The sequence below is a fragment of the Macaca mulatta genome, chromosome 19, assembly GCF_049350105.2.
Source record: "Macaca mulatta isolate MMU2019108-1 chromosome 19, T2T-MMU8v2.0, whole genome shotgun sequence".
In the NCBI taxonomy this organism is placed as follows: Eukaryota; Metazoa; Chordata; class Mammalia; order Primates; family Cercopithecidae; genus Macaca; species Macaca mulatta.
In genome coordinates this window covers 16,639,278-16,779,734 of record NC_133424.1, presented here as the reverse complement: position 1 = coordinate 16,779,734, position 140,457 = coordinate 16,639,278, and the positions used below count along the sequence as shown (strand labels likewise).

The following is a 140,457-nucleotide window of genomic DNA, read 5'->3' as shown; positions in this document are numbered from 1 at the left end:
GGAGTTTGAGACCAGCCTGCCCAACATGGAGAAACCCCGTCTCTACTAAAAATACAAAATTAGCTGGGCATGGCGGTGCATGCCTGAAGTCCCAGCTACTCGGGAGGCTGAGGCAGGAGAATCACTTGAACCTGGGAGGTGGAGGTTACAGTGAGCCGAGATCGCGCGTGCCATCACATTCTGCTCTGGGCAACGAGAGCGAAACTGTCTCAAAAAAAAAAAAAAAATTTAAGTATACCTAACATAAAATTTGCCATTAGACTCAGGAGCGAAATTGATAGTTGAAAAAAAAATTACCAGTCCTCTTTCAGAGCACTCTCCTGATTAGGTCAGGTCCACTCAGGGTAAGCTCTTGTTTGATGAACTCAAAATCAAATTATTTTGGACCTTAACTATATTCGTAAGGTTTTTTTCACCTTTGCCTTAAAATGTCACCTTATCAAGGAAGTGACACCCTCATTGACTCACTAGTCCCACCCAGACTTACGGGATTATAACAGGTGTGTATGCAGACTGCCTGGAATCTTGGGAGCCTCTTAGAGTTCTGCCTACACTGAACCCAGCCTCATTCCCTGCCCCTGGTTGGTTTTGGGCCAAGATGAGAGGATTGCTCAGGTGACTGGTGGGTGGAATTGGGTGGAGGTGAGGAGGCTGTGGTCCCGTCTCTCCCCTTCTCCTCGTCAGGGGCAACACGCTGCTCTTTCCTTCCAAATAGAGACAACGGGCCAGGCGTGGTGGCTCACGCCTGTAATCCCAGCACTTTGGGAGGCTGGAGTGGGTGGATCACAAGGTCAGGAGTTCGAGACCAGCCTGGCCAACGTAGTGAAGCCAACATAGTGAAACCCCATCTCTACTGAAAATACAAAAATTAGTCGGCCGTGGTGGAGGGCGCCTATAGTCCCAGCTCCTTGGGAGTCTGAGGCAGGAGAATCGCCTGAACTGGGGAGGCGGCGATTGCAGTGAGCTGAGATTGTGCCACTGCACTCCAGCCTGGGTGACAGAGACAGACCAAGACTTCATCTCAAACACACACACACACACACACACACACACACACACACACCCCATTCATGGTGAAGGTGAAAGCAATTTGTCTTTCAGGCTGGGAACCTTGATGCTGCGGATGAGTGAAGCTCACTGGGACAGAATGAAGGAACCGCATTCATGTTGAAAGTCTTCTGTCCCCATGCACAAGGAAGGGGATGTCTGTGCGCTTTTGAGGACTTTCAGAGATGATTGGCCATCGGCTTTTGTCCTCATCAGGTTCAAAGAGGACCATTTGCAAAGGTTTTCCAAAACGCTGGCTGGCCAGCTGCCCGGGCCGTTTACCAGGCTCATTGATTTGTCACCACGAAGGGCTTTGCCCCAGACAATCCAACGGCTTTGTCTTGTGACTCACTGTGTCCCAGGCACCGAAAGGCCGTGTACAAAAGGTGGGGTGGCCATCCAGAGAGGCAGCTCCCAGACACACCTTGGCCTGGTGGGTACTGAGTCACCAGCGAAGCCAGCAGGCAGCAGGGACCATCACCACCTTCAAGGGGCCAGTCCCTGTGGGCTCCCATGAGGTTTTACAGTCCCCTTTGGGGACAAACCTGGCTGATGAGATATATGCCATTTTGTCCCGTCTTGGGGACCTCGGGCAAGTCATGGAGGCTGCATTTTATTTTTCTTTCTTTTCTCCTTCCTTCCTTCCTTCCTTCCTTCCTTCCTTCCTTCCTTCCTTCCTTCCTTCCTTCCTTCCTTCCTTCCTTCCTCTCTTCCTCTCTTCCTCTCTTCCTCTCTTTTGATGAAGTTTCGCCCTTATTGCTTAGGCTGGAGTGCAGTGGCGCCATCTCAGCTCACCGCAACCTCCACCTCCCGAGTTCAAGTGATCCTCCTGCTTCAGCCTCCCAAGTAGCTGGGATGACAGGCATGCGCCACCATGCCCGGCTATTTTTGTAATTTTAGTAGAGATGGGGTTTCTCCATGTTGGTCAGGCTGGTCTTGAACTCCTGACCTCAGGTGATCCACCTTCCTCAGCCTCCCAAAGTGCTGGGATTACAGGCGTGAGCCACTATGCCTTGCTGGAGGCTGCATTTTCACACCTGCTCATCCTGCACTGAGGGGTAATCCTGTGAACACTGGTCCAATCGAATCACACACCGGGACCTCTTTCCACCACCATCCACTCCTCCTTGATCTTTGAGACCAGGACAGAGCCTTATCCCTGGTCTGTGGAATCCCTCTGCTCACCCTGCTGCACAGCCAGATCAGAACCCGTTGGTTTTCTTCCCAGACACAGCAGGGGTTCTCTGGGCCACGGGGCTTCTGGAATTCCAACCACCTGCATGGATCGACCGTGGCTGGAAGGTTCCGCAGCAGCATCTTGCTTGGTTTGCGTCTCCTCCACCTGACCTCCTGGTCCAGAGGGGCAGGGGTCTCTGTCCTCGTTGCCTTTTTAGGGTCTGGCATGCAACAGGTGCTCAATAAATGCCCGTTTGATTTTTTTTTTTTAAAGACAGAGTGTCACTCTGTCGCCCCCGCTGGAGTGCAGTGTCGCAATCTCAGCTCACTGCAACCTCCACCTCCCAGGCTCAAGAAATTCTCGGCCAGGCGCAGTGGCTCAGGGCTGTAATCCCAGCACTTTGGGGGGCTGAGGCAGGCAGATCACAAGGTCAGGAGATGAAGACCATCCTGGCCAACAAGGTGAAACGCTGTCTCTACTAAAAATACAAAAAATTAGCCAGGCATGGTGGCAGGCACCTGTAATCCCAGCTACACGGGAGACTGAGGCAGGAGAATGGCTTCAACCCGGGAGGTGGAAGTTGCAGTGAGCCGAGATGGTGCCGTTGACTCCAGCCTGGGCAACAGAGTTAGACTGTGTCTCAAAAAAAAAAAAAAAAGAAATCTCCCACCCCACCCCCTCAAGTAGCTTGGACTGCAGGCGTGCATCACCACACCTGGCTAATCTTTTTGTATTTTTGGTAGACATGGGGTTTCACTGTGTTGTCCAGGCTGGTCTCTAACTCCTGGGTTCAAGTGATCCACCGGCCTCGGCCCCCCAAAGTGGTGGGACTACAGGCGTGAGCCACCACACCCAGCCTTGATCTTTTCCAATGAAGATAGAATAATCTAGAGTGTACACACTGGATTTCGCTGGCATGATCAATCTCCCGGATCCAGACACAGGAATGTCTAGCGCCTGCAAAGTCTCCCTCTCCGAGCGACTCCAAGCTCTGTCACTGCAGAGTTTTGCTTAATTTCCCTAAAGTGGAATTACAGTGATGTTCCTCCTCCCTCTCCCCCTCCCCCTCCCGCTTCCCCTCCTCTCCTCCTCCTCCTCCTTTTTTTTTCTTTTTTTTTTTTTGAGACAGAGTCTCACTCTGTCGCCCAGGCTGGAGTGCAGTGGCCGGATCTCAGCTCACTGCAAGCTCCGCCTCCCGGGTTTACACCATTCTCCTGCCTCAGCCTCCCTAGTAGCTGGGACTACAGGCGCCCGCCACCTCATCCAGCTAGTTTTTTGTATTTTTTAGTAGAGACGGGATTTCACCGTGTTAGCCAGGATGGTCTCGATCTCCTGACCTCGTGATCCGCCCGTCTCGGCCTCCCAAAGTGCTGGGATTACAGGCTTGAGCCACCGTGCCCAGCCTTCTTTTTTTTTTTTTTTTGAGTTGGGATCTCACTCCTCTTGCCCAGGCAGGAGTGCAGTTGGTGCAATCACAGCTCGTTGCAGCCTTGACCTCCCGGGCTCAAGTGATCCTCCTGCCCTACTTTTAAATTTTTTGTAGAGACGAGGTCTCACAGTGTTGCCCAGGCTTGTCTTGAACTCCTGAGCCCAGGAGATCCTCCTGCCTCAGCCTTCCAAAGTGCTGGGATTACAGGTGTGAGCTACTACAACTGGCCTATTTTCATTGTTCAGCATCATGTCCACTTGGTCCCTTCATGTTTTGCATGTAGTCGGCGCTTGTTCTTATCTTTTTTTCTTTTCCTTTTTTCTTTTCTTTTCTTTCTTTCTTTTTTTTTTTTTTTTGAGACAGAGTTTTCCTCTTTGCAGGCTGGAGTGCAGTGGCGTGATCTTGGCTCATTGCAATGTCTGCCTCCTGGGTTCAGGCGATTCTCCGGCCTCAGCCTCCTGAGTAGCTGGGACTTGCTACCATGCCCGGCTCATTTTTGTATTTTTAGTAGAGACAGGATTTCGCCATGTTGGCCAGGCTGGTCTAGAACTTTTGACCTCAAGTGATCCACATGCCTGGGCCTCCCAGAGTGCTGGGATTACAGGCATGAGCCACCGCGCCCGGCCAAGGGACAGGGATCTTTACGGGAAATCCCACGGCAGCGGACAGATTTCACTTTAGGCTTTCTCTGAGTGGTTCATCCCTGAATCACATTCCACCTCCTCTCTCTGCACTTTGGGTTTCGTTTTCTGCAAAATGGGAGAAGACATTGGGGACCAAATGGAACCCCCAAGGGCCCTAGGAGGGTGGAAGAGATGCTTCTAGAAAGTGTCTGCACACTCCTGTTGAGGCTTGGTGTGGTGGCTCATACCTGTCATCTCAGCACTTTGGAAGGCCGAGGTGGGAGGATCACTTAAGGCCAGGCGTTCTAGGCCAGCCTGGGCAACATAGCAAAACCCCTCTCCCCATCTCTACAAAAACTTAAAAAATAAACAAAACTTAGCTGAGCCGGGTGGCATGTGCCTACTTAGGAGGCTGAGGGTGGGAGGACCCCTTGAGCCTGGGAGGTCGAGGCTGCAGTGAGTTAAGATTGCATCACCGCACTCTGGCCTGGGTGACGGAGCAAGACTTTGTCTCTAAAAAAAATAAACACACAAGCAAGCAAATAAATACATAAAATCCTGGCGCACCACCAGTGAGCCATGGGTGTGCCAGGGTCTCAGGCTGGAGGAATCTATTCCACAGGACCTCAGTGATGCTTTACGAGAACCTGGCCTTGCCAACATATTTCAAATATGCAGTTGGCCTCCCAGCTGCGGTCCACACTGCCCTTATCACTTTCATGGGGGAGTCGAGGATTCTTGGCAAAGCTTGACTTTCCCTGCTCACAACTTTATTGCTACTCAGAGCCTCTGCAGCTGGGGAGGCTCATCGAGTTGTTTCCAGGGGCTGATTGCATAAACTCTGTGTAACGTAAACCCTGTGTCGATTTTTGGAAAACTCCCTTTTTTTCCTCCCCGCCTTTAGAAGATTTTTTTCCAGCGTCACCCAAACACCCGGCCACGGGAGCGGGTGGAGAGGTTGTTGTTTACAGTTCTTGGTCAGAACAGTGTGTCTGAATTTCAGGGCGAGATGTGTGTGAGCGCCTTCGATTGTGGAAAAACAAATGTGATTTGAGGGGAAAAAAAAAAAAAGAAGAGGGAAAATGAAACGGAAAACAACTTGCTGAGTGGGAACTTTGAGGCGCAGCCCGGATGGTATGATTTCTGACGATTCGAGAAGGAATGTTCTGGAATATTTTGGGAGTTTTTTTGTGCTTCTGGCAGGCTGACAGTTCGTGCCCGCCCCCCACACTCCCACCTCCAACCCCGCACTCCACGTCACTCCAGTCATTCTGGACAAGCTCCCAAGACAAATGGCTTCTCTTCTTTCCATGGGCTGCAGACATGTGTCCCCAAGCACTTAAAAATAGCCGCCCGTTTACTGCAGACCTGACTTTAAACAATCAGGTTTTTCTTAAGACGTAAAAAACTTTTCCACTGAAAGGGCAGTTTTTGAAACTACGTGTAGTGAGAGGGAGTTTTCCTTTTTTTTTTTTCCTTTCCTCAGGAATAAATGTGAAGGCCTTGAGTCTAAAATGGCCAACTTGGCAGGGCACGGTGGCTCACGCCTATCATCCCAGCGCTTTGGGAGGCTGAAGCAGGAGGATCGCTTGAGCCCAGGAGTTCGAGACCAGCTTGACCAACATGGTGAAACCCCATCTCTACTAAAAATACAAAAATTAGCTGGATATGATGATGGGTGCCTGTAGTCCCAGCTACTCGGGAGGCTGAGGCAGGAGAATGGCTTGAACCCGGGAGGCGGAGGTTACAGTGAGCCAAGATCGTGCCACTGCACTCCAGCCTGGGTGACAGAGCAACACTCTGTCTCAAAAAATAAATAAATAAAAATAAATAATAAAAAAATAAAAATAACAAATACATAAAATGGCCAGCTTGGCCAGGTGCGGTGGCTCACACCCATAAACCCAGCACTTTGGGAGGCCGAGGCAGGAGGATCGTTTGAGCCCAGGGGTTCAAGACCAGCCTGGGCAACATAGTGAGAATTGGTCTCTACTAAAATAATAATAACAAAAGTCAATCAATCAATGAAATGGCCAGCTGTGTTTTTGCGGGCTCATGCTCACATGTTTGTGTGTGTGTGTGTGTGTGTGTGTGTGTGTGTGTGTGTGCGTTTGAGAGTTTGTGGGAGCATCAGGCTGAGAAAGGGGAGAAGAAAACTGTTTATTGAAAACCCACTATATGCCAGGCGCTGCATGGATCCTCCTTAGTTTTTAGGACTCACAGAGCCAGTAGTATTTCCACCACTCTATAGTGATGTGCTGGAGGAGGGAAACTGAGGCATGGTTGATCCTCAGCTGAGCCACGATTTAAACTGATTTCACAGGCTTTGATCTGGACCCAGGATTGTTCCCCTGTGTGAGCTTCAGAGGGGTTCATGGACCCCCTGAAACTAAATGTAAGTTGCAGGTACTTTGTCTACAAAGAAAAGTATCTATAGCTTACACCCCACAGAGCCCAGAGCATCAGAAAGATACAAAATTGGCCAGGCGCGGTGGCTTACGCCTGTAATCCCAGCACTTTGGGAGGCCGAGGCGGACGGATCACGAGATCAGGAGATGGAGACCATCCTGGCTAACCCAGTGAAACCCCGTCTCTACCAAAAACACAAAAAATTAGCCGGGTAGGCCGGGCGCGGTGGCTCAAGCCTGTAATCCTAGCACTTTGGGAGGCTGAGACGGGTGGATCACGAGGTCAGGAGATCGAGACCATCCTGGCTAACACAGTGAAACCCCGTCTCTACTAAAAAATACAAAAAAACTAGCCGGGCGAGGTGGCGGGCACCTGTAGTCCCAGCTACTCGGGAGGCTGAGGCAGGAGAATGGCATAAACCTGGGAGGCGGAGCTTGCAGTGAGCTGAGATCCGGCCACTGCACTCCAGCCTGGGCGACAGAGCGAGACTCCATCTCCAAAAAAAAAAAAAAAAAAAAATTAGCCGGGTGTTGTGGCAGGTGCCTGTAGTCCCAGCTACTGGGCAGGAGAATGGAGTGAACCCGGGAGGTGGAGGTTGCAGTGAGTCGAGATCGCACCACTGCACTCCAGCCTGGGTGACAGATAGAGGCTCCGTCTCAAAAAAAAAAAAAGATACAAAATCAAGCTGGGCACGGGGGGCTCATGCCTGCACTCCCAGTGCTTTGGGAGGCTGAGCTAAGAGGATTACTTGAGACCAGGAGTTCAAGGTCAGCCTGGGCAACATAGCAGGACCCTGTCTCTACAAAAATGAAAACAACCACAACAACAAAAAAAAACTAAGTGTGGTGGCATGCACCTGTAATCCCAGCTACTCAGGAGGCTGAAGGCGGAGGATCACATGAACCCAGAAGTTCAAGGCTGCAGAGAGCTACAATTGCATCACTGTACTCCAGCCTGGGCAACAGAACGAGACCCTGTCTCTTGAAAAAAAAAAAAAAAAAATCACTGCCCCTGCAAAAGTTTTTTTAGAGAACAACAGCCTAGAGCTCGGTCAAGTTGTTGCTCTTTTCTTAGCCTCAGTTTTGTCATCTGAGAAATGGGTTGTATCTCCCGGTACATGCTGGATATAGGATCCTCTGTCCCTCCTAAAATTCAAAAACATAGAGTGTGGCCGGATGTGGTGGCTTATGCCTGTAATCCCAGCACTTTGGGAGGCCGACGTGGGCAGATCACCTGAGCTCAGAAGTTCGAGACCAGCCTGGCCAACGTGGTGAAACCCCACCTCTACTAAAAGTATAAAAATTAGCTGGGCGTGTTGGCACGTGCCTGTAGTCCCAGCTACTTGGGAGGCTGAGGTAAGAGAATCGCTTGAACCCGGGAGGTGGAGGTTGCAGTGAGCCAAGATCGCACCACTACGCTCCAGCCTGGGCGACAGAGAGAGACTCCATCTCAAAAAAAAAAAAAAAAAAGTTAGGCTATTTTTGTGTGGGCTCTTAAACATCCCAGGGCTCTGGGCCTTGTACGTATGATGGATTGGTTGGCCCTGGACAAAGTGTCCCTAGGGGAACAGAACAGTGATGCAAGGCAGGAGTTTCCTCACTTAGCATCCTCTGACATCCCCCAGGCCTCCTGTGTTAGGCCCGGAGCCGGGTTCTGGGAAAACTCGAGGGGAGAAATGTTACCTGCTCTGGCTGACTTACCCCTGGCAGCGGGTGCTTCCAGCTGCACGGACTCTGTTTGAATACGAGGAAGCGTGAATCAGACCTCGGTGGCCCAGGAGGCAGAGCTGAGGGAAGCGTGTTTTCATAGAGCGCTGATTCTGTACTGATCCCATGCTCACTGGCCCTTCCGGCGGCCTGGGGTTGGGGACCAATTTAGATCATGTGTCATCTGACGAAAGTGGACCTTCAAAGACTTCTCAGGCTCAGGCCAGGTGCGGTGGCTCACGCCTGTAATCTCAGCTCTCAGGGAGGCAGAGGCAGGAGGATAGCTTGAGCCCAGGAGATCGAGACCTGCCTGGGCGATATAGCGAGACCCCGTTCTCCACAAAAGGAAGAAAAAAAAAAAGAAAAGACTTCCCAGGTTCTGAACCAATTATTTGTCACCAGACTTGTCTTGGGAAATGGTGGAGAATTGGAGGCATCTACTTGGTAGATTGAGTCCCAGCAGGTGGGCAACATAGCAAGATCTCATCTCTACAAAAAAATACAAAAATTAGCCAGGCATAAGAGCACGCACCTGTGGTTCCAGTTGCTTGGGAGGCTGAGGTGGGAGGATTGCTTGAACCCAGGAGGTCGAGGCTGCAGTGAGTCCAGATTCACCACCATTGCACTCCAGCCTGGGTGACAGGCTGAATGGGTGGATGGGTGACGTGGATGGGAGCCGGGCTCGGTGGCTCACACCTGTAATCCCAGCACTTTGGGAGGCCGAGGTGGGCGGATCACAAGGTCAGGAGATCAAGACCTTCTTGGCTAACACAGTGGAACCCCGTCTCTACTAAAAATACAAAGAATTAGCCGGGCGTGGTGGCACGTGCCTGGAATTCCAGCTACTCAGGAGGCTGAGGCAGGAGAATCGCTTGAACCCAGGAGGTGGAGGTTGCAGTGAGCCAAGATCACACCACTACACTCCAGCCTGGGCGACAGAGCAAGACTCTGTCTCAAAACAAACAAACAAACAAAAAACCTAGCATCCCCTTCAATTTCTGCCTGGCTGTGAGAACCAACTGTTACAAAGGCTGCTTACCAAGTTTGCAAGTAAAACGCAGGGCAATCCATTAAATTGGAATTTCAGATAAACAAGTTTTTTTTTAGTATAAGTATATCTCGAATAGTGCATGGAATGGGATATACTTATACTAAAAAAAGAATTCATTGTTTATCTGATGGTCGCATTTGAGTAGGGGGTCCTGTGTTTAATCTGTCAGCCCTACGTGGGTTGGGGGTGGGGTCAGGGAACAAGGATTTTCACTTGAGCTGCCAGGCCACAGCTGGGGCCTCTTCTGACGTCATCTCCTTACATTGTCAGCACGGCTGATGTACAGATGAGGAAGGTGAGGGCTGAGAGAGCTGCCGCAGTTTGAGGATTGTTCCTGGGGCCGCCGTCAGGGAGTTAGGGGAGCTGTGGACAGAAGGTGTGTCCGAGGGAGTGTGGATAATTCAGCCTTAATTCTGCCAGGGCCAAAATCAGGAGGGTTCCTCAAAAAGTGAAACATAGAATACAAAAATTAGCCAGGAGTGGTGGCATGCACCTGTAGTCCCAGCTACTCGGGAGGCTGAGGCGGGAAGATGGCTTGAGCCCAGGAGATTGAGGCTGCATGAGCCATGATTGCACCACTGCGTGCCAGCCTGGGTGACAGAGCAAGACCCTGTCTCAAAAGAAAAAAAGAAAAACGTGCAACATAGATTTATCATATAACATATCACAGCCGGATGCAGTGACTCACGCCTGTAATCTTAGCAATTTGGGAGGCTGAGGTGGTTGAATAGCTTGAGGTTAAGAGTTCAAGACCAGCCTGGCCAACACAGTGAAATTCCATCTCTCCTAAAAATAAAAATAAAATAAAATAAAATTTGCTGGGTTTGATAGTGTGCACCTGTAGTCCCAGCTACTCGGGAGGCTGAGGCAGGAGAATTGCTTGAACCCAGGAGGCAGAGGATGCAGTGAGCCAAGATTGCACTACTGCACTCCAGCCTGGGCAACAGAGTAAGACTCCATCTCAAAAAAAGAAAGAAAAAGAAAAAATTACCATATACCATAGCAGCTGCACTCTCAAGTGGTATATACTTAAATACTTGAAGGATTTTGGTATTCTTTGGTATATTCTTTGGGAATATCCTCAAAAGAATTGAAGGCGGGTGTTCACACAAAGATGTGTGAATGGATGTTCACAGCAGCGCTGTTCACAGCAGCCAAAAGGTGGAAGCAGCTTAGGGGTCTGTCAACGGATGAACGGATAAACAAAATGAGGTCCATCCATGCAGTGGAATATTACGCAGCTGTGAAAAGTGGATGAACTCCAAAAACATGCTGAGTGAGAGAAGCCCGACACAAAAGGTCACAAGGTGTATGATTCCATTGATATGCAATGCCCAGAACAGGCAAATCCATAGGGACAGGAAGCAGATTAATGGCTGCCCGGGAAGGGGGAAGGGAAATGGGGAGTGATTGCTGACGGGGACAGGGTTTTTCTTTTTTTTTCCTTTTTTTTTGTTCTCGCTCTGTCGCCCAGGCTGGAGTGCAGTGGCACGATCTCAGCTCACTGCAACCTCTGCCTCCTGAGTTCAAGGGATTCTCCTGCCTCAGCTTCCTAATTAGCTGGGATTACAGGCACCCACCACCACGCCTGGCTAATTATTTTGTGTTTTTGTATTTTTTGTATTTTAGTAGAGACGGGGTTTCACCATGTTGTCAGGCTGGTCTCAAACTCCTGACCTTGTGATCTGCCCGTCTTGGCCTCCCAAAGTGCTGGGATTACAGGCGTGCGCCACCGTGCCCCACTGGGACGGGGTTTCTTTTTGGACTGATGGAATGTTCTGAAGTAGATACTAATGGTGGTTGCACAACCTTGTGAACGTGCTAAATGCCACCAAATTGCACACCTTACGATGGTCAAAATAGTAAATTTTATGTTACATGTATTTTACCACAATTTTAAAAAGGCCGGGCTTGGTGGTTCACACCTGTTATCCCAGCACTTTGGGAAGCCAAGGCAGGTGGATCATTTGAAGTCAGGAATTCAAGACCAGCCTGGCCAATATGGTGAAATCTCATCTCTACTGAAAATATAAAAATTAGCTGGGTGTGGTGGCATGTGCCTGTAGTCCCAGCTCCTTGGGAGACTGAGGCAGGAGAATGGCTTGAACCCAGGAGAGAGAGGTTGCAGTGAGCCGAGATTGCACCACTGGACTCCAGCCTGGGCGACAGAGTGAGGCTCCGTCTCCAAAAAAAAAAAGGCCAGGTTCGGGCAGCCTCCCCTGTTGGCCTGGTTGCGAGACTGCCTCTCGCTAAGCCTGCGTTCTTCTGTAAGGTGGGGTAGGGGCAGTGCCTGCCCTCAGCACCGGGACATCCCCAGAGCATCAGCAGACCCGCTCTTGGCCGTGGGCTGCTGCTTATTGAGACCAACCCCCCGGGAGTTCATGGTCACCCAGGATGGCTTGTCAGGAGCTCCAAGCCCCTTCCCAGAGAGGTCTGGACATCTGCTTATTTAATTAAGAAAATCTCATTGCAAAGAGCGCACAGGCTTCTTCTGAAAGCTTTGAATGAGACCAGAAGTTGGGGTCTCCCTGCTGGGACGTGGAGACCGGGGGGCGGCTCTTAACACACGGAGTGCCTTGGAGCTGGAGTGTCGACTGGGGGACAGGCAGCCACTCAGTCTAGTCTTTTCCCCATGAAAGGAACGGAGGCCGCAGGGTCACCCGTCTTGTTCTTGGGGTATAGGCACTTGCCCTGCCCAGGCACAGCTGCCAAAACACAGCGTATACCCTGAGAGAGTCACGGGGGCTCAGAGAGCGAGAAAGAGTCAGAGACAGAGGAGCCAGAGACAGACCGTGAGAGACAGACAGAGACAGGGAGAGACAGAGGGAGAGACACAGAAACAGAGACACAGACACAAAGAGCAAGAGACAGAGAGAGAAAGAGACAGAGAGAGAAAGAGGGGGAGAGAGAAAGAGGGGGAGAGAGAAAGAGGGGGAGAGAGAAAGAGGGGGAGAGAGAAAGAGGGGGAGAGAGAAAGAGGGGGAGAGACAGACAAGGGAAGAGAGTCAGACACAGAAAGAGACAAGGGGGAGAGACTCACGCGAGAGAGACAGATACAGAGACACACAGAGAGACAGAGACAAAGTCAGAGACAGACAGAGAAACACACAGCGTGAGAGAGAAACAGACAGACAGAAAAGAGTCACAGACCCAGAGAGAGAGAGAGAGAGAGAGACTCAGAGAGAGAGAGAGAGGGAGAGAGACTCAGAGAGAGAGAGAGACCCAGAGAGAGAGAGAGAGAGAGAGAGACTCAGAGAGAGAGAGAGAGAGAGAGGGAGAGACCCAGAGAGAGAGAGAGGGAGAAAGAGAGTCAGAGAGAGAGACCCAGAGAGAGGGAGACTCAGAGAGAGAGAGAGAGAGAGAGAGAGAGACTCAGAGAGAGAGAGAGAGAGAGAGGGAGACTCAGAGAGAGAGAGAGACCCAGGGAGAGAGAGAGAGGGAGAGAGAGACTCAGAGAGAGAGACCCAGAGAGAGAGAGAGAGAGAGAGACTCAGAGAGAGAGACCCAGAGAGAGAGAGACTCAGAGAGAGAGAGAGAGAGAGAGAGAGACTCAGAGAGAGAGAGAGAGAGAGAGAGGGAGACTCAGAGAGAGAGAGAGACCCAGGGAGAGAGAGAGAGGGAGAGAGAGACTCAGAGAGAGAGACCCAGAGAGAGAGAGACTCAGAGAGAGAGAGAGAGAGAGAGAGAGAGACTCAGAGAGAGAGAGAGAGAGAGAGGGAGACTCAGAGAGAGAGAGAGACCCAGGGAGAGAGAGAGAGGGAGAGAGAGACTCAGAGAGAGAGACCCAGAGAGAGAGAGAGAGAGAGAGAGACTCAGAGAGAGAGACCCAGAGAGAGAGAGAGAGAGAGAGAGACTCAGAGAGAGAGAGAGAGAGAGAGGGAGAGACCCAGAGAGAGAGAGAGAGAGAGAGAGACTCAGAGAGAGAGACCCAGAGAGAGAGAGAGAGAGAGAGAGACTCAGAGAGAGAGAGAGAGAGAGGGAGAGACCCAGAGAGAGAGAGAGAGAGAGAGAGAGACTCAGAGAGAGAGAGAGAGAGAGACTCAGAGAGAGACTCAGAGAGAGAGACTCAGAGAGAGAGAGAGACCCCCCCACAGAGAGAGACCCAGAGAGAGAGAGAGAGACCCCCCCACAGAGAGAGACACAGAGAGAGATGGAGGGATAGAGAACAAGATGGAGAGAGGCCGGCAGAGCAGGACCTGGGAGACTGGTTGATGGAATTCCACATCCTGCTGCTATGGAACAAAAACCCCCTGTGACGTGAAAGTCGCCATTGGACAGATAAGGAAACCGAGGCCCGAGGTCCCTGCCTCCACTCCCCGTAGCTGAGGGGTTCAGACACTGCTCCCCGCAGAGACCCCAGCCACCGGCCACAGCCCTTGTCCTCTCCGACAACCCGCCATCGTCTCTCCCCTCAGGTCCCCCCCTGCCGCTGGCCCATAACAACTCTCCTTTGGCCACTTAAAAATAGCCCACTCAGAGCCCATGGAGGACGCTGGTGACTCCTGAAAGGGGCTTCAGAGCCAAGGCGGCCTCGATCTGCAGGCCGCAGCCAGGGACGGCGCTAATTGTGGCAACAAGCAGGGTACAAAGGCGCCCTTCAGGGGAGCTGGCACTGCGGGCTCAGATTTCTGGAAAGCAAACATATCTTTCATTTCCCTGAGCCCCACCGGGGCTCTGCCCTAACAGCAGAAGAACACGCCTCCCCGGAAGGGAACAGGATCTCGTTTTGGGGGGCGGGGAGCCCGAGCACCCCTGTGAAGAGCAGCGAGCCAGCCTTCGGCACCTAGGACAGTCCCCAGCACGCTCGGAGCAGCCACCGGTATAGAGCCATTCGGGAAGCTTTCTTTCCTGTTCAGTTTGGTGAAAGTCCTGGTGTAAGGTTGCTGCAAACGTAATTGCTTAAAAGTCATGGCAAAAACCACAACTACGTTTGCATCAACCTATCAAAGTGATGCTCTCTCTTCCATAGATGTTTGGGGGAAATTTACCAGGGACCCCGTCCGGACCTGGAGTTTTCTTTGTAGAAAGGCTTTTGTTTGTTTAGAGACAGAGTTGGACTCTGTTGCCCAGGCTGGAGTGCATGGCACAATCATAGCTCACTGCAGCCTTGACCTCCTGGGCTCAAGTAATCCTCCCACCTCAGCCTCTCAAGTAGCTGGGACCACCCTACCATGCCTGGCTAATTTTAAAATTTTTTTGTAGAGATGGGATCTCACTGTGTTGCCCAGGCTGGTCTCAAACTCCCGAGCTCAAGTGTATCTCCCACCTCAGTCTCCCAAAGTGCTGAGATTATAGGCACAAGCCACCAAGCTCAGCTAATTTTTCTATTTTTTTGTAGAGACAGGATCTTGCTATGTTGTCCAGGCTAGTCTTGGCCTCATGTGATCCTCCTGCCTTGGCCTCTCAAAGTACTGGGATTACAGGCACCCACCACCATGCCTGGCCTGTAGGAAGTTCTTTTTACAATGATGTTGATTTATTCCATAGATACAGGAATATTCGGGTGATCTATTTCTTCTTCTTTCTTCTTTGTTCTTCTTCTTTCTTCTCCTTCTCCTTCTCCTTCTTCTCCTTCTTCTTCTTCTTTCTTTTTCTTTTTCTTTTTTTTTTTTTTTTTGAGAGAGTCTCACTGTCATCCAGGCTAGAGTGCAATGGCACGATCTCAGCTCACTGCAACCTCCACCTCTGGGGTTCAAACAATTCTCCTGCCTCAGCCTCCTGAGTAGCTGGGACTACAGGAGCCGCCACCATGCCTGGCTAATTTTTGGTTTTTAGTAGAGACGGGGTTTCACCTTGTTGGCCAGCCTGGTCTTGAACTCCTGACCTCAGGTGATCTGCCTACCTCGGCCTCCCAAAATGTTGGGATGACAGGCATGAGCCACTGCCCCGGCCGATCTATTTCTTCTTAAGTAAGCTTTGGTAATTTGTGTCTTTCAAGGAATGTGTCCATTTCATTCCTGTCACTGGGTATTTTGGCATCGAGATGTTTATAACATGTCCTTGTGATCCTTTTTGTATGTGTTGAATCTTCTGTGGGGTCACCCAGACTTGGAAGCCTCAAACCCTGGCATTGACCCCAGACACAGGCTTTTGCTCTTCTTCCTGTTTGGGCAGCTGTTCCGATGGCAATGACAACTTTAAAAATCTGCTTGTGGCCAGGCGCAGTGGCTCATGCCTGTAATCCCAGGACTTTGGGAGGCCGAGATTGGTGGGGAGGGGATCTCTTGAGCCCAGGAGTTCAAAACCAGCCAGGGCAATATAATGATACCTTGTCTTAACTGAAATTCAAAAGAAAACTAGCCAGGCATGGCGGCGTGCATCTGTGGTCCCAGATACTTGGGAGGCTGAGGAGGGAGGATCGCTTGAGCCTGGGAGGTTGAGGCTGCAGCGAGCCGTGATCTTGCCACTGCACTCCAGCCTGGGTGACACTGTCTCAGTGAGACGCTGTCTCAAAACACGACAAAACAAAAATCTGCTTATGAAAGGGCAGACATCCATCTCCCAGGCCACACCCTCCTAACTCCTAAAGCTTAACTTCTGTGTTTAGTGCTTACAGCAGCGTAGGAGCTATTGTTAGTTCCATTCTACAGATGGGGAAACTGAGTCGCAGCGTTAGGTGGCAGAGCCGGGATTTGAACCCTGGCTGCCAGCACCCCCCAGCCTGGGTGCGCTACAGCGTCACTGCCAGGCACAGCCAAAATCAGGGCCCAGCCTATCTGGGTGGGAGCAGGGGACAGGGATTCCTCTACCCTGACAACGGCTTGAGGTTACATGCTTTGCTGGAGAAAAGCGTTTTGAAACAGAAACGCCCACGGTGTCCCTGACGCCGAGTTCTGGAAGTGAGGCAGACCTGGGGCTCTGAACTTGGCTGGTGTCTTCCCCAGCCAGGGGCCCAGAGGCAGGGGTTTGGCCTTCCCGAGGCCCCAAACCACCTGCTCGGCCCTGCGTCCAGCCGGCCGGCGCCCGAGTGAGCAAGCAAGGGGACCCTCCGCTGTCTTTATATACCAGAGTTATTTTTAACCATCGCCTCCCAGAACATTACGGAGCTTCCTCTCTCCAACACGCAGGAAACCCTACTTGGCTGTGCTTCCTGCTAACACGAGGCCCTGCGATTGCTGAGAACAACAGGCCCGAGACTGCACGGCTCCGGGGGGAAAAAAAACCTGGCCCCCTTTCAAGCCTTGACAGAAAACCTTTCAGAGCCCTGAACTCCCACCAGCCCGAGGACGGCTCCGATGGCGCTGACAAATGAGCCGGGACTGTGCCCAGGGCTCCGAGGCTGGGAGGGGACCCCAGCTCCCTTGTTCCTTCCTAAGGTCGGAAAAAAAAAGCGCGTGTCTCTTCCCCCACCACGGAGGAACAGAGAAATGTTTGCATTGGTGGATTTTTAAATACTTCTGTTTATTTTTATTAAAGTGCAATTCACATGAAATTAACCATTTTAAAAGTAGTGGCATTTTATACATTCAGTGTCGTGCAACGGCCACCTCTACCTAGTTCCAGAATATTTTCAGCACCCTAAAGGGAGGCCCAGTCCCCGTTAGCAGTCACTTCCCATTTCCCCACCCCCAGTCCCTGGCCAACACCAATCTGTTTTCTGGCTCTATGGATTTGCCTCTATGGGCGTCTCACATAGATAGGATCGTACAGTATGTGGCCTTTTCTGTCTGGTTTCTTTTACTCTAGGTAATATTTTCTCTTTTTTTTTCTTTTTTCTTTTTTTTTGAGACAGAGTTTTACTCTTCTTGCCCAGGCTGCAGTGCAATGGCACAATCTCAGCTCACTGCAGCCTTGACCTCTGGGATTCAAGAGATCCTCCTGCCTCAGCCCCCCAAGTAGATGGGACTACAGGCATGCACCACCACACCCAGCTAGTTTTTGTATTTTTAGTAGAGACGGGGTTTCACCGTGTTAGCCAGGATGGTCTCGATCTTCTGACCTCGTGATCCACCCATCTCGGCCTCCCAAAGTGCTGGGATTACAGGCTTGAGCCACCGCGCCCGGCCAATGACGTTTAGTTCTAAGCAGACACGGGAGGAAGAGGGGAGGGTGGTCCAGGTGGAGGGAACAGCAGAGGCCAAGACCTGGAGGTGGCAATGGAACAAATTTGGGAAGTGAGAAGAGCTCTCAGTGTATCAGAGGGGATATGTAGGAGGTGAGGCTGGATTATAAAAGATATTAAGGCAAATTGGAGGTGATGCTATGGGTAGAGCTGGGGAATCAGATCCTCTATCCCTGCTGGTCCTCGAAACCCCACGGAGAACCATCCGGGCCAGTTCCCAGCCCTCACTTGGCAGAGAGGAGACTCATCTCCAAAGAAATGAAGGGGCGCCGGGCACAGTGGCTCACGCCTGTAATCCTGACACTTTGGGAGGCCGAGGCGGGTGGATCACCTGAGGACCTGAGGTCAGGAGTTTGAGACCAGCCTGACCAACATGGTGAAACCCTGTTTCTACTAAAAATACAAAAAATTAGGCCGGGTGTGGTGGCTCACGCCTGTAATCCCAGGACTTTGGGAGGCCGAGGCAGGCGGATCATGAGGTCAGGAGATTGAGACCATCCTGGCTAACACGGTGAAACCCCGTCTCTACTAAAAAATACAAAAAATTAGCCGGGCGTGGTGGCGGGCACCTGTAGTCTCAGCTACTCAGGAGGCTGAGGCAGGAGAATGGCGTGAACCCGGGAGGCAGAGTTCTCAGTGAGCCGAGATTGAGCCACTGCACTCCAGCCTGGGCTACAGAGCAACACTCCGTCTCAAAAAAAAAAAAAAAAGAAAAGAAATGAGGGGCAAGCTTAAAAGTTGCATCTAAATTTAAATCCTAAGCAGCTTCTAAGCCTACAGCGATTTCTTGTCGACCTATTTTGGGTCTGCTACTTGGAACATCTAACCATTTGTAGTCACCCTGCAAGCCCAGGTGGGTCCTATGCTTCCCCGGCACCGAGCCTGGCTTTCCAGCCTTCTCCTGTCCAATCCAGAGCTTCCCCATGCCAAGCTGTGGCACAGGGGCCCTCTGTCTAGGGAGGAAGAGCTGGACTCAGACACCCCAGACTGTGGGGTCAAGGCTGGGCCAGAGGGAGGGATGGGGGCCTGGGGAGGGACAGAAGCAAGCTCTAAAATGGAATCTGACTGGGTGCTGTGGCTCATGCCTGTGATCCCAGCACTTTGGGAGGCCGAGGCAGGAGGATCGCTTGAGCCCAGGAGTTAGAGACCAGCCTGAGCAACAGAGTGAGACCCCTTCTCTGCAAAATGTTATAGAATTAGCCGGGTGTGGTGGTGCGTGCCTATAGTTCCAGTTACTTGGGAGGCTGAGGTGGGACGATCACTTGAGCCTGGGAGGCTGAGGCTGCAGTAAGCTGTGATTGCATCACTGTACCCTGGGCAACACAGCAAGATCCTGTCTCAAAAAAATAATGAAAATAATAGATAAGTAAGTAAATAAAAAGGAATCTGAGAAGCAGAGTTGGGACTGGGGGAAGGGAAGGTCCGTTCCTGCAGGGAACAGCATGTGTGGACACCCTGAGCACGGAGGCAGCCTGGCACCAGCCAGATGGAGAGACAGCGGAGGCCAGGGGGCTGTGACTGGGAACTGGGAGGCTGGATGTACCCCGAAGGCCAAACAGGGGTCCTTGAAGGGGCTTACGCTGGGGAGCAGCTGGGTCATGCCCTGTTTCAGGAAGGTCTGTGGGTAGGAGGAAGAGGCAGGGAGCAGGGGGGTCTTGCTATTTTGGCCAGGTCAGTCCCTGGGACTCAGAGGAAGCTTGGGCAGCTTCCAGGTTTTTTTCTTTTTTTTTTCTTTTTTCTTTTTTTTTTCTTTGAGACAGAGTTTCGCTCTTGTCTCCCAGGCTGGAGTGCAATGGCACAATCTCAGCTCACTGCAACCTCCGCCTCCCTGGTTCAAACGATTCTCCTGCCTCAGCCTCCCGAGTAGCTGGGACTACAGGCATGTGCCACCGCACCCGACTAATTTTTCTATTTTTAGTACAGACAGGGTTTCACCACGTTGGCCAGGCTGGTCTCGAATTCCTGACCTCAGGTGATCCGCCTGCCTCGGCCTCCCAAAGTGCTGGGATTACAGGTATGAGTCACCGCACCTGGCCCAACTTCCAGTTTCTTCTTCTTTCTGCCCACTCCCTCTCCACGGGGCTCATTAAAGCGGGGAGTTTGTTTCATGGTGGTTACAGCACAACCCCTCCCTGTCCACCTGTGCCCCCCACTCACTCGTTCCTTTAATCATTTATTCAATCAATCCTTCCCCGTCCCTGGGGCGCCCCGCACTTGACCTGCTTCTGCCACCTAGACCCCAGGCTCATTGTCGCTAGAGCAACCCCGCCTCCCTTCCCAGAGCACCTGCGTCTTCACCCAGATTTGCCTTATGAGCAAATCTCCTGTGAGTCTGGGTTCTACCCGGCCCTCGGTCTGGGTCTCACATACTTTTCGTCCCAGGGCCAACCTGTTTGGGTTTTTCTGTGATTAGCAAATAATGACCCAAGATCCCATCTAGCCCACCACCTGTGTTTGGGCTTTCACACTCAGAATGTTTTATTTGTCTTTTAAAATTGTGATAAAATATATATAACAGGCCAGGCACAGTGGCTCACACCTGTAATTCCAGCACTTTGGGAGGTCGAGACAAGCAGATCACTTGAGGCCAGGAGTTCGAGACCAGCCTGGACAACGTGGTGAAACTCTGTTTCTACTAAACATACGAAAATTGGCCAGGTGTGGTGGCTCACGCCTGTAATCCCAGCACTCTGGGAGGCCGAGGCGGGCGGCTCACGAGGTCAGGAGATCGAGACCATCCTGGCTAACACGGTGAAACCCTGTCTCTACTAAAAATGCAAAAAAATTAGCCGGGCACCGTGGCTGGAGCTTGTAGTCCCAGCTTCTAGGGAGGCTGAGGCAGGAGAATGGCGTGAACCAAGGAGGCGGTGGAGCTTGCAGTGAGCGGAGATCGTGCCACTGCACTCCAGCCTGGGAGACAGAGTGAGACTCTGTCTCAAAAAAAAAAAAAAAAGTGTATGTGTATATATATATATACACACACACACACACACACACGCGCACACACATACATATATACGCAGACATACGCGTATGTGTATACACACACACATATATACATAACAGAAAATTGACTATTTTAACCATTTAAAAAAATAGATGGGGTCTCGCTTGTCACCTAGGCTGGAGTGCAGTGGCACAGTCAAAGTTCACTACAGCCTCAACCTCCTGGGCCCAAGCCATCCTCCTGCCTCAGCCTCCCAAGTAGCTGGGACCACAGGTGTGCACCACCATGACTGCCTAATTCTTTTTCTATTCATAGAGACAGGGTCTCCCTACGTTGCCTGGGCTGGCCTTTTTACATTTTGTAAATGTTGGGAGACTATTAAAGGAAAAATATTTTGTGACATGTGAAAGCTCTAGGAAATTCAAATTTTGGCATCCATAAATAAAGTTATGGGCACGTGGCTGTGCCCATTTGTTACATCTCGTCTTAAAGCTGCTTTGGGGACACGAAGGCAGAGTTCAGTGGTTGCAACACAGATCTTACGGCTTGCAAAGCCCACTTTTTGCAGGAACACTTTGCCCAGCCTGCAATTTCTCCTCGTTTCACCAGCCCCCTCCAACTCTGCCGAGCCACCTTCATCTTGCCCGGGGAAGCCAGACCCAGCCACCTACTTCCTCCCTTGGCCCAACAGCTCATTCTTCACCCGTCAGCCTGAGGGATCTTCTGAAACATCATGGGATCAAGGGAGAGGCCTCAGGATCTGGCCTCTGGGACATCACCTTCTGTCACTCCTCTCCGTCAGCCATAGCCCAGGGGCCTGTTGTTACTGTCCCTCAAACCCACTGGGTCTTTCTGGACTTATATGTATGCATCCACTGAACCCCCACCCTAGGCCTGCAAACTTTGCTCAGGGTGGCATATTCAGATCCCAGCTCAGACGTCACGACCGCAGAGAGGCCACTCTTGGAAGATGCTTCTCTTAGTTCAAGATTTCTGGCCGGGCGTTGTGGCTCACGTCTGTAATCCCAGCACTTTGTGAGGCCGAGGCGGTCAGATCACGAGGCCAGGAGATCGAGACCATCCTGGCGAACATGGTGAAACCCCGGCTCTACTAACAATATAAAAAAAATTAGCTGGATATGGTGGCGTATGCCTGTAATCCTAGCTACTCAGGAGGCTGAGGCGGGAGAATCACTTGAACCAGGGAGTCAGAGGTTGCAGTGAGCGGGGATCGCGCCACTGCACTCCAGCCAGAGGCTCCAGCTGGGATAGCGCCTGCACTCCAGGCAACAGAGAGAGACTCCATCTCAAAAAAAAAAAAAGATTTCTGAGCCACATATCAGTAGGGATCCCTGCCTCCCTCCCCCACTGACCCCATCCATGACAACCAAAAATATCCCCAGACATTGTGAGAACCAGGGCAGTACTCACTTTGTTTTTATAAAAGCAGCTTAATATTTGACAAATCAATTAATTTAATTAATATTAATAATTTTATTTTTTGAGACGGAGTTTTGCTCTTGTCGCCCAGGCTGGAGTGCAATAGCACGATCTTGGCTTACTGCAACCTCCATCTCCCTAGTTCAAGCAATTCTCCTGCCTCAGTCTCAGGAGTAGCTGGGATTACAGGTGCCCATAACCAGGTCCAGCTAATTTTGTATTTTTAATAGAGACGGGGTTTCACCACATTGGCCAGGGTGGTCTCCAACTCCTGACCTCAAGCGATCCACCCGCCTCAGCCTCCCAAAGTGCTGGGATTACAGGCGTGACCCACCTTGCCTGGCCGAGGATTAAGTTTCTACTTGACTTTTCTTTCTTTCTTTCTTTCTTTTTTTTCTTTTTTGAGACGGAGTCTCGCTCTGTCCCCCAGGCTGGAGTGCAGTGGCGCAATCTCGGCTCACTGCAAGCTCTGCCTCCTGGGTTCAAATGATTCTCCTGCCTTAGCCTCCTGAGTAGCTGGGTTTACAGGTGCCTGCCACCACATCCAGCTAATTTTTGTAGTTTTAGTAGAGAGGGGGTTTCACCATGTTGGCCAAGCTGGTCTCCATCTCTTGACCTCGTGATCTGCCCACCTTGGCCTTCCAAAGTGCTGGGATTACAGGTGTGAGCCACTGAGCCTGGCCTTTTTTTTCTTTTCCTTTTTTTTCTTTCCTTTCCTTTCTTTCTTTCTTTCTTTTTTTTTTTTTTTTTTTTTTTTTTGATGCAGAGTCTCTGTTCCTCAGGCTGGAGTGCAGTGGCGTGATCCTGGCTCACTGCAATTTCTGTCTCCCAGGTTCAATTGATTCTCCTGCCTCAGCCTCCTGAGTAGCTGGGATTATAGGCACAGGCTACCATGCCCGGCTAATTTTTTGTGTGTTTTAGTAGACATGGGGGTCTCACCATGTTGCCCAGGCTGCTCTCAAACTCCTGAGTTCAGGTGATTTGCCTGCCTCGGCCTCCCAAAGTGCTGGGATTACAGGCGTGAGTCACTGTGCCGGGCCCTACTTGACTTTTGGAGTGGACATTCAAACAGTAGCAGCGTGTAACATTGACTCATATACAAATCACATCAAATCAAATTACAAAGTCACCAACCATGAGTCATCTGGATACATGGGAAATACAGTATCGGGTACTGTAGCTTCCCATCCTCAGCACCACTGACATTCCAGGCTGGATTATTCTCTGTGTGGGGCCATCCTGTGCTCGGCAGGGTGCAGAGTAGCCTCCTTGGCTTCCACCCACCAGATGCCAGTAACATCCCCTCCCCAGATTTTCTGCAACAACCAAGAATGTCTCCAGACATTGCCTGGTGTCAGCAATCCCACCTGCCTATTTTTGATGGGAGCTAGAGGAGGGAGCAGAGGCCAAGCGCAGTGGTTTGTGCCTGTAATCCCAGCACTTTGGGAGCCCAAGGGGGGTGGATCACCTGAGGTTAGGCGTTCGAGACCAACCTAGCCATCATGGTGAAACCCTGTCTCTACTAAAAATACAAAAATTACCCAGATGTGGTGGCACACGCCTGTAATCCCAGCACTTTGGGAGGCCGAGGCAGGCAGATTATGAGGTTAAGAGATAGAGACCATCCTGGCCAACATGGTGAAACCCCATCTCTACTAAAAATACAAAAAAAAAAAAAAAAAAAAAATTAGCTGGGCGTGGTGGCATGCACCTGTAGTCCCAGCTACTTGTGAGGCTGAGGCAGGAGAATGGCATGAACCTGGGAGGCAGAGCTTGCAGTGAGCCGAGATCGCGCCACTGCCCTCCAGCCTGGGCGACAGAGAGAGACTCCATCAAAAAAAAAAAAAAAAAAAAGAAGACGCAGAGACCTCCCCCTCCACACAAGAATAGACAAAATCCTGAGTGTAGCCTGTGCAGTAGCTCACTCCTGCCATCTCACCACTTTGGGAGGATTGCTTTAACCAAGGAGTTGGAGACCAGCCTGGGCAACATAGTGAGACCCTAGCTCTACAAAAATATTAAAAATAAATTAGCCAGGTGTGCGATAGCATGAGCCTGTGTTCCCAGCTACTTGGGACGCTGAGGTGGGAGGATCACTTGAGCCGGGGAGGTGGAGGCTGCAGTGAGCCGTGACTCAGTGCCACTGCACTCCAGCCTGGGCGACAGAGTGAGACCGTGTTTCAAAACAGAGAAACAAAGAAACTCTGATGGAGGCTGTCTCCAGGTTGTGCATTTCATACCCAGCATTGAGCAGATTCCTCACCGCTCTCTCATGAGGTGTGAATTACTCACCCCCGTTAGCAGATGGGTAAACTGAGGCTTGGTGAGAGAAGCCAGCAGTCTGTCCCTCCGTTCTCTGCCCCCCATATTCCTGCCAAGGCTTTCCCCGAGCAGCAAAAATTACAGACCTGAGATCCCAAAATAGCTCCCAGGCAGGGACTGAACACAGTGGCCTGTGGTTCAGCCTCCAGAGACGCAGGGATAAAATCAGAGATTCAAATCCAGTCGCCTGTAGATCGTAAACTTCAAAGAAGGCGGAGTGGTCTGTTCCCTGGTGATGGCGGCAGGAGTGTGGTTCCCCCACCGCGTGGGAAAACTGCCACCAACGTCTGATGGGGAGAGTCCAGATGAGCCCCTGACGGGACAGCAGCGAACCCCTGGGCTGTCCTACTGAGTGAGGCCAGAAAAAAGGCCCCTGGAGACTTCTCCAGGAGCCCCAGAACCCTTGAAATGGCCCTAGGTGCAGCTCATTTCTCAGATGTGGCTCAGAGGCCGTCTCCTCCAGGAAGTCTCCAGGAATGCGTCCCATCTGCCCTCACACGGTGCCCTTTTCTGGCTCAGGACAGGGTCTAAGCCATCCCTGGCCCTGTTGGCTCCGTGTGAGAAGAGATTTAAGGCAGTCATTTCCAGCTTCTCCTGCACATTGGGGTCCCTGCTCTGGGAAGATTTTATTACATATAATCCCATCACCTGAACCATAAGAACATATTTGGCCAGGTGTGGTGGCTCACACCCGTAATCCCAGCACTTTGGGGCCCGAGGCAGGAGGATTGCTTGAGGCTAGGAGTTCGAGACCAAACTGGGCAACATAGTGAGACCCCTTTCTTTACAAAAAATATATATATATTTTAAATTAGCAGGGTATTGTGGTGCACACCTGCAGTTCAGCTACTTGAGAGGCTGAGGCAGAAGGATCACTTGAGCCCAGGACCTAGAGACTAAGGTGAGCTATGTTTGTGTCACTGCACTCCATCCTGGGTGACACAGCAAGACCCTGTCTCTAAAAAAAAAAAAAAAAAAAGAGAGAGAGGCTGGGCATGGTGGCTCATGCCTGTAATCCCAGCACTTTGGGAGGCTGAGGCAGGCGGATCACTTGAGGTCACGAGTTTAAGACCAGCCTGGCCAACATGGTGAAACCCTGTCTGTACTAAAAATATAAAAATTAGCTGGGCATGGTGGCAGGCACCTGTAATCCCAGCTACTCGGGAGACTGGGACAGGAGAATCGCTTGAACCTGGGAGGTGGAATTTGCAGTGAGCCCAGATCACGCCACTGCACTCTAGCCTGGGTGACAGAATGAGACTCCATCTCAAAAAAAAAAAAAAAAAAAAAAAAAAGAGAGAGAGAAAGAAAGAGAGAGAGAGAGAGAGACAGAAAGAAAGAAAAGAAAGAAAGAAAAGAAGGAAAGAAAGAAAAGAAGGAAAGAAAGAGAAAGAAAGAAAGAAAGAAAGAAAGAAAGAAAGAAAGAAAGAAAGAAAGAAAGAAAGAAAGAAAGAAAGAAAGAAAGAAAGAAAAGAAAGAAAGAAAGAAAGAAAAAATAAGACTACAGTTAACATCCCCAGTAACTGGACAAGCTGATGTCAGGTACCTCCCGATACGATGCACCGGGGAAGATCCACTATTGCTTCCATGGATCCTGCCCCGAATTCACACCCTCTACCTGGTCACAGGGAACCATCAGGCCAGTCTGCTGGGAGATGTTCCACAAAACAACTGACTTCAACTCCACCAAAATGTCCACGTCACGGAAGGCTGGGAAAGACTGCAGCATAGTTCCTGATGAAAGGTGGTAAACGAAACAGGAGCCCCAGGGGAAATGCGTGACTAAGTGAAAAAAGAAAAAGTGGCCATAAAGGATGTTATTGGGGAAGCTGGGGAAATTTGACTATAGTGAGCTCAGTGGCAGATAGCGGTGGTCTTCCTGAGGCCCAGCCTCAGCATCCCCATTCTGCATGCAGATGTGAGATTCAGGTCTGAGAATGCTAAGTTGTTACTTTAAGCCCACCAGCTGGTCACTGGCAGGCCAGGGAAGATTTAGACCCAGAGCCTCTGTTCTCACCACTCCCCAGGTCACATGCCTTTTTTTTTTTTTTTTGAGATGGAGTATCGCTCTGTTGCCTAGTCTGGAGTGCAGTGGTGCGATCTCAGCTCACTACAACCTCTGCCTCCCAGGTTCAAGTGATTCTTCTGCCTGAGCCTCCTGAGCAGCTGGGACTACAGGAGCGTGCTACCGTGCCTGGCTAATTTTTGTACTTTTAGTAGAGATGAGGCTTCACCATGTCGGCCAGGCTGGTCTTGAACTCCTGACCTTGTGATCCACCCACCTCGGCCTACCAAAGTGCTAGGGTGACAGGCATGAGCCACCGTGCCTGGCCTTTTTTTTTTTTTTTTTTTAAGAAATTCATACAATGTAAAATTACCCATTTTAAAGTGAGCAGGCGGTTCACAGCGGCTCATGCCTGTAAGCCCAGCACTTTAGAATCTGCCCCAAGGCAGGCAGATCACCTGAGTCAGGAGTTCGAGACCAGCCTGGCCAACATGGTGAAACGCTGTCTCTACTAAAAAATACAAAAAATTAGCCAGGTGTGGTGGCACCTGTAATCTCAGCTACTTGGGAGGCTGAGGCAGGAGAATCACTTGAACCTGGGAGGCAGAGGTTGCAGTGAGCCGAGATTGCATCATTGCACTCCAGCCTGGGCAGCAAGAGCAAGACTGTCCCAAAAAATAAAATAAAAATAAAAAGTGAGCAATTCAGTGGTATTTAGTACACTCATAATATTGTGTAACCACCACCTCTATCTAATTCCAAAATATTTTCATCCCTGCCAAAAGCAGACCTTGTCCCCATCAGCAATCACTCCGCACTGCCCCGCAGCCGGTGGCAATCATGCTTCCTCTTCTTCCTCTTTCTGTCTCTATGGATTTGCCTGTTCTGGGCATTTCATATCAATGGAATCTCACACTATGTGGCCTTGGTGCCTGGCTTCTCTCACTCAGCATTATGTTTTCGAGCTCATCCTCCTTGTAGAATGGATCAGTGCTTCTTTCCTTCCTATATCTGATTAAGTATGTTACTTTTTTTTTTTTTTTTTTTTTGAGACGGAGTCTCGCTTTGTCGCCCAGGCTGGCGTGCAGTGGCTGGATCTCAGCTCACTGCAAGCTCCGCCTCCTGGGTTTACGCCATTCTCCTGCCTCAGCCTCCTGAGTAGCTGGGACTACAGGCGCCCACCACCTCGCCCGGCTAGTTTTTTGTATTTTTAGTAGAGACGGGGTTTCACCATATTAGCCAGGATGGTCTCGATCTCCTGACCTCGTGATCCGCCCATCTCGGCCTCCCAAAGTGCTGGGATTACAGGCTTGAGCCACCGCGCCCGGCCTTTTTTTTTTTTTTGAGACAGAGTCTCACTCTGTCTCCAGGCTGGAGTGCAGTGGCGCAATCTTGGCTCACTGCAACCTCTGCCTCCCAGGTTCAAGCTATTCTTCTGCCCTCAGCCTCCTAAGTAGCTGGGACTACAGGCACCTGCCACCATGCCTGACTAATTATTGTATTTTCAGTAGAGGTGGGGTTTCACTCTGTTGGCCAGGATGGTCTCGACCTCTTGACCTCATGATCTGCCCACCTCAGCCTCACAAAGTGCTGGGATTACAGGCATGAGCCACCGCACCTGGCCAAGTACATTACTTTTTAAAAATCAGGGCTTTAGGCTGGGTGCAGTGGCTCATTCCTGTAATCCTAGCACTTTGGGAGGCTGAGGCAGGAGGATGCCTTGAGGTCAGGAGTTGGAGACCAGCCTGGGCAAACACAGCAAGACCCCCATCTTGACAAAAAATAAAAAATAAAATTAGCCGAATGTGGTGGTGCATGCCTGTAGACCCAGCTACTTAGGAGGCTGAGGTAGGAGGATCGCTTGAGCCCAGGAGTTGGAGGCTGCGGTGAGCCATGATCTTGCCACTGTACTCCAGCTTGAGCAGAGCTCTGTTTCTTTAAAAAAATTAGGCCGGGCGTGGTGGCCCACACCGCCTGTAATCTCATCACTTTGGGATGCTGAGATGGCTGGATCACCTGAGGTCAGGAGTTCAAGACCAGCTTGACCAACATGGTGAAACCCCGTCTCTACTAAAAATACAAAAAAATTATCCAGGAGTGGTGGTGGGCCCCTGTAATCCCAGCTACTTGGGAGGCTGGTGCAGGAAAATCGCTTGAACCTGGGAGGCGGAGGTTGCAGTGAGCCGAGATCGCACCATTGCACTCCAGCCAGGGAGACAATAGAGAGACGCCGTCTCAAAAAAAAAAAAAAAAAAAAAAAAAATCAGGGCTTTGCTTATAGAAATGCAAAATGCTATATTTGGCAAACATCGAGTGATGTTTGGTTTGGTTTGTTGTTTTTTTTTTAAATCCACTCCACAAATAGCTCAAAATTGGCTCATGCTACCAAACATCACGAGTCCCAGCGCTTTGCCACAAGCCCAGGGGCCTCCTGTGAAGGAGTCCTGGGCTCGGACAGGGCCCTGTGGGAATAATGTTTTAATTAAAAAGTCATACAATGACAGGCTCCCAAGCAGCAGAGGCCCGAGCCTGGCGGGGCGAGAGCCATGCTTGACATTCCAGGCTGGCCTCCTTGGAGCCCCGGCAGCCGCAGAAGTCCCCAAGCCGAGCCAGGAATAGTTCTGCCTTTTATTTGGAAAAAGAATTACAGGGCGAGTGGCCCGGCCCCAGGTTTGCTGCTTCGAAGCCGTATTTTTGAACGCGACCCTAACCACACACTTGCATTGGATAGTTCGTTCCAGGCTAAATGCTGTCAGCTGCCTAAACACTCAGCTCGCAGCTCTAAACACAGGTTCTTTTTTATTCTTGTTTGAAGGTCTATCCGTCTATTTTTGTGCAAAAACATATTTAAAATCTTGCTGGCTCAGGAGGCTCTAGCAGCTGCCAAGACCGCCTTCTCTCTCCTCCCTCTATGTGAATCTCAATTAGACCTGCCTTGTCCTTGTGAATTTTCCTAGGTAGGGGAACCACCTCTTGGTTCCCCAAATTTGCCCCCAGCCCATTGAGTGTGAACCTGTAGGATCGATAGGCCCACTGGCCATCATGAGATAGGTGGGTTCCTGAGGGCAGAATTGGGTGTTGCTACCAATAAAAGCAAGATGCATGATGGGAAAGAAAAGGATCCGGTGGTCACAGTGGTTGAGCCAAGATTTGAACTTGGGTCCTAGTTAGTTGAAAGCCATAAGGGTTCAAAACTACTGAGCCATTGCTGGTGGGAATGTCAAATGATGCTGTCGCTGAAGGCTGGTGGGTCCTCAAAAAGTTAAACACAGGCTGGGTGCCGTGGCTCTCACCTGTAATCCCAGCATTTCGGGAAGTTGAGGCAGGAGGATTGCTTGAGCTTAGGAGTTCAAGACCAGCATGGGCAACATAGTGAAACCCCGTCTCTATGAAAAGCATGAAAAAATTAGCCAGGCATGGTGATGTGCCTGTACTCCCAGCTACTTGGGAGGCTGAGGCAGGAGGATCACCTGAACCCAGGAGGTTGAGCCATGGTGAGCTGTGATAGAACCACTGCACTTCAGCCTGGGCAATAGAGTGAGACCCTGTCTCAGAAAACAAAACAAAACAAAAAGTTAAACACAGAATTACCATAAATATGGCCCAGCAATTCCACTCCTAGGTATAGCCCCAGAAGAATGGAAACAGGTGTTCACATAAATTCTTGGACATGAATATTCATAGCAGCATTATTCACAATAGCCAAAAAGTTGGAGCAATGCAGATGTCTATCAAAGGATGAATGCACCAGCAAAACGTGGGCCATCTGTTCAAGGGAATATTACTCAGCCTTAAAAACAATGGAAGGGCCAGGCGCGGTGGTTCACGCCTGTCATCCCAGCACTTTGGGAGACCGAGGTGGGCAGATCACCCGAGGTCAGGAGTTCAAGACCAGCCTGGCCAACATGACCAAACCCTGTCTCTACTAAAAATACAAAAATCAGCCGGACATGGTGGCAGGCACCTGTAATCCCAGGTACTCAGGACGCTGAGGCAGGAGAATCGCTTGAACCCGGGAGGTATAAGTTGCAGTGAGCTGAGATCGTGCCACTGCACTCCAGCCTGGGTGACAGAGCGAGATTCTGTCTCAAAAAAAAAAAAAAAAAAGCCAGGCGCAGTGGCTCACGCCTGTAATCCCAGCACTTTGGGAGGCCAAGGCGGGCAGATCACGAGGTCAGGAGTTTGAGACAAGCCTGGCCAACATAGCAAAACCCTGTCTCTACTGAAAATACAAAAATTAGCTGGGCGTGGTGGTATGTGCCTGTAGTCCCAGCTACTGAGGAGGCTGAGACAGGAGAATCGCTTGAACCCAGGAAGTGGAGGTTGCGGTGAGCTGAGATTGTGCTACTACACTCCAGTACTCCAGCCTGGGCCACAGAGTGAGTCTCCATCTCAAAAAAAAAAGAAAAAAAAAAAAAAAGGAAACTGGGAGGTGTCTAGATCTCTCTCCAAGCAGAGAATTTCTTTGAGGTTTCAGAGTGTATTTTGAAAACTCACAAGAAACTTTCCTTCTCTTCCTGAATGTTTTTTGTCAGCTTTGCTATAAGACCACATGCAATCTTTCCTTTTTTGTTTTTGTTTTGTTTTGAGACAGGATTTCTTTACTGCCCAGGTTGGAGGCAGTGGCCCAATCACGGCTCACTGGAGCCTCAGCTTCCTAGGCTCAAACGATCCTCCCACCTCAGCCTCCCAAGTAGCTGGGACTACAGGCACTCACCACCACACCTGGCTAATTTCTTTTTATGTTTTGTAGAGACAAGGTCTCTCTATGTTGCCCAGGCTGGGTTCAAGCTCCTGGCCTTCCAAAATGGTGAGATTACAGATGTGACCCTGTGCCACTGCACCAGGCCTTCTTTTTTTTTTTTTTTTTTTTTTAAGAGACGGGGTCTCACTATGCTGCCCAGGGCGGATTCAAACGCTTAGGCTCAAGTGATCCTCCTGCCTCAGTCTACTGAGCAGGCCGAGACATCTCTTAAAAAACAGAGGCCTAGGCCGGGTGCAGTGGTGCATGCCTGCAATCCCAGCACTTTGGGAGGCCCAGGCAGGAGGATCACTTGAGTTCCAGAGTCCAACACCAGCCCAGGCAACATGGCAAAACCCCGTCTCTACAAAAAATACAAAAATTAGCTGGATGTGGTGGTGTGTGCCTGTAATCCCAGCTACTCAGGAGGCTGAGGCAGGAGAATCGCTTGAACCCTGGAGGCGGAGGTTGCGGTGAGCCAAGTCACGCCATTGTACTCCAGCCTGGGCAACAAGAGTGAAACTCTGTCTCAAAACAAAACAAAACGAAACAAATAGTTCCTGAGCCACTCCTGTGCCCCTGAGACAGGCACAGTCCCTGTCCTCATGTAGCTCTCAGGTGAGATGCAAGCAGTAGCCTGACAAACAGTCATAAATAGAGCTCTGGGACTGCTTATTGGCTGGGCATGGTGGCTCATGCCTGTAATCCCAGGGCTTTGGGAGGCTGAGGCATGTGGATCACCCGAGGTCACAAGTTCGAGACCAGCCTGGCCAACATGGTAAAACCCCGTCTCTACTAAAAATACAAAAATTAGGCCGGGCGCGGTGGCTCAAGCCTGTAATCCCAGCACTTTGGGAGGCCGAGGCGGGTGGATCACGAGGTCAGGAGATTGAGACTATCCTGGCTAACATGGTGAAACCCCGTCTCTACTAAAAATACAAAAAACTAGCCGGGCGTGGTGGCGGGCGCCTGTAGTCTCAGCTACTTGGGAGGCTGAGGCAGGAGAATGGCGTGAACCCGGGAGGCGGAGCTTGCAGTGAGCAGAGATCACGCCACTGCACTCCAGCCTGGGAGACACGGCGAGACTCCGTCTCAAAAAAAAAAAAAAAAATACAAAAATACAAAAATTAGCCGGGCGTGATGGTGGACGCCTGGAATCCCAGTCACTTGGGAGGCTCAGGCAGGAGAATCACTTGAACCCGGGAGGCAGAGATTGCAGTGAGCCGAGATCATGCCACTGCACTTCAGCCTGGGCGACAGAGTAAGACTCTGTCTCAAAAAATAATAATAAAAATAAATAAATAAATAAAGCTCTAGGTACTGAGGTTCCAGAGAAAAAAATGAATTGAGGTGAGGGGAAAAGAGGGCCCATTGGTGCATTTAGCTGGGGGAGTCAGTGAGGGCTTTTCCCAGGAGGAGAGAGAGGCCAGTGGCAACCTCCAGGAAGATTCTTGAAGGTGCCCCCAGCAGAGAGGGATGGACAGCGCCAAGGCCCTGAGCCTTGCAGCCATCTCGCGAGTTTGACATTTTTAGTCCCATTGCTCAGGTGGATAAACTGAGGCTCACTGTCTTGCAGGAGCTCCAGAGAGTCAGTGGCTAAGCTGGGCTCTGATCCTGGCTTTTGGAGGAGGGTCCTTTCCCAGTCCTGCCTACACGGGCAGCTCACGAGGAAGCCAAGTGGGTAGAGGGATGGAGGCAAGGGCGGACGAGGGAGCCGGGGAAGCCGGGCGCCAGGCAGACGGGCTGGTGGGTGGGTGGAGGAAGTGGCTTAGCAGGTAGACAGGTAGCAAAGGTGCAGAAACCTCAGTGTGGGCGGGTGGGGGGCCCAACTCCTGTTGCCACATCTGAGGGGCAGCCCCTGGCACCTTCCTGCTGGGAGAAGCAGAGGAGCAGCTGGGTGGTTGGGACTCCCAGCAGGAGCTCACCTGGTCGTAGCTTGGGTGACGAGGAGCTCAGTACCTACATCCTTCAGCCGCTGCCCAAAATGCCTTCTATCCGGAGGTTCAGAGCTGCCTCCTGGGCTTCCCAGTGCTTAAAGTCAAAAAGCCCTTCTTGGTCTTCTTTTGTCTGTTTTGTTTTTTAATGGTTTTGTTGAGATATAATGCACCTACCACACAATTAACTCATTTTAAGTGTCCAGTTAGGCCGGGCGCTGTGGCTCATGCCTGTAATCCCAGCACTTTGGGAGGTTGAGGCGGGAGGATCCCTTGAGGCCAGGAGTTCAAGACCAGCCTGGGCAATGCAGTGAGACCCCACCTCTACAAAAAAAAAAAAAAAAGAGAGAGAGAGAAAGAAAGAAAATTAGCCAGACATGGTGGTGCACCCCTGTAGTCCTAGCTACTTGGGAGGCTGAGGTGGGAGGATTGCTTGAGCCTGGAAGGTTGAGGCTGCAGTGAACCGAGATTGCACCACTGCGTTATAGCCTGAATGACAGAGTGAGACCCTGTCTCAAAATAATAATAATAACAATAATAATAAAGAGTCCAATTCAATGGACTTTAGTGTATTCACAGAGTTCCGCAACCATCACCACATTCTACCTGGGAACATATTATTTTTGTTATTTATTTATTTATTTATTTATTTATTTATTTTTGGCATGGTATCTCTCTGTCATCCAGGCTGGAGTGCAGTGGTGCAATCTCGGCTCACTGCAGCCTCTGCCTCCCAGGTTCAAGCGATCCTCCTGCCTCAGCCTCCCAAGTAGCTGGGATTATAGGCATGTGCCACCATGCCCAGCTAATTTTTGTAATTTTAGTAGAGACGTGGTTTTGCCATGTTGGCCAGGCTGGTCTGGAACTCCTGACCTCAAGTGATCCACCTGCCTCGGCCTCCCAAAGTGCTGGGATTACAGGTGTGAGCCACCATGCCCGGCCTGTTTGAGAAGATTTTAATCACCTCAAAAGGAAACCCCTTCCCCTTTAGCTATCAACTTCCATCCTGTTCCCATCCCAACCCCCAGCCCTGAGCAACCACTAATCAGCTTTCTGGCCCTACACATTCCCTGGCACTGCCAGGCCCTCCTCCTCCCATCCAACCTGCTGTGGCTTCTCCCCAGCGTCCTCTCCTGAGTGGCATCACTTCATCCTCACACCATCACCATTTCACAGATGAGAAAACTGAAGCTGGGAGTAGAACCAGGATTTGAACTTCACCCTGGCTCTTAACCTCCCCACTCCCCAGTTTAAACCCTGCCAAATCCCTGTTGCTCTTCAGATAAACCCCAGCTCTTTCATTAACCTGACCTTGCCAGAAACTCTTTTTTTTTTTTTTCTTTTTTTCTTTTTTTGAGACAGGGTCTCGCTCTGTCACCCAGGCTGGAGTGCAGTGGTGCAGTCTCGACTCACTGTAACCTCCATCTCTGGAGGTCAAGTGCAAGCGATTCTCCCACCTCAGCCTCCCAAGTAGCTGAGACTATAGGCGTGCACCCTGCCTGGCTAATTTTTTTTTTTTTTTTTTTTTTTGTAGAGACGGGATTTAGCCATGTTGGCCAGGCTGGTCTTGAACTTGTGAGCTCAAGCGATCCTCCCACCTCTGCCTCCCAAAGTGCTGGGATTATAGGCGTGAGCCCCTGCCCCCAGCCTGCCACAAGGTTCTTATCTCTAAACCTCTGCCCATGCAGGTTCTTCCACCTGCAATGCCTTCCCCATCTTCCTTTTTTTTTTTTTTTTTGAGACGGAGTTTCGCTCTGTCGCCCGGGCTGGAGTGCAGTGGCCGGATCTCAGCTCACTGCAAGCTCCGCCTCCCGGGTTCACGCCATTCTCCTGCCTCAGCCTCCTGAGTAGCTGGGACTACAGGCGCCCGCCACCACGCCTGGCTAGTTTTTTGCATTTTTTTTTTAGTAGAGACGGGGTTTCACCGTGTTAGCCAGGATGGTCTCGATCTCCTGACCTCGTGATCCACCCGTCTCGGCCTCCCAAAATGCTGGGATTACAGGCTTGAGCCACCGCGCCCGGCCGCCTTCCCCCTCTTCTGCAACTAACCCTCCATCACTCCCTTCCAGCATCCCTTCCTCCAGGAAGTCTTCCCAGAAGCCCCTCGACCCAGCCCTGCTTCCCCCTCCCTGATGCCCTGACCCCTGGGCTGCAAGACCAGGAGACATCAAACAGAGAATCTCTGAAAATAAGGCCCGTAAACAAGTTGTTGGGCGCCTTGAAGGCCCTAATCAGCAGGGATCGCGATGAGGGGGCCTGATAAACAAGCTGTTTTGTGCCGAGCACCCTGTGATGACATGGCCGGCTCTTCTGAGAAGTGCACGGAGGTGCCCCGAAACCACCGCGTCCCGCCGCTGATAGCAGATAACAGCACCCTGAGTTGTGGTTTTTTAAGACACCAACTAGTGGCACCAGGTCGGGAGAGCAGGGTGAGAACAAAATATTATCGGGACTCGGCTGCAGTCAGGGACAGAGGACAGTGCGTGTGTGCTTGGGGGAAGGACACTGGGGACCCCAAAGCTGCTCAGGGGGATGTGGGGACCCCAGGGCTGAACGATAGACCTGGTGGGTTGTTGTGATGCACCACGGGGCTTTTGCTGTCCATTTCAGATAGGGAAACTGAGGCCTCGTTGGTCCCTGTGCCCCTCCCTGGGTCTGTCCTGGGCAGTGGGTGTCCGTTGCCAGATGGATCCCAAACACCTTTTATTTCATAGACGGGGGCTGGGGGTATTGAAGTGAGCCCCTGTCAGGCCTGGAGTTACTGGGGAGCTTGCAGAAAGCTCAGGTTTCCCTGTCCAGGTTGGTGGCCTTGTTGTATCACAGTTAAGTCACCATGAAGGAGCAGCACGTGGTGGGTGGCACAGTCTTTGCGGCTGGCAGGAGGTGGCCAGGGACTCAGTCCCTGAGGTGGCCTGTGGGAGACAGAGCCTCCGTGCAGTTCCTAAATGCATCCATGCTGTTCCATGCAGTTTCACACTGTTCCAGCTTCCTCAGGAAGGTCTGCAAAGACCAGAATTCCTTGCACCCTGGAGTCTCCATGTGAAGGCCTGAAGCACCAAAGGTAGGGCTGAGTCTGTGGTATGCTCATCCTCTTTCAGCAAATATTTTTAGAACAGTGGTGGAGAACGGAGCCCTGTACCAGGTTTGCAATAAAACCCAAACCTGGCTGGGCACGGTGGCTCACACCTGTAATCCCAGCACTTTGGGAGGCCAAGGTGGGCGGATGGCTTGAGGTTGGGAGTTTGAGACCAGCCTGGCCAACATGGTGAAGCCCTATCTTTACTAAAAATACAAAAGTTAGCCAGGCATAGTGGCTTACGCATGTAATCCCAGCTATTCAGGAGGCTGAGGCAGGAGAATTGCTTAAACTTGGGAGGTGGAGGTTGCAGTGAGCTGAGATCACACCACTGCACTCCAGCCTGGGTAACAGAGTGAGACTCCATCTCAGAGACAATCAACAAAAGAAACAAAACACAGACCTCTCACCGAGGCCCTCAAGGCCCTGTGGTCTGGCCCCAGCCACCCTGTGACCCCATCTCCTCTTGCACACCAGCCTCCCCAACACACCAGCCTCCCCACTGTTCCCTGATCACACCAGGCATGGTCCTGTCTCAGGGTCTTTGCACCGTCTGTTCCCTCTGCTGCAAATGCTGTTCCCTTCGGTCACTCCTTTATCTCCTGCTGGTCTCAGCTCAAATGTCACGTCCTCAGAGAGAACTCTTTGACATTCTTGGCTAAAATGACCCTCCTGGTCCCACCTACCATGTCATGACCTATTTTTCTCCATCACAAAGATTTCACTCAGAGTTATTTTCCCCACCTCATGGCTGTCCAAAATAGGCGAATCCAAAGACAGAAAGCAGATTTGTGGTTGTCAGGATCCTAGGGAGAGGGATGAGAAGTGACTGCTGATAGAGACAGGGTTTCCCTTCGGGGGGATAAAAATGTTCTGGAATTGCCGGGCGCGGTGGCTCACGCCTGTAATCCCAGCACTTTGGGAGGCCGAGGCGGGCGGATCACAAGGTCAGGAGATCGAGACCACGGTGAAACCCCGTCTCTACTAAAAAAATACAAAAAATTAGCCGGGCGCGGTTGTGGGCGCCTGTAGTCCCAGCTACTCGGGAGGCTGAGGCAGGAGAATGGCGTGAACCCGGGAGGCGGAGCTTGCAGTGAGCCGAGATCGCGCCACTGCACTCCAGCCTGGGCGACAGAGCGAGACTCCGTCTCAAAAAAAAAAAAAAAAAAAAAATGTTCTGGAATTAGGTATAGGTGATGGTTATACAGCCTCGCGAGTGTGCCAAAAACCCACTGAATCATATACTTTAAAGCAAATGGTGAATTTTGTGTTGTGTGAGTTTTATCTTAATTTTTAAAAAGTTGACCGGGCGTGGTGGTTCACGCCTGTAATCCCAGCACTTTGGGAGGCCGAGGCTGCTGGATCGCCTGAGGTCAGGAGTTTGAGACCAGCCTGGCCAACATGGTGAAACCCCATCTCTACTAAAAGTAAGAAAATTAGCTGGGCGTGGTGGCAGGTGCCTGTAATCCCAGCTACTCAGGAGGCTGAGACAGGAGAATCGCCTGAACCCAGGAGGCAGAGGCTGCAGTGAGCTGAGATTGCACCACTGCACTCCAGCCTGGGTGAGGGGAGTGAAATTCCGTCTCAAAATTAATTAATTAATTAATTATTTAATTAATTAAATAAAAATTTAAAAAGGTCAAGCCAGGTGCAGTGGCTTACACCTGTAATCCCAGCACTTTGGGAGGCTGAGGCGGGTGGATCAGGAGGTCAGGAGATCGAGACCATCCTGGCTAACACGATGAAACACCGTCTCTAATAAAAATGCAAAACAAAATTAGCTGGGCGAGGTGGTGGGCGCCTGTAGTCCCAGCTACTTGGGAGGCTGAGGCAGGAGAATGGCATGAACTCAGAAGGCGGAGCTTGCAGTGAGCCGAGATCACACCACTGCACTCCAGCCTGGGCGACAGAGCAAAACTCCGTCTCAACAACAACAACAAAAAATTTAGCTGGGTGTGGTGGTGCATGCCTGTAGTCGCAGCTACTCGGGAGGCTGAGGTGGGAGGATCACTGGAGCACAGGAGGTCAAGGCTGTACTGAGCCATGATGACCCTGCTGCACTCCAGCCTGGGTGACAGAGTGAAATCCTGTCTCAAAAAAATCAACATAAAATGGTGAATTTATGTTGTGTGAATTTTATCTCAATTTTTTATAAAGTCATAGCTAGTGGCCAGGCATGGCGGCTCACACCTGTAATCCCAGCACTTTGGGAGGCTGAGGCAGGCAGATCACTTGAGGCCAGGAGTTCAAGACCAGCCTGGCCAACATGGTGAAACCCCATCCTTACTAAAAATATAAAAATTAGCCAGGCAAAGTGGGGGGCGCCTGTAATGCCAGCTACTTGGGAGGCTGAGGCAGGAGAATCTCTTGAACCGGGAGGCGGAGGTTGCAGTGAGCCGAGATCATGCCACTGCACTCCAGTCTGGCAACAGAGCAAGACTCCGTCTCAAAAAAAAAAAAAAAAAAAAAAGGAAAAACAAAAAGTCAGATCTAACTACTGGGATCATTCCTGCTTCAGGGCAGGGGGTTTGGGGGTCTACATGAGCTGTCCCTGCTCCCTGTTCCTCTAGCCCAGCAACCAGGATTTGGAGCCTCCAGTGTGCAGAGCAAGCCCTAAGCACTGTGGGTGCTGGAAGCCGGCTCGGGGAACGGGAGCGGGGGGTGGGCAGGCGGGCCTATGTCCAGCAGCCGTGCCCAGGTGGCAGCAACTCAGGCCAGAGTGGGTTAAAGGGGAAGCGGATCTTTTCATGGTCCCCAGGTTTCTGGATTTGCATCGACCACTTTTACATAAAAATCTTTCCAGGCTGTGCCCAGCGGGCCCTGAAGCCGGCCATGGGGTTGGGGGCCTGAGTGGGCAGCTTCTGTGGGAGGCTTCTGCAACACGGGGTGCTACCCACTGGTTCCTGTTTTGGGGGAATGTTATCACCATTGGCTTCTTAGAAAGAGCTGGAGGTGGGGGAGAGAACCCAGCACCTTCAGAGCCTCACTGGTCACTTTTATCCTCTTTGCCTGGTAGGGGAGGAAGACAGAGCCCCATCCAGGAATCAGCAAGGGGACATCCCTGGGGGAAATGACAGTGGCTGGGTGTCTCCGGTGTGCCTGGCTTCTTTTTTTCTTTTTCTTTTTGTTTTGGGACAGAGTCCTGCTCTGTCGCCCAGGCTGGAGTGCAATGACGCAACCTCAGCTCACTGCAACCTCTGCCTCCTGGGTTCAAGCGATTCTCCTGCCTCAGCCTCCTGAGTAGCTGGGATTACAGGCATGTGCCACCATGCCTGGCTAATTTTTGCATTTTTAGTAGAGATGGGGTTTTGCCATGTTGGTCAGGCTGGTCTCAAACTCCTGAGCTCAAGTGATCCTCCTGCCTCGACCTCCCAAAGTGCTGGGATGACAGGCATGAGCCACTGCGCCATGCCAGGTGTGCCTGGCTTTCTGTGTGCTATGGGTTATCTTTGGGGACCCCTGGTAAGAAATGTCACTCCCTGGGCCTGTTGTTTAGCTGAGAAGAACTGGAGCTTGTAGGAGTGATGGCCCAAAGCCGAGCTGGAGTTTGGTCCTGAGCCAAGCTGGTAACACTCCCTGCTGAAGATAAGATGGGTCTGACCCCGCGTGTTCAGGCAGCAAATATTTACTGAGCGCCTTTCGGTGCCAGGCTCCAGGCTGGGGAGTCAGAAGTAGGATGGATGGAGAGGCAGGGAGAAAGTCATCTGAGTCCTGCCTTCCCACGGGTGGCCGTGGGGACAGATGAGCAAAAGGCAGAAAACCAAGGTGACGCTGGAGAGACCACGGTTGAAGACAAGACCACAGTGGGGGTGATACTGAGGGCCCTGAAGTGTCTGGAACAGACACATCTGTAGAGACAGAAGGTGGCTTAGTGATTACCAGGAGCTGGGGGACACAGTATAACCGGGGGAGACTGGTGAACGGGTACAGGGTCGCCTTTAGGGGTCGGAAAAGAGAAAGATTCCCTATGGGGAGGTTTAGGGGAAGCGGAGCCCAGGTCAAGGTGCAGCCCGGATAAAGGCTGGAGGTAGGGCCAGGAGCTGTGGTGAGGGGGCCTGGGTGGAGATCTGCCCAGATGGTGTCCCCGAATCCCCAGCCCTGCGTGTGGCACGAGTCCCTTCTCATCAGTGCCTTTTTACTTCTTCCATTTCCTCCAATGGGGCTGAATTTGCATTATTGGGTTATTTATTTTTAGAACTCCCACCTCTTCTTCCAGAGTTTCTCCTGGTGCAAGCTGAGGGTGCCACCCCCACCCCCACGACCTTCGAAGGTCAAAGAGTTTCCTCCTTGGGGCCGGGCTTCTCAGAAAAGCCACCTCCGCGGTGCTCAGGTTATGAAATGCCCCCTCCACTGCCCAGGCTCTCCTCGCTGGAATCACGGTGCAATCCATGGGGAAGAGTCGCTGGGCTGCACGCAGAGGAGTCAGCCATGACTCCTCCCACGCCCCCGTTTGACAGGTGAGGACGCTGAGGCCAGTGAGCACAGAGTGAGACTCGAACTTGGGCCATCTGGCTGATTCTTGCGCACAAAGGTTGTGACCACTCTCCAAGTGGGTGCCCCTGGGAGAAAGAGGCTCTTGGGCGAGCTGGACCAAGCTCACATTGTTCCTCCAGCTCCTACTTGCAGCCAAGCAGCCTGGATTCGCCAGGCCTCAGTATTCCCCTCTGGCAGATGGGCTGAGCTCCCCTTTACCACTCAAGCATAAATATCCCTGCTTGTGGCTTCAACCGCCCTTCCACGTGTCCACCCCGCGTCATCAGCCTCCACTTAAACCTCTCGGCTTGGCACCTGTCTCGGGGTACGCACCCTGCTGTGACTTTTGAGGGTCTGCATGATGGTCCCTGCCCCCACCCAGCCACACGGGCCTCTGCCAGATCCTCAAATACCACGGCTGCCCCAGGACTCCAGGCCTTAGCCCGTGCCTTGCCTCTTGCCTGCAATGCCCTTCCCAAATCCATCCACGCCCTCAAACCTCACCTAGTTATTATCTCCTTAGCTTTCAGTCTCAGTCTGAGACATCAAACTGCTTTCTTTCCTTTTCTTCTTTTAAAATATTTTATTCAAGGACAACATACAGACGTTAAAATACCCAAATCCTAGGTACACAGTTCGGTAACTTCTCATAAAGGGAGTATGCCCAGGTAACCAGCAGCCAGCTCAAGAAACAGGACATTCCGGCTGGGCTCGGTGGCTCATTCCTGTAATCCTAGCATCTTGGGAAGTCGAGGCAGGAGGATTGCTTGAGGCCAGGGGGAGGTCAAGTCTAGCCTGGGTACATAGTAAGATCCCATCTCTACCAAAAAAAAAAAAAAAAGAAAAAAAGAAAAGAGACAGAAAAAGAAACAAGACATCCCCATGCCTACCACCTTCATCGAGGCTCCCTTGTGGGGCTCAATATTTGGAATTGATGAATGGTTACGTGAAGGGGCCCATTGCCTATGACATAGTTGTCCAGCAAGTCGCTGAGCCCATGGGTTGCATTACTAGAGGTATAGACTCCAGAATGGGGAAGGTGATTTCCCTCTCCATTCTGGGCTGGTCAGTGCTGTCAGGCAGGGGGGCCCTGTCACTTCAAAATGGTGATAGAGGGATGGTGGCAGGTTCGGGGAAGACCACCATGGGGGGTGTGTGTGTGTGTATACACACTTCCAAGTGGTGTCCTGGGAGAAGGCACTGGAGGCTTTAGGGCATTGAACCTAGAGAAGGACTGACTTAGGTCTCCGTCAGCAGTCCCAGGTGGCTAGATGGCAGAGTGGGGCAGGGTGGGGACTGAGCCATTCTGAAGGAGGCACCCACTTTCACTAAGCCACACACCAGGCTGCCCCGGCTGGCAGTGAGCATGTCGTCAGGAAAGGGATGCCAGTCCAGTGCCTCCCTGGCAGCAAACTGAGCCAACTGGTTGTGTGGTATGAACTAGGAGATGTCTTGACCCCCAATCCCCAGCAGATCTTAAAGAAAGGTGGGCAGGGATAAGGACTTCAGGGACACCTGAAGGGGCCCACTGCCTGTGACATAGCTGCCCAGCAAGCTGTTGGGCCCATGGGTTACATTACTAGAGGTATAGGCTCCAGAATGAGGGAGGTGATTTCCCTCTCCATTCTGGGGTGGTCACAACAGGCAGGCAGGAGCCTCTGCCACTGCTGAGACCTTTCTGTGGCCAGCAGGGAGACTGAGATCCAGAGGAGGACAGTGACCTGCCCAAGGTCATTGGGCCAAAACTGGTTTTCTAGGCATAGGCTGGGCCTCGAGCTCTGGTTTTGGGTGGAGTTCAGGCCAGGTTATATGTGGCGTGGCTGTTCCCTCTTGTCAGCTGCAGCTGCCCCGGGTGGGGGCTGGCTCGGCACGCTTCATCACCTGCCCTGGCAGGCAGTGGCAGGTGCTGGGCCGGCCACTTTACATAGCCACGGTTGGTCTCCTCTGCCTGCGCTGCTGTCCTGCCCCCTCGCCTCTACCCAGGAAAGACGGAGGCTCTGAGGGCAGGAGCCGGCTGCGGGCCCCAGCGAGTTCTTGAGTATCTTTATTTCACTTCTTCATTTCACTTTTACTGGTGCCGGGAGAAATATGCATGTTAATCAGGACCAGAGCCATCATCGCTGGGCCCAAGGTGGCTCTGTTCTGTGCCAGCCAGGGGTCGTGGAGCAGGCAGACCCAGGTTCAAATCCCAACCCCACTGCTTGCTGGTTGGCCACATCACCCCTGGAGCATCTCCTGAGAGGTGCACGGGGTGGAGGTTCTGATGGGGCGCGGCCTCTGGTCTGCTGTGTGGCTTCAGGCAACTTCCTGTCCCTCTCTGGGTCTCAACCCCTCTTCTGTAAAATGGGAATAACTACAGCCCATTCTTATAATGTGGCTCAAATTCAACACTTGTGCGATGTCACCCTGGGCGCCTGTCCACGGAACTTTTTGGGTGGAGGCGCTGGACCCGCCGTATGTTCTTGAACTTGCGAAGCTTGGGCTTGCGTATGGATCCCTGTTTTGTGCGTGCGTGCGTGTGTGTGTGTGTGTGTGTGTGTGTTAGATGGAGTCTTGCTCTTGTTGCCCAGGCCGGAGCGCAGTGGTGTAATCTCGGCTCACTGCAACCTCTGCTGCCTGGATTCAAGTGATTCTCCTGCCTCAGCCTCCTAAGTAACTGGGATTACAGGCACCAACCACCATGCCTGGCTAATTTTTGTATTTTTAGTAGAGACGGGGATTCACCATCCTGGCCGGGCTGGTCTCGAACTCCTGACCTCATGATCTACCCGCCTCAGCCTCTCAAAGTGCTGGGATTACAGGCGTGAGCCACTGTGCCCGACCAAGGCTGGTTTTAAGTTGCAGATTCCTGGGCCCTGCTTCGCACTGGGAGAAACTGGGTTGGCCCTCAGATGTCAGGCCCTCAGATGTCAGAAACTTCAGAAAATGCTTCAGGACCTGGGGGTGTGTTTTTTCCCTGGGACAGGATCAGAGGAGCGATGTGAGGAGGGGGAAACTGAGGCACAGGGCGGTGAAGTCACTTGCCTGGCAAGTGAGAATGTCTGTACCAGGATTGAATGGGGGTCAGTTCGATTCAGAGCCGTCACCCTCAGGCCTGCAGTGACGCCCGGACAGAGTCCACCCCTGCCACTCTGTCCCGCTCAGTTCCTGAGCTCCTCCCGGGTCGCCGTATTCCAGCAACCTCAGGACTGCCGCAGAACATGAAGCCGAGGCTTCCCCGGGGAACAGCTTGGAGCCGAGTTGGGGTTTATATAGTGGCTCCCAAAATATCTGGCCGCTGATAGGCTGAGCCGGGTGCGGGTGCGGCTGACCCATGCCGCGCTTCCTGTCCTGCCAAGATGTTTCCTGCCGATAGCCGGGCCCAGCGGCCTTATCTGTGACCTCGGGGACACCCAGGGGACAGGCTGTCCTGGCCTGGGCAGGGGCTGCAGGGAACCAGGAGGGGGTCAGGGCACAGGTAGTGGGTTCTCCATACACATGTTTTGGAAGGAGCACTGGACTTGGAGTCTGGCTGCCCAATAGTTGAAAATTGGCTCTGGGTCTAAACAGCTGTCACCCCAGGGAAGTTGAGCCCCTCTAGAAATCTCAGTCCCTTATCTATCAAGGGGCAGGGGGGTCCTGGGGTCTCCATTTTATTTATTTTTTATTTTTATTTTTATTTCGAGATGGAGTTTTGCTCTTCTTGCCCAGGCTGGAGTGCAATGACGCGATCTCAGATCACTGCAACCTCTGCCTCCCAGGTTCAAGCCCCTCTCCTGTCTCAGCCTCCCAAGTAGCTGGGATTACAGGCGTGCGCCACCACTCCTGGTTAATTTTTGTATTTTTAATAGAGACGGGGTTTCACCATGTTGGCCAGTCTGGTCTTGAACTCCTGACCTCAGGTGATCCACCCACCTCAGCCTCGCAAACTGCTAGGATTATAGACGTGAGCCACTGCGCCTGGCCTGGCATCTCCATTTTATAAAACACTTGCCATCCCCTTGTGTCCCCTAGCCCAGTCTGGGAGCCCCCAGTCTCGGGGAGACAGAGCTGGACACAGATGGCCACAGCCTGCAGAGTCAGGGCTCAGTTGGAAGGTGGGTGGGGATGAGAGAATTCAGACCATCTGTCTGCAGCAGCTGCCTGGAGGAGGGACGTCACAGTTGGGGTTTAATGATATGTAGGAGCTCTCTAGGCAAATGATGTGGAAGGGATGACCAGGCTGAGGGAACAGCATGTGTGAATGCTTGGAGTCAGAGTGTCACTATCTCCATTTCACAGAGAAGAAACCTGAGATTCCAAGAGAAACTGATTTTGTGGCTCTGAAACCTGGTTCTTTCCTCTGCACCTGCTGGCCAAGATCTCAACTTCTGGAAGAGGACACGTTAAGGACTTCAGATGTACCCCACGATCTGAACAATTATATTTTTATTTCAAAATGATGTTATCACAACCCAAATAGTGAAATTAACAGTATATAATAAATTACATGCATCTACATCTGTATATGTCTATGTATACATATACACACATCTTAAGTTATAGGAAAGAGTTTATTTTGGCAGATAATGTGAAACAAAATTAAAGTAGCATGCAAGAGTAACACAACTCAACTTCCTTTTTTTTTTTTTTTTTTTTTTTTGAGATGGAGTCTTGCTCTTGTCGCCCAGGCTGGAGTGCAGTGGCGTGATCTCAGCTCACTGCAACTGCCGCCTCTCGGGTTCAAGCTATTCTTCTGCCTCAGCCTCCCAAGTAGCTGGGACTACAGGAGCCTGCCACCACACCTGGCTAATTTTTGTATTTTTAGTAGATACGGGGTTTCACCATGTCGGCCAGGCTGTTCTCAAACTCCTGACCTCAGGTGATCCACCTGCCTCTTCCTCCCAAAGTGCTGGGATTACAGATGTGAGCCACTACGCCCGGACTCAACATCCTTAATGTGGTATAAGTGTGGCACATTTTCTTGACTTCCTATGTTCTGCAAAATCATCATACCCACACTTCTTTATCTAACGGATATGCTGAAATTTAACATTACACCATTCGCTTACATTGTGATTCTCTTTCTATTTTTTTTTTTTTTTTTTTTTACAAAACAGGGTCGGTCTCACTCTGTCACCCAGGCTGGAGTGCAGAGGTGCTACCATAGCTCACTGCAGTTTCTAACTGCCAGCTCAAGCAACCCTCCCACCTCCACCCCTGCTAGTAGCTGGGACCACAGGCATGCACCACCATGCCTGGTTAATTAACTTATTTGTTTATTTATTTATTTATTTATTTATTTTAGAGATGGGGGTCTCACTATGTTGCCCAGGCTGGTCTCAAACTCCTACTCAAGTGATACTCCTGCCTCGGCCTCCCAAAGTGCTGAGATTACAGGTGTGGTGTCACTGCACCCAGCCCCTGTGCTCTGATACTAAAAGGAGTTTTCAGTCGGGTGCAGTGGCTTCCTGCCTGTAATCCCAGCACTTTTGGAGGGTGAGGCAGAAGGATCACTGGAAGACAGGAGTTTGAGACCAGCCTGGCCTGGACAACAAAGTGAGAACCCATCTCTACAAAAAGTAAAAAATTAGCTGGGCGTGGTGGCACGTGTGCCTGCGATCCCAGCTTTTCAGGAGGCTAAGGTGGGAGGATCACTCGAGCCCGGGAGGCTGAAGCTACAGTGAGCTATGATCTCACCACTGCACTCCAGCCTGGGCAACAGAGTGAGATCCTTTTTTTTTTTTTTGAGACAGAGCTTCACTCTTGTTGCCCAGGCTAGAGTGCAATGGTGCAATCTTGGCTCACTGCAACCTCCGCCTCCTGGGTTCAAGTGATTATCCTGCCTCACCCTCCTGAGTAGCTGGGATTACAGGTATGCACCATCACGCCCAGCTAATTTTATATTTTTAGTACGGACGGGGTTTCACCATGTTGGTCAGTCTGGTCTTGAACTGACCTCAGGTGATCCACCCACCTCGGCCTCCCAAAGTGTTGGGATTACAGGTGTGAGCCACCGTGCCCGGTCGGTATCTGGTCTTTAAAAAGGCAGGGGAGGGGATTCACCCTTTTCTCTAGCAGCGGCTCACGCCTGTAATCCCAGCACTTTGGGAGGCGAGGCGGGTGGATCATGACGTCAGGAGTTCAAGACCAGCCTGACTAAGATGGTGAGACCCCCCCCGTCTCTACTAAAAACACAAAAAAATTAGCAGGGTGTGGTGGTGGGTGCCTGTAATCCCAGTTCTCAGGAGGCTGAGGCAGAGAATTGCTTGAACCTGGGAGGCTGAGGTTGCAGTGAGCCGAGATGGCACCACTGCACTCCAGCCTGGGTGACAGAGCGAGACTCCGTCTCAAAAAAAAAAAAAAAAAAAAAGCAGGGGAGAGGGTTCACCTTTTACTCTCATCAGCCCAAGTTCAGGGACCAAAAGGGTCCTTGGGAGCCAGTGGCCGGTGCTGGGAGCCTGGCAGCAGCCACGCAGAGAGGGGAAGCCAGAGGCCAATCCCAAGGTTCCAGGTGGGTCTGAAACTGGATCCCCTGTCCCGCCTGCCCCGTGACCTCAGGGAGGTCCTTGTGTCCTCCAGCTCAGTCCTGCTTTGGGACTCAGGACTGTGACCCAAAGGAGCCAGGCTTTGAGACGTTCTGAGGTTGTCCTTACCTTCCCTCCCACCAGAGGGGCTAAAGTTTCCCGGGATAGTTCAGCCTCTGCCGATGCACCCATGCCCCATTCTTTGGCTTCGGTTTGGGGGTTTTGAGCTGCAACATAGGGAGGGGCTGAGGGGTGAGGGGTGAGGGAAAACTGTTGGTTTGGGTCTCCCGCTCTTTCTCTCTGTTTTTTTGTTTGTTTGTTTTTTGAGAGATTCTTGCTCTGTCACTCCGGCTGGAGCGCAGCGGCGTGATATTGGCTCACTGCAAACTCCACCTCCCAGGTTCAAGTGATTCTTCTGTCTCAGCCTCCCGAGTAGCTGGGATTACACGTGCCCAACACCATGACTGGCTAATTTTTGTATTTTTAGTAGAGACGGGGTTTTGTGAGGCTGGTCTCGAATTCCTGACCTCAAGTGATCTGCCCACCTCTGCCTCCCCAAAGTGCTGGGATTACAGGTGTGAGCCACCGCGCCCAGCCAGTTTGGTTTTTTAATGTTTTTCGAGTCATGGGCATAATGTGGAATTCCTTTTATTCAATAAATCAGAGCCTCCCTCCAAGGGCCTGAGTTACTTGGGTCTCCTGGTCATAGAACACAAAAAGTGTGTTGGAGGAACCAAACAAATCCTTGCACACACACACACACACACACACATACAGACACACATACAGACACACACACCCAGACACACGCAGACACACACACACAGACACACAGACACACACACACATAGACACACAGACACACACAGACACACACACACATAGACACACACACACAGACACACATACAGACACACACACACACGGACACACATAGACACACAGACACACAGATACACAGACACACACACACAGACACACATACACACAGACACACAGACACACACATACACACAGACACACACATACAGCAGCGCTGTTCACAATAACCCCAAAGTGGAAGCAACTCAAGTGTCCATTAACAGGTGAACGGAGTGACACAACATGTTTCATCCACACAACGGAATACAATGCAGCCATGAGAAGGAAGGAAGGAAGCGCTAGCATGAGCCCCCCAAAACACAGTGCTGAGTGAGAGAAGCCAGACACAAAAAGCCACACGGTGTAGGATTCCACTGATATAAAATGTCCAGAACCGGCAAATCTATAGAGACAGGAAGCAGATGAGTGGCTGCCAGGGGCTGGGGAAGGGGAATGGGGAACGGCCACCGATGGGGACGGGGTCTCCTTTGGAAGTGGAGGTCATGGTTGGACAACATTGTCAATGTACTGAATGCTACCAAATTGTTCACTTTAAAAGCGGTGAACTTTATGTTATATTATGTAGATCTCCCGGCCTGCTGGAGCCCCTCCTGCACACATCTCCCAAGCCCCCTCATAGAACCCTCCTGTGAGGTAGGAGAATCGCTTGAACCCGAGAGGCAGAGGTTTCAGTGAGCTGAGATCATGCCATTGCACTCCAGCCTGGGTGACAGAGCAAGACTCTATCTCAAAAAAAAAAAAAAAAAGAAGAAGAAGAAGAAAGCCAGGTGCAGTGACTCATGCCTGAAATGCCAGCACTTTGGGAGGCTGAGGCTGGCAGATCACTTGAGGTCAGGGGTTCGAGACCAGCCTGGCCAACATGGTGAAACCCCATCTCTACTAAAAATACAAAAGTTAGCCAGGTGTGGTAGCACACACCTATAATCCCAGCTACTAGGGAGACTGAGGCAGGAGAATTGCTTGAACTCAGGAGGTGGAGGTTGTAGTGAGCTGAGATTGCGCCACTGTACTCCAGCCTAGGTGACAGAGTGAGACTCTCAAAAAAAAAAAAAAAAAAAAAAAAAGAACCCTTCTCCCTCCTTTGAGGTAGGTAAAGGCTGGCGAGTGGCTGAGCGTGGGTGGTACTCAGGTCCGGCTGGCTCCAGCGCCTGAGTGCTCAGTGCCACACACGCCCCTCTTAGTGCCCTTCTTAGTGGCCCTGCTCTTCCTGTGCAGTGGCATGGTGGGGGCTGCGATGTGACTGCACGCCTCCACACACACCCACTCACGTGGCCGGCCTCCTGCTGCCCAGGGCCTTCTGGGAACTGTGCAGGTGCAACCTGTTTCTCTTGGAATGGAACGGAGCCAGGGGTGGGATGGGAAATGCGCTCAGCTCAGCGTCAGGGCAGGCGGCGCGGGAGAGGGGCCCTGCAGGAACTGCCGTGGGGATGGGAATGTTCTGGGCTGCGGGGAGGCTCCTAGACTGTTGTCTCGGGAGCTGGCACGTGCCAGTCCTTACCGTGTGTCCCCGCCACGTGAAGGTCCTGGCTCCAGCTCATTCCCGAATATTCAGAGCTTGGGGACATTGCCTCTGCTCTCTGACCTCAGTTTTCTTCTGCAAAATGGGCTTTTTTTTTTTTTTTGAGACAGTGTGTTGTTCTGTCCCCCAGGCTGGAGTGCAGTGGCGTGATGTTGGCTCACTGCAACCTCCACCTTCTGGGTTCAAGCGATGTATGTATATGTCTGTGTTGTATGCATGGTGTCTGTGTGTCTCTGTGACTGTTGTATGTGTGTGTCTCTGTGCATGTTGTGTGTCTCTGTGTGTGTCTGTGTGTTGTGTGTGTAGTGTTTTGTGTGTCTGTGTGTGTTGTGCTTTGCGTGCATCTATGTGTTATATCTGCGTTGCACATGTATCGTGTGTCTGTACGCTGTCTCTCTGTGTTGTGTGTAATTGTATTTGATGTGTGTGTGTTGTATGTGTGCGTCTGTTTTGTGTGTGTCTCTGTGTTGTACGTGTGTGTAGTATGTGTGTCTGTCATGGGTTTCTGTGTGTCTCTGTATGTTGTGTGTCTCTGTGCATGTGTCTGTGTGTGTTGTACATGTGTGTTGTGTGTGTAGTATGTGTGTCTGTCATGGGTTTCTGTGTGTCTCTGTATGTTGTGTGTCTCTGTGCATGTGTCTGTGTGTGTTGTACGTGTGTGTTGTGTGTGTAGTATGTGTGTCTGTCATGGGTTTCTGTGTGTCTCTGTGTGTTGTGTGTCTCTGTGTGTGTGTTTGTGTGTGTTGTATGTGTGTGTTGTGTGTGTTGTATGTGTGTTTCTGTGTCTCTCTGTGTGTTGTGTGTCTCTGTGTGTGTGTTTGTGTGTGTTGTATGTGTGTGTTGTGTGTGTTGTATGTGTGTTTCTGTGTGTCTCTCTGTGTGTTGTGTGTCTCTGTGTGTGTCTGTCTCTATGTTGTGTGTAGTTGTGTTTGATGTGCATGTGTTAGGTGTGTGTCTCTGTGTTGTATGTGTATGGTGTGTGGTGTCTGTGTGTGTCTGTCTCTGTGTGTGTGTGTATTCATGTATGTGTGTGTGTGTGTGTGTTGTGTGTGTGTGTTGTGTGTGTGTATTCATGTATGTGTGTGTGTGTGTTGTCTGTGTGTGTGTGTATTCATGTATGTGTGTGTGTTGTGTGTGTGTGTGTTGTGTGTGTGTGTATTCATGTATGTGTGTGTGTGTTGTGTGTGTTGTGTGTGTGTATTCATGTATGTGTGTGTGTGTTGTGTGTGTTGTGTGTGTATTCATGTGTGTGTGTGTGTGTTGTGTGTGTGTGTGTATTCATGTATGTGTGTGTGTGTGTTGTGTGTGTGTGTATTCATGTGTGTGTGTGTTGTGTGTGTGTGTGTATTCATGTATGTGTGTGTGTGTGTTGTGTGTGTGTGTATTCATGTGTGTGTGTGTGTGTGTTGTGTGTGTGTGTGTATTCATGTGTGTGTGTGTGTGTGTTGTGTGTGTGTGTATTCATGTATGTGTGTGTGTTGTGTGTGTGTGTGTATTCATGTATGTGTGTGTGTGTGTGTATTCATGTGTGTGTGTGTGTGTTGTGTGTGTGTGTTGTGTGTGTTTTCTGTATGTCTCTCTGTATATTGTGTCTCTCTGTGTGCAGGTGTGTGTGCCTGTGTGTGTCGTGCGTGTCCGTGTGCATGCTCTGCCCGTGTGCACACACGCGCCAATGTGGCATTTTTGAGGAACTGAATCCTCGGTCGGATGTGTACGCTGCCCAGAGGGTGTGGGGCCCCCTCCACGCCACCCTCACCCCATGACATCCCCACGCCCACAGCCCTGCTGGCCTCAGCCTCTTCCACTCTCTCTAGCTGCACCCAAATCCCACAATCCTCTCCCCACCCGCTCTCCAGTGGGGCCCCACCACTGCTCCCTGCTCCCACGCTGGCGTCCTGACCTCCCTCCTGCCTGGGATCCTCCCTCTCCTATCGGTGGCCAGAGGCGGCCTTGACGCCCAGAACCCCCTGTAGCTCTCCCGTGCCCTCCTCACAGCCCCAACCCCTCTACAGGGCCCCTTCTCCAGGGACTTGGGGTCTCCATCCTGCTGTGTCCTCGCCTCCCCTCCTGTGCCTGCCCGCCCGACGCCCCAGGTGCCATGTGGTGACTGTCGAGATCATCTGTCCCCCACCCCATGGCTCCCCGGGACTGGGGTTTTGTCTGCCTGTGTCAGTTGAGTCTCTATACACAGCAGGTGCTCCATAAATACCCAAACGAATGAATGAATGAGGGTCAGGAGTGGGGCTGGAGAGTTCAGGGGACACTCAGACTGGGCAGAGACTTGCCTGCGGACCTGGACGGGGCCTGAGCACCGAGAAGGTGCCCAAATGCTTTCAGCAAGCACCGTGGGTCTCAGAAGCGTCCCTGGGGTGTGAGTTGGACAAAAGGGTGAGCACCAAAGAAAGTGAGCTGGCCGGGCGCGGTGGCTCAAGCCTGTAATCCCAGCACTTTGGGAGGCCGAGACGGGCGGATCACGAGGTCAGGAGATCGAGACCATCCTGGGTAACACAGTGAAACCCCGTCTCTACTAAAAATACAAAAAAAAACTTAGCCGGGCGAGGTGGCGGGCGCCTGTAGTCCCAGCTACTCGGGAGGCTGAGGCAGGAGAATGGCGTGAACCCGGGAGGCGGAGCTTGCAGTGAGCTGAGATCCGGCCACTGCACTCCAGCCTGGGTGACAGAGCGAGACTCCGTCTCAAAAAAAAAAAAAAAAAAAACAAAGTGAGCTGGCCAGGCTTGATGGCTCACGCCTGTAATCCCAGCACTTTGGGAGACCGAGGCGGGTGGATCATTTGTTTTTTTTTGTTTGTTTGTTTGTTTTTTTTTTTTTTGAGACGGAGTCTGGCTCTGTCACCCAGGCTGGAGTGCAGTGGCGCGATCTCGGCTCACTGCAAGCTCCGCCTCCCGGGTTTACGCCATTCTCCTGCCTCAGCCTCCTGAGTAGCTGGGACTACAGGCGCCCGCCACCTCGCCCGGCTAGTTTTTTGTATTTTTAGTAGAGACGGGGTTTCACCGTGTTAGCCAGGATGGTCTCGATCTCCTGACCTCGTGATCCGCCCGTCTCGGCCTCCCAAAGTGCTGGGATTACAGGCTTGAGCCACCGCGCCCGGCCATAGTCAGGAGTTTGAGACCAGCCTGGCCAACATGGAGAAACCCCATCTCTACTAAAAATACAAAATAAATACGTAAATAAATAAAAATAGCTGGGCATGGTGGTGCATGCCTGTTGTCCCACCTACTAGGGAGGCCGAGGCAGGAGAATTGCTTGAACCTGGGAGGCGGAGGTTGCAGTGAGCCAAGATCGCTCCACTGCACTCCAGTCTGGGCAAGAGAGCAAGACTCTAGTTCAAAAAAAAAAAAAAAAGAAAAAAAGAAAAGGAAGAGAGCAGTGAGGCTTTCATGACAAAGCACAGCTCTGAATAGTCAGGGATAAGCCAGAGGCAGGACCTTCCTGGGAGATCAGGGAGGGCTGCCTGGAGGAGGGGTCATCAGAGTTGGGCTTTGTAAGATGAGCTGGAGCTTGCCAGAAGAATCTGAGTGGCGGGGGAGGGGTCCTCTAATTGAAGGACACACCCACTAACTTCCTCCAGCCTGAGCCCACAGCAGCTCCAAAAAGAGAGATGGGTCACCCCTTTTTCTTTTCTTTTTTTTTTTTTTTAGATGGAGTCTCGCTCTGCCCAGGCTGGAGTGCCATGGCTTAATCTCGGCTCACTGCAAGCTCCGCCTCCCGGGTTCATGCCATTCTCCTGCCTCAGTCTCCTGAGTAGCTGGGACTACAGGCGCCCGCCACTACACCCGGCTAATTTTTTGTATTTTTAGTAGAGACGGGGATTCACCATGTTAGCCAGAATGGTCTCGATCTCCTGACCTGGTGATCCGCCCGCCTCGGCCTCCCGAAGTGCTGGGATTACAGGTGTGAGCCATGGCGCCCAGCCCCTTTTTCTGTTTTTACAGTCTCTAAAAAAAAAACTATTTGGATGGCACTTTATTATTTATTTATTTATTTTGAGACAGAGTTTTACTCTTGTTGCCCAGGCTGGAGTGCAATGGTGTGATCTCCGTTCACTGCAAACTCACTGCAACCACCACAACCAGCTAATTTTTGTATTTTTAGTAGAGACGGGGTTTCACCATGTTGGCCAGGCTGGTCTCGAACTCCTGATCTCAGGTGATCCATGCGCCTTGGCCTCCCACAGTGCTGGGATTACAAGCGTAAGCCACTATGTCTGATCTCGGCTCACTGCAAGGTCTGCCTCCCAGGTTCAAGTGATTCTCCTGCCTCATCCTCCTGAGTAGCTGGGATTACAGGCACCCACCACCACACCCAGCTAATTTTTGTATTTTTAGTAGAGACGGGATTTCACCATGTTGGCCAGGCTGGTCTCGAACTCCTGATCTCAGGTGGTCGGCCTGCCTCGGCCTCCCAAAGTGCTGGGATTACAGGTGTGAGCCACCGCGCCCAGCCTGGGCAGCACTTTAAGTACACGAAGTATCAGTAGCATTCAAAGCGTGGGTGATGGGGACATCACACAGGTGCAGATACCGCCCTGAGGCTGGGCGGGCTGGGGTTGCCTTGGAAGGGGACTATGGTCAGCCAGGGTCGAGTAGGCTCTGGTGAGAGTGGCAGGTTGATGCAGAGGAAAGAGCTCAGAGAAAAGAACTTGCCTGAAATTTCCAGGCACTATATTCCCAGTTTGACCAGGGGCCTTATAAAACACACACACACACACACACACACACACACACACACACACACACACACACACACACACACACACGCACACAGTGAAATTGTGAAATTCCTCAGAAAGTGAAGCCTAACATTACCATATGATCCAGAGATTCTATTCCCGGGTATATACCCGGAAGAATTGAAAGCAGATGTTTAAACAGACACTGGTGCGCGAAAGTTCATAGCATTGCTCACGATGTCTAAAAGGTGGAAACAGCCTTCATTTTTGCTGGCAGATGAACTGATAACACCGAACATGAGGTATCCGTGCAATGGGATATTATGCAGCCATAAAAAGGATTGAGGTGCTGATCCACGCTGCGACAAGGATGAACCTCAAAAACCTGATGTTGGCCAGGCACCATGGCTCATGCCTGCAATCTCAGCAGTTTGGGAGGCCAAGGCAGGCGGATCAGTTGAGGTCAGGAGTTCGAGACAAGCCTGGCCAATGTGGTGAAACCCCATCTCTACCAAACATACAAAAAATTAGTCGGGTGTGGTGGTGTAATCCCAGCTACCTGGGAGGTTGAGGCAGGAGAATCGCTTGAACCTGGGAGGCGGAGGTTGCAGTGAGCTGAGATCGTGCCACTGCTCTCCAGCCTGGGCAACAGAGTGAGAGTCCGTCTCAAAAAGCAAACAAACAAACAAACAAATAAATCCTCACAATGCTGAGTGACAGAAGCCAGACACAAAAGGCCACGTAGCGTGCGATTCCATTGATATGAAATGCCCAGAACGGACAAATCCCTAGAGACATAAGGTAGCCTGGTGTTACCTGCAGCTGGGGAAGAGGAATGAGGGGTGACTGCTGATGGGGATGGGGTCTCATTTTGGGGTGATGGAAATGTTCTAGAATCAGATAGCGGTTGCACGACATTGCGAATGTCCTAAATGCCACTGAATTGTTCACTTTCAAATGGTTAACTGTGGCCAGGAGCGGTGGCTCACATCTGTAAGCCCAGCACTTTGGGAGGCCGAGGCGTGAGGATCGTTTGAACCCAGGAGTTCAAGACCAGCCCTGGCAACCTAGTGACACCCTGTCTCTACCAAAAACTACAAAAATTAGCCAGGCATGGTGGCATGCTCCTGTGGTCCCAGCTACTCAGAGGCGAGAGGATTGCTTGAGCCCAGGAGGTTGAGGCTGCAGTGAGCTGTGATCGCACCACTGCACTCCAGCCTGGGTGACAGAGTGACACCCTGTCTCAAATTAAAAATAAAACAAAATGGTTAACTATGTGTTACGTCAATTTCACCTCAATTTCAATAAACAACAGTGCACTGGCCATATCAGGGTCTTTGTGTCATATAAAAGAACCTCGGTGCTTAGAAAGAGCATCTGACCGGTTCTTAATTGGTTGACAAGTGATCTTTTTCTTCTTCTAGAGACTCTTCTAACAAAATGGCATGAAGAAACCCCAGTGGACAGAGAAACAGGCCCAGAGAGGGCAAGGAGCCTGCTCAAGGTTACACAGCACAGGGAGCCGGGTCTGTGGGGCACAGCTTCGAACACAGGGCTTCCCTGCCCACTCCAGGGCCAGGCCACTGGGCGTTTCCTCTTGTGGGGGGTAGTCTGAATTTGGGGGCCCCTGGATGAACCTGGGTGGGATCAGACCCAGTTCTCTATTGAATAGGGAACTGGAAGGAAGTGGGTGAGGGGCACTCGCCTGCTGTCCCCACACTGGGTCCCCAAGCCCCACCACAGAGGGCAGCTGGGGAGGATTCAGTGGGTAGCAGTGGTGTGTCAGGACCTGCCGGGTTCTGGTGCACAGAGGCCAGCTCCAGCCTCTCTCTGAGCCTCAGTTTCCCTGCGTGTGCAATGGGAGCTGCTGAAGCCAGGCAGTGATTGGGCCGCCTGTGTGAGCTGAGGCTCCTCATGGACAGAAGGATCAGTCTGAGCCTGGCTGCCCTGACTTGGTCCTACTAGCTAGGCCAGGGCTCCTAGCGTCCCTACCCACCCTCCCATCTGTAGCTTCCCTGTCAATGGCCTGTGAGGAGGGGGAAGAGGTGTTGGACATTTCTGTGGCTTTTTTTTTTCTTGAGATAGAGTCTCACTCTGTCACCCAGGCTGGAGTGCAGTGGCATGGTCTCGGCTCAATGCAACTCACCTCCTGGTTTCAAGCGATTCTGCTGCCTCAGCCTCCTGAGTAGCTGGGACTACAGGCATGTGCCGCCACACCCAGCTATTTTTATTTTCTTTTACATGCTTAGTAGAGACAGGGTTTCACCATGTTGGCCAGGCTGGTCTTGAACTCCTGACCTCAAGCGATCTGCCTGTCTCAGCCTCCCAGCCCCTGTGGCCTTTCTGAGCCTCATCTTCACCATCAGGCTGCAGGGAGGACGCTCAGGAAGGATAGCAGTGGTCTTGGGGTTGCTGTGCTCAGAGAGGGCTGGAGTCTCCCTCTTCCCAGGCCTGTCCCGCACACCTCTCTGTGGCCTGGCCCAGTGGGTCTCCAAGCCGTGATTTCTGACCCGTGGATGCCCCCTGGTGGTCATGGCTGGCAGAGCCTTGCATCCACAGATCCCAGTCCCAGCGCAGTCTGCTCTGGACACAGCAGTAACAAATCAGATGGGGTGGGGGTGTCCTTGTGGAACTTCTAGGCAGACCAGGGGTGTGCCGGCAAAACTGGAACAAATCACAGCTGCATGTATCGACAAGCTGGAGTGGCTGGAGGGAGGGGACATTTGAGTTGAGCAGTGAATTTCAAGGAGGCAGCGGAGGGAAGGGTGCACCAGGCAGAAGGCACTGCAACTGCAAATGCTCTGAGGTGAGAACAAGCTTGGGGCAAGGGGCGTGAGTGGCAGGTGAAGAGGGAGGAAAGGCGAGAGTGGAAGCCAGGGGAAGACCAGCTGGACCCCGAGGACAAGGAGCGGGGCCTTTACTCTGAGGGCACTGGAGAGCCATGGGAGGATTTTGAGCAGGGGAGGGGAATGACCTGAATTTACAATCTTTATTAAAAGATGGTCTTAGGCCATCCCAAACACGCTGATGATGGCTTTATCTTTTATTACATGGCTATGTAATTTTACCTTATTTTATTTTATTTATTTATTTTTGAGACAGAGTCTCAAAAGCCACAAATAATCTATAATAAATCCAGAGAGGACATAAAAGAGAATATAGAAAGGACAAAACTAGAAAACAAAGTAAGATGGTAGATTTAAATTTAGATTTAAATGTAGATTAAGAGTGACTTGCTGAAAGTCATTGCCCCCATTGTGTGTGCAAAGTTTAAAATTACATGAAACGGCCGGGCGCAGTGGCTCATGCCTGTAATCCCAGCACTTTGGGAGGCCGAGGCAGGTGGATCACAAGGTCAGGAGATCGAGACCATCCTGGCTAACACGGTGAAAATCCGTCTCTACTAAAACTACAAAAAATTAGGTGGGCATGGTGGCGGGCGCCTGTAGTCCTAGCTACTTGGGAGGCTGAGGCAGGAGAATGGCAGGAACCTGGGAGGCGGAGCTTGCAGTGAGCGGCGATTGCGTCACTGCACCCCAGCCTGGGCGACAGAGTGAGACTCTGTCTCAGAAAAAAAAAAAAACAAAGAAAACAAAGAAAGTTACAATGCTACTAAAATAATAAAAATGTTTTAGCTCCCTTAGATAGTAAAATGCATACTTATCAAAATGCAGATGTGGCCAGGTGCAGTGGCTCATGCCTGTAATCCCAGCACTTTGGGAGGCTGAGGCGGGCGGATCACCTGAGGTCGGGAGTTCGAGACCAGCCTGACCAACATGGAGAAACCCCGTCTCTACTAAAAATACAAAGTTAGCTGGGTATGGTGGCGCATGCCTGTAATCCCAGCTACTCGGGAGGCTGAGGCAAGAGAATAGCTTGAATCCGGGAGGCGGAGGTTGCAGTGAACAAAGATCATGCCATTACACTCCAGCCTGGGCAACAAGAGTGAAACTCCGTCTCAACGACAACAACAATGACGACAACGTAGATTTTATCCATGTTATTTATTCTCCTCCCAGACAGTCATGAACTTGGAACATTTTAACTCAGTTTACTCCTTGCAGATTTTTTTTTTCCTGTCGTATAATTCTGTCACTTAAAAAAAACTCCAGAAACTGTTTATGCAATCTATATTTGTCTAGATTTTCTCATGCATTTTCTACTTCTTTGCTTTTATTTCTTCTTGCATTATGCTCTTCCCTCTGAGATCACTTTCTTTGTGCCTGAACTGAATACACTGTTTACAATTTTCTTTAGTGTTAGTCTGCTGCTGGCAAACTCTTTTGTTATTTGTCTGCAAAATGTTTTTACTGTAACCTCATTCTTGAAATACTTTTGTTGGGTCTATGATTTGGGTTGGTGGTTTTTTTTTAGCATGTTGAAAATGTCACCCACCTGTTTTCTGGGTTCCTTTGAAAAGCCAGCTGTCTGTCTGTCTGGTTTTCATATTTGAAGGTGATGTGTCTTTACCTCTGGCTGCTTTAAGTATCTTTTGCCTTCTTCTCCCTTTGTAAATGTTTTTGCTGAAGTGTAACATATATACAAGAGTGTGCAAGTCATCAATGCTTGATGAATTCTCGAGAGCACACCAATGTCACCTGCCTCCAGATTGAAAAATATTCTCTAATTATTTATTTGGAGACAGATTCTTGGTCTGTTGCCCAGGCTGGAGTGCAGTGGTGTAATCTCAGCTCACTGCGACCTCTGCCTCCGGGGTTCAAGCCATTCTTGTGCCTCTGCCTCCTGGGTAGCTGGGATTTACAGGCGTGCACCACCACACCTGGCTAATTTTTGTATTTTTAGTAGAGGTGGGTTTTCGCCATGTTGGCCAGGCTGGTCGCGAACTCCTGAGCTCAAGTGATCCACCTGCTTTAGCCTCCTAAAGTGCTGGGATTATAGACATGAGCCACCACACCTGGCCATTCTCTAATATTTTCTAACTTCCATTATATTTTCTTCTTTGACACACGGTGATTGAGAAGTGTGCTTTAAAATCTCTCATATTGGCTGGGCGTGGAGACTCACACCTGTAATTCCAGCACTGTGGAGGCTGAGGTGGGCGGATCACTTGAGCCCAAGTTCAAGACCAGCCTGGTCAACATGGCAAAACTCCATCTCTACTAAAAATACAAAAAAAAAATTAACTGGGCTTGGTGGCACTCACCTGTAATCTCAACTATTCAGGAGACTGAGATGGGAGGACTGTTTCAGCCTGGGAGGACAAGGTTGCAGTGAGCTGACATCGTGCCACTGACTGCATTCCAACCCGGGCAACAGAGACCCTGTCTCAAAAAAAAAAAAAAAAAAAAAAAAAAAAAGCTCTCAAATTTGGAAATAGTTTAAAGTAATTTATTTCTTGTTGAATTCTAACTCATTTCTCTTGAAAATCCCTCAGAGAGTGGGAGCACCAATAATAATTCTTGGAGATGTGTGGAAACTTCTTGGGGATCTAATACTTTTTTTTTTTTTTTTTTTTTTTTTTTGCTTTCTTGCTTTAAAGTCTATTCTGGCCACGCGCGGTGGTTCACGCCTGCCACCAGAACTTTGGGAGGCCAAGGTGGGGTGGATCACTTGAGGTCAGGGTTCGAGACCAGCCTGGCCAACATGATGAAACCCTGTCTCTACTAAAAATAAAAAAAAATTAAAAATAAAAAAATTTAGCCGGGCGTTGTGGTGCACGCCTGTAATCCCAGCTACTCAGGAGGCTGAGGCAAGAGAATCGCTTGAACCCGGGAGGCAGAGGTTGCAGTGAGCTGAAATCCTGCCACTGCACTCCAGCCTGGATGACAGAACGAGACTCTGTCTCAAAAAATTAAATCAATGAATCAATCAATCAATCAATCAATCTATTCTGTCTGGAATTAATATAACCACATGAGATTTCTTTTGGCATCTTTTAATGACTCTTTACTTTTAACTGTGTTGTGTACTTACATTTTAAGTGTCACATCTTTTAATGTCTTTTTACTTTCAATTGTGTTGTGTACCTATATTTTAGATGTATCGCCTATAAACAGGGTATCACAGGATTTTTGTATTTCAGTTCAATCCAACATCTTAAACTAGCAGCTTTGCTTCGTTTACACGTTTTGGTTCCTAATGCCTGGATTTATTTCTACAATCTTATTTTATGCTTTCTGCATCAGAGATACAAGGGGTATCCCAAAAGTCCCAGTGCAGTTTTCAGTACTATTGATTATTTTAGAAAGTTTAAGGCCGGGCGCGGTGGCTCAAGCCTGGAATCCCAGCACTTTGGGAGGCCGAGACGGGCGGATCACGAGGTCAGGAGATCGAGACCATCCTGGCTAATATGGTGAAACCCCGTCTCTACTAAAAATACAAAAAACTAGCCAGGCGAGGTGGTGGGCGCCTGTAGTTCCAGCTACTCGGGAGGCTGAGGCAGGAGAATGGTGTAAACCCGGGAGGCGGAGCTTGCAGTGAGCTGAGATCCGGCCACTGCACTCCAGCCTGGGCGACAAAGCGAGACTCCGTCTCAAAAAAAAAAAAAAAAAAAAAAAAAAGTTTAGAACATCTCTGCATTTATCCTGATTTTTCCTTTTTTTGAGGCAGGGTCTCATTCTGTCCCCCAAGCTGGAGTGCAGTGGTGCAACCACAGTTCACTGCAGCCTCGACTTCCTGAGCTCAGGTGATCCTCCCAGCTCAGCCTCCTGAGTAGTTTGGACTACAGGTGTGCCCCACCATACCTGGCTAATTTTTGTAGAGATAGGGTTTCTCCATGTTACCCAGGATGGTCGCAAACTCCTAGGCTCAAGCAATTCACCTGTCTCAGCCTCAGCCTCCCAAAGCACTGGGATTACAGGCATGAGCCACCGCCCCTGGCCTCCTGATTTTTCTTTTTTCTTTCTTTCTTTGAGATGGAATTTCGCTTTTGTTGCCCAAGCTGGAGTGCAATGGCGTGATCTCAGCTCACCACAACTTCTGCCTCCCAGGTTCAAGCGATCCTCCTGCCTCAGCCTCCCGAGTAGCTGGGATTACAGGCATGCGCCACCACACCTGGCTAATTTTGTATTTTTAGTAGAGATGGGGTTTCTCATGTTGGTCAGACTGGTCTCGAACTCCTGACCTCAGGTGATCCGCCTGCCTCAGCCTCCCAAAGTGTTGGAATTACAGGCGTGAGCCACTGCGCCCGGTGCCTCCTGATTTTTCTATGCCTCCTTCGCCTTTCCTTCTTCCTATTAATTCGTTAAAAGTTTTCTTTCAACCCTTTTCCAACCACTGGTCTGGAAATTATACATAAATACATGGCCCTTGTAGACTTCAGCCGAATCTCCTCCCAAATAGTATAGTGACCTGAAAGGCATTAACACCAGGATGTTGTCTAGTATTTCAGTTGCGCCTTTTGTCACTACTCTATACGTTAGTCACTATTATTACTGCTTTACACAGTCAGTGCCAGTTTAGACATATCCAATGGTTTCTAAGGGTTTCCGGCATTCCTTCTCACATCTTTCTTCCTTATGTACACAAGTTCCTTCATTTGGGGAGTCTGTTATTGATAAATTGTTTTTATCTTGTCCTTTTTTTTTTTTGAGACAGAGTCTCACTTTGCTCAAGCTGGAGTGCAGTGGTGCGATCTCGGCTCACTGCAACCTGTCTCTTTGGTTCAAGCAATTCTCTCCACCTCAGTCTCCCAAGTAGCCGGGAACACAGATGCCCGCCACCACACCTAATTTTTGCATTTTTAGTAGAGATGGGTTTCTTCTCCAAGTTGGTCAGGCTGGTCTCGAACTCCTGACCTCAAGTGATCTGCCTGCCTTGGCCTCCCAGAGTGCTGGGATTACAGGCGTGAGCCACCATGCCCGGCTTGCCCTGCCTTTTACAGATGAGGTGGGCACAGAATTCCAGACTGCACTTCTCTCAGTAATTTGAAGTCATGCTCCATCTTCGGATTTTTGTTGTCCCAGTTGTGAAGCCAGTTCTCTGTCCAATTGCTTTTTGGAGAGACTTTTTTTTTTTTTTTTTTTTTTTTGAGACCAAGTCTCGCTCTGTCGCCCAGGCTGGAGTGCAGTGGCACGATCTCGGCTCACTGCAAGCTCCACCTCCCAGGTTCACGCCATTCTCCTGCCTCAGCCTCCCGAGTAGCTGGGACTACAGGTGCCCGCCACCTCGCCCGGCTAGTGTTTTGCATTTTTTCTTTTTTTTAGTAGAGACGGGGTTTCACCGTGTTAGCCAGGATGGTCTCGATCCCCTGACCTCGTGATCTGCCCGCCTCGGCCTCCCAAAGTGCTGGGATTACAGGCTTGAGCCACTGCGTCCAGCCTTGGAGAGATGTTTTAATCTCTTTGTGTTGCTGTTAGGATCTTCCCTGAGTCTGATATGTTCTGTGGTTTGACTATGATTACTTTAGTTACCAATTTAGGTTTGTGTATCATGCTTTGGACTCAATGGTTTCCTGAATCTTAGAATTTCAAGATTTTCAGGTCAGGTGCAGTGGCTCGTGCCTGTAATCCCAGCTACTTGGGAAGCTGAGACATGAGAATCGCTTGAACCAGGAGGCGGAGGTTGTAGTGAGCAGAGATCTCGCCATTGCACTCCAGCCTGGGCAACAAAAGGGAAACTCCATCAAAATGGAAAACAAAAAACACTTAGATTCTCATTAATTTTGGAAAATTCTGGCCACGATCTCTTTGCATGTGGCTGCCCCCCAGTTCTCACTTTCTGGTTTGTGTTAGATACTTGCTGGCATGTTGAGCCCTCTTACTGTCTTGTGTCAACCACACACACACACACACACACACACACAGAGCACAGAGTCAGCCCTCCATATCCTCAAGGGATTGCTTCCAGGATTCCCCTCAGATACCAAAATCTGAGGATGCTCAGGTCTTTTATATAAAATGGTGCAATATTTGCATATATCCTATGCACATCATCTTTAAATCATCTGTAGATTACCTAATACGATGTAGATGCTACGTAGTCATTATACTGTATTATTTAAGGAATAATGACAAGAAAAAAGAAAACCTGTACATGTCCGGCACAGACACAATTGTTTTTCCAATATTTTCAATCCACTGTTGGTTGAATCCATGGATACAGAACCCATGGATATGGAGGGTCGACTGTAAATACATATATGTCTCATTAGCTGTGCTATGTCCTGGGTAACTGCCTCAGACAGCTCTCTTCTAGTGCACTAATTCTCTTCAGCTATGTCTCATTTGTATTTTAACACCCTCCGACCAAGTTGTTCTTTTGAGACAGTGTTTCGCTGTGTCGCTCAGGCAAGAGTACAATGGTGCCATTTTGACTCACTGTGAGCTCCATCTCCCAGGTTCAAGCGAATCCCCTGCTCCAGCTTCCTGAGTAGCTGGGATTACAGGTGTGTGCCACTATGCCTAGCGAATTTTTTTGTAGTTTTAGTAGAGACCAGATTTCACCATGTTGGCCAGGCTGGTCTCAAACTCCTGACCTCAAATGATCTGCCCGCCTTGGCCTCCCAAAGTGCTGGGATTATAGGCATGAGTCATCGTGCCCGGCCCCAAGTTGCTAACTTCTATGACTAGATTTTTAATCGATAATATTTTTTTCTTCCACATTTGCATTGTCATTTTTGGGGGGTGTTTTTTGGTTTATTTTAGAGACAGGGTCTCACTGTTGCCCAGGCTGGCCTTAAACTCCTGTGCTCAAGTAATCCTCTAGCCTCAGCCTCCCGAGTAGTTGGGACTATAGGTGCACGCTACCATGCCCAGCTTTGCATTGTCTTAAAAACAAAACAAAACAAAACAAAACAAAAATACGAAGAAAAAAAGCCGGGGTCGGTGGCTCAGGCCTGTAATCCCAGCACTTTGGGAGGCCGAGGCGGATCATTTGAGGTCGGGAGTTTGAGACCAGCTTGACCTACATAGTAAAACCCCGTCTCTACTAAAATACAAAAATTAGCTGGGCATGGTGGTGGGCACCTGTAATCCCAGCTACTCTTGAGGCTGAGACAGGGGAATCGCTTGAATCCAGGAGGCGGAGGTTGCGGTAAGCCGAGATCCTGCCACTGCACTCCAGCCTGGGCGACAGAGCAAGACTCCATCTCAAAAAAAAAAAGAACTACAAAAAGTAGATTAAGAACTACAAAAAGGGCTGGGCACTCTGGCTTATGCACTTTGGGAGGCCAAGGTGGGAGGATCACTTGAGCCCTGGAGTTTCAAGCTGCAGTGAGCCATGACCATGCCACTGCCCTTTGGCCTGGGCAACAGAGTGAGACCCTGTTAAAAAAAAAAAACAAAAACAAACCTACAAAAAGCATAAAGAAAGAATAAAGAACAAGCCACTAAGCAATACCAAGCTTAAGGAAATTGCCAACACAGCAGAGGCCCCAGTTGTACCCTCTTCCTGTTTTTGCCTTCAGAGATAAACAGGGATGTAAATTTTTTCAAATTCTCAAGCATCTCGCTAGACTTTTGCTGGATATACATAGATCCTTAAGCATGCCAAATATTATTTCCATATTTTATACTAGATTACTGCACACTTTCTTTTGTAAACATTTTTCCCGCTCAATGTTTCAGGTGTGTTCTGAACCGTATCACTGCTCTAGCTGAATCCATTTTCACTGCTGTAATCTCTTGTGTGGATGGACTACGATGGTCCCTTTTCCTATTGAAGGACTTCTGGTTGCTTTCCAATTTCTTGCTATCATGAACTATGCTGCTCTAAGTGTAACTGTACACCTGATATTTCTCTACATATTTGTGCATGGACTTCTCAGGGCTTTTCTCAACTAGAGTTCTGCAAGAGAATTCTGGCATAAAGATGATTTCGGGGAGGATGTTCTCAACTTTCCCACAGTCAGTACATAGCTAGCACATTCTAGATGTTTAGGAGGCGGGGCGAGGTGGCTCAAGCCTGTAATCCCAGCACTTTGGGAGGCCGAGACAGGATGATGGCTCGAGTCCAGGAGTTGGAGACCAGTGTGGACAAAATCATGAGACCCCATCTCTATCAAAAATATGAAAAATTGGCCCAGCGTGGTGGCATGTGCTTATAGTCCCAGCTCCTCAAGAGGCTGAAGCAGGAGGATTGGTTGAGCCTGGCAGCTCAAAGCTGCAGTGAGCCGTGATCATGCCACTGTACTCTAGCCTGGGTAACATAGGAAGACCCTGTCTCAAAAAGATAAAAAAAATTTTTGGGGGGGCCAACCTGATGCAAATAGCATCTAACTGTGGTCTCGGTTTACATGTATGTATTTCCTGGATACCTACATGATGGAATGTTTGCCTTTTTTTTTTTTTTTTTTTTTTTTGGAGACGGAGTCTCGCTCTGTCGCCCAGGCTGGAGTGCAGTGGCTGGATCTCAGCTCACTGCAAGCTCCACCTCCCGGGTCTACGCCATTCTCCTGCCTCAGCCTCCCGAGTAGTTGGGACTACAGGCGCCCGCCACCTCGCCCGGCTAGTTTTTTGTATTTTTTAGTAGAGACGGGGTTTCACTGTATTAGCCAGGATGGTCTCGATCTCCTGACCTCGTGATCCGCCCGTCTCGGCCTCCCAAAGTGCTGGGATTACAGGCTTGAGCCACTGCGCCCGGCCCTTTTTTTTTTTTGAGATGCAGTCTTGCTCCGTTGCCCAGGCTGGAGTGCAGTGGTACAATCTCGGCTCACTGCAACCTCTGCCTCCTGGGGTTCAAATGATTCTCGTGCCTCAGTCTCCCAAGTAGCTGGGATTACAGGCGCCCGCCACCATGCCAGGCTAATTTTGGTAATTTTAGTAGAGATGGGGTCTCGCCATGTTGGCAAGGTTGGTCTTGAACTCCTAACCTCAGGTGACCCACCCATCTCGGCCTCCCAAAGTGCTGGGATTACAGGCATGAGCCACTGCGCTAGGCCTGTATTTTTGTTGTTTTTTGAGACAGAGTCTCGCTCTGTTGCTCAGGCTGGAGTGCAGTAACGCAATCTCAGCTCATTGCAACCACCACCTCCTGGGTTCAAGCCATTCTCCTGCCTCAGCATCCTGAGTAGCTGGGATTACAGGCGTGCACCACCACGCCTGGCTCATTCTTGTATTTTTAGTAGAGACGGGACTTCACCACGCTGGCCTCAAACTCCTGACCTCCAGTGATTGGCCCGCCTCGGCTTCCCAAACTATTGGGCTTACAGGCGTGAGCCACCACACCTGGCCGAACGTTTGCCATTTGTATTTCATCTTCTTCATACTGTTTGTTCACACACTGCCCATCTTGTTAGGTTCTCTTTTTCTGATTTGCAGACATTATAACCCGCATGCAAATTATTTGCCTTGTTGGATGTTGTAACAGCTCTGTCTTAACAGCATTTTGTTCTTTTCTATTCAAAGTCTCTGTGCCTTTAAGCACCTGGAGCAGACTGACTGCTGAGTGTATTTGTTTACATGCCTGAGAATCTTCGAAGTTCGTGAGGATCTGATCCCGCTGTTTAGTTTGCTTTCACGCCCGTGTTTTGTAATTTTCAGGATGTGCCCTCATGTTTAGGGTGGATTGTGTGCGAGGATCTTCCGTAACAAGGGATGAAGTTAGGTCCCTCCAGGGAGGTTTTGTGTCACAGACATCTTGGCTTGGTTGTCTCCAAACCATATTGGTATTACAAGTGTTGGGTCTAAATGAGTGGTGACGTTTTCTCCTGCGGATCTCAGGCAGAGAGAGGACACAGTGCTTACTCTCCGGTTGGAGGGCAAATGTTTTTTCTAGTCCATCTTTTTACTGTAAGTATCAGGACCCTTGAGGATCCCAGCTTCACGTAGGAGTCACCTCCGTTGCATTTCACCATCTTCCCGAGGCCCAAAGTCCTATCTGCCACCTGGCCCCCAAACCTAACCTAAACCCTGCAGTTTCCAAGAGCAACTCCGGTGTGAGCCCATGGTGACTTCCACATCTGCTTCCTTCGTGTTGGGCTCCTGCGGATCTCCTCGCTTTTTTATGGGCACGGCTAGGCGCGTCTGCTTTATTTCCTGCATTTCTACTGTCTGTAGTGGAGGGTTTGCAGGTCTTATCTGGTAAGTTGCTGGAAACTGAAGTCTCTCTTCTGTCCTGTGGACCAGCCCTCTCCTGTCCCTGCAGTGTCCCAGCATGGGGGCTCTGCAGGGTGGGGGACGGTGACAGCCCACACTGGAGCTCGGCCCCGGGGGTGGCAGCACGGATGGCAATGGGGTCAGCCCCAGGGTTTCCTGGAGGGGCCATCAGGGCTGGCTGCCGACATGGGTGTGGAGAGCGAGGGGAGGGGCCCCAGGGAGGCCCCAGGGCTTTGGTCTGAGGCCTGGGCTGGGGCAGCATCACTGACTGAGATGGGGAAGACCTACGTGGGCAGAAGGCTCTACTCAGGCCATTAGGTCGGATGCCCACTAGACACCTGAGGATGAGCTCAGCAAGACAGGAGAGGGACGGGGAGAAGGCAGGCAAGAGGCTGCTGGCCAGGCAGGACCATCAGCACCAGTCCGGGAGGGAGCCAAGGACAGGTGGCACTTCCTGTCTATGTGCTGTTTCCCCCATGGACCAGGTAGCAGTTCACAGAAGCACCTGGGGCCTTGTTAATGTTTTCTGGGACCCTGGCCCCAGAGCCTCCACTTTGGTGGGTCAGGGCTGGCCCATGAACCTGCATTTCTAGCTGGGACACAGGGGCTGCTGCTGTGGACACAAGGACCACGCTCTGAGTCGGCCATTAGTTTGGGGAGAGGTGGGGACAAGCTGTTGGCCATCTGAGGGTGGAGCAGATTGGATGAGAGGAGAAGACGCTATCTCCGTGGCCTCATCTGTGTGGCCCGGAAGTGGTGGCCCACGGTCCAGCGCCGCAGCTGCCTCTTCCCGCAGCTGCTTTTCCTGTGTTTCAGCTGGGGAAGCGGAGGGAGCTGGTGACACCTCGTGGGGCCACAGGGAAGGCCAGCGATGAAACCAGGCAAGCCCTGCAGCTGCCTGTGGTCACGCAGGAGGGGTCGGGACCACGCCGCATCAGAGGAAGGCTGTGGAGTATTCAATGAATGGAATTTAATGTAACTATGACGTGAACACACACAGGGTAGGGAGGGCGGGTGACCAAGCGCAGACGTGGGTGACACGTGGCCCCGCTCTCTGGACCCTCAGTGGGAAAAAGTCTGAGGCCGGCGTCTCTCACCGATCCCTACCTCCCCTGGTGGGTCAATACTGATCCGGCTGAGTGACAGCGTCTTGTGACCTAGCGAGGCCTGCGAGTCCAGGCAGCAGGCAGACGCTGCAGTGGCTCCCGAGAGCGCCAGGTGCCGGCCCCAACGTGTAAACGGCCCGCTGCGGGCGCTGCCGGGGAGGAAGACAAGAGGGGTGAGGGCTCGTCCTCACTAAGTGCTGCCTGAGTGCCGGAGGACGTGGGTGGGACATAGGGACAGTGAGGGTAACACAAACAGCAACGAACGCACAAAGACAAGTTCCAGGAACACCCATAAACCCATAACATTCAACAAAATGGCAACAAAATGACGCCCCTGCTGGCCCGGCGAGGCTGGTGCTTCCTTCGTGGCAGATGCCAACTGCAGCTGGCTGGCTGGCAAGCATTGGCCAAGCTTTTTGGTACCTGGGAGCTCAACAGCATAAAAGGCTGTAACCTCAAAAGGGAAAATTTTCACATCCTTCCCCTGAAACTGACTTCAGGGGCAAAGAGACGAGCCTTCTCAAGACCAGCCTCTTCTGGGAAAGGGGCTTCTGAGACGACTGTCAGCGGCAGAGCAGGTGGCCTGGGGAAGGCAGGGGTCCCTGGGCGGAGGCTGGGAGGGTGGCCAGAGACCAGGGAGGGCCCCTCCATCTGGCAGGCTTGGCAGGTGTGTCCCAGGAGCCCCGAGGCCGGGGCATTGGCCGCGACAGCCCCTCACTGGGTCCGGAGCTGGTAATCTAGGAGACAGGAGGGAGGCGTCATGCTGGGCTCTGCACCCTCCCGGCTTTCGGGACCCGACCCAATGGCTCCACCCTGGGGGTAGCCACAGAGGACCCCTCAGCACAACCCCACCCCACGGGTGGGGCCTCACTCACCTCCGTTCTGCGTGATATAACGCACCCACGGCAGGGCCTGGTACCCACTCTTCTCAATGATCTTCAGGTAGCGCACCTGGGGCACAGGTAGCAGGGCCCTGAGCACCGCAGGCTCCCGCCCTGTTGGTCCCCCCTTAATCATTCCTGCTGGGGCAGCCTGGGGTTGGCAGGGGAGGCCATGACAAGCGGATGAGTACAGGCCTCAGGGGGGTGAAAGGGATCTGTCTGGACCATGCAAAGGTGTGGGAGGGCAGAGCCGCCTCTGGAAGCGCTGAGGAGCCAGGGTGTGGCTTGCAGACACGGCCTTGGTGGCCTGCTGGGGGCGCCTGGCCAGAAGGCCCCTGGCTCTCTGGGAGCCTCTCCTCCCTCTGTGGGCTCCTGAGGGGGTGCCAGGGAAAAGTGTGGGAGCCTCTCCTCCCTCTGTGGGCTCCTGAGGGGGTGCCAGGGAAAAGTGTGGGAGCCTCTCCTCCCTCTGTGGGCTCCTGAGGGGGTGCCAGGGAAAAGTGTGGGAGCCTCTCCTCCCTCTGTGGGCTCCTGAGGGGGTGCCAGGGAAAAGTGTGGGAGCCTCTCCTCCCTCTGTGGGCTTCTGAGGGGGTGCCAGGGAAAAGAGGTCCCACGGGGCATGAGTATGGATGGCAGAGCCTCAAACGCTAGTTTTGGGGCAGAATGATCTCTAAGCTTTGAGCTCAGGGGTCAGGGCTGAGCAGAGGCAGCCTGGCCTCTCCCCGTCTGTGGTGAGGCAGAGGCAGAGGCCCGTAGCACTGCAGGGTCCTGATTCTAGCTGACCGACACCCCTTCCCAAGCTGGCTGCGTTGATGTGTCCCCTGCGGCCTGTGTCCCTGCTCTGGGCCCAGCCGCCTGGGCCTTGCGTACCTGGATGCCGGAGGTAGTGAAGTACGGGATCTCGAACTTGACGCTGATCGGGGGCTTGCCCTCCTTGTCCTCAGCCTCCACGCTGGGCAGGCCGAAGTGGGCCCGCATCAGGTACTCCTTGCCGCCCTGGGGAGCAGACGGGGGAGGCGCTCAGGCCCAGGCCCTGCCCCAGCTTAGCCAACAGCTCTGGCCCTAGTGGCGATGGGCAGAGACTGACCACTCACCCCAGTCCAGGGAGCAGAGCATGAGCCCCTGTGCTGGGGAACCAAAGCTTGGCCCTGTGCTGCCCCAGGCTGGTAAGGACAGCCTCTGCTCTGGGGTGTCCAGCTGCCCCATGAGGACACCTAGGCACCCAGAGCTGAGCTCACCAAGCCGCCAGCCCCAGTCACCAAGCCCCTGCCAGTGTGGCCTGCAGTGGCCCAGCACCCCCCACTCCAGCTCCCCGAATGCACTTTCCTCCAAGGCTGGCGAACCACACAGACCGGCCATGGGAAGGAAGAGCGTGTAATGACCGTGGCAGGTGAGGGCTGCCGGGGACAGAGGCCACACGCCCAGTCTCAGGACAGCATGTGAAAGAAAACAGAGTGTCCAGGTGAGAACCATGACCAGGGAGAGGCGACAAAAGGAAGAAACCAAGGAGCGTGTACTGAGTGACGGGTCAGCCCTGGGTCCTGCTCCTGAGGGTGAGCAGGGGCGGCTCTGGCTCCGACTGGAACCGGAGTCCTGGCTGTGGCCTTTACCCTCTCCCTGCCTTGAGGAACAACAGGTTGCAGCCTGGTCGCCCCCAGTGCCTGGTCTCACCCTGAGCAGTCGGGGGCACGATCTCAGCTCTGGCCACGCCTGGAACCCCACAGTCTGTGCTCCCCAGGGCTCAGGCCGAGGTTCAGGGGGAGCTGCTGCCAACTAGAGCTGTTTCCACCTCAGAGCAGGGGCCGCCCCATGTACCTGGGGCAGGGCCAAGTGGTCCATCTCTGCCTACTGCCACAAGGGCAGTGTGACAGTGAGAACTCTGCCTGACTTGGTGACATGTGCTGAGTACAGACTCCGGGAGGATGACGGGGGGATGATGCAACATCAGCAACTGGTGAAGCAGGCAGCGAGGGAACAAACCTGCTCGGTGACTAGCCTGTGTCCCAAACACTCAGCCTGACCCCAAATCTGAACCTTAGCAAAGACCAAAGTGAAAACACAAGCCAAAGAAAAGGCAGGGAAGCAGACCCTCCCCAGGGGCCATGGAGGCCTGCATGCCCAGCCTGTGTTGTCGTGTTGAGCCGAATGGGTTTAATTCTGCTCTCGATGAGAGCTGTAGGCTGGCGCCAGCTCACACACCAAAACCGACTCGACGCCACAAAGGCACAGTGAGAAGGGCTCCCTGGGTCGGAAGAACAGGCATTGACAGGCGTGCTGCCAAAGGCAGACAAAAGAGGACAGGGCTGCCATCATCACAAGGGAGAATGACAGGCGAACAGGACAGGCCACAATCCTAGAGGCTGCCGTCCCAATAGTCACAGGTACCCACGCACCAAGTAACGTGGCAGCAACTTCTATGAAGCGGGTGCTATGGGAGATGCAGAGAGAGCCAGGAGAAGGCCCGGACGCAAGGCCCGGCCCAGCTCTCCGTCCAGGTGGACAGTGTCATGGTGCCATGGCCACCCATGGGCACACATCAAATTCTCTACCCTGGTAACAAACGGCAGTAGGGACAGGACAGAGAAACACTGCGTTTAAAAGCAAACAGCCTACACTCTGGCACTTCCACAAAAAATTGAAAATAGAATTACCTCATGATCCAGCAATTCCACTTCTGGGGATACACCCAAAACAAATGAAAATGGGTCTTGAAGAGATGTGTGTGCACCCACGTTCACAGCGGCATTATTCACAATAGGCCGGGCGTGGTGGCTCACGCCTGTCATCCCTGCACTTTGGGAGGCCAAAGCAGGCAGATCACCTGAGGTCAGGAGTTTGAGACCAGCCTGAGCAACGCAGTGAAACCCTGCTTCTACTAAAAATACACACATTAGCCGGGTGTGGTGGCGTGTGCCTGTATACTTGGGAGGCTGAGGCAGGAGAATCGCTTGAACCTGGGAGGTGGAGGTTGCAGTAAGCCGAGATCGTGCCTCTGCACTCCAGCTTGGGCAACAGAGCGAGACTTCTTCTCAGAAAAAGAAAAAACAAACAAAAAAAAACCTTTTAGTATGCAGCAATCTAAGAAAGAGGGAAGGGTACCTATTTATCTAATCTATCAATCATCTACCTCTCTGTATTTTTTTTTTTTTTTTGAGGCGGAGTCTTCACTCTGTCACCCAGGCTGGAGTGCAGTGGCACCATCTCGGCTCACTGCAAGCTCCGCCTCCCGGGTTCGCGCCATTCTCCTGCCTCAGCCTCCTGAGTAGCTGGGACTACAGGCGCCCGCCACCGCGCCCGGCTAATTTTTTGTATTTTAGTAGAGACGGGGTTTCACCGTGTTAGCCAGGATGGTCTCGATCTACTGACCTCGTGATCCGCCTGCCTCGGCCTCCCAAAGTGCAGGGATTACAGGCGTGAGCCACCGCGCCCGGCCGTCTCTTTGTATTTCTTAAAATTTATTTCCTGCACTTCCTTTTGTCTTTAGGGTGTGTTACTTGAAGTAATGTGTATCTGTAGCTGTCATCAACTTGATATGCTGATGAATTAATTTTGCTTTTCATTTTTAGGAATTACCTTTTTTTCCATTTTGATTTAATTTTGTTTTATATGCTTGGAAAGCACTGACAGGTATACCTTGAGATATTGCAGTTTGGACACTGCCATAAAGCACATAGCACAGTTAGGCAAGTCACACACATTTTTTGGTTTCCCAGTGCATATAAAAGTTATGTTTACTGGCCGGGCTCGGGGGCTCACGCCTGCAATCCCAGCACTTTGGGAGGTTGAGGCAGGTGGATCACAAGGTCAGGAGTTCGTGATCAGCCTGGCCAATATGGTGAAACCCCATGTCTACTAAAAATACAAAAATTAGCCAGGCGGCCGGGCGCAGTGGCTCACGCCTGTAATCCCAGCACTTTGGGAGGCCGAGACAGGCGGATCACAAGGTCAGGAGATCAAGACCATCCTGGTTAACATGGTAAAACCCCGCCTCTACTAAAAATACAAAAATTAGCCGGGCGTGGTGGCAGACGCCTGTAGTCCCAGCTACACGGGAGGCTGAGGCAGGAGAATGGCGTGAACCCGGGAGGCAGAGCTTGCAGTGAGTGGAGATCACGCCACTGCACTCCAGCCTGGACAACAGAGAGACTCCGTCTCAAAAAAAAAAAAAAAAAAAAAAAAATTAGCCAGGCATGGTGGTGCATGCCTGTAATCCCAGCTGCTCGGGAGGCTGAGGCAGAAGAATCGCTTGAACCTGGGAAGTGGAGGCTGCAGTGAGCCGAGATTGTGCCACTGCACTCCAGCCTGGGTGACAGAGCAAGACTGTCTTCAAAAAACAAAAAAGCTTACTGTATAATGTAGTCTGAATAATGTGCAACAGTATTATGTCTAAGAGAATGTACATACCTTAGTTAAAACATACTTTATTGCTAAAGAGTGACAACACAGAGACGCGAAGTGAGCACGTGCTGTTGGGATAATGGCGCCAACAGACTTGCTCAACATAGGGTTGCCACATACCTTCCATTTGTTTAAAAACTGAAACAAAAATAAAAATGCAGTATCTGGGAAACACAATAAAATGAGGTGTGCCCGTGCATGGCTTCGAAGTCAAATCTACACAAGCACGGTCCACGCTGGCCTGTGCCTCGGCCTTTAGCCCTGTCCCTTCCTCCTCCGTCTACAGCTCACCATGCTGTTTATTTGATGAGGTATTCTCCCATTGTGTTTTAAATGACAAACACTATTTTCAACAGTGGAATTGCAGGAAAAGAAGAGATAATCCAGCAATCAGGGATGGTCACCACCCCTCCATGGAATATTCCACAGCTCCCAAAGCCGACCGCCAAGAAGACAGTGAACACCAGAAGGAAAACGCTCGGCCGCAGCGCCGCGTGGAAGGGCAGGCGCCGAGTTGGCTCTACTTACGTATAATGAGGAAGACCAAAATACGCAGAAAGAAAGGTGAGAAGGAGACGCGCAGAAAGGCTGCCGGGAGTATTAGGTGGTGGGGTAATGGGCTTTTCTCTCTCCTTCCTCTACTGTCTGCATTTTATGTCATGTGATTAGATTGAGGCCGGGAGGGAAAGTGCCATCATGAAATTCAAGGCGCTTGAATTGCAGCATTTCCAGCTTAACTCAGCTGGGGCTGCAGCCGGAGAGACGGGAGAACATGGAAAGTAGCGCCTGCCCTGAGCCCGCCTGGCGGAGCAGGTCAGTGCCAACCAGCTTGGCTCCAGAGCCACGCCCGGGCCTAGCCTCTCTGTGCACTGCGTACACCCAGCAAGCCCAGACTCAAGCCCTCAGAATCCTTAACACGGTGCCGGGGAAGTCATGCCAGTGCAGAGCTGGCCCAGGACATGGGCGGCTGGTGCAGGGCTCGGGAGGCTGTGCTGCTCTGGCCTACAGGCAGCCATGCCCCTTGATGGCAGGCAAGGCTGAGCCTGCACGGAAAGGGCCTGCACCTGCCGGAGTGGACGGGGCTCCTCCAGGGCCTGCATGGACAGGAGCCCCATCTCACATCAGTACTCGGGGGCAGCACAGAGAGGGAGAGGGCACTGCCCTGAGGTTGAAGACAGAGGCTGGTTCACAAACAAGAGGAAAGCAGAAAGGGGCCCAGGGGCCAAGTCAGCCTTTGACTCCTCCCGCTTTCCCTCCAGTCCTTGGCTCTCCGTCCACCCTTTCAGAAGTCCCAGGTGTGGGGGACACGGTGGCGACGGTCACCCCATCTCGAGGTGCAGGGGTCCTGCGGCACCCAGGCTGCCTTGCAGGGGGCATGTGGATGTCTGGATGGAGTGCTCACCGGGAAGGACTTGATGGACCACACGATCTCGCTGTTCTCGGGGACCCACTTGACGCTCCCCACCGTCGTCTTGAACTTGGGTGAGTCGGCATCATTGGGCACGGGAATGTGGATCTCCACGTTGTTGGCTGTTGACCGCCGCTTGAACTGGCTTTTGGCCTGCAGGCCAGGCCGATGTGGCCCAGGGTTATGGAGGCCAAAGTGAGCTAGCCCAGCCCCTCCAGGCCACATGTCCCTCAGCCTGGCCTGGGGAATCCTCCCTAGCCCCACTTCTCCAGGCACTACTCCTACCCTTGAGACTCTCCCAAGGCCTAATTTCAGGCGTTTCATCTTTGTCCTCCTGTCTGCTCAGCTTCCAAGGCTCCCCATCCCTCCCTCTGCCCTGCCCTCCTAGGACAATGTCTGTGTCCCAGGGTCAGGCTGCGCTGGACAGGGTCACTGAGGGGCAGAGGTGCTCCACTGGGGGCAATACCTCTGGGAGTGTCCTGGATGCCTAGTTACAGGCCCCTCCCCACAAGTGGCACCATCTAGGAGCAGGCCCCAGGCGTTGTCTCCTCAGTGTCAGGCCACGCCTGCATCTGAGGCCACAGCGAGGGTGCATGGATGGCAGCCCTACGGCACCCCCAGCCCTCGGTCAGGCCCCCAGGACGGGCCAGAGACACCAGAAGGCCCTCAGTGGGTGGCCTCGGGCCCCCGCACCTTGATCATGTACTCGATGCGGCTGTGGGAGTGCTTCTCAATCACCGACTCGATCCATATCAAAGGCTTGACCTGCCGAGGAGGGCAGAGAGGGTGCTCACACGTGGCCGTGTTTGACAAAGGCCCATTTCAGAGAGGAAACCAAGGCCCAGGGCAAGGGGCCATCTGCCCAGCTGTTGGCCCAGGGCCCTGTGGGGAGTGCATGGCCAGCGTCAGGGAGGGTCAGGGCAGACAGGCCGAGGCAGCAGGGAGCTACTAGGGAGGCCTCGGTGCAAATGCAGAAAACATGCGCAGGGCCTGCTCTAGGGGGCTGCCTAGGAAAGAGGTGTGGTGGCCAAAGGGGTCTGTGCCCCTCAGAAAGCTCGGAGTCCCAGGTCCTCAGACTCCATCTCTGCGGAGCCAGGCAGCTCATGGAGCATGGGGTGGGGCCAGCCCCGGCGCCTGCCTGGGCTTCACCTCCTGGAGGTGAAGGGGAGGAGGCGGCCACCAACAGCCCAGCCCCGGGGCGGCGCACTCACGTGGGTGTTGAGGCGGTAGGACATGAGCTCGAACTCGCCGTCGGGCGGGATGAAGGAGATGGTGCGGTCGTTCTCGAAGCGTGATAGCCGCACACACTGGTGGAACTTCACATCCTCCAGCTCCACGGATTTGCTTTTGCCGCCTGGGGTCAGGGGTGAGGGTAGAACAGACCTGGGCCCTCCGGGTCACTCTCTCAGCAGTACTCCTACCCCCTGGGACCCACCCCAGCAGAGCAGGGCCCCCAGTCCACGCAGTAACAGCAGCCTGGGCCACAAACACCAAGGGGGCTGGGTCCCAAGACAACTGCCCCGTCACTCCTCATACTCCTGGGGTCCCGGGGGGCAGGGCTGGTGGGTCTGGTTCATGCTGAGTCTCCAGCGACCACCCCAGGGCCCAGCCAGAGGACCTGCTCAGGACACGTTCACTGAATGATTGATCGATGGACTCGGCTGGGGGATGGCTCGGGGCTCCCCAAGGGCTCAGGCCCCGGCATCCACGGGGTCCTGGGTCTTCCTCGGTTTCCCACCTCACTGAGGGCTATGTGGGTGGGGCCTTGCCCAGCCCCAGGCGGGGAGCTGCCCTCATGGGCTGATGCCCAAGAAGCCCTCACTGGGCCAGGAACGGGGGCATGCCTAGCCACTGCACCCTCTTCCAGTGGCCTGTGACAGCTGAGAGGCGGGAGGCACAGTTTGCAAACCCAGGCCCTGAGCCCCTCTGAGCCCCTCTGACCCCTGCCGTGGGAAGTGTTACAGACCAGCGGCAGGAGCGAGAATCACCGTGTGTGGCCTTCACACAGCCCACACCTAGGGCCCAAGGTGAAGGGAGAACCTGGCCTGGGAGGGAGCGAGCAAGGCCTCAGCCTGAGCTCCAGCGGCCTGGGCAGTGCAGGGCAGGGTGCAAGACCTGGCATGTGAGGCCAGGTGATGGGGGCCTCCCAGCTGGACTGGAGGATTTCACTCCCCTGCGCCTTCTATGTCCCGGGATGGATGAATACTCTACACAGCTGTCTCAAGCAGGGTGAAATGCTGCTAAACCAAGTGCTTGAAACTAGCTTGTTCCTCCGCCTGGCCCAACCCTGCCCTGGGCTGTAATGTGCGTGCCCGGTGAAGCCGTCCTCATGGGCAGGGCCCTTGGCACAGGTACTCACGGCCCGTGTTGTCGAAGAGGACCTTGTCATTGAGGCCCAAGCGCAGCTCGGGCATGCCCGAGAGGAAGACCCGCATCTTGATGGAGCCCACGATCTCGCTGCGCAGGACGTTGCCATTGGCGCTGACCTGGGGGGGGTGGTGTGGGCGTGAGGGGAGGTCTGCAACTCACCAGCCACTGCCTCCTACCACGTCATGTGACCCTCTGGCCACTCCACTCTCAACGCCCTTCTCACCTCCAAGCCCATCTCTCTCCTGGGTATCCCCTGAGCTGGGGGAGTCCCAACTGTGGCTCAGGCCTACCCCCAACCCAAACCAACCCATGCCTGGCTGAGGGTCCCCAGGCTCACCCACCCCCTATTCCAGCCTTAACGCTGGGGCCCTGTGGACATGAGGTGGACACTGTGGGTCCTGCCCTCTAGGCCTCAGGCCACAATGGGGCTTGGTGATGCGTGCCTGGAGCCCCCTCTGAGAGTTCTCTCTCAGGCACCAGTCCCTCCCTCCTGAGAGCCCCCTGAATGCCCCGGGCCGACCTGGCAGCTGGTCCCTGTGCTGAATCAGCCTCGAGAGGCCATGAGCTCGGCTGGCCCCAAGCCAGGACCTTATGGTCCCTGCTCACCCAGTGGGCTGGGCTGGGGTCTCTTGGACCAGGCCAGACTTGCTTTTCTTGAATGCTGTTTCTCCTCTTGGCCTCCTGGGGAGGCCACCAGCCCCTCCACCCCAGGGCTTATGAGAGATGGCACTTCCTGGGTCCTGACCCCTTCCTGCTTCCCAGGGCCACCCTGAAGTGTGATAACACTTGATCCAAAATAATCAACTTAAATCCAGTCACAGTGGCTGACACTGACAGCATTTCCACCACGCCAGGCATCGCTCCACACACGCCTCGACAACCTCTGGGGAAGGGACCGTGCGGAGATGACCTGAGGGGCTGTAACCCACTGCGCATGCCGAGATGCATCTGAAAGTGCAATTAAAAATCCACACCAGGGCGATGGTCCTGCATCTCCTAGCCTGTCCTGAGGGAGCCAAGATGCTGGAGCATCTCTTCTTGCATCCATTTTAGAAGTCAGGAAACAGGCACAGATCGGAGGCCCCGTGCTGAGGGCACAGAGTGACAGGCAGAAAAATCGCAGGGGCTGCAGCCCTGGCCACCACTGCATACTGCCATGCTGCATGAGGCCATGCCCACACCAAAGGCCACCGACTTGGACACCTGGGGCCAGACGCTGGCTCCAGCCAGGCTAACATGGTGCAGGGCCTGTGTTTCCTGTCTGCAGAGTGGCAGGAGAGTCTGTGCAGTTTTCTGCATGATGTCCAAAAAGCACTGGGTAGACAAACAGACCCTCACCAGCTTGCCCCCTCTGAGAGAATCGGGAAAACTGAGGGGCCAAGCAAATGACAGCCTGGGGAGGGGCAGGGAACTGGACATGGCCCCAAGGGCTCTGGTTCTGTCACCTCCCCAGCCTCACCTCCTGGTGCTGTCCTGTCCTCATCTCACAAGCAGCTCCCTGATCCCATGGTGCACAACAGCTTCCCTGCGACTGCCTGCTTATCTGTCTCTGTCTCCCTGCTGCGGGAAGCCACGTGCGGCTGTGCGCTGCCATGTCCAGCACTGGAAACAGCGTGTGTGGCAGCAGGTGCTCAGTGGACACGCGGAGGCTCAGGAGCTCGGGACCCTCACCGGCCGGGGTTCCAGGAGCCCAAGCATTGGGATTTCGCCTGCCTCCTTCTCGGAGTGCCCTCTTCTCAACTGTGACAGCCCCTAACTCCCTTTGGGTGCTGCCTCCTCCTGAGGGAGTTGGGATTGTCCCGGCAGCCAGCTGTAACTAAACACATGAGGTCACGAATGCCGTGAAGGCAGGCCCAGGGAGTGGAGCTGAAAAGCCGCTCAGTCCATGAGGCTGATCTCAGCCCTGTGGGCAGCAATCGGGACCTTCTCAGCTGAGGTGTGACAAGCCACCCAGAACCGGTGCACTTCCCAGAGTGGGTGCTGAAGGGATGCTTGCTGAGGGCCCGGCTGTGTAAGTACGAGGCTCCACTCACATGATCGCAACTGGAGGCAAATGTTGACCCAGCTGCCAGCTCTGCAAGCCACTTAGGAAGGCGGCATTCTGACAGCTGCCTTTGTGCTGCCCCGTGTGGGGTGGAGCCACGTGCAGCAGCACACTGTGGCAGGGACCCCCGCAGCCCCAGCGCTTCCCTGCTCGGCTCTCTCTAAGCTGTCCCCTGGGACTTGCCTTTGCACCCCAGGGCACCCAGATTTGGGCTCAATAAACCATCAGTCAAGGGTCCCCAGGGGAGAGGGGAACGTGGTTAGCAAGGCCACTGTCCCGTCCCATGGCTTAGAAAGTAAGAAAGCGAAGAGGTCTGCATGGAGCGCGCTGGAAGTCTTTCCGGGCAGCACTCTCCTTGGCAATTCCGTGTCTGGAGCCTCCGCCCTCCAGAAATCCCGGCCCAGGTCGCGGAGACACCCAAGTGCACACGTCTGGAGCTGAGCAAGTGTGCCCAATGCTGCACTGCCTGTGGCCGTCAGAAACGGGCGCCCGAGTGACCTGCATGACTGGATCGGCTGAGCCCATCACAGTCCACCCACACCGCAGGGATGAGGCCAGAGTGAACATAAAAGCGAGCGGCTGGCGAGGTGGGTCGGCTGGTGCCCCTTCCCCTGCCACTGACTACAGCTCTGAAACCTGGGCAGGCGGCTTGGCAGTTGCTGGAACACGGAGGACGGCGGCAGGTGGACCAGGGAAGAGCCCCGAACGCAGTGTCCCCACCGCCCCCATGAGAAAGTGCAGCAGCAGTCTGGAAGCAGAAGTGTGCACCACAGAGCACATGAGAGCCCAGTGGAGCCTCCAGGCCTGGCTCTGGGGCCAGAAGAGGAACTCCTGACTCTCCTGGAAAACACGGAAGTCCCCCGTCTCCCTGGTTCCTCGTGTCCCAGGCCCCGTGGTGCCAGCTACTGTTCCGAGGGGGTGTGGCAACCGCTGTCCTTTTCTCACTCTGTCCTCTCTCCATGTGGGCTGGGAAGTGGGCCCAATGGCAGATGTGTGCAACAGAGTAAACCGCAAGGTATCAGAAAAGTACTGGGTAAACGGCACAGAGCCAGAAGCTCAGGAAAGTCACCCCATGAAGTGCTTTATGTCTCCAGAACTCTCTAGAATCGAGCATGTGTGAATCCTGTGCGTATACCACACTCTGACTTACCAAAGACTTTGAGAACTGAACTAACTACCCCAGTTCCAGACTGGCCACTGGGCAGTGCACACCCAGGAGATTTGACCTGGAAATTTGACTGGGGCTTTAAGAACTGACGTGATGTTCATGGTCTACAGGTTGGGGGTTGGAACGTGTGGCCTAAAAGTAAGATTGGCTGTTGGCTAAAACAAAAATATCAATATTTCCCATATAGCTTAAGTAAGGCCTAGAATATCACCACATAATGCTCAAAAAGTCCAGGATGCAATCCAAAATTACTCAGCATACAAACAACCACGAAAATGTCAACTTGTCTAGAAACCCAATCAACCACTGTCAACACTTTGCAGATGTTGGGATTATCTGATGACTTTAAATGGCTATTTTTTAAAACTGCAAATGCTTGCAACAAATGTTAAAATAGAAAGTCTCAGCAAAGAAACAGCTCATAAAGAAGAATCAACCAGGAGTTTGAGACCAGCCTGGGCAACATGGCAAGTCCTGGTCTCTACAAAATACAAAATAAAAAGAATTAGCCAGGCATGGTGGTGCATGCCTGTGGTCTCAGCTACTCAGCACACTCAGATGGGAAGATCACTTGAGCACAGGAGGTTGAGGCTGTAGTGAGCTATAACTGCACCACTATACTCCAGCCTGGGCAACAGAGTAAGACCCTATCTCAAAAAAAAAAAAAAAAAAAAAAAAAAAAAAAAAAAAGAGAGAGAGAGAAGAATCAAATGGAGAAATTTTAGAACTAAAAAATATAATAACTGAAATAAACAACTTGCTCGATGGACTTAATAGCAGAATGGAGGCCAGGTACAGTGGCTCATGCCTGTAACCCCAGCACTTTGGGAGATGAGGTGGGAAGATAATTTGCCCCAGGAGTTTGAGATCAGCCAGGGCAACACAGCAAGACCCTCATCTCTACAAATTTTTTTTTTTTAATTAGCCAGGCTTGGTGGCACACACCTGTAGTCCCAGCTACTCAGGAGGCTGAAGCAGAAGGATCACTTGAGCCTGGAGGTTGGGGCTACAGTGAACCATGCTTGCTCCACGGCTCTCCAGCCTGAATGACAGAGTGAGACCCTATCTCGGAAAAAAAAAAAAAGCAGAATGGAGACAAATAAGAAAGGGACAATGGACCTATGAACTTAAAGACAGATCAATGTAAATTGTCCAATCTAACAGAGAGAAGAAAAGATAGAATAAAATAAGCAGCCTCGGGGACACATGAGACAATAACCAAAGGTCTTTCATGTCACTGGCGTCCTGAAGGAAGAGTCAAATGACAAAAACATATCTGGGGGCCAGGTGCGGTGGCTCATGCCTGTAATCCCAGCACTTTGGGAGGCCAAAGCAGGTGGATCTCCTGAGGTTGGGAGCTCGAGACCAGCCTGATCAACATAGATAAACCCCATCTCTACTAAAAATACAAAATTAGCCAGGTGTGGTGGCACATGCCTGTAATCCCAGCTACTCAGGAGGCTGAGGCAGGAGAATTACTTTGTAGAAAGCAAAAAAGTTCCTTTTCAAAGTTGCCCTTCTTATTAAAGAATAAATCGTAAGTGTTAGAAATAATGTACATTCTATGTCCTTGTACTTTAACCAAAATATTTGTTTTAGACATAAGAGGTGTTAGATATAAGGGAATGAGTACATTCTATGTCCCTGTACTTTAACCAAGATATTTGTTTTTGATGTGAGAGATGTTAGATACAAGAGAATGAGTACATTCTATATCCTTGTACTGTAAGCAAGATATTTGTTTTTGACGTAAGAGATGTTAGATACAAGGGAATGAGCACATTCTATATCCTTGTACTTTAACCAAGATAATTGTTTTTGACATAAGAGATGTTAGATACAAGGGAATAAGCACATTCTATGTCCTTGTACTTTAACCAAAATATTTGTTTCAGACATAAGGATGTTAGATGTAAGGGAATGAGTACATTCTATGTCCTTGCACTTTAACCAAGATATTTATTTTAGATGTACGGGATGTTAGATATAAGGGAATGAGTCAACTTCCTCTTTTTCCTTTGTTCTCCCTTGCCTTTACCTATTTAGGAAAGTTTTAAGTTATTAGGCAGTCAGGTTTAGCTTAGATTGTGAGGTCTGGCTCCAGCCAATGGAGATAGGACACAGCAGCAGGGACAAGCTGCATAAGGGATAAAAATGGCTTCCCTCCTTTGTTCAGGTGTGCTCTCGCCATTGTTCCATCTGCAAGGAGCACCCTTTCTGCAGAAGGTAAATTTGCCTTGCTGAGAAAACTTTTTGTCTGAATGCTGATCTTTCCTTGCAGTACTGAGGAACAAGCATTCTGTTTCTGAATAAACATTTTACTTCTAACAGCTTAAACCTAGGAGGCAGAGGTTGCAGTGAGATGAGATTGTGCCACTGCACTCCAGGCTGGGCAACAAGAATGAAACTCTGTCTCAAAAAAACAAAACAAAACAAAAAAACAAAAAACCATATTTGAGGAAACAATGATGGAAAAATTCCCAATTTGATGAAAGACATAAACTTACAGATCCAAGAAGCTGAACAAATCCCAGACAGTAGAAACACAAAGATATGCACACCTCATCTAACTGCTGAAACTAAAGGCAAAGAAAAATCTGGAAAGCAGCCAGAGGACAATAACACATCACTTATATGGGAATAAAGATTTGGGGGACTGTGGATTTCTCACCAGAAATGATGGATGCCAGAAGGAAGTGACATCACATATTGAAGTGCTAAACAAAAACCGTCAATTCATAAGTCCATATCCAGTGAAAATAGCCTTCAGGGATAAAGGTAAAATATAAAGACATTCTTAAAGGAAAACCAAGGGAATCTGTAGCCAGTAGACCTCTTCTACAAGAATGGCTTTTTAAAAAAACTTTTTTAGGGCTGGGTACGGTGGCTCACGCCTGTAATCCCAGCACTTTGGGAGGCTGGGGTGAGCAGATCACTTGAGGTCAGGAGTTTGTGACCAGCCCAGCCAACAAGGTGAAATCCTGTCTCTACTAAAAATACAAAAACTACCCGGGCATGGTGGTGCATGCCTGTAATCTTATCTACATGGGAGGCTGAGGCTGGAGAATCGCTTGAACCTGGGAGGCAGAGGTTGTGGTGAGCTGAAATTGCGCCACTGCGCTCCAGCCTGGGTGACAGAGAGAGACTGTATCAAAAACAAAAACAAAAACTAGCTGGGCATGGAGGCACATGGCTATAGTTCCAGTTACTCGGGAGGCTGAGGCAGGATGATCACTTGAGCAGGATGATCACTTGAGTCAAAGTGTAGTGAGCTGTGATCACACTACTGCCCTCCAGTCTGGGCAACAGAGCAAAACCCCGTCTCAAAAAAAAAAAACAACTTTTTTTTTGAAATTCATGGTTAAAAGCATTTTGTAAAATAAATCTCCAGGCTTGGATAGTTTCAGTGGTGAATTCTAACAAATGTTTAAATAATTAACATGGATTCTATAAAATGTCTTCCAGAAAAAAGAAGAGGAAAAAACACTTCCTCCATTACCTTGATACCAAAACCAGATAAAAACATTACAAAAAAGAGAAAATTACAAACCAGTATCTCTTATGAGTGTAGAATCACCTGAGGTAAGGAGTTCGACACCAGCCTGGCCAACATGGTGTAACCCCATATCTACTAAAAATATAAAAATTAGCTGGGCATGGTGGTGGGTACCTGTAATCCCAGCTACTCAAGAGGCTAAGGCAGGAGAATAGTTTGAGCCGGGAAGGCAGAGGTTGCAGTGAACAGAGATCATGCCATTGCACTCCAGCCTGGGTGACAGGGCAAGACTCCATCTCAAAAACAAAACAAAACAAAACAAAACAAAATAAAAAAGGCCGGGTGCACTGGCTCACGCCTGTAATCCCAGCACTTTAGGAGGCCAAGGCAGGTGGATCACGAGGTCAAGAGATGGAGACCATCCTGGCTAACACAGTGAAACCCTGTCTCTACTAAAAATACAAAAACAAAATTAGCCAGGCATGGTGGCACGTGCCTGTAGTCCCAGCTACTAGGGAGACTGAGGCAGGAGAATCACTTGAACCTGGGAGGCAGAGGTTGCAGTGAGCTGAGATCATGCCATTGCGCTCCAGCCTGGGCTATGCAGCAAGACTCTATCTCAAAAAAAAAAAAAAAAAAAAAAAAAAGAAAGAAAGAAAAGGCCATTACCAGCCACTACAAAAACACACTTAAGTATACAGACAAGTGACACTATAGAGCAACCACACAAACAAGTCAGCATAATGAACAGCTAACAACACAATGACAGGATCAAATACACACATATCAATGCCAACCTTGAATGTAAATGGGCTAAACGCCCCAATTGAAAGGCACAGAGTGGCAAGAGCTGGATAGAGAAGTAAGATCAAATGATATGCTGCCTTTAAGACACCCATCTTGGCTGGGTGCAGTGGCTCATGCCTGTAATATCCCAGCACTTTGGGAGGCTGAGGCAGGTGGATCACTTGAGGTCAGGAGTTCGAGACCAGCATGGCCAACATGGTGAAACCCCATCTCTACTAAAAATACAAAACTTAGCCAGGTGTGGTGGCGCATGCCTGTAATCCCAACTACTCAGGAGGCTGAGGCAGGAGAATTGCTTGAATCTGGGGGGCAGAGGTTGCAGTGAGCCGAGATTGCACCACTGCACTCCAGCCTGGGCAACACAGCAAGACTGCCTCGAGAGAAAAAAAAAAAAAAAAAGGCCCATCTCAGATGCAATAACCCTCATAGACTCAAAATGGAGAAAAGTCTACCAAGCAAATAGAAAACAGACAAAAGCAGAGTAGCAATCTTAATTTCAGACAAAACAGACTTTAAGCCAACAAAGATAGAAAAAAGACAGAGAAGGGCATTGCATAATAAGGGATTCAATTCAACAAGATCTAACTATCCTAAATAAATATGCAGCCAACAGGAGCACCCAGATTCATAAAGCAAGTTCTTAGAGACCTACAAGGAGACTCAGACTCCCACACAATAACAATGGGAGACTTCAACACCCCACTGACAGTATTAGACAGATCAGTGAGGCAGAAAATTAACAAAGATATCCAGGACCTTAACTCAGCACTGGATCAACTGAACCTGACAGATGTCTACAGAACTCTCCACCCAAAAACAAGAGAATATATCTGATCTGTACATGGCATATACTCTAAAAACAACCACACAATTGGACATAAAACAATCCTCAGCAAATGCAAAAGAACCAAAAGCATACCAGCCACTCTCTCAGACCACAAATCAATAAAAATAGAATTCAAAACTAAGAAAATCGCTCAAAGCCATACAATTACATGGAAATTAAACAACCTGCTCCCGAATGACTTTTGGGTAAATAATGAAATTAAGGCAGATGTCAAGAAATTATTTGAAACGAATGAGAACAAAGATACAACAGACCAGAATCTCTGGGACACAGCTAAGGCAGTGTTAAGAGAAATTTACAGCACTACATGCCCACATCAAAAAGTTGGAAAGATCTCAAATTAACAACCTAACATCACAACTAAAAGAACTCATGAAGCAAAAGCCTCCACCTCTAAAGCTAGCAGAAGACAAGAAATAACCAAAATCACAGCTGAACTGAAGAAGACTGAGACACAAAAACACCATTCAAAACATCAACTAAGCCAGGAGCTGGTGTTTTAAAAGAATGAATAAGATACACAGGCTGTTAGTTAGACTAATAACAAAAAAAAAATCAAATAAATACAATTAGAAACGAAAAAGGGGATATTACCATTGATCCTGCAGAAATACAAATAACCCTCAGAGACTATTATTAACACTTCTATGCACACTAACTAGAAAATCTAGAAGAAATGGATAATTTCCTGGACACATATACCCTTTCAAGATGGAACCAGGGAGAAACTGAATCTCTGAACAGACCAATAATGAGCTCCAAAATTGAATCAGTAATAAATAGCCTACCCACCAAAAAAAGCCCTGGACCAGATGGATTCACAGCTGAATTCTATCAGATGTACAAAGAAGAGCTGGTACCATTCCTACTGAAATGATTCCAAAAAAATTGAGGAGGAGGGACTCCTTCCCAACTCATTCTGTGAGGCCAGCATCATCCTGATATCAAAACCTGGTAGAGATACAACAACAAAAAAACTTCAGGCCAATATCCTTTATGAACACTGATGCAAAAATCCTCAACAAAATACTAGCAAACTGAATCTAGCAGTACATCAAAAAGCTAATCCACCACAAACAAGAAGGCTTTTATCCCTGGGATTCAAGGTTGGTTCAATATATGCAAATCAATAAACATGATTCATCACATAAACTGAACTACAGGCAGAAACTACATGATCATCTCAATAGATGCAGAAAAGGCTTTTGATAAAATTCAACATCTCTTCATGTTAAAAACTCTCAACAAACTATGGTTTTTTGGGTTTTTGTTTTTGTTTTTTTTTTTTTTGGAGACAGGGTCTTGCTCTGTCGCCCAGGCTGGAGTGCAGTGGCACAGTCTGGACTCACTGCAACCTCCGCCTCTGGGGCTCAAGTGATCCTCTCCCACCTCAGCCACCCAAGTAGCTGGGATCACAGGCACACATCACCACAGCTGGCTAATTTTCCTATTTTTAGTATAGCGTGAGCTACCATGCCCAGCCAACGAACTAGGTTTTGAAGGAACATACCTAAAATAATAAGAGCCATCTACGACAAATCCACAGCCAACATCATACTGAATGGGCAAAAGCTGGAAGCATTCCCCCTCAAAAGCAGCATAAGACAAAGATGCCCTCTCTCACCACTCGTATTCAATATAGTATTGGGGGCCGAGCATGGTGGCTGACTCCTGTAATCCCAACACTTTGGGAGGCTGAGGCAGGCAGATCACCTGAGGTCAGGAGTTCGATACCACCCTGGCCAACATGGTAAAACCCTGTTTCTACTAAAAATACAAAAATTAGCCGGGCACAGTGGCATGCGCCTGTAATCCCAGCTACCTGGGAGGCTGAGGCTGGAGAATCACTTGAACCCGGGAGGCGGAGGTTGCACTGAGCCAAGATCATGCAACTTGTACTACAGCCTGGGCTACAAAGTGAGACTCTGGCTAAAACAAACAAACAAACAAACAAACAAAAAACACTACTAAGAGAATAAAAAGATAAGCTACAGACTGGGAGAAAATACTTGCAAATCACCTATCTGACAGAGGACTTCTATCTGGACATACATAGAATTGTCAAGGCTCAACTATACAAAAATAACCCAATTTTAAAATGCTAAAAAGATGCACAGAGACACTTCTCCAAAGAGGATATACAGATGACAAAGAAACAAGTAAAGCAATGCTCAACATTATTAGCCATTAAGAAAATGCAACAGGCCAGGCGCAGTAGCTCACACCTGTAATCCCAGCACTTTGGGAGGCAGAGGCAGGTGGATCATCTGAGGTCAGGAGTTCGAGACCAGCCTGGCCAACATGGTGAAACCCTGTCTCTAGTAAAAATACAAAAATTAGCCGGGCCTGGTGGTGGGCGCCTATAATCCCAGCTACTCGGGAGGCTGAGGCAGGAGAATCGCTTGAGCCTGGGAGGCAGAGGTTGCAGTGAGTGGAGATAGCGGCATTGCACCGCAGCCTGGGCGACAACAGCGAGACTGCATCTCAAAAAAAAAAAAAAAAAAAAACCACCCAACTATGCTGAGATACTACTATATAGCTATTAGGATGACAAAAATAAAACTACTGACCAAGGATGTGGGGTCATCACAACCCTCATCTGCTGCTGGTGAGAATGCAAAACGGCAATGGTTTGGCAGTTTCTTATAAAGGTAAACATACACTTACCGTGTGACCCAGCCATCCCACTCCTGGGTATTTACCCTAGAGAGATGAAAACTTATGTCCACACATAAACCTGGACACGACATGTTTCTAGCAACTCTATTGACAATTGCCAAAGATTGGAAAACCACCCAAATGTCCTTCTGTGGTTCAGAACAGAAAATAAATATAAATAAATATAAAAGGAAACAGACTTTTGATACACAAAACAATTGGATTTGGATGAATTGCCAAGAATTAGAAGGAGTTAAAGAAGCCAGACTCGAGAGCTCATGACTGTATGACGCCATTCATATGACAATCTCAGAAAGACAGCTACAGTGACATATGATGCTGTTCGTGTGACAATCACAACACGATGAAGACTCCAGTGACGGAAAATAGATCTATGGTGGCCAGGAAATGGGCAAGAGGGGAGGGTGGAGCTACGAAGCGGCAACATGAGGAGGTTTTGAGGTTCTGTGTCTTGGGTGTGGTGATGGGTACACAAATCTGCACAAGCGCCAAAATTCATTTTCAAAATGTCAACTTTCCTCATAATTAAAAAAACTAAAAAAAAAAAAAAAACAAATATATACAAAACAGTAACACTGAACGCAAAATCAAAACCCAAACGACAACAAAAAAATAAGTTACAGGAGAACCACATCTTATGATCTCAGGTTTATAGAAAAACCAACATACTTGTTTCTGTCTATCTACAGAATGAGGCCCGAGAGGCTGGCGGTGAATAAATCCTAATCTTTCTGATTATAGGAGCCCTTTGGTTTCTTTTTTTTTTCTTTTTTCTGTACATGGTGACTGATAAGAGTCCTTCACTTTCTAACCTCATATCCTGCTTCTAATTTTTAAAAATAATGTGCATGTATGGATTCTCAGTCAGCATAAATGCTAATAAAGATAAAACAAGCTTTAGCTGAGCATGGTGGTGGGCGCCTGTAATCCCGGCTACTCAGGAGGCTGAGGCAGGAGAATCGCCTGAACCTGGGAGGCGGAGGTTGCAGTGAGCCGAGACTGCACCACTGCACTCCAGCCTGGGCAACAGAATGAGACTCGGTCTCAAAAAAAAGATAAGACAAACTCACATTTCAATGAGTGGCCCAAACGGAATCCTGCTATCTGTTACCACACAGAATGGCTCTTGGGGCTTTGCCAGTTTAAAAATGCTGTGTTTATTTCTGTCGTGGAGGAGATAAAACCCTACAGAAGAAGGAAAGAAAGGAGGCCTACCAAGAGGTTGACAGACTCGATGACGTCCAGGAACACCTCGTTCTTCCGATACTTGATGCCTTCGGACCGCCAGGACACCGCGTTGGTGACGGTGGCTGGGGGCCGCGGGGCCCCTGTTTCCAGCTTGTGGCCTTCCTGAGTGATGTACCTGTGGGGCCACATGCTCAGAGTGAAGCAGGTGGCACCTGCACCAACGCCACAGCTTCTGGCCCTGATATTTCGGCAGGGTCAGGGCGGGTGCAGGGCAGGTTCTGGCCACCTTGAAAACAGCCCCTGGATTTCAGCAGCTCCAGAAAAGGCAGCCTGTGGTTTCACGTGGGGCTGCTTCATTCAGGAAGATCTTCACAATTTCTAAAACCCAATACACTCAAGTTATAGAGTCTAAAGTGCTCATTTGGGGGGGCCAAGAAGACCATGTTGGGGAGGAAAATAAGAACTGGGTGGAGCTGCTTCCCGTCCCCGCTGAGCATGCGGATGGAACTGCCACCTCGGAGCGTAACCTGGTGACCCCATCCCGCTGAGGGAGCAGCAGGTGCAGTGGTTAGGAACACAGGCTTCTCGGGGAGTCTGTTTGCTTGACCCCCTGTAAAACGGGGAGACGGTAAATGGGGAGGCTATGAATCGAGTGAATGTGAAGTGCTGGGGCCTGGCCCCCAGGAAGCACTTAATTCACGTTGCTTACTATCTGAAGGGCAGGATTCCAAAGAGGGGAGATTTCGATCAAGTCTCATTTTATGACAGTAAAAACAAAGGAGCTACCTTAGTAGCAAGGGACTGAGGGCATCTGTGCGGATGGAGAGTAAAGATGAGGAGCAGGAAAAGCACTGTTATGTGGGGGTGTAGAGGAGGAAACGAATTAAAACCACTAAGCAACTTAGTAAAAACCCGAATACGGCTGGAGGTGGAAGGCAGGTGGGGGACAACACAAACACAAATTTGCCCCTTCTGTTTCCACACCTGATGACATCAATATCATGACACTGCCCAGGCCTTGCCCCAGGCCCCACCCTTGCCCACTCACTCCTGCAGGATCTTGCTGTCGGTGGTCTGGGGGTAGCCGAAGTCCATGAGCTCATCCAGCAGCTCGTAGATGATGACAAAGTTGTCCCGGATGCTCTCCTCCTCCAGCTCCTTGAAGTACTCGGAAAACACCTGTGGCGGTGAGGGAGGGAGGGAGGGAGGGACGAGAGGCAGATCGTTGAGCAGACAGATGAGGAATGAATGAACGCTTGCACACATTCATTTGCCCACTAAGTCCTACCAACAGCCCACTTCCCAGGCTCAGTGGCGTGCTACAGGCCCTGGACCCAGGTAATGGGGCAGGAGGACAGCAGTGGTTGGCTGTGGGGTGGGACCAGTCTGGAGCTGCTACAGATGTCCCCGTTCTCTTCCCTGCCCAGACACCCCCAGGCAGGGAGCCCCTCCTGAGCAACTGTAACTGTCATCCCTTCCTGAGTCTGGAGTGACTCAGGCGAGGACCTGATGAGCTACCATCTTCCCCATTTCAATGGAAAGCTCAGAAGGTTAAGGAAGGGACGCCAAAGAAGAGGGGCTGTTAGAAGCACTTTTGCAGGCACGAATGCTGAAGGAAGGGGCGTCACTAAAGCAGAAAGGAACTGCCCAACCCTTGGGTGAGGACCTTCCCCTTCCCTCATCCCCCATCCTCTGATCTGCTGACCCCATGCGCTTTAGGACTGTGATCGCCCGGCCCCTGCTTGGAAATCACAGGTGTCATAGCCAGGCCCAGCCCTGCCTGTGACAGCACCACGGGTCCAGTGAAGCAGCCCTTGGCCTGCACGCGGGGCCTTCCCAGATGACCCTCAGCTCCTTCCCCAAGCCCTCACCGCCCAGGCTTGCCCCTGTTCCCCAACATTCTGCACAGGCGGCATCAGTGAGGGATGAAAGCTTTCCCAGGCCCAGCACAGGCCTCCTGGGTCCTATTCCCCACTTTCTTGAGCCCCAGAGCCCGCCCCGGCCAGGCTCATCCTCTCCAGGAAGCCAGCAGCAGCCTCCTCACTGGCTTCCAGGCTGCCTTCAAGTCCTCCTTCTGCTCAGCAGCCAGAGAGGCTGCTTTAGATCAAACCATGTCTCGTCAGTCTCCTGCTTAAAGCCCTCCACCACCTTTCATCAGAAGTGGAACAAAATCCACACTCCTGTATAACCTGCCCTCTTCCCAGCTGACCTCAGCTTTATACTCTGCCAAAGGCATGCCGGCCTCCCTGGCCGCACCACACACACACCTGTCCCAGGACCTTTGCCCTGGCTGCTGTCTGCATCTCACTGGCAGCCTGGGCCTGGCGTGTCAGCTCTCTCCAAGGTGGGCCTCGGGCATCTGTGCCTTGAGAGCCCCCTGGGACATTCTAAGCTGGCTCAGCTCTGCAGCTCTGCTGGTTATTCCAGCCCCATCAGCTGGTCACCCCATATCCTTCCAAAGCTGGCTGGGGGACTTGCTTGTCCCTTCCAGGGTCAGGGCACCACTGCTCAGCCCCACCTTTTCCTGTTCACTTTCCTTTCTTCCCCGGGGTCAGGGAGCAACACGAGCTACAGAATTCCACAGGCATGGTGGCGGGGTTTGGGGCTCCCCTTTGCCACTTCCTGGGGTTCCAGCCCCAGCACTCTCTAGGGAGGCCACGGCTGTCTCTAAGGTGGCCGGGTATGGGGAGATCCACAAGCAGAGCCAAGACAGCTGCCACTCAAGCCCACAGCCCCGCTGAGCGAGACTCACCTGCACCACCTTATAGAGGAAGGAGAAGACCAGCGACACGCACGCATTCTTCTTGGATGTGGCAACCACTGCACGGTGGTCACAGTTAAGGAGCATTCAGAGGCTGGGGCTGCTGCCTGGAAGATCCCGGTTCATGGAGGGACCCTCTAACCCTCACAACCCTCAGAGCCTTCCCTACCCCCACTCCCAGCCGTTTACCTGGCCCATGGTCGGCTACCAAGCTCCTGGTCCAAGCTACACCTGGGACACAGGAGTCACCAGAAGGACATGCTCCCAGGCCCCAGGGAGCACTCACCGACATAGAGAATCACAGGGATGGCAGGTGGCACAGGGCACCTGTCCCAGTGGCTGGGTGAGGAGTTGCCCTGAGCAGGGAGGGAGTGAGGCTCATTCGAGGAGCAGAAAGCAGGACACACTGGCCCTGCTCCTCCAAAGCCGACACCTCGTCATGACCCTGATGAGGTCCAGGGTCCCCTGGCCAGACTCTGCGGCAAGTAGCCAGGGCCAATTCTGGCTTCAGCCCTTCCTGTCTTTGGTAACACAAGCCTTGGCCCATGAAATAAACCTTTCTAGAGAAACCTCAATATTTCTCTCCTGTGTAATGGGGGCCTGTGAATGAACTCACCAAGGCAATGTACGTGAGATGTCTGGCACAGATGCTCCCTTCTGCCACGGGAGCCAGCCCCTGCCGCCCAGGGTCAGTGTGTGCTGGGCGCTTCCTGTTCCTTTTTCCCTAATGGGCCCCCAGAGAAGGCTGGTTCTTCCTCTGTAGGCCCACGCACTGCACCCCGGACATCCCTGTTCACAGCATGTCTGTGCCGCCTGGCTTGTCTGCCCAGAGGTGAGCTCTAGGAGGGAGGGCGGGGGCTGCATCCTCTCTTCCCGCCTCACCCCAGCACAGCACAGGGCCCCAGGAAAGGGACGCTGGCCCAGTCAAACGAGCGCTGGCCTCCCTCCTGCTGCCTGGCAATGTGCCCTCCCCAGATGCTTTATAAGCAGGGGCAGGGGTGCCTCTCAGCTTCATGGGTGCCATTCAGCCACGGCCTTGCTGAGAACTGTCCCGGCTGGGGGTGAAAGGATGTCCACTCAGCCAGAGGGGTGAGCCCAGGTGTGAAATGTGGGGGCCCAACCAGAAACTGATCTGACGGCTCCTGCTGAGCTCGGACCACAGCCACCTCACCCTCCTGTCAATACCTGGGCGGCTTCAGAGGACTGTCAGCTCCCTGGGTTAAAAGCCACCTAAGATCATCTTCAGAGCTATTCTCAGGGCCTTCCAGAACCAGGTGAAATACACACAGAGGCGCACCACAGGGAGCCGTGGACCAGCACGGCCCACATGGGAATGTGCACACGAGTCACCAGGAACAGATCTTCCTACAATGCAGATTCTGACAGGGCAGGGCTGGGTGGAGCCCGGGATTCTGCATTTCCAAAGGGCTCCCAGGGGATGTTCTGGCCCATTGGCCACACTGTACTACTGGCAAGGCCCCAAGTGTCTCCAAGAACACAGGAAAGGGCAGAGAGCCCATGCTGCTGGGAGCAATGTGCACAAGTCAGCTCAACTGACCCGAATGGTCCTGCAGCGAGGGGTCGTTGTTCCCACCAAACTGTGGGAAGGTGAGGGATTCGCCTCCAGCCCCATGGCTGCTGGAGCTGGGGCTCAAACCAGGCTGTGGCTGCAAAGCAGGCCCTTCCGCAGTAGTGTGGGTACTGAGATGGGCCTGCAGGTCTGCCCAAAGCCGTGGGGTGGCCAGTTAGACCTCCTGGATAGAAACTGGCTTGGCCAAGTCTCCCCATGGGCCCAAGGACAGGAAGGGTGGGGGACTCTGAGATCTGGGTGGGGCTGTGAGAAGTCTCTCCCCTTCTCTGTACCCTACCACCCCTCCGTGGTCCAGGCCACTTCCCTCCCACCTGCACGATGGCCCCAGCCTACTCCTCACCTACCCATGTCCTCTCCTGTCCCCACAGTCTTGCCCCACTCAGCAGCCAGAAACCTCCAGAAGATGCACATCTAAAAGCCTCCAAAGACTTCCTGTCACATTTCAGATGATGTTCTTTGAGACCCCAGACCCCGCTGACCACTCCGGCCTCACTGCTGCCACACGCCCCCTCTCGAGGGCTCCAGCCACCCTGATTGCAGCTGCTGGAATGAGCCTTTCCCTTGCAGAGCCTTCACCCACGCCTAGTGCCTGCCTGCCCCTCCAGCTGGCAGACGCCAGGCCTCCCTGCAGGCTTCCTCCAGGGTGTCACTTCCCTTCCTGGGCCCCTGGGCCAAAGAAGTTCAAGTCACACCTGCTCCTCTCCCCACACCCATCACGCGTGTCATCGTGCATTCTCTGCCTGTCTCTGCAGGCAGCAGGGAGCTCCGGGAGGGCTTGGCTGTATCCAATGCTCCCGCTGTGCAAAAACCAGTCCCGGCTGAAGGCGTGTGGACGTGCACACACACCAACACCCACACAGGAGTCTCCTGGGAGCCGCCCCAGTAAAGGGATACGATACAGGTTGTTGTGTTTGATCCACATGAAACGGACCCCTCCGTGGGCCAGGATGGGTGACAGCATCCCCTCCTCCTCCTTCTCCATCAGGATGGGCATGAAGTGCTCCACCTCCGACATGTCCACGTCGCCACGGTAGTTCCGGCAGATGAGCACCTGGGGTGGGGAAGGAAGAGGAATGATGCTTGCATTTTCAATTCTACAATCCAGGGGCTTGGGGCAGGGGGTGAGATGCACCAGCCTGCTTCCCTCTGGGGACTCCGGTCATGGCCCCTATCCGCAAAAGAGCAGGACTCGAGGCCGTGCTGATCTCCATCCCCCAGGGAATTCCTGGAGAAGAGCATCTCCCAGTGTGAACGTCCACAGGGGCCACTGCAGTTCTTTGCAGGGTGAGGGTAGAGGGGAACTCTGCGGCAAAGGTCCAGGACCGAATCATTCAGAGACATCAGGTTAAGTAATGCCTCACAAGCTCTCAACGCAGACCTTCTCAGAGCCTTTGCCGGGCCAACGCACCCTGCTCTCCCGCCTGTGTCAGGGCGCCCCCTCCCGCTGAAGATTCGTATTGACTGAAGTCCACCGGTGGCCTGAAGAGGAGAAGCCCTCTTGCCGGTCTCTCTCTTTCATAGCCTGTGGGTCGGGATATACAGCACCCAGAAACCCCGTCCACTGCTGAGAGGAAAGGAAAATGGGACAGCTACTTTGGTGCAGTCTGGTAGTTTCTCAAAAAGTGAAACCCAGTGTTACTATCCGATCCAGTCATTCCTCTCTCTGGTATTTACCCAAGAGAAATGAAACCACATGTCTGCACAAAGACTAGCACAAGAATGTTAACAGCAGCTTTAACTGAAACAGACCCAGACTAGAAACAATGCCAATGTCCTTCAGCAGGTGAACTAGAAACAAACTGTCCGTGCACACCATGAGAAGCACGCCTCGGCAACGAAAGGGCTCGGACTCCCGATACGCGGGCGCATCAGAATCACTGTGCTGGCTGAGAGAAACCAGACAGACGAGCGCTCATCCTGTATGACCGCACGTGTATAAAAGCCCAGAAAATGGTGACGAAAAACACATCGGTGGCTGCGTAGGGATGGGGCTGGACAGCAAAAGGGCGTGAGGAAGCTTTCGGGGGCGATGGAATGTGTGGTTATGGCTTCCCACATGACTGAGCTCATCAAATTGCACACTTTAGATAAGTGCAGGTTATTAGTGCAAATTACATCTCATTAAAGAAAAAAAGGAGGTCGGAAGTTTTGCTAGCCTGGGCACGGCTGCGGTTGGAGATGCTGCTTGGAGCAGCTGCAGCTCTTGGGGCCTGCAGGACAGCCAGCTGCAGGACTCGGCAACGCGCTGAGAAGGCCATTGCGGCGCTGACCATCCTGGGAACCAACTGCCTCAGAACTTGGCATTTCATTACACGCTGACTTTATTCTCTTAAGGAGAGACTGGGGGTGGTGGAGGGTGGCACCTTCCTTTCCTAGTGTCTCATTCGTGGCCTGTGGGACTGATTGGAGGGAGGCAGGTGATGACGTGTTGAGGGACCAGCCCCTTCCCCTGCTGTCACTCTTGACCCCCCCAGGTCCTTCCTCACAAAGGGTGGCAGGGCTCTTCCTACACAGAGGCCAGATGGGGTCTCTCTCCCACTGTTGAACTGCCACCTACCCCAGCCTCCCCGGCACTGAGAACAAAGCCCAAGTCCGTCCCCGTGGCTCCCAAGGACCGGCGTGGTCTGGCTCCTCACAGTCTCTGTCGCCTCTCTGCCTGCGCTGCCCTGGTCCATTCCCCTCCAGCCGGGCCCCTCAGCTGGTCTCTGAGTGATCCACATCTGTTCCCACCTTGGGCCTTTGCCCTGATCTGGCTCTTCTCACTTCCCAAGGCTCAGCTCAAATGATACCTCCTCTAAGGGTCCTCCCAGCTGGGCACAGTGGCTCACGCCTGTAATCCCAGCACTTTGGGAGGCCGAGGCGGGCGGATCATGAGGTCAGGAGTTTGAGACCAGCCTGACCAATATGGTGAAACTCCATCTCTATTAAAAATACAAAATTAGCCAGGCATGGCGGTGCATGACTGTAACCCCAGCTACTTAGGAGGCTAAGGCAGGAGAATCACTTGAACCCAGGAGGCAGAGGGTGCAGTGAGCCGAGGTTGTGCCATTGCACTCCAGCCTGCGTGATAGAACATAACTCTGTCTCAAAAAAAAAAAAAAAAAAAAAAAGAAGTCCTTCCTGCTTGCTCTGGCTGAGATCATGTCCCATCCCTCTGCACCCTGACCCCTGCTTTATCCCTATCACCTGCTGCGTTATACATTTATCTGTATCCTCGTCTATTGTCTGACATCCCCTGAGAACAGCGATGACTCCTGTCTCATTCACAGCTGTGTTCCAGCACCCAGAACGGGGCCTGGCCCATAGTAGGTGCTCAGTAAACATTTGTGGAGTGAATATGGGGGTGAGGAGAAAAAGGAAGCGAGGATAATGTCCAGGTCTCCAGTGCAGGTGGCTGAATGGATGATGGCATCACTGAGATGGAGAGAGAGCAGGTACAGGGAATGCATTCAGAGAAATGCTGAATTTGTGGTGACGGCGGGACCTCCCTAGTGTCCCAGAGGCCAGTGGATCTCCAGAGAAGTGCTGTGGACAAAGTCGAGAGTCACCGGCCCATGGACATGAGTCAAAGCCCACCTGGGAAGAGTGACAGCATGGGGAGGCACGCGTAGGCCTGAGCCACTCCACAGCCCTGAGGAGGGCAGAAAGGGAGGAGAGCAGGCGGTGCGAGAAACAGGAGGAAACCCCCGAGCACAGCCTCCCGGAAGCGGAAGGGAGCGCTGAAGAGGAGGTGGTTAGTGGTGGTTAGTGGTGTAAGAAGCCAGCTAGATAAAGCGGAGAAGCTTCCTACTAGGAGAGCTTCCTTCCAGCCCAGTGTGGCCACGCCAGTGTCCTCGGTGACCAGACACGTGGCCACGAATTTCTCAGTGTGCTTTATTTTTGATGAAATGCAGTCGGCTCACGAGGCCGACTTTGGAAACAGGAGGTCCGTGGATTGTGGAATAAGAAAGGGCATCATGGTTGCAGAGGGAGGGAGGGAAGCCCATGGCTGCCTTGGGGAGCTTTCTGAAAGGCAGGTCTGATCATGCCTCTCTGGGCTATGGTCTCCTCACGGTGGCTCCTTGTTGGAAATGAAGTGGTCCCCTTGGTCCCTCTCTCCCATCTCAGCATTAGCCAGGACTTCTGGCTCAGCGGCCCCAGCAGGCTGCCCCTTGCAATACCTCTTTTCCACCAGATCGTGCCTGATCACCTTCCAAACCCACTTCCGGCGTTGCCCTCTTCCAGGGAGCCTTTCATAACCACCTCCACCTTCCACTGGCTAAAGACGAGGTTGAGCAACTGCAGGACTTGGGACCTTGTTCCTGCCCCTGTGGCTGCCTGGATCCAACTGTGTGGTAATGTCTCTGCTTCTAGAGGACTCCCCTGCTAGACCGAGAGGCCTGGGAAAGCTAACATGGACCATGGGTGGTGCTGAGCCTGTCTCACACATCTGCTCGGCAAATCTGCACAATAACTCCATGAAAGCCTCTTTTGACCAGTGAGGAAAGCGAGGCTCAGAGAGAAGGTGCCTGTCCCAGGTCACACAGCTGAGCAGCAGAGATGGGTTTTGAGCTCAGCCCTAACACCACAGCCACGGTGCCAATGGACACCCTATGCCTGGCACAGGACAGGGTGCATCCTAGGTGCTCATGAAATGTTTGCTGAAGGAATAAGCCAGCCAAGACAGGCAGCCCGCTGGCACCTCTGGGGAGGCAGTGGCCAGGGCGGAAGCAAGACTCATGCCACCAGGACTCAGGGTACACTGCACACACCCAGCCCCTGGCGTGATCTAAGACGGGTGTCTTCCCTGCTTCCAAGAAGGTGGGGGAAGGAAACCCAGCACTGGATCTCATCAGTTATTGGCTTTGGTTGGCTTCCAGGGCAGGCACCCACTCAAGGGACTTCAGGAAAGTGTGGGGGTGGGGTGGGACAGGAAGGGGCAGCCACTTCACCTCTTCACTCTCAGCTGCTTTAGGGCTCACCCCTGCCCGCCTCACCTAGGACCTGACACCCACGTTTGTTTCTCTCACTGACCAATGTTGGGTTTAACATTGTTGGACCGGTGCTTGTTGCTTCCACATGCAACAGGCCAGGCAGCCACTTGCCTTGTACCTGGGATGGACTTGGGAGAAGGCAGAGGACCATTTCTAAAAGGCGGGGACAATCCCTTCTTTCAGTTTTCTCAGATCCTCTGGGGAAGATGCCCGGGTTCTAGTCTATGTCCAGCTCCCTGGTATCTCAGGTCCATTTGTCACCCCTCCTTAGGAAAACCCTCTCTCATCCTCCGGCTGAGGCTGACCATCTGTATAACACATCCGCCCCACCCCCCCACTGCAACTGACATTTATTTGTGTTTTTGGAGATCGGTATCCATCTCCCCAATCAGCCTGTGAACGTCATAAGAACACAGATTGTTGAGCCCTGGCACAGTGACTCACGCCTGTAATCCTAGCACTTTGGGAGGCTGAGACAGCTGGATCACTTGAGGTCAAGAGTTTGAGACCAGCCTGGTCAACATGGTGAAACCCTGTCTCTACTAAAAATACAAAATTTAGCTGGGCGTGGTGGCAGGTGCCTGTAATGCCAGCTACTTGGGAGGCTGAGGCAGGAGAATTGCTTGAACCCAGGAGGCAGAGGTTGCAGTGAGTGGAGATCGCACCACTGCACTCCAGACTGGACGACTGAGCATGACACTATCTCAAAAAGAAAAAAAAAAAAGCAGGATTGTTTTTTGCTAAACACAAATCGACCCCAGGCTTACTATCCTGCCTGGCATTAGTAGGTGCTCCCCAGATATCAGCTAAATAAACAAATGCTTCTGGATCGGACTCCTAGACTTCCTACTTCTCTGTGACCATTGTGACCTTGGTCAGGTTACTTCACCTCTCCGTGCCTCAGTTTCTCCCTCTATAAAACGGTACTCGTGATCACCATCCACTCACCTAACCCTTGTAACTCACTATCGCAATGAACATGGAGAAATTCCTCCTGAGAGAAAGTGCACGATAAACAGAAGCTGCAACGCCCTGAGAGGGCGGGACTGGCTGGAGAGCACCCAGTCCCCGCCACGCCTCGCCACCCCCGGCCAAGGGTCGCGCAGCCCCTGGACACCCTGCCTGGCTCCAAGGCCGGCTGCGGCCCCGCTTCTGGGTCCTCCACCGAGCCCAGAGCCTCTGGCCCGGGTGCCTGGGAGCAGAGGGCGGTGCAGTCGGTTACCTGGCAACGCGGTGGCTGCAGCCCACCGCGTTACCTAGCAACAGGGCGTGGATTACCCACTTACGACCCCCGCCCGGTTACCCAGAAATAGGGTGGGGCTCTCAGGTGAGGTCTACCGGCCTCTTTGCCTCACACCAGGGTGGGGCTCATAAGCCGGTTACCTAGCAACAGGGTGGGTCCCCGCGGGCGGAGGCCCCCGCCGGTTGCCTGGCAACAGGGAGGGTGGGGAGCCTTCATTACCTTGCCCTTCAGGTCCAGCACGTAGACGGCGCTAGCGGACATGGTGGCTGCAGGAGGCCTCGGCAGCGGCAGCGACGGTGGGGACTGCCAGGCGTTGAGCAAGGCCGGGCGCCGCCCGCGACAGCTCACCTCCACTTCCGGTTCGGGGAGCCGCGCGGGGACCGTTATGTCCGGTCCGGGAGGAGCTGCCAGGAATGCGCAGGCGCAGGACGGACTCTGCGCAGGCGCATTACGTTGTATGTGACCATGTTTCTTGCTCCCGCCTGAAGCCTCCCGGAAGTAAGGCCCTGGGAGGCGGGGCCGACCAAATCAGGGCACCCACTGGCCGCTGCCAGGCTGAGCTATGGAGCCAGAGCAGCTGAAAACCGCCTCCCGTCGGCCGAGTTAGGCGAGAGAGCCTGGTGGTGAAACCGACCTGGGACCCAGCCCTATGGAGCTCACAGTCTAGTGGGGAAGTCTATGAAACAAGTGTACAGTCACCAATTGTGATAAGCTCAAAAGGGAGAGGTAAGGCCGTGGTTACTTGGAAAGAGGTCAAACTTTCTGAATGGCAATCAGACCTTATCAACAGTCACCACCTGTCATTGTCAACTTATCAGTGAATGAGCATGCCTGTTTATTGCCTGGAATGTTAAGAAAACCAGTCTCACTGAACCTTGACCCAGCATACCGTGTTTCATTTCTGCAAAGTTAGTAGTCGGTAATGCAACTGGTGGCCCTTGATTAATCCATTGAATCATATCTAATTTGCTTTTATGAAATCTTGGGCTTTGGAGAAATACCTGCATTCTGTTCCAGTTAGCCATCACAGTACCCTGGGGATCCCAACCCTGCAATATCAGAGTGGTTTACCCAGGATGCCTGCCTCTCACATCTTTTATTTTCCCTCCTATCTCCGTTTTGGCGTTTGGAAAGATGATTTTTGCAACTCGGTAATTATATAGTCTTAGGATAGAAATGTGACCGAACCTCTAGAAAAGCAAACTAGAATGTTTGAGGACTACTAAGTGATCCTGGGCTGGAAGGATTCTTGCACAAGGCACAGAGCAAGCAGCCAAGAGAGGCTTTTTGCTTTTTTTTTTTTTTTTTTTTTTTGAGATGGAGTCTCACTCTGTCACTCAGGCTGGAGTGCAGTGGCACGATCTCGGCTCACTGCAACCTCTGCCTCGCGGGTTCAAGCAATTCTCCTGCCTCTCAGCCTCCCAAGTGGTTGTGATTATAGGCACATGCCACCACGCCCGGCTAATTTTTGTATTTTTAGTAGAGACGGGGTTTCACTATGTTGGCCAGGCTGGTCTCAAACTCCTGACCTCAGGTGATCCACCCACCTCGGCCTCCCAAAGTGCTGGGATTACAAGGGTTAAGTTAAACATTAAAAGACGAGAGAGCCAGTGCCCTTGTACAAAGGCTGGGATGTAACAAAAGCCCACCCAGAATTGTGCCTAGGCTTTTCCTGGGCCTTGGAGCATGACAAGATAACGAAGGAATTCTTAGCAGGACGCTTTTAGGATTAAACAAACTTTATTGGAGGTCTGAAGAAGCTCCTCAGGGCTCCACAAACAAGTTTACTGGGGTTTGAAGGAACTCCCCCAAACCTCCATGATTTAGCAGGAGACAAGATAAGGGTAATCACCCCAGCACCTGGACTCCACTTAGATTAAGTAAATTTACTGAGGTTCGAGGAAGGTCTTCAGGACTCAGATCTTAGTTATAGGTTAAAAGACTATAATAACTTACTTCTGTCTTTAAATGAATGCACACTTACACGTAGACCTATAGCTTAGAAGGTATATGAGCTCTGGAAGACTTTGGAATCTTGAGTTGGTCTGGTAATATTTTCTCCAGGCCTTCTCCCTGTAACCAGTTACAGAAATAAAAACTCTTCCTAGTTCATCTGTGTCTCATTATTGGGCTGTGAGAAATAGAAGTCCAACCCTCAATTTGGTCTGGGAACAGGTTAGGAGTGGGGGTCTCAAAAGCATCCCCAACACAGCAGACACAATAAGAACCACTGAGGCCTGAAATCCATGTATAGATTCTGTTTTAATTGGTCTGGGCCGGGGTTTGGTTATTGAGATTTTTCTTTTCTTTCTTTTTATTTTTTAATTTTGAGACAGAGTCTCACTCTGTCACCAGGCTGGCGTGCAGTGACATGATCTTGGCTTACTGCAACCTCTGCCTCCCAGGTTCAAGCGATTCTCCTGCCTCAGCCTCCCGAGTAGCTGCTGGGACTACAAGCGCCTACCACGCCCAGCTAATTTTTGTACTTTTAGTAGAGACAGGATTTCACCATGTTGGCCAGGATGGTCTTGATCTCTTGACCTTGTGATCTGCCTGCCTCAGCCTCCCAAAGTGCTGGGATTACAGGTGGAAGGCACCGTGCCTGGCCTTCTTTTCTCTTTTCTGTTCTGTTGTGTTTTTTTTTTTTTTTTTTTTTTTGAGGCAGGGTCTTTCTGTCACCAGGCTGGAGTGCACTGGCACAATCTCGGCTCACTGCAACCTCCTCATCCTTGGCTCAAGCAATTCTCAGCTGGGACTACAGATGCGTGCCATCAAGGCCAGCTAATTTTGCTTTTTTTTTTTTTTTTTTTTTTTGAAACAGGGTCTCGCTCTGTCACCCAGGCTGGAGTGCAGTGGCACAATCTCAGCAGTTCATTGCAACCTCTGCCTCCTGGATTCAAGCGATCCTCCCACCTCAGCCTCCTGAGTAGCTGGGACTACAGATGTGTGCCACCAGGCCCGGATCATTTTTTTGTAATTTTTAGTAAAGTTGGGGTTTCACCATGTTGGCCAGGCTTAATTTTGCAATTTTTGTACAGATGGGGTTTCCCCATGTTGCCCAGACTGGTCTCAAACACCTCAGATCAAGTGATCTGCTTGCCTTGGCCTCCCAAAGTGCTGGGATTAAAGGCGTGAGCCACTGCACCTGGCCTGGTTATTGGAATTTTTTCCAAGCTCCCTAGATGATACTAATAGGAAACAAAATTTGAGAAACCCTGGTGTATCACAATAGGTGTTGTCTTTCTTTTTAATATGGAGTCTCACTGTTGTCCAGGCTGGAGTGCAGTGACATGGTCTCAGTTCACTGCAGCCTCCTCCTCCCAGGCTCAAGTGATTCCCCTGCCTCAGCCTCCAGAGTAGCTGGGATTACAGGCGCCCACCACCACGCCCGGCTAATTTGTGTATTTTTACTAGAGACAGGGTCTCACCATGTTGGCCAGGCTGGTCTCGACCTCCTGACCTCAGGTGATCTGCCTGCCTCGCCCTCCCAAAGTGCTGGGATTATAGGCATGAGCCACCATGCCCAGCCCACAATAGGTATGGTCTTTTCTGAGATATTGCAGAGGTCAAATTAAGTTTGAATGCCAGAGTTGAAATTGAGATGTGATCTGAATAACCTCCATAATTGGAGCAAAGGGGGTTAGAAGTAGTTTTTGTGTAAAGAGTGCTTACTGTGATGGCACTCTTGACATTTGAGTCTTTGTTTCCTCAAAAGATTCATCCAATCCCTTCCAGCCCCCTTGACACTGATTTTAAAAATCTAAAGAAAATGCCTAGGGCAAGCCTGGAAGGAAACACTCTGCAATGAAAGGGGTCACCTCTCTTAGGTGGTTTTTCTTTTTGCCTTATAGTTTTTGGCATTCCCTGTTTTTCCTCAGCAAATGTGTATAGTTTTGTGCTTTAAAAAAGGTATGTTCAGTTTGGGAGGCTGAGGCGGGCAGATCATGAGGTCAGGAGTTCGAGACTAGCCGGGCCAATATAGTGAAACCCTGTCTCTACTGAAAAAAAAAAAAAGAAAAAAATACAAAAATTAGCCAGGCATGGTGGTGCAGGCCTGTAGTCCCAGCTACTTGGGGAGGCTGAGGCAGGGGAATTGCTTCAGCTCTGGAGGCGGAGGTTGTGGTGAGCCAAGATTGCACCACCGCACTCCAGCCTGGACAACAGAGACTCAGTCTCAAAAAAAAAAAAAAAATGTTGCTTGGTGCTATGACTTACTCTTGTAATTCCAGTACTTTGGGAGGCAGAGACAAGAGGGTCACTTGAGCCAGGAGTTTCAGACTAGCCTAGGGAACATGATGAAACCCCATCTCTATAAAAAATACAAAAATTAGCTGAGCGTGGTGGTACGCACGTGTAGTCCCAGCTACTTGGGAGGCTGAAACAGGAGAATCACTTGAACCTGGGAGATTGTCAAGGCTGCAGTGAGCTATGGTGGTATCACTGTACTCCAGCCTGGGCAACAGAGTAAGATCTCTAAAACGTTACAATAAATTGGGCAAAATATGAGACTAGGTCCAATAGGGTTTGTTACATGTCGTGTCTATTTCTGTTCGTGTCTTGCTGAACAGACCCTGATGTTCTTCCTTAGCAGTAGAAAGTCACAGTTGTGGCCGGGCTGGTGGCTTATGCCCACAATCCCAAGACTTTGGGAGGCCAAGGCAGGAGGATCACTTGAGGTTGAGGCCAGTAGTTTGAGACTTGGGCAACATAGGGAGACCCTGCCTCGACAAAGAAATAAATAAATCAGCAGGGTATGGTGATGTGCACTTGTGATCCCAGCTAGTCAGGAGGTTGAGGTGGGAGGATCACTTGAGCCTGAGAGGTCAAAGCTGCAGTGAGCCGTGATCACACCACTGCACTCCAGCCTGGGCAACAGAATGAGACTGCATCTCAAAAAAAAAAAAACAAAAAAAAAGTCATAGTCCTGACATCTCATCAGATTCCTTCTAGAGCTTAATCAGTGGGCAATTAGTATCAAAAGCCTCTTTTGGCTGGGCACGGTGGTTCACGCCTCTAATCCCAGCACTTTGGGAGGCCGAGGCAGGTGGATCACCTGAGGTCAGGAGTTTGAGACTAGCCTGGCCAACATACTGAAACCCTGTCTCTACTAGAAATACAAAAATTAGCTGGGCGTGGTAGCACGTACCTGTAATCCCAGCTACTCTGGAGTCTGAGAGGCAGGAGAACTGCTTCAATCTGGGAGGCAGAGGTTGCAGTGAGCCGAGATCACACCACTGCACTCCAGCCTGGGCGACAAGAGCGAAGAGCCATCTCCAAAAAAAAAAAAAAAAAAAAATTAACCAGTCAGTCAGTACTGAAACAGTCGTTTCGGAGGCTGGAGGCCTGCATTAGTGAGATCTGGCCTACCACAACACCCCCAACACACAATAAGAATCTCTGTTCTCCAGGCTGGCTTTGAACTCCTGGGCTCAGGCAACCCTCCGGCCTCAGCCTCCTGAGCGGCTGGGATTACATCTGTGTGCGTACCACTGTGCCTGGCACCAGGCCTTGGCGGTTTTTAATGCTCCCCAGATGATTGTAAATGTAAATTTGAGGACAGCGGTGGTGGACTGTTAGGGTATTGGATCCCGGTAAACCACACCACCTAGTGTTCACACTCTAGAGTTCCCTGCCAGACTCCGGGTTTGGCTACGTGGCTTGTTTTGGCCACTGAAATAGGCTATGTAGGCTGGGCGTGGTGGCTGATGTCTGTAATCCCAGCACTTTGGGAGGCCGAGGCAGGGGGACTCACTTGAGGTCAGGAGTTCGAGACCAGCCTGGCCAACATGGTAAAACCCTGTCTTTACTAACATACAAAAATTAGCCGGGTGTGGTGTTGGGTGCCTGCAATTCCAGCTACTCAGGAGGCTGAGGCAGGAGAGTCACTTGAACGGGGAGGCGGAGGTTGCAGTGAGTTGAGATCACACCACTGCACTCCAGCCTGGGCAACACAGTGAGGCTGTCTCAAAACAAATAAATAAAAATTAAAAAAAAATAATAAAGCAATAGGCTATGTGGGGGGAGATCCTGGAGGGTGAGACGCCACCCTGGACTTTCTGGCCCCAGGAAAGCCAACGCAACTAAACGAGTGAACTGAACCACACTTCATGCAACAGAATCCTCTAGCCAAGCAAGTCAACCCAGAGTTGTGATAATAAATAAATTTTTGGCCAGGCACAGTGGCTCATGCCTATAATCCCAGCACTTTGGGAGGCTGAGGCGAGTGGATCACGAGGTCAAGAGATCGAAATCATCCTGGTCAAAATGGTGAAACCCCATTGCTATTAAAAGTACAAAAATTAGGTGGCGTGCACCTGTAATCTCAGCTGCTTGGGAGGCTGAGGCAGGAGAATCGCTTGAACCTGGGAGGTGGAGGTTGCAGTGAGCCAAGACTGCATCATTGCACTGCAGCCTGGGCAACAGAGCCAGACTCCATCTCAAAAAAATAAAATAAAATAAAATAATAAATTTTTGTTGTTTTAAGCCACTACCTTTTGGAGTCATTTGTTCTGCAGGGAAAGAACTGAAATAACTACCTTTCCACTATACTAATAAAGGGTTTCCACCACAGTAGTACAGAATGCAGACTCCTGCTGCTGGCTTGTGGATGGAAAAGGTCTGAAACTGTCTTTCCACCAGGCCATGCAAGAATCACTGGCAAAAGCCGCTGCTAATGAGAGTATGTCATCTCTCTTAGGTGTGAACCACAGGCAGGAACAGATGTGCCATCGAAATTTTTCCAACTGAGTTGCCGTTCTCCAGTATGCATATTTTTCTATGCCGCAAATCCAAAAGACATTTTGGAAACAATTAAACAGCCTATAAGAGGACATTCAGCACTTTGGGAGGCTGAGGCGGGCAGATCACTTGAGGTCAGGAGTTCGAGACCAACCTGGCCAATATGAAGAAACCCCGTTTCTACTAAAAATACAATAATTAGCCAGGCATGGTCGCGGTCGCCTGTAGTCCCAGCTACTTGGGAGCCTGAGGCAGGAGAATCACTTGAACCTGGTAAGTAGAGGTTGCAGTGAACCGAGATTATGCCACTGCACTCCAGCCTGGGCGAGAGTGAGACTCTGAAAAAAAAAAAAGACGACGACACTCAGACTTACAACTGGCTTTTGCTTTATTGTGTAATTTACACAGCACAACCCCAAACTCCACACTTGGTTTTTCTCTTCTGCCTTCATTACTCTTTCAGTATCTATGTTGACAGAGATCGTTTCTCCCAACAGCATATGTGGTTTGATCCTCAACCAAGACGCATAGGCCCTACAAGATCCCAGCCCTCCAACACGAATACCTGGGCCCTCCCATTTGACTGCAGCCTTGCCTGTTTGTACTGGGGCTCTGCCCTGGTCCTGTCACCCCTGAGGCGTCCGTAGGGCAGGAATGCCAAACAGGATCCGTGTGATTTCCTCTGAGTAAATACAAGAGGCTGCTAGCAGCCCCCAGCTGAGGATTGAGAGGCAGGCTATGTCTGGGTTTCATTTCAGAGAACACTGTGATGCATTAGCAACGTCTGCTATGGAAACACCCATTAGAAGTACCTGGAAGGAGGGTTTTGGGAAACGGACTCAGAAAGGAACAAGGTGTGTCCGTTCCATTCTTGCCTTAGGTGGCTGTTCTGCTGCCCAGGCTGCAGAGTGGCCGGTGGCTGAGGAGGAAGTCTGAAGGCCACAGAGTCGCAAGTAACTTCCCTGGGGCCTGCGGGGGACAGCATAGGCCCGAAGCTAGAGGAAGCTTGGAAGGGCGCCCACGCTGGGCCCTGCGGGGCTCTGCACACTGCAGGCCACCATGGCGCTAGCTCTTTATCCTCTGGAGTCTGTCTCATCCAGGAGAAGACAGCTGGCTGGCCTCACAGCGTTAGATGAAACTCAGGGGTAAAAACATTTTTACATGGCACGGACACACAATGGGCTTTACCTCTGGATACACTTAGAAACTTTCCATCCAAACGAAAAGGGTGTATCTTCTGTACGTTGCCAAGAAGCCTAAACTGAGTACAAGGACAATCTTACTTTAATCAAGTTCCAGAATGAGGGTACACAGCTTCGAAAAGCAGTCTGTAGCAGAAGATGCAAGGGCGTGTGTAAAGCCATGTTTCTAGAATATACCAAAGGAAACACACCCAACCCCAGGGTGGCCTTTTGCGAATCCTCGATGCTGCTCCATACCGGGGCAGGTGGCTACTTCGTCCAGCTGACTTTGGGAATGTCATAATGCTCCGTGAGTGTGTCCAGGTGTCTGTTGAAGTCCTGGGAAGGTGGAGTAGAAGGCTGGTGTCAGCGCAGACACAAGGTGGGTGCTGGGGGAAATGGCACTGCCAAGCCCTACCTCTCCCACATCCTCTCTCTCCTGAGCCCCGTCCTCTCAAACTCACCCTGCCGGGTTTTACAGACTCCTGAACCCTGGGCTCCCCTTTGAAGAACCCTGGGGAAGTGTCACTTCTGTTAGGTAAACTTCCCTTCTCGTCAACATGCCAATGGCTCCCTCTGCCAGGCTGTTAGCCTCTGGGCCCAGCTGGGACCCTGAATGGCTCAGTCTCCCCGACTGGACACGGCAACTCACCTCCACTCTCTGCTTGTGGGTTTTGGATGCTTTCTTTAGGATCCTTTCCATTTGCTGGAGACAGAAAAGACACGGAGGTGAGTTTACAGGCTCAACACAGCCCAGGCCGACATGGGATGGAAGATGGAGCCCCAGCCAGCCTGGCTCCCACGTTTAGAACAGCTGGAGGTTTCAGGCTGTATGCCTTGTCCCCCTCCCTCAACTCCAACCAGGCTGGTCCAACAGGGAACCCAGGTCAGTTGCCAGCTTCATGAGTGGCAGGAAATGAACCAGCAATGCCTGAGCGTGTACCCATGAGCAGCCTCTGCTGGGAGCTGTTGGCATGCTTCCTGCATCCCGAGGTGGCTATTAGCACTGCCAGTTTGGAGAAGAACAAAGTCCTAGAGCAGGTTTGAGGAATGATGAGAAAGAGAGAGGTAAAGGGCCCGACACAGAGCAGGTACTCAAGTGACACTTCCCATCCTGATGTTAGGGCTACAAGACTAGGATCACCGTCCCTAGGGTTATTCTGAAATATGCCTCCTGCACCATGACCTGCTCTGATCCTCACTTCAAACACTCAACGACAGCTGCAAACGTCAGTATTTTGTAGCAGCCTGGAGTGTGGGCTGGGCGCAGTGGCTCATGCCTGTAATCCCAGCACTTTGGGAGGCTAAGGAAGGAGGACCGCTTGAGCTTAGGAGTTTAAGACTAGCCTGGGCAATATAAGGAGACCCCAACTCTACAAAAAATCAGCTGATTGTGGTGGTACGCGCCTATGGCCCCAGCTACTCGAAAGGCTGGGGTGAGAGGACTGCTTGACCCAGGAGGTTGAGGCTGCAGTGAGCTATGATCACACCAATGCACTCCAGCCTGGGCGACAGAGTGAGAGAAACCCTGTCCAAAAAAAAAAAAAAGAGTTGGGAGTGTGGGATATAAAGCCAGACAGATCTGAGGCCACACCTGGCTCTAGGCTTCTGGCTGGGTGACTGTGGCCCACTCTCTGGTGGCCCCTATGAACCGTGCTGCCTATGATTCATCCCTCGTGCAGTCCCTGTGCCACGCTGACTCTGACCTGGCCGTGGACTCAGTTAACTCAAAGGAACGCAGTACCAGTTCTGGGTCCACGCATAAGACCTGGCAGCATTAGCTTTGTGCCCTTGGAAGCCAGTTGCTGTGTAGGAAGTCTGATGGCCCTGCTGGAAAGAAAGGACCTGGAGGATGAGATGACATGAAGGAAGAGGCCACGAAAGAAGCACTGACAGGTGGGGCACGGCAGCTCACGTCTGTAATGCCAGCACTTTGGGAGGCCGAGGCGGGAGGATCACTTGAGGTCAGGAGTTCTAGACCAGCCTGGTCAACATGGTAAAACCCCGTCTCTACTAAAATACAAAAATTAGTTGGGTTTGGTGGCGCGTCCCTGTAGTCCTGGCTATTTGGGAGGCTGAGTCAGGAGAATAGCTTGAACCTGGGATGTGGAGGTTGCAGTCAGCTGAGATAGTGCCACTGCACTCCAGCCTGGAACCTGGGCGACAGAACAACTCTTTCTCAAAAAAAAAAAAAAAAAAAAAAAACCACTGAGGCACCAGCTATATGGCGGCAAAGCCATCTTAGATGCTCCAGCCCAGATGCACCTTCAAAGACTCCAGGCCCAGCTGCCATCTGACCGCACCAGACTCCAAGTGAGGTCAGACCCTGCTGAGCCCAGTCAACCCAGAGCATCATGAGATATTATTGGTAGGGGCCACCTGGCTGCTCCTCTCTGTCCCCTCTCTTCTCCTTCATTCCCTCCTCACCTCCTTCTGTGTCCACTCAGCCCTCACCTGGCTGATTCTCCCTCTAAGGCAAGCACCCTGCTCATCTCTGTCCCTCTACCTGCTGCTGCGAGCCCAGCCGAAGCCTGTGTCTCCTCGTGAGAAGCCACACTGACTGGTCCAGCTGCCACACAATGCCAGACACCTGGCTGGACTCTGCCCACAGGCGTGACACCCTGCTAATATTTTAGTTTTTGCAGATACAGGGTATCGCTATGTTGCCCAGGCTAGTCTCGAACTCCTGGGCTCAAGCGATCTTCCCACATCGGCCTCCCAAAATGTTGGGATTACAGGCATGAGCCACCATGCCTGGCTGACTCCACTTGGATTTCTACTGGGGCACTGCATTTACCTTCTTTAAAACTATAGCTTTGGTTTCCCCTCCCTCGACTCCCACCCCAGAAAACTTGCTTTATCTGCAATCCTTCCCACCCCAGTAAACAGCACCTTCATTCATCAAACTGCCCAGCCCAAAGTCTTGGTCATCCTTGACTCTTCTTTCTTTCCCAGCTTACATCCAACCCAACAGCTAACCCTGAATTCACCCTTGAAAACCTATTCCAAACCTGTTACCTTCCACTGACTCCATCACGACTGCTCTACTCTGAACTCCCATTATTAGTCTCTTGATAGCTGCGTAAGTCTTTCATTCTGGCTCCAGCAATAAAATCTCAGCCCTGCCTCTGACTACAGCCTCAGGGTTAGAAGGGACAGAAATGCATTCACTTGGTCAGGCATGGTGGCTCATGCCTGCAATCCCAGCACTTTGGGAAGCCGAGGCCGGCGAATCACTTGAGGTCAGGAGAGCGAGACCAGCCTGGCCAACATGGTGAAGCCCCATCTCTACTAAAAATACAAAAATTAGCTGGGCATGGTGACGGGCACCTGTAGTCCCAGCTACTTGGGAGGCTAAGGCAGGAGAATCGCTTGAACTCAGGAGGCAGAGACTGCAGTGAGCCGAGATCACACCTCTGTACTCCAGCCTGGGCAACAGAGCAAGGCTTTGTTTCAAAAAATTTTAAAAAGGCCAGGCATGGTGGCTCACGCCTGTAATCCCAGCACTTTGGGAGGCCGAGGCAGGCGGATCACCTGAGGTCAGGGGTTCAAAAACAGCCTGGCTAACATGGTGAAACCCTGTCTCTACTAAAAACACACAAAAATTAGCCGGGCGTGGTGGCAGGCGCCTGTAATCCCAGCTGAGGCAGGAGAGCTTGAACCCAGGAGGCAGAGGTTGCAGTGAGCCGAGATCGAGCCACTGCATTCCAGCCTGGGTGACAGAGCCAGACTCAGTCCCGCTGAGATGGAGTCTCACTCTGTTGCCAGCCTGGAGTGCAGTGACGTGATCTCAGCTCACTGCAACCTCTGCCTCCCAGGTACTGGTTCAAGCAATTCTTCTGCCTCAGCCTCCTCCCAAGTAGCTGGGATTAGAGGCGTGTGCCACCATGTCCGGCTAATTTTTGTATTTTCAGTAGAGACAGGGTTTCACCATGTTGGCCAGGCTGGTCTTGAACTCCTGACTTCGTGATCCGGCCACCTGATTTGTTAAATCCTTACCACAACCCTGTGAGGTAGACTTTACTGCTACTTTAACTAAACGGTAACTGGCTTGCCCAGAGTTACACCACTAATTCGTGGTAGAGGCAGAGTCAAACTCAGGTCTGTCTGGCCAGAGGTAGTGCACCCATGTGTTTTCTGTATGCCTGAATAAGACCTGGGAGTAAGGAGTTAATTGTCCCCAATGTCCATTTTCCCCAGTGTCACCGTACAGAATCACCTAGACCAGGGTTAAGGTTTCTCAGCCTCAGTGCTACTGATATTTGGAGCCGGATCATTCTTTGCTTCAGCGGGCTGCCCTGTGTGTTACAGGGTGTGAAGGATCATCTCTGGCCTCTAGCCACTGTTGCCAGTAGTCCCCACCCCAACCCAGTTGAGAACCAAAAATGTCTCCAGACATTGCCACGTGTGCTTAGCGGTGGGGGTTTGTGGGGTGGAGACTATTCCCAGTTGAGAATCACTGACCTGCACTGATTATTCTGTCTCCCTAGCATAATGGACCCACTTTATCTATCTTACTATTAACTCTTCTGTTCTCCACTGCACACATTTATTGTGTTTAATATCAAGAAGCAATCATTTATTGGAGCCTTAAATACAATACAAACAAAGTCGTCATGGGCATGGCCATTCAACATCAACAGCTGAGACTGGGTGTGGTGGCTCACACCTGTAATCCCAGCACTTTGGGAGGCTGAGGTGGGTGGATCACTTGAGATCATAAGTTCGAGATCAGCCTGGCCAACATGGTGAAACCGCGACTCTACTAAAAATACCAAAATTAGCCGGGTGTGGTGGTGGGCGCCTGCAATCCCAGCTACTCGGGAGGCTGAGGCAGGAGAATTGCTTGAACCCGGGAGGCAGAGGCTGCAGTGCTCTGACTCCACCAAAAATAAATAAAAAAATATAAACAACATGTTTGAATCTGCCCAAGTTGTCTTGGAAACAAACTTTGTGGTGACTTCGAGCGGTGAGCATGGCCATTTAATATCAAGAGCTGGCATCCACTGAGCATTTACGCACTGCCTTTTACTTTCATGACTTCCTCCCGAATTCCCAACCCTCTTAGAATAAATTACTACCCTGACTCCTACAGAGAAGTAAACTGAGGCACGGAAATAAGAAAGTCACTGGCCTAGTGTCGCAGGGCAAATGAGCCACAGCACTGGAATCCAAACCCGGGTCTCCAGCTCTGGCCTCCTTTCAACGCCAGTTCTAGCTCTCCCCTCTGCTGCCCACTAGGGTCAGCTGGGTCTTCTCATCCTTGGCGCTCCCCCGGCAGAGGGCGACTCTTCTCTCACTCACGCACAGCATCATCTCCCCGTAATTAAGGTCTCCTCTGACCGCTCCCCTGCTCTCCGAGCGCCCCAGCCCTGACCCCAATTTCGAGTCTCCCGGCGCCGGGTGTCCCTGCCCTCCTCGCCGCCTTCTGCTTTTGCTCACCCGCTTCTCCTGCATTTTCTCGAAGGCCGCCTGGGCCGGGGTCCGCTTGTCCAGGCCGCGCCGCTTCTCCTCCTCATTCTTTTTGCTCGTTCCCATTGCTTCCAGGAGTTTCGCTTTGTCTTTGTCCTTCTTTTTCTTCTTCCTGGAAAAAGACACGAGGAGGGGGCGGGTCAGAGGGTCAGGACCAGGGGTCCAGATAAAAGGTCTAAGGGGAGTGAAGACGGAATCCCGCGGGCCTTCGGGCCTCACCGCTTGGTCACTCCCAGCTCTGCGACGCCTTTCAGCTTCAGGGGTCCCTTTTGGACCTGCTCGTAGGCCTCCATAACACTCTCCAGTGGTTCGGCAGATGTACTGCCACACTTCCTGTTTGCAAACACTATTTCCTCCTGAATGCCCGCCTCACTTCTCTTTGATTGGCTGAGCTACAAGGTGAGCATGCGCTCTTAGTTCGGAGCTGGGCCACACTTCCGGATACTGGGCGGGACAGAGAGCCAAGCGAGGGAGTGCCCTTCGCATCCTGTCTGCTGCCACACTTCCGTAATTGGCGCCCACTTCCGGTCTTCAGTTCTTCAGACAGGGTGATGGAAACCCAACCCCTTTTTGAGGGTTTTGCACACTTTTGGGTGACCTATTCTCTCTTCTTGATTTTTTTTTTTTCATTTTTAGAGACATGGTCTTGGTCTGTTGCCTAGGCTGGAGTGGAGTGGCGCGATCGTAGCTTACTGCAGCCTTGAACTCCTAGGCTCAAGAGATCCTCCCACCTCAGCCTCCTCAGTAGCTGGGACTACAGACGGGCGCCACTGAGCGCGGCTAATATTTTCATTTAATTTTTTTTTGGTCGAGATTGGATCTCGCTATGTTGTCCAGGCTGGGCTCGAACTTCTGGGTTCAAGCAATCCTCCGGCTTCAGCCTTCCAAAGCACAGGGTCACAGGCCTGAGCCACGAGCGCCGCCCCCGTTCTCTTTTATTGCCATATTCTGAGCGTTCAATGGATAGCTGGGCCTAATTTTGTAAACCTAATCAGTATCCATTAATTTTTCAGCTTTAGGTAAATGACAATATTATGTGACAAGGTTGGTGGTATGTTAAAACAATTAAAAATCTATTTTATGCCGGGCGCAGTGGCTCACACTTGTAATCTCAGCACTTTTTGAGGCCGAGGTGGGCGGATCACGAGGTCAGGAGATCGAGACCATTCTGGCTAACAGCGCGAAACCCCGTCTCTATTAAAAATACAAAAAATTGGCTGGGTGTGGTGGCATGCGCCTGTAGTCCCAGCTACTTGGGAGGCTGAGGCAGGAGAATCGCTTGAACCCGGGAGGCGGAGGTTGCAGTGAGCTGAAATCACACCACTGCACTCCAGCCTGGCCAATAGACTCCATCTCAAAAACAAAACAAAACAAAACAACAACAAAACAAACACAAATGTATATATATTTAAATCAGCACTTTGGGAGACCAAGGTAGGCTGTTCACATGAGGTCAGGAGTTTGAGACCAGCTTGGCCAACATGGCGAAATCCTGTCTCTACTAAAAAAACAAAAACAAACAAAAACCCAAAATTAGCTAGGCATGGTAACATGGGCCTGTAGTTCCAGCTACTTGGTAGGCTGAGGCAGGAGAATCACTTGAACCCAGGAGGCAGAGGTTGCAGTGAGCCAGAATCTCACCACTGCACTCCAGCCTGGTCAACAGACAAAGACTCCATTTCAGAAAACAAAAAAGAAACAAACGAAAAAACCCACAAAACAACAAATCAATAGAGAATAGGGTATTGCTGTGTTGTCCAGGTTGGTCTCAAACTCCTGTCCTCAAGCGGTCCGGCTGAAGCACTAGAATTACAGGTGTGAGCCACCACCCCTGGCCCTTTCTTTCTTTTCATCCTTTCAGCATTGTGCAGTTTTCTTACATAGGATGTGTACATGCCTATATCTTTTTGTTTGTTTGTTTGTTTTTTGAGACAGAGTCTCACTCTGTTGCCCAGACTGGAATGCAGTGGCACGATTTCGGCTCACTGCAACTTCCACCTCCCAGGTTCAAGAGATTCTCCTGCTTCAGCCTCCTGAGTAGTTGGGATTACAGGCGCCCACCACCATGCCCCGCTAATTTTTGTATTTTTAGTAGAGACGAGGTTTTGCCATGTTATCCAGGCTGGTTTCGAACTGCTGACCTCAGGTGATCCCCCTGCCTCAGCCTCCTAAAGTGCTGGGATTACAGGCGTGAGCCACCGCTCCCGACCCTTGCATATATCTTTTTAATGTCAGCAGAGGACTATGGGAATTTTTGGTTTCTTCTCTATTTCCCTCTGTATCAAAAACCTAGTTTAAAAAAAAAAAAAACTGTTATGAGAAAAATTTAAAAAGACTGTGCCTACCAAGTGTCTGTGAAGATGTGTTGAAACTGGAACTCAAACGTGCTGCTGTTGTGAATGTTAAAAGGCATAAACAGTTTAGAAATCAGTCTGACAGTTCTTTAAAAGATTAAGTATTCACTTATACTATGACAAAAGAATTAGATTCCTAGGTTTTAACCCAAATGAAATGAAAGTATAGACATATATACACTTGTGTACATGAATGTTCACTGAAGATTTATTTGTAATAGCCAACAAATTAGAAACAGCCCTAATACTGCCCTAGATAAATGAACACAATCCGTGCCCACAAATCTTGGCTGACTTTTGCAACCAATGGAATTGCTAGGTCCAAGGTTATGCACATTTGCACGTTTTATTTCTCATAGATTTTGTCCAAATTGTGCCAGGGTGGTGTTTTTGTTTTGTTTTGTTTTTTGTTTGTTTGTTTTGTTTTAATTGGGGGCTGGGAGGGGGAAGAGGCGAAGGAGGTGGAGAAGAAAGAAGCAAACGTCACCAAATCTACCGGATACAAGAAAAAGGAGGGCACAGGGGCTGCCTTTCTCAGTCCTACCTGCAGGGGGCAGCAATCCACTGCCTAATTCTCCGTCCACAACTGGAAACGACTGTGCAGAGGGGCTTCTGGTACCAGCGGATGGGGTTGCTAGCACTTTTGTGTCAAAAGAAAGGCGATCTTTTGGCCGGGCGCGGTGGCTCACACCTCCTATCCCAGCACTTTGGGAGGCCGAGGCGGGCGGATCACGAGGTCAGGAGATCGAGACCATCCTGGCCAACATGGTGAAACTCTGTCTCTACTAAAAATTTAAAAATTAGCTGGGCGTGGTGGGGCGAGCCTGTAGTCCCAGCTACTCAGGAGGCTGAGGCGGAGAGTCACTTGAACCCGGGAGGCGGAGGTTGCAGTGAGCGGAGATTGTGCCTCTGCACTCCGGCCTGGTGACAGAGCAAGATTCCGTCTCAAAAAGAAAAAAAAAAAAAAAAAAAGAGAAAAAAAGAAAGGAAGGAAGGAAGGAAGGAAAGAAAGAAAGAAAGATTAGCTGGATGTGGTGGGGCACACTTGTGGTCTCAGCTCCTTGGGAGGCTAAGGCAGGAGGATCACTTGAGCCTGGGTGTGCGTGTTCGAGGGTGCAGTGATCTAGGATCCTGATTGATGCACTCTAGCTTGGGCAATTAGAGCAAGACCCTAGCTCAAAAAAAAAAAAGGAAAATAAAATGATTATGTTGAGTCTTGAATACAAATTAAAAAAACAACTACAAAAAAAGAAAAAGAAATAGTAATAGTAATGTGCCAATGTTAAATTCCTAGTAGTGCTAAATGTGCTGTGATTATGTAAGATGTTAACATTAGAGCCAGGCTCAGTGGCTCACACCTGTAATCCCAGCACTTTGGGAGGCCGAGGCAGGTGGATCATCTGAAGTCAGGAGTTTGAGACTAGCCTGGCCAACATGGTGAAACTGCGTCTCTACTGCAAATGCAGAAATTAGCTGGGCGTGGTGGTGTACACCTGTAGCCCCAGCTACTGGGGAGGCTGAGGCAGGAGAATCGCTTGAACCCAGGAGGCAGAGGTTACAGTGAGCCAAGATTTTGCCATTTGCCATTTCACTCCAGCGTGGGTGACACAGTGAGACTCCATTTCCAAAGACAAACAAACAAACAAACAAACCAAACAACAACAAAAAAACCATTGGAGGAAGCAGGTCACAAGGGTTATGGGAGCTGTCTGTATCATCCTTGCAATTTAATTTAATTTAATTCAATTTAATTTAATTAATTTGTTGAGACAGAGACTCACTCTGTCACCCAGGCTGGAGTGCAGTGGCGCGATCTTGGCTCACTGCAACCTCCACCCTCCAGGTTCAAGCAATTCTCCTGCCTCAGCCTCTCCAGTAGCTGGGATTACAGGTGTGTGCCACCACATCCGACTAATTTTTTTTTTTTTTTTTTTTTGAGACGGAGTCTTTCTCTGTCATCCAGGCTGGAGTACAGTGGCCTGATCTCGACTCACTACAACCTCTGCTTCCCAGGTTCAAGCGATTCTCCTGCCTCAGCCTCCCAAGTAGCTGGGACTACAGGCAGATGCCACCACGCCTGGCTAATTGTTTGTATTTTTAGTAGAAACAGAGTTTCTCCATGTTGACCAGGCTGGTCTCGAACTCCTGACCTCAAGCGATCTGCCCACCTTCGCCTCCCAAAGTGCCTGGATTACAGGCGTGAGCCACTGCGCCTGGCCCATCTTTGCAATTTTAATGTAAATTTAAAATTATTTCAAAACTGAAAGTTTATTAGGAAAAGGAAGAGGCTGGGCGTGGTGGCTCATGCTTGTAATCCCAGCACCTTGGGAGGCTGAGGCAGGTGGTTCCCCTGAGGTCAGGAGTTCGAGAACAGCCTGGCCAACAAGGCGAAACTCCTTGTCTATTGAATATACAAAAATTAGCCAGGCATGGTGGTGGGCGCCTGTATTCCCAGCTACTTGGGAGGCTGAGGCAGGAGAATCACTGGAACCCGGTAGGCAGAGATTGCAGTGAGCCGAGGTCACACGACTGTACTCTAGCGTGGGTGACAGAGCAAGACTCCATCTCCAAAAAAAAAAAAAAAAAAAAAAGGGAAAAGAAAGAATCTGTAAAGGAATTAAGTGAGGGTGGGGCTTGACTTTCTAGCCAGCTTTGCAATAATGTCAGGCTCACTGAGTGAGCTCCCACTTCAGGAATGTAGCTAAGCGCATGGGATTCCACACCCCGATTCCTCACATCCTAGGGGATTTTCTTCCTAGCCACCGCCTCCATTCTGTGAGTTTTGAAACGGATGCTTTTAATGACTGTGCATGTATAGGGAATGATAATGCTCCAACAGCGCTTTCGAGATGCATCTTGATTTTGAGGGTATTAAAATGTGGAACAAAATGTGTATGTTTAAATGGAGAGGAAGTAATTTTTTAAAAAATTACACTTTTAATTTGAAATAACTGAAGGCTCACATGCAGTTTTAAGAAATAAACAGAGGCCAGGCATGGTGGCTCATGCCTGTAATCCCAGCACTTTGGGAGGCCGAGGCGGGCGGATCACAAGGTCAGAAGATGGAGACCATCCTGGCTAACATGGTGAAACCCTGTCTCTACTAAAAATAGAAACAATTAGACGGGCGTGGTGGCGGGCGCCTGTAGTCCCAACTACTCGGGAGGCTGAGGCAGGAGAATGGCGTGAACCCGGGAGGCGGAGCTTGCAGTGAGCCGAGATCGTACCACTGCACTCCAGCCTGGGCTACAGAGCAAGACTCCATCTCAAAAAAAAAAAAAAAAAGTAAACAGAGGCCAGGCATGGTGGCTCACGCCTGTAATCCCAGCACTTTGGGAGACGGAAGCAGGCAGATCACTTGAGCCAAGGAGTTCAACACCAGCCTGGGAAACATGTTGAAACCCTGTCTCCTCCCAAAATACAAAATATAAAAATTAGCCAGGTGTGGGGTGGCAGGTGCTTGTAGTCCTAGCTACTCAAGAGGCTGAGGCGGGAGGATTGCTTAAGCCAGGGAGTTTGGGGTTGTAGTAAGCTATGATCGCACCACTGCACTCCAGCCTGGGCAACAGAGTGAGACTGGGTTTCTAAAAAAAAACAAAAATTCCTCTTGTTGCTCTTTTGTAGCCATACACACTTGTCCCCTCACCCCCATTCCTGCACAGCTGACAACCAGGGATCTGGTCTCTATTTCTCTGATGTTGTCATTCATTTTAAGAATGTGATATAGCCGGGCGCGGTGGCTCACGCCTGTAATCCCAGCACTTTGGGAGGCCGAGGTGGGCAGATCACGAGGTCAGGAAATCGAGACCATCCTGGCTAACACACTGAAACCCTGTCTCTACTAAGAAAATTACAAAACAAACAAACAAACAAACAACAACAAAAAAAACCAGCCGGGCGTGGTGGCGGGCGCCTGTAGTCCCAGCTACTCGGGAGGCTGAGGCAGGAGAATGGCGTGAGCCCGGGAGGCAGAGCTTGCCATGAGCGGAGATAGCACCACTACACTCCAGCCTGGGCGACAGAGCAAGATTCCATCTCAAAAAAAAAAAAAGAAAAAAGAAAAAAGAATGTGATATAAATGGAATCATACAATATGTAACCTGCTAGGATTGGTTTGTTTTCCACTCAACATAATTCCCTAGAGGTTCATCCAAGTCGTGAATATTTATCTTTTCTATTCCCCAGTAGTTTTCTATGGTATGGACGTATCCGTTCGCTTAACCATTCACATGTGGGTGTTTCCAGTTTTGGGTTATTATGATAAAACATCTGTTACAGATTTTTATGTGAACATAAGTTTCCATTCCTTTGGAATTGCCCAAAAGTGTAATTACTGGATGATATGGTAGCTGCATATTTAAACTACATTAACAAAAAAATTGTAGTAAAGGCTGGGTGTGGAGGCTCATGCCTGTAATCCCAACACTTTGGGAAGCTGAACAAACAAATAATGGTAAAGGCTGGGCCAGGTGGCTCATGTCTGTAATCCCAGCACTTTGGGAAGCCAAGTGGGGGTGGATCACCTGAGGTCAGGAGTTCAAGACCAGCCTGATCAACATGGTGAAACCCCGTCTCTACTAAAAATATAAAAATTAGCCGAGTGTGGTGGCAGGCACCTGTAATCTCAGCTACTCAGGAGGCTGAGGCAGGAAAATCCCTTGAACCTGGGAGGGGGAGGTTTGCAGTGAGCTGAGATTGCGCTATTGCACTCTAGCCTGGGTGACAAGAGTGAAACTCCATCTTAAACAAACAAAAAACCCAAAGACATTGTGGTAAGAACACAACATGTGATTTGCCTTCTTCTTCCTCTTCTTTTTTTTTTAGAGACAGGGTCTGTTGCCCAGGTTGAAGTACAGTGGCACAATCACGACCCACTGCAGCCTCCACCTCCTGGGCTCAAGCAATCCTCCCACCTCAGCCTCCCGATAGCTGGTATCACAGAGCATGCCGCCACATCCGGCTAGTTTTTGTATTTTTTGTAGAGACGAAGTTTCACCATGTTGCCCAGCCTGGTCTTGAACTCCTGAGGTCAAGCGATCTACCTGCCTTGGCTTCCCAAAGTGCTAGGAATACAGGCGTGAGCTACTGTGCCCGGCCGATCATTTTAATTTTTTTTTTTTGAAACTTCATTCCGTTTTCCATAGCAGCTACACTGCTTTGCATTCCCACCAACGGTATGCAAGGGTTCCAATTTCTCCACACCTCTGACAACACTTGTTGTCTTTTTGTTGTTGTTATTGTTTTGGGTTTTTTTTGAGACACAGTCTCACTCCGTCACCCAGGCTGGAGTGCAGTGGCACTGTGGGGAAAAGAAAGAGAGATCAGACTGTTCCTGTGTCTACGTAGAAAGAAGTAGACATAAGAGACTCCATTTTGTTCTGTACTAAAATAAATTCTTCTGCCTTGAGATGCTGTTAATCTGTCACCCTAGCCCCAACCCTGTGCTTGCAGTGACATGTGCTGTGTTGACTCAAGGTTTAATGGATTTAGGGCTATGTAGGATGTGCTTTGTTAAAAAAGTGCTTAAAGGCAGTATGCTTGGTAAAAGTCATCGCCATTCTCTAATCTCGAGTACCCAGGGACACAATGCACTGTGGAGGGCCGCAGGGACACAATGCACTGTGGAGGGCCGCAGGGACCTCTGCCCAGGAAAGCCAGGTATTGTCCAAGTTTTCTCCCCATGTGATAGTCTGAGACACAGCCTCATGGGAAGGGAAAGACTTGACTGTCCCCCAGCCCGACACCCGTAAAGGGTCTGTGCTGAGGAGGATTAGTGAAAGAGGAAGGCCTCTCTGCAGTTAAGAGGAAGGCATCTGTCTCCTGCTCGTCCCTGGGAATAGGACGTCTCCGCGTAAAACCCGATTGTATGTTCTTTTTTTTTTTTTTTTTTTTTTGAGATGGAGTCTGGCTCTGTTGCCCAGGCTGGAGTGCAGTGGCCGGATCTCAGCTCACTGCAAGCTCCGCCTCCTGGGTTTACGCCATTCTCCTGCCTCAGCCTCCCGAGTAGCTGGGACTACAGGCGCCCACCACAGCGCCTGGAGAGTTTTTTGGTATTTTTTAGTAGAGACGGGGTTTCGCCGTGTTAGCCAGGATGGTCTCGATCTCCTGACCTCGTGATCCGCCCATCTTGGCCTCCCAAAGTGCTGGGATTACAGGCTTGAGCCACCGCGCCGGGCCCCGATTGTATGTTCTATTTACTGAGATAGGAGAAAACTGCCTTATGGCTGGAGGTGAGACATGCTGGTGGCAATACTGCTTTTTAATGCACCGAGATGTTTGTGTAAAGTCAAACATAAATGTGGCCTACGTGCACATCAAGGCACAGCACCTTTCCTTAAACCTATTTATGACACAGAGATCTTTGCTCACATGTTTTCCTGCTGACCCTCTCCCCACCATTACCCTATAGTCCTGCCACATCCCCCTCTCCGAGATGGTAGAGATAGTGATCAATAAATACTGAGGGAACTCAGAGACCAGTGCCGGCGCGGGTCCTCTGTATACTGAGCGCCGGTCCCCTGGGCCCACTGTTCTTTCTCTATACTTTGTTTCTGTCTCTTATTTCTTTTCTCAGTCTCTCGTCCCACCTGACGAGAAACACCCACAGGTTGTGGAGGGGCTAGCCCCCTTCAGGCGCGATTTGGCTCACCGCAACCTCCGCCTCCCAGGTTCAAGCCATTCTCCTGCCTCAGCCTCCTGAGTAGCTGGAACTCGAGGCATGTGCCACCAGGCCCGGCTAATTTTTTGTATTTTTAGTAGAGATGGGGTTTCACGGTGTTAGCCAGGACGGTCTTGAACTCCTGACCTCGTGATCCGCCTGCCTTGGCCTCCCAGAGTGCTGGGATTACAGGCGTGAGCCACTGCACCTGGCCTGTTGATGTTTTTAATCACCATCTTGACAGTTGTGAGGTGATATCTCATTGTGGGCTTGATTTGCATTTCCCTGATGGTTAGTGACGTGCAGTATTCTTCTTATTACAATCCTATGTTCTATATCCTATATTGCAAGGGGTATTGTTGCCGATGGTTTATTGTAATGAAGGTGGAATTGATCCATACAAAGATAAAATTAATTTTTCTTTTTTGAGACAGATTTTTGCTTTGTGGCCCAGGCTGGAATTCAGTGGCACTATCTCAGCTCACTGCAACCTCTGCCTCATGGGTTCAAGTGATTCTCCTGCCTCAGCCTCCCAAGTAGCTGGGACTACAGGCGCCCGCCACCATGCCCGTCTCATTTATATATTTTTAGTAGAGACAGGAGTTCTCCATGTTAGACAGGCTGGTCTTGAACTCCTGACCTCAGGTGATCCACCCACCTTGGACTCCCAAAATGCTGGGATTACAGGCATGAGCCACCTCACCTGGCCAAAATTAATTTTTCTATGCCAGGCTGGGTGTGCTGACTCACACCTGGCCTGGTGTGCAATCCGAGCACTTTGGGAGGCTGAGGCAAGAGGATCACTTGAGCCCAAAAGTTTGAGAACAGCTTGAGCAATATATTGAGAACTCATTTCTACAAAAAATACCAAAAATTAGCCGGTGTGGTGGCACATACCTGTGGTCCCAGCTACTCGAGAGGGTGACGTGGGAGGATCGGTTGAGCCCAGTAGTTTGAGATGAGTCTGAACAACATGGTGAGACCCCGTCTCTACAAAAAATTAAAAAATTAGCCAGGTGTGGTGGTGTGCACGTTTCATGTAAATAGAATCACACTATATGGGACCGTTGATATCTAGCTTCTTTCACTCAACATAACGGTTTTGTTTTCTTCTTTTCTCTTTTTTACAAAAGTTACCTTGATCAGCATAATGTTTTTATTTGGGTTATTTGTCTTTCTATTTTTGAGATGTAAGAGTTCTTAGTTTTTATTGTGGGTTTTGTTTTTTGTTTTTTGTGTTTTTTTTTGAGATAGTCTCGCTCTTATTGCCCAGGCTGGAGTGCAATGGCACGATCTCAGCTTACTGCAACCTCCCCGTCCCGGGTTCAAGCGATTCTCCTGTCTCAGCCTCCCAAGTAGCTGAGATTACAGGCGCCCACCACCACGTCCAGCTAATTTTTTGTATTTTTAGTAGAGACAGGGTTTCACTAGGTTGGCCAGGCTGGTCTCGAACTCCTGACCTCAGGTGATCCACTCACCTTGTTCTCCCAAAGTGCTGGGATTACAGGCGTGAGCCACTGTGCCTGGCCCCAAGAGTTCTTTATATATTCTGAATAGTAGTTCCTTATGAGATATATGATTTGCAAATACAGTTAGCCCTTCATATCCAGTTTCCTTACCCATGGATTCAATAAACCACAGAGTGAAAATACCTGGAACGAATCAAATAAAAAGAATACAACAATAAAAAGAATACAAATAAAAATGTATAACAACTATTTATATAGCATTTATATTTCATTAGATATTATAAGTAATTTAGAGATAATTTAAAGTATATGGAGGGCTGGGCATGGTGGCTCATGTAATTCCAGCACTTTGAGAGGCCAAGGTAGGCAGATTACTTGAGGTCAGGAGTTTGTGACCAGCCCGGCCAACATGGCAAAACCCCATCTCTACTAAAAATACAAAAATTAGCGGACGTGGTGGTGTGCACCTATAATCCCAGCTACTACGGAGGCTGAGGCAGGAGAATTGCTTGAACCCAGGAGGCAGAGGTTGCAGTGAGCCAAGATTGCACCACTGCACTCCAGCCTGGGTGACAGAGCGAGACCCTGTCTCAAAAAAATAAAATATAAATAAATAAATAAATAAAGTGCATGGAGGATGTGCATAGGCCATATGCAAATATGCCATTTTATATAAATGACTTGAGCATCTGAGCATTTATCCCATTCTGTGGGCATGACAGGTTTTTGTGTGAACCAGTTTAAATTTTTTTTTTACATTATACTTTATTAATTAATTTATTATTATTTTTTGAGACGGAGTTTTGCTCTGTTGCCCAGGCTGGAGGCTGGAGTGCAACAACACGATCACAGCTCACTGCAACCTCTGCCTCCCAGGTTCAAGCCATTTTCCTGCCTCAGGTTCCTGAGTAGCTGGGATTACAGGCATGAGCCACCATGCCCAGCTAATTTTTTTTGTATTTTCAGTAGAGACGGGGTTTCACCACGTTGGCCAGACTGGTCTCGAACTCCTGACCTCAAGTGATCCACCCGCCTTAGCCTCCCAAAGTGCTCGGATTGCAGTTGTGAGCCACTGCACCCAGCCTATACTTTATTTTTTAGAGCAGTCTTAGGTTCACAGCAAAATTGATCAGAAGGTAGAGAGAGATTTCCCGTACACCTGCTGCTTTCATACTTGTATAGCTTCCCCTACAATCAACATCCCCCAGGCGCAAGTGCATGACAGTAGCTAGTCTGTTACAATTGATGAACTGACACTGATACATCATTATCACCCACAGTGGATAGTGGATAGTTTACATTAGGGGTCACTCTCAGTTGAACATAGGTTTTTATTTCCTTTGGGTAAACAACCAGGAGTCTTTTTTTTGAGACAGGATCTCACTCTGTTTCCCAGGCTGGAGAGGAGTGCAGTGGATTGATCATAGCTCCCTGCATCCTCGACCTCCCTAGCTCAAGCAATCCTCCCAAGTAGCTGGATGCCACCATGCCTGGCTAATTTTTGTATTTTTTGTAGAGATGGGGCTTCACAATGTTGCCTAGGCTCGTCTCCAACTCCTGGGCTAAAGCGATCCTCTTGCCTTGTGCTCCCAAAGTGCTGGGATTACAGGCATGAGCCACCATACCAGGCCCTGAGTCTTGTGGTAAGGTTAAGTTTAATTATATTTAAAAAGCCCAACCAACCTATTTTCCAGAGTGTCTATACCATTTTGCATCACCATCAGCAATGTATGAGCGTTCCAGTTGCTCCATACCCTCACCAACACTTGATATTGTTTATTTTTTAAAAGTCATTCTTGAATGGCTGGGCATGGTGGTTCATGCTTGTAATCCCAGCACTTTGGGAGGCCAAGGCGGGAGGATCATGAGGTCAGGAGATCAAGACCATCCTGGCTAACACGGTGCAACCCCATCTCTACTAAAAATACAAAAAAAAATTAGCCAGGTTTGGTGGCAGGTGCCTGTAGTCCCAGCTACTTGGGAGGCTGAGGCAAGAGAATGGCGTGAACCCAGGAGGTGGAGCTTGCAGTAAGCCAAGATTGCGCCACTGCACTCCAGCCTGGGTGACAGAGCAAAACTTGGTCTCAAAAAAACACACACACACACACACAAACACAAAACAAACAAACAAACAAAAAATTAGCTTGGCATGGTTGTGCACACCTGTGGTCCCAGGTACCTGGGATGCTGAGGCAGGAGAATCGCTTGAGCCCAGGAGGCAGAGATTGCAGTGAGCCAAGATCATGCGACTGCACTCCAACCTGGGCAACAGAGTGAGACTCTATCTCAAAAAAATAAAACATCATAAAATAATAATAATAACATCAATGCACACCCCAGAACTTCATCTAGTTTGTTCATGTTCCCAGTGCAGTGATGCAATCACGGCTCACTACAGCCTCAAACTCCTGGGCTCAAGCAATCCTCCCACCTCAGCCTCCCGAGTAGCTGGGACCACAGGCATGAACCAACATGTCCAGCTAATTTTTGTATTTTTAGTAGAGACAGGGCCTTGCCATGCTGCTTAAGCTGATCTTGAACTCCTGGCGTCAAGCGAACCTCATGCTTTGCCTCCAAAAGTGCTGGGATTGCAGGTATGAGCCACCTCACCCAACCAAAACCGTATTTTTTTTTTGAGATGGAGTCTCGCTCTGTCGCCCAGGCTGGAGTGCAATGGTGTGATCTCGGCTCACTGCAACCTCTGCCTCCTGCGTTTTCAAGCAATTCTCCTGCCTCAGCCTCTGGAGTAGCTGGGATTACAGGCATGCACCACAACAGCAGGTTAAGTTTTGTAGTTTTAGCAGAGACGGGGTTTTGCCATGTTGGCCAGGCTGGTCTTGAACTCCTGACCTCAGGTGATCCACCTGCTTCGGCCTCCCAAAGTGCTGGGATTACAGGTATGAGCCAATTCACCCAGCCAAAATCTTTTTTTTTTTTTTAAATCTCAGATCCTGAGAATGACCATATGAGGTAGGTATAATGTAATTTTCATCTCATGAATGAGGTTCAGAGAAGTCAGGTGACTTGCCCAGGGCCACACAGCTAGTGGGCAGAGAGCTGGAATTTGAGCTGGAGTGTGCCCATAGCCCTTCCGCATACCCTCCCTGTCTCTTGAGTGTGGCCCGTAACCCCAGCCTCACCTGGTGGTGGCAGATGTGGCCTCCCCACTGAGGGCTTCTCTGTGATGTCCCACAGCCCTCATCCTCACCCATGGACACATTCAGGCTGTTGTCCAGAGAGCCTGGCTGTAATTTGAGTCTCACCAAGCAGGGGGTGACGGTGTGGGTGGGCGGGTGACAGCCAGGGCAGGGAGATTTGCCCAGACACTGGTACACAACAGCCTGGCAACCCGTGTGGCCCCGAGGAAGCTGGGAGCCTTCAGCGTGCATCCCCGAGTCTGGGCTGTGGTTCACACCATGGGCAACAAGCAGACAGTCTTCACACACGAGCAGCTGGAAGCGTATCAGGTAGAGGGGTCAGGAGGGGTCCTCAGTGGGTTTGACAGCTTTGGTTCCGTGGTCTGGGAAGTGGGAACAGAATCCCTTCATCCGGGTGTACCGTCTGCCTGGGTTCCTGGTTCGTTCGGCTCTGTGTGTGGCAGCATTGGGCCATCTGTGTGAGTGTGGGGTGGAGGGAGGAGGCCATGGGAGGAGGCCCCAGAGGCAGGGTTTGGGTTAAGACAACACCTCTCTCCACAGGACTGCACGTTTTTCACAAGGAAGGAGATCATGAGGTCAGTCCAGGGAGGTGGAGAGAAAAGATCTGGAAAAACAACTTTCTATTCATTGCTGGAGGATATTTGCAATTTGGGGTGTGTGTGTGTGTGTGTGTATGGTCCTTCTTCCCTTCTTCCCTTCTTCCCTTCTTCCCTTCTTCCCTTCCTCCCTTCCTCCTTTCCCCCCTCCTCCCTTCCTCCCTTTCTCCCTTTCTCTCTTTCTCCCTTTCTTTCCTCTTTCGTTCCCCTCCCTCCCTCCCTCCCTCCCTCCCTCCCTTCCTTCTTTTCTTTTTTGTTTGAGATAGGTCTCTATTGCCTAGGCTGGAGTGCAGTAGTGCAATCGCGGCTCATTGCAGCCTCGATCTCCGAAGATCAGGTGATCCTGCCACCTCAGCCTCTCGAGTAGCTGGGACCACTGGTGCGAGCCGCCATGTGCACCTCATTTTTGTATTTTTTCGTAGAGATGGGAGTCTCACTACGTTGCCCAGGCTGTTCTTAAACCCCTGGGCTCAAGCAATCCACCTGCCTCAGCCTTCCAAAGTGCTGGAATTACAGGTGTGAGCCACCATGCCCAACTGGTATTTCCAATTTGATGGGACTCAAATGGGGAAGGGGGGCAGGTGTGGTCAGTGCATGGAGGCAGAGATGGAAAAGCTGAGAAGTCACATCTTGTCACATTGTCCCAGTCTGTAGGCTGATGAGCTTGGGCTTTCTCCCAAGGGTGGCAGGGAGCCATGGAGCATGCATGAGCAGGGCAGAGAGCATCAGCTTGTTAGAAAGAGTCTCCTGAGGCTGGGCACGGTGGCTCACGCCTGTAATCCCAGTACTTTGGGAGGACAAGGCAGGTGGATCACCTGAGGTCAGGAGTTTAAGATCAGCCTGGCCAACACGGTGAAACCCCGTCTCTACTAATAATACAAAAATCAGCTGGGCGTGGTGGTGGGCGCCTGTAATCCCCGCTACTCGGGAGGCTGAGGCAGGAGAATTGCTTGAACCTGGGAGGCGGAGGTTGCAGTGAGCCGAGATCACGCCGCTGCACTCCAGCCTGGGTGACAGAATGAGACTGCGTCTCAAAAAAACAAAATGAAAGATAAAGATTCTCCTGAGACTGGGACTTGAGGCTGGGAGCCCAGGTGCAAAGTCCAGAGCCCACTACGGGTTGCAGGCTTGGCATTAAGGTGAGGGTATGGGGAGGTGGCCCAAGGCTGCTGCATGTCCCTGGTGTGACCGAGCACGATGGGCACAGATGAGAATCCCATATCATCACTCAGCCTGTGGGGCCATTGTCCAGGGGCCCCGGCCCATGAACTTGGAGCTGTGAAACCCAAGCTGGCCAGGGTTCGGCTGCAGTGTGATCGGGGCCAAGGCCCCAATTGTGTAGTAACAGGACATCCATTATTGATGGCCACACCTTTTACTCGTGAGCCCCATTGTCTGGGTGAGGACAGCTTGCAGGGTCACCTTGGCCATCATGATCAAATTACCGATGGGGAAACTGAGGCTCAGACAGGGTAGGGCTGACCCCAGGCTGAAGGGTAGATGCACAGAGCCCCAAGGCGGTTGAAGGCTGACATTTCGTCTGTCCCAAACTTCTTGCTTATCAGATAGAATAACCAAGGCACAGAGCGGGAGAGGAACTTGCTCAGAGCCATACAGAAACCTAAACCCAGGATATTCCCTGAGGGGACCCCGACAGGGAACTGAGTGGTCAGGAGGGAAGTTCTAGGTCTCCCCACCCTACCTTCATTGAATTCCTAGTCATCATATGACCCAGGGACTCGTGTCTCTCTCAGAGAGAGTCCCTAGCAGCTTGGGAACCTCAGACCCACCAAGGATGGTCTCTGCAAGGCTGCTGCTCAGCATGCCCTAATGAAGGTATGGTGTCACCAGGTGAGGGTGTCTGAGTGGAGAACTGGCCTTACAATCTAGATAGTGTGTGTGGTATTCAGTTATTTGCAAAATGCCTTTTGTCTGCCCTTTAGAAAAACGTGAATATTAGCTGTGTGCCTCTGCTCTGACCCGTTTGAGGAAACCGTCCCCCCCCTTTTTTTTTTTTTTTTTTTTTTTTGAGATGGAGTCTCATTCTTGTTGCCCAAGCTGGAGTGCAGTGGCATGATCTCGGCTCACTGCAACCTCCTCCTCCCGGGTTCAAGTGATTCTCCTGCCTCAGCCTCCCAAGTAACTGGGATTACAGGTGCCTGCCGCCATGCCCAGCTACTTTTTTGTATTTTTAGTAGAGATGGGGCTTCACCATGTTGGCCAGGCTGGTCTCGAATTCCTGACCTCTGATGATCCGCCCACTTCAGCCTCCCAAAGTGCTGGGATTATAGGTGTGAACCACGGCACCCAGCCCCTTCCTCCCATTATGAGGAGAGGAACGGAATGTATGAAAGTGAAGGTATCTTTGGAGGCAGGGTCTTGCTGATAACATGACGATATCCAGAGATGTGTGGATTATAGAGGATTCTCTGAATGCTTGCTGTGATCTGGCCATAAGCACCCTCCCTTCTCCCAACTCCATCTGCCTTATAAACTCCTACTCATGCTTCAAAGCCCAGCACCAATGTCCCTTTTCCAGGAACCCCCTTTTCCCTAGCTTGCTTTCCCCAGTCCAGTCTCCCTTTGTCCTGTGGCCCTCTCTGCACCTTGGCCCTGCCCCCAGGGAGGTAGGGGTGCCTGTGTCGGGCTCTGTATGCTTGAGGTCCAGGCCCAGGGCTGAAGGTTCTTGGGGACACAGTATCCCTCGGTGTGCAGTGAGCAGCTGTGAATGTGAAAGAGAAGGGACTTGGCCGGGCGCGGTAGCTCACGCCTGTAACCCCAGCACTTTGGGAGGCCGAGGCAGGTGGATCATCTGAGGTCAGGAGTTTGAGACCAGCCTGACTAACATGGTGAAACATTGTTTCTACTAAAAATACAAAAAAATTAGCTGGGCGTGGCGGGGTGTGCCTGCAATCCCAGCTACTCAGGAGGCTGAGGCAGGAGAATTGCTTGAACCTGGGAGGCAGAGGTTACAGTGAGCTGAGATTGTGCCACTGCACTCCAGCCTGGGCGACAGACCGAGACTCCGTCTCAAAAAACAAAGAAGGGACAAGCCTCTTGCCTGCTCCCTGCTCCCAGCCTTTCCCAGCTTTTTCCTCCCCACATCAGGCTCTTCTATCGCTACCAGGACCTGGCCCCGCAGCTCGTGCCCCTCGACTATACCACCTGCCCCGACGTGAAGGTGCCCTACGAGCTCATTGGCAGCATGCCCGAGCTGAAGGTACACCCAGGCCATGGGACAGACAGGGGAAAAAATAGTAGAGATGTCTCTCGTTGCATTCCTCTGAGGTCGGTGCTGCAGTTATCCCCATTTTACAGATAAGAAAACTGAGCCTCAGGAAGTTAAGACACTTGTTCATGGTCACACAGCTACAATGTCACAGAGACAGGGTTAAAACTCAGAGTTGGCTGGCGTGGTGGCTCAAGCCTGTAATCCCAGCACTTTGGGAAGCCGAGGCGAGTGGATCACCTGAGGTCAGGAGTTCGAGACCAGCCTGGCCAACATGGTGAAACCCTGTCTCTACTAAAAATACAAAAATTAGCTGGACGTGGTAGCACATGCCTGTAATCTCAGCTACTAGAGAGACTGAGGCAGGAGAATTGCTTGAACTCAGGAGGTGGAGGTTGTAGTGAGCAGAGATCTAGCCACAGTACTCCAGCCTGGGCGACAGAGTGAGACTCTGTCTCAAAAAACTCATAATTGGGAGAATGAAATGAGATAATACAGGTAACAAACTCAGTACAGGGTGTGTTTTGTGTTAAGTACTCAGAGAACGTTAGTTCTTCTTGTAATAGGAGCTGCTAAATGCAGATTTTTTTCAGCAGGATGTTTGACACATGGTTTGTGCATCCAAGGGGAACTTGTGGGTTGAGTAACTGACTGTGAGTAGGGCTGATTTTATTGCAAGTGACAAAAACCTTATTTGAGAGGGACAGAATGGATTGGATCAGAATGGATTGCCCCTGAACAACAACAAAAAAATCCAGAGGCAGGGACAGTGTCAGGTATGGCTGGACTGTCATACCTGACAGGTATGACAGGTATGGCTGGAACCAGGGCCTCTGATGATGTGCTCAGGAATCTCCCCCCATCTCTCAGCTCCTTCCAGGAAGAGGTTTCAGTCTAAGGCAGCCTCTCCTCTTGAGGTTGTGAAAGGACCTCTCAGCCACTCAGCTTTAGCTTCTGTGAGCTTTGCAAGCAGCAGTAATGAGGTCCTCTCCCTCCCAATTTTTTAGAAAAATGTCCCAGGGCAGTCTCTGATTGGCTAGCTTGAGTCACATGCCCATCCCAGAGCCAATCACTGTTGCCAGGTGAATGGAACTCTCTGATTGGCCTTGCCTGGGTCACATGGCTGCTCCAAGAGCTGGAAGTGGGGTCAAGGTTGCTCTGACCACAGGGGCAGAGGGTGGAGTTGTCCAAAGTCCTGTCCAGGGACCATGGAAGGGAGTGGGTCTCGATGGAGAATACTTGGAGCCTCCCAGAAAGTGGGTGCTCAGAGTGAGACCACATGGACCCCCAGAGATCCTGGGGGTCGGAGGGTGGCCTCCCAGCTTCCTTTCTCTCCCCAGGACAACCCGTTCCGCCAGAGGATTGCCCAGGTCTTCTCCGAGGATGGGGATGGCCACATGACCCTGGATAACTTTTTGGACATGTTTTCTGTGATGAGTGAAATGGCTCCCCGCGACCTCAAGGCTTACTATGCTTTTAAAATTTATGGTGTGTGCATGGCCCTGGGGTTGGGGAGCATGGGGATGGGATGGGGAGTGGGAACTGGGTGGGTGGCACCCACATCACAAATGTCTCCCCAGAGGTTTTGAGGCCCTGCGTGACCCTGTCCTCTACCCCACTCCAATGCCTCCCCAGCTCATTTATTTGCTAACTCTATTCCAGCCCACACGGGCCTTGTTGTTCGTCTCTGGGCCTTTGCCTCTGCTGAACCCTCTGCCTAGAACACTTTTCACCTGGCTCCTTATTTACTTATTTTTATTTATTTATTTTTTTTTGAGATGGAATTTCGCTCTTTTTGCCCAGGCGAGAGTGCAGTGACTCAATCTTGACTCACTGCAACCTCCGCCTCTGAGGTTTGAGTGATTCTCCTGCCTCAGCCTTCTGAGTAGCTGGGATTACAGGCACATGCCATCACACCCGGCTAATTTTTGTATTTTTAGCAGAGATGGGGTTTCGCCGTGTTGGCCAGGCTGGTCTCGAACTCTTGACCTCGGGTGATCCGCCCGCCGCGGCCTCCTAAAGTGCTGGGATTACAGGCATGAGCCACCGCGTCCAGATCCCCTGGCTCATTCTTATCCTTGAAGTCTAGGTTGAAAGTAGGCCTCTCCCCCATTCATCCCCCTATCCCACCATCCTATTTCTCTTCTAGCACCAGGCAATGCTGCTTAATTTCTTGTTCCTTGACCTGTTCACTTCTTATTGACTTTGAGAAGACTCAAAGGTACTGACAGTATCTATTTTGCTCACCATCTGTCTTCTGAGCCTGGCTCAGTAAATATTTGTTGAATGACTGAATGAAAGAAAAACAGTTATCTTAGTGCCTGGCACCTTGTGTGCACTCAATAAATACTTGGTTTTTTGTTTCGTTTTGTTTTGTTTTTTGCTTTTGTTTTTTTGAGACAAAGTCTTGCTCTGTCCCCCAGACTGGAGTGCAGTGACGCGATCTCAGCTTACTGCAACCTCCGTCTTCTGGGTTCAAGCAATTCTCCTGCTTCAGCCTCCTGAGTAGCTGAGATTGATTACAGGCGCCTGCCACCATGCCTAATTTTTTGTATTTTTAGTAGAGATGGGGTTTCACCATGTTGGCCAGACTGGTCTCGAACTCCTGACCTCAGGTGACCCACCCGCCTCAGCCTCCCAAAGTGCTGGGATTACATCTCTACTAATTTTTTGTATTTTTGTATTTTTTGTATTTTTAGTAGAGATGGGGTTTACCATGTTGGCCAGGCTGGTCTTGAACTCCTGACCTCAAGTGATCCACCCACCCCAGCTTCCCAAAGTGGCAGGCTTACAGGCATGAGCCACCATGCCCTGCCACCATAATACTTTTTTTTTTTTTTTTGAGGCAGAGTCTCACTCAGTCACCCAGGCAGGAGTGCAGTGGCCGGATCTCAGCTCACTGCAAGCTCCGCCTCCCGGGTTCACACCATTCTCCTGCCTCAGCCTCCCGAGTAGCTGAGACTACAGGCGCCCGCCACCTCGCCCGGCTAGTTTTTTGTCTTTTTTTAAGTAGAGATGGGGTTTCACCGTGTTCGCCAGGATGGTCTCGATCTCCTGACGTCGTGATCTGCCCGTCTCGGCCTCCCAAAGTGCTGGGATTGAGCCACCGCGCCCAGCCCATAATACTTTTTGAGTGAGTACAAAAATAGTTATCATGTTGCCCAACACGTAGTAGGTGCTCAATAAATACTTGTTGCATGAATGAATGAATGAATGAATGAATGAATGAAAAAGTTATCAGAGTGCCTGGCACACAACAGACACTCAATAAATACTTGTTGAGTGAGTGAAGGAATGGAAAACAGTTATCATGGTGCTCGATACATAGTAGGTGTTCAATAAATACTTGAATAAATGAATGAAAGAGCTCTTACAGTGTCTGGCACATAGTAGGCACTCAATAACTATTTTTATTTATTTATTTTTTTTTTACTGAGACAGAGTCTCGCTCTTGTCGCCCAGGCTGGAGTGCAATGGCACGATCTCAGATCACTGCAACCTCCGCCTCCCAGGTTCAAGCGATTCTCCTGCCTCAGCCTACCTAGTAGCTGGGATTACAGGCACCCACACCATGCCCTGCTAATTTTTGTACTTTTAGTAGAGATGGGGTTTCACCATGTTGGCCAGGCTGGCCTGGAACTCCTGACCTCAGGTGATAAACCCATCTCAACCTCCCAAAGTGCTGGGATTACAGGCATGAGAAACTGCGCCAGGCCGATAACTATTTTTCAAATGAGCAAATGAAAAATTATTATCACAGTGCCAGGACACAGTAGGTACTCAATAAATACTTGTTAAGTGAGTGAATGAATGAAAATTGCACTCAATAAATACTTGTTGAGTGAGTGAATGAATGAAAGTCAGTTACTGTGATGCCTGACACATAGCGGATGCTCAATAAATACTTGTATGAGTGAATAAAAAAGTTATTATAGTGCCTAGCACCCAGCAGGCACTCAATACTTGTAAAAATGAATGAATCAGGCAGGGTGCAGTGGCTCCCACCTGTAACCCCAGCACTTTGGGAGGCTGAGGTGGGTGGATCACCTGAGGTCAGGAATTTGAGACCAGCCTGGCCAACATGGGGAATCCCCTCTCTATTAAAAATACAAAATTTAGCCGGGTGTGGTGGCAGGCACCTGTAATCCCAGTTACTTGGGAGGCTGAGGCAAGAGAATTGTTTGAACCCGGGAGGTGGAGGTTGCTGAGCCGAGATTGCGCCACTGCACTCCAGCCTGGGCAACAGAGCGAGACTCCATCTCAAAGAAAAAAAAAAAAGAACGAATGAAAAAGTTGTCACATAAGTACTTGTTGAATGAATGAATGAACTCCCAGCAAGTCCCTGCCCAATTTTAAGGAAAGTTCCAGATTTTACAACAAGGTCTTGGGTGCCCTCCCAGGGCCTCAGTTCCTCTTTTTTTTTTTTTTTTGAGACGGAGTTTCACTCTTGCTGCCCAGGCTGGAATACAGTGGTGAGATATAGGCTCACTGCAACCTCCACCTCCCGGGCTCAAGTGATTCTTCTAGTAGCTGGGATTACAGGTGCATGTCACCACACCTGGGTAATTTTTGTATTTTTAGTAGAGACGGGGTTTCACCATATTGGCCAGGCTGGTCTCGAACTCCTGACCTCAGGTGTTCTCGCCTCAGCCTCTCAAAGTGCTGAGATTACAGGTGTGAGCCACCGTGCCCGACCTTGTAACATAGGCACAGTATGTGCCCACAGCCGGCCCAGCCCGCCTGCCACCTGCTGTCACTCCCCATCCATCCTGCTCTGCAGATTTTAACGACGACGACTACATTTGTGCCTGGGACCTAGAGCAGACGGTGACCAAACTGACTCGGGGGGAGCTGAGCGCCGAGGAGGTGAGCCTGGTGTGTGAGAAGGTGCTGGATGAGGCTGATGGAGACCATGATGGTCGGCTGTCCCTGGAAGACTTCCGGAACATGATCCTCCGGGCACCAGACTTCCTCAGGTGATGCTCTCCACCACCACCCACAGTCCATTTGCACATCTGAAGGGGCTCTTATGGAGACGGTTCACAGACTCTGTTTCTGAAAATTCCTCTATGCATTCTTTTGTGACCTTGGGGAACTTTCTCAATTTCCCTGATCTCAGTCCTTGCATCTGTAAAATGGGGATAATTAGGGACCCCCTGGGCACCTCCTGCGGGTGGATACACCTCTTTCAGCAAGCAGAATGTGGCTGGACTTCAGCCCTTATTGCCTCAACAGTTTGCAGTGAACAGACTGTGCAACTGTACTTGGCAGCCTTTGGGGAAAATCAGCCCCCACTGCAGGGCAAAGTATGGCCAATAGGCCAATCTGACCCAAAGCCTGGTTTTGTACCTCCTGTGAGCTAAGGATGGCTTTTAGATTTTCAAAAGATTGAAAAACAATAAAAGAATAATAATATTCCAACCAGGTGGGGTGGTTCATGCCTTTAATCCCAGCACTTTGGGAGGCTAAGTGGGGAGGACCTCTTGAGCCCAGGAGCTTGAGACCAACCTGGGGAACATAAGGAGAGTCTATATCTACAAATAAATAAATAAATAGCCAGGTGTGGTGGTGCATGCCTGTAGTCCCAGCTACTTGGGAGGCTGAGGTGGGAGGATTGCTTGAGCCGAGGAGGTGAAGGCTGCAGTGAGCTCTGATTGTGCCATGCACTCCAGCCTGGGTCACAGAGTGAGATTCTGTCTCAAAAATAAATACATTTAAATTTTTTAAAAAAAATTTAAAAAAGATTATTCCATGACACATGACAGTGATACGAAATTCAAATTTCTGTGTCCATCAATAAAGTTTTTTTTTTTCTTTTGAGACGGAGTCTCGTTTTGTAGCCCAGGCTGGAGTGCAGTGGTGCAATCTCGGCTCACTGCAAGCTCCGCCTCCTGGGTTCATGCCATTCTGCTGCCTCAGCCTCCCGAGTAACTGGGACTACAGGCGCCTGCCACCACACCCGGCTAATTTATTTTTGTATTTTTAGTAGAGATGGGGTTTCACCGTGTTAGCCAGCATGGCCTCAATCTCCTGACCTCGTGATCTGCCTGCCTCCGCCTCCCAAAGTGCTGGGATTACAGGCGTGAACCACCTCGCCTGGCCCATCAATAAAGTTTTATTGGCACACAGCCACACCCGTTTGTGTACATTTTGTCTATGGCTGCTTGTGTGCTTCAACAACAGAGTTGCGTCATGGTGTAAAGTTGAAAACATCAACTATTTGGCCATTTACAGAAAAAGGTTTGCTGAACCCCAAATTAATATATGGAGAAAATTCAGCACAGCTCCTGGCACACAATAGGTGTTTAATAAATTGCTGTTGCTGCTACTATTATTTTATAATTTTAAAATTTCACTTTATTTTTTATTTTTTGAATTGACAAATAATGATTGTACATATTCATGGGGTACACAGTGATGTTCCTTTTTGTTTGTTTTGTTTGTTTTGAGATGGAGTCTTGCTCTGTTGCCCAGGCTAGAGTGCAGTGGTGCGATCTCAGCTCACTGCAACCTCTGCCTCCGGGGTTCAAGTGATTCTCCTGCCTCGGCCTCCCGAGTAGCTGGGATTACAGGCATGTGACACCACACCCAGCTAATTTTTGTATTTTTAGTAGAGACAGGGTTTTGTCATATTGGCCAGGCTGGTCTTGAACTCCTGACCTCAAGTGATCCACCCACTCTGGCCTCCCGGACTGCTGGGAGTACAAACATGAGCCACCTTGCCCGGCCTGTTTGTTTTGAGACAGGGTCTCACTCTGTGACCCAGACTGCAGTGCATGGTGCAGTCAGCTCACTGCAGATTCCAACTCCTAGGCTCAAGAGATCCTCCCACCTCAGCTTCCCAAGTAGCTGGGACTACAGGGCCGAGCCCAGTGGCTCACACCTGTAATCCCAGCATTTTAGGAGGCTGAGGCAGTAGTCTCTACTAAAAATACAAAAATTAGCCTGGGCATGCTGGGGCACACCTCTAGTCCCAGCTACTTGGGTGGCTGAGGCAGGAGAATCACTTCAACCCAAACCTGGGAGGTGGAGGTTGCAGTGAGCCAAGATTGCGCCACTGTACTCCAGCTTGAGCAAGACTCTGTCTCAAAAAAAAAAAAAAAAAAAAAAAAAGTAGCTGGTGCTACAGGTACGTGCCACTGTGCCTGGCTAATTTTGTTTAATTAATTAATTAATTAATTAATTAATTTTTTTGAGACAGAGTCTCGCTCTGTCACCCAGGATGGAGTACAGTGGCGCTATCTTGGCTCACAGCAACCTCCACCTCCCAGGTTCAAGCAATTCTCCCTGCCTCAGCCTCCTGAGTATCTGGGATTACAGGCGCCCACCACCAGCCCGGTTAATTCTTGTGTTTTTTAGTAGAGATGGGGTTTCGTCATGTTGGCCAGGCTGATCTTGAACTCCTGACCTCAGGTGATCTGCCCACCTCGGCCTCCCAAAGTGCTGAGATTACAGGTGTGAGCCATCATGATCGGCCTGTTTTTGTTTTTATCTATAACCTGAAACGGTGCTGAAAATGTTGAGATAGGGTCTCACTCTGTTGCCCAGGCTGGAGTGCAGTGGCACAATCACAGCTCACTGCAGCCTCTACCTCTTGGGCTCAAGAGCAATCCTCCCAACTCAGCCTCTGGAGTAGCTGGGACTACAGGCACACACCACCATGCCTAGCTAATTAAAAACCTTTTTTTTTTTTTTTTTGTGGAGACAAGGTCTTGCTTTGTTGCCCAGGCTGTTCTCAAACTCCTGGCCTCAACTGATCCTCCTGCCTTGGCCTCCCAAAGTCCTGAGATTACAGGGGTGAGTCACTGCGCCAGGCCACATAATGGCTTCAATACATATAATGTATGATGAACAGATCAGGGTCATTAGCATATCCACCATCTCAAATGTGTATTATTTCTTTGCGTTGAGAACATTCAGTATCCTCCTTCTAGCTATTTGAAACTTTATATCATATGGCAGGGTGTGGTGGTTCATGCCTGTAATCCTAGCACTTTGGGAGGCTAAGGTGGGTGGATCGCTTGAGTACAGGAGTTTAAGACCAGCCTGGACAACATGGTGAAACCCCATCTCTACAAAGAAACAACAACAAAAATTAGCTGTCAATGGTGGTGCATGCCTGTGGTCCCAACTACTCGGGAGGCTGACGTGGGAGAATCGCCTGAGCCCAAGGAGGTGGAGGCTGCAGTGAGCAGTGATTGAGGCGCTGCACTCCAGCCTGGGAGACAGAGTGAGATCCTGTCTCAAAAAATTTTTAAAAGGCCAGGCATGGTGACTCATGTAATTCCAGCACTTTGGGAGGCCAAAACGGGCGGATCACCTGACGTCAGGAGTTTGAGGCCAGCCTGGCGAACGTGGTGAAACCCCGTCTCTACTAAAAATACAAAAATTAGCCAGGCGTGGTGGCGGGCGCCTATAATCCCAGCTACTTAGGAGGCTGAGGCAGAAGAATCGCTTGAACCCTGGGCATTGGAGGTGGCAGTGAGCCGAGATCACACCACTGTACTCCAGCCTGGGTGACACAGTGAGACTATCTCCCCACCCACCACCCCAAAAGAAAATTTTTAAAAAAAGGAAAATAAAAAAAGAAAAAGAAAAAAGGCTGGGCACAGTGGCTCACACCTGTAATCCCAACACTTTGGGAGGCCGAGGTGGGCAGATCACTTGAGATCAGGAGTTCAAGACCAGCCTGGCCAACATGGTGAAAACCTGTCTCTACTGAAAATAGAAAAAGTAACTGGGCATGGTGGCATGTACCTATAATCCCAGCTACCCGGGAGGCTGAGGCACGAGAATCACTTGAATCCAGGAGGCAGAGGTTGCAGTGAGCCGAGATCACACCACTGCACTCCAGCCTGGGCAACAGAGCGAGACCCCGTCTCAAAAACAACAACAAAAAATTAAAAAAGTAAAGGCACGTGCTCTCAACCCCTGTGGGGGTCCCCCGGCCTAGGGTTGTTGGAGAGGTCCACACGGCATCCTTCCTGCCTGTCCCAGGGAATTGCCGTGAGCGTGTTGAGGGGGAGGAGGAAAAGAGATTGTCCACTCCTTGAAGGCATTGACTCTTTTTCTCTCTACACACAGCACCTTCCACATCCGAATCTGATGGCACCACAGAGAAGCCGGGCTATAGGAGAGCGGGGTGACCCCTCACCCACTGTGGACTCTGGTTTCTAAGAATAAACACAAGTCGCTGAGTCACACCTGCTGGGAGGACACATTTTTCCACCTTAAAACTGGAAGACGGGAGGGAGGCAGTCTAGAATCTTATCTTTGACTTTGCTGTGTGACCCTGAGTATGGCCACACCCTCTCTGAGCCACGATCTCCCTGTTTGTGCAAGGAAGGGGTGACTCCTAGATTATCCTCACTGTGAAGGCTGGACATGCTTTGTTATGGGTGTCCGTGGTGGGAATGAGGTGGGGAGATCGGGCCCATGCTGTCCTACCCCAGGGTTCCCACCCCGAAAGCCAAACCTCACCCTTGACTGCCCTGAGTCATCAAAGGGACTGACACTTTTACTCCCGGGCTGATTCATTAGAGCTGCCAAGAGAAGACCTCTGATTGGGAGGGATGGGAATGTCATTCACTGAGGTGGCTACTGCACTTTACAGTTTATGATGCATCTGTCCC

The 140,457-nt window shown here is 50.9% G+C and overlaps 3 protein-coding genes and 4 long non-coding RNA genes across 26 annotated transcripts; 2 read left to right on the top strand and 5 right to left on the bottom strand.

Moving 5' to 3' along the window:
- Nucleotides 1-59,471: 59,471 nt before the first annotated feature.
- LOC144336829 (uncharacterized) lies at nt 59,472-63,525 on the bottom strand. The gene is made up of 3 exons (XR_013409183.1): nt 62,497-63,525; nt 61,985-62,121; nt 59,472-59,548 (listed from the first exon to the last, which is right to left on the bottom strand). It is a non-coding gene; the product is annotated as an uncharacterized LOC144336829 (long non-coding RNA).
- A 55-nt stretch (nt 63,526-63,580) lies between these two features.
- LOC144336826 (uncharacterized) lies at nt 63,581-67,958 on the bottom strand. The gene is made up of 2 exons (XR_013409179.1): nt 65,857-67,958; nt 63,581-63,814 (listed from the first exon to the last, which is right to left on the bottom strand). It is a non-coding gene; the product is annotated as an uncharacterized LOC144336826 (long non-coding RNA).
- A 10-nt stretch (nt 67,959-67,968) lies between these two features.
- On the bottom strand, nt 67,969-100,344 carry AP1M1 (adaptor related protein complex 1 subunit mu 1). Of its 18 annotated transcripts, none has more exons than XR_013408718.1 (13): nt 100,190-100,328; nt 94,649-94,805; nt 92,155-92,222; nt 90,451-90,581; nt 89,430-89,577; nt 88,203-88,238; nt 77,163-77,289; nt 76,015-76,157; nt 75,497-75,568; nt 74,750-74,956; nt 69,868-70,016; nt 68,995-69,070; nt 67,969-68,856 (listed from the first exon to the last, which is right to left on the bottom strand). XR_013408718.1 is itself a non-coding variant. In XM_015123191.3 (13 exons), the coding sequence occupies exons 1-13, from the start codon at nt 100,229-100,231 to the stop codon at nt 68,834-68,836; spliced, it is 1,308 nt and encodes a 435-aa protein (XP_014978677.3). In that variant the 5' UTR covers nt 100,232-100,328; the 3' UTR covers nt 67,969-68,833.
- Nucleotides 100,345-100,477: 133 nt separating this feature from the next.
- LOC114674132 (uncharacterized) lies at nt 100,478-109,191 on the top strand. The gene is made up of 3 exons (XR_003725124.2): nt 100,478-100,696; nt 106,668-108,458; nt 108,681-109,191. It is a non-coding gene; the product is annotated as an uncharacterized LOC114674132 (long non-coding RNA).
- Nucleotides 102,214-105,976, bottom strand: LOC144336837 (uncharacterized). Its single transcript, XR_013409190.1, has 2 exons — nt 105,203-105,976; nt 102,214-102,355 (listed from the first exon to the last, which is right to left on the bottom strand). It is a non-coding gene; the product is annotated as an uncharacterized LOC144336837 (long non-coding RNA).
- FAM32A (family with sequence similarity 32 member A) lies at nt 107,079-113,684 on the bottom strand. 2 transcript variants are annotated; one of them, XM_015123210.3, is made up of 4 exons: nt 113,581-113,684; nt 113,332-113,473; nt 108,542-108,595; nt 107,079-108,228 (listed from the first exon to the last, which is right to left on the bottom strand). In XM_015123210.3, the coding sequence occupies exons 1-4, from the start codon at nt 113,652-113,654 to the stop codon at nt 108,160-108,162; spliced, it is 339 nt and encodes a 112-aa protein (XP_014978696.1). In that variant the 5' UTR covers nt 113,655-113,684; the 3' UTR covers nt 107,079-108,159. The 2 variants fall into 2 exon arrangements, 1 of the variants encoding a protein (XP_014978696.1); XR_013409172.1 differs by lacking the exons at nt 107,079-108,228; nt 108,542-108,595 and adding exons at nt 109,484-109,719; nt 109,805-109,902 and having other exon boundaries at nt 113,024-113,473.
- Nucleotides 113,685-127,117: 13,433 nt separating this feature from the next.
- On the top strand, nt 127,118-140,066 carry CIB3 (calcium and integrin binding family member 3). 2 transcript variants are annotated; one of them, NM_001194567.2, is given in 6 exon segments: nt 127,215-127,309; nt 127,541-127,575; nt 130,705-130,816; nt 132,166-132,313; nt 135,606-135,801; nt 139,910-140,028. In NM_001194567.2, coding segments are annotated over 6 exon segments (564 nt in total). In that variant the 5' UTR covers nt 127,215-127,258; the 3' UTR covers nt 139,932-140,028.
- Nucleotides 140,067-140,457: the final 391 nt, after the last annotated feature.

Bases quoted from the DNA above. Each gene is read 5' to 3' on its own strand.
- AP1M1 (XM_077976622.1), bottom strand. From the start codon at position 100,231: ATGTCCGCTAGCGCCGTCTACGTGCTGGACCTGAAGGGCAAG. The intron at 89,578-90,450 runs GTGAGTGGGCAA...GTGGCCCCACAG, and splicing joins GACAGCAAGATCCTGCAGGA to GTACATCACTCAGGAAGGCC. The intron at 68,857-68,994 runs GTGAGTGAGGCC...CCTGTCTCCTAG, and splicing joins TTATATCACGCAGAACGGAG to ATTACCAGCTCCGGACCCAG.
- FAM32A (XM_015123210.3), bottom strand. From the start codon at position 113,654: ATGGAGGCCTACGAGCAGGTCCAAAAGGGACCCCTGAAGCTGAAAGGC. The intron at 108,596-113,331 runs GTGAGCAAAAGC...TTCTGTCTCCAG, and splicing joins AGAAAATGCAGGAGAAGCGG to CAAATGGAAAGGATCCTAAA. The intron at 108,229-108,541 runs GTGAGTTGCCGT...CCACCTTCCCAG, and splicing joins CCCACAAGCAGAGAGTGGAG to GACTTCAACAGACACCTGGA.
- CIB3 (XM_077976618.1), top strand. From the start codon at position 127,259: ATGGGCAACAAGCAGACAGTCTTCACACACGAGCAGCTGGAAGCGTAT. The intron at 132,314-135,605 runs GTGTGTGCATGG...CCTGCTCTGCAG, and splicing joins CTATGCTTTTAAAATTTATG to ATTTTAACGACGACGACTAC. The intron at 135,802-139,909 runs GTGATGCTCTCC...CTCTACACACAG, and splicing joins CGGGCACCAGACTTCCTCAG to CACCTTCCACATCCGAATCT.